At 46.6% G+C, this 119,716-nt stretch overlaps 17 protein-coding genes and 3 non-coding genes across 36 annotated transcripts; 7 read left to right on the forward strand and 13 right to left on the reverse strand.

The window, feature by feature from the left end:
- Positions 1-3,418: 3,418 nt before the first annotated feature.
- dip2ba (DIP2 acetate--CoA ligase B (putative)a) lies at positions 3,419-18,590 on the reverse strand. Of its 5 annotated transcripts, none has more exons than XM_087780913.1 (36): positions 18,371-18,590; positions 15,975-16,052; positions 14,987-15,136; positions 14,794-14,919; positions 14,491-14,721; positions 14,297-14,425; positions 13,799-13,918; positions 13,032-13,229; positions 12,865-12,956; positions 12,681-12,791; positions 12,384-12,617; positions 12,214-12,316; positions 12,093-12,157; positions 11,922-12,015; positions 11,728-11,847; positions 9,544-9,658; positions 9,344-9,483; positions 9,131-9,267; positions 8,983-9,063; positions 8,783-8,910; positions 8,599-8,713; positions 8,289-8,490; positions 7,731-7,843; positions 7,584-7,664; positions 7,397-7,520; positions 7,211-7,332; positions 7,040-7,151; positions 6,867-6,976; positions 6,665-6,795; positions 5,700-5,868; positions 5,476-5,646; positions 5,293-5,412; positions 5,141-5,215; positions 4,896-5,070; positions 4,699-4,822; positions 3,419-4,615 (listed from the first exon to the last, which is right to left on the reverse strand). In XM_087780913.1, the coding sequence occupies exons 1-36, from the start codon at positions 18,450-18,452 to the stop codon at positions 4,363-4,365; spliced, it is 4,731 nt and encodes a 1,576-aa protein (XP_087637039.1). In that variant the 5' UTR covers positions 18,453-18,590; the 3' UTR covers positions 3,419-4,362. The 5 variants fall into 5 exon arrangements, with proteins under 5 accessions (XP_087637039.1, XP_087637038.1, XP_087637036.1 ...); XM_087780912.1 differs by having other exon boundaries at positions 14,987-15,139; XM_087780910.1 differs by having other exon boundaries at positions 7,584-7,843.
- Positions 18,591-19,442: 852 nt separating this feature from the next.
- Positions 19,443-37,472, reverse strand: asb8 (ankyrin repeat and SOCS box containing 8). 4 transcript variants are annotated; one of them, XM_087781121.1, is made up of 13 exons: positions 36,660-37,344; positions 36,473-36,577; positions 27,079-27,150; positions 25,769-25,865; positions 25,572-25,684; positions 25,329-25,490; positions 25,112-25,260; positions 24,959-25,052; positions 24,755-24,874; positions 24,522-24,671; positions 20,998-21,186; positions 20,746-20,851; positions 19,443-20,643 (listed from the first exon to the last, which is right to left on the reverse strand). In XM_087781121.1, the coding sequence occupies exons 1-13, from the start codon at positions 36,891-36,893 to the stop codon at positions 20,420-20,422; spliced, it is 1,815 nt and encodes a 604-aa protein (XP_087637247.1). In that variant the 5' UTR covers positions 36,894-37,344; the 3' UTR covers positions 19,443-20,419. The 4 variants fall into 4 exon arrangements, with proteins under 4 accessions (XP_087637247.1, XP_087637244.1, XP_087637246.1 ...); XM_087781118.1 differs by lacking the exons at positions 36,473-36,577; positions 36,660-37,344 and adding an exon at positions 33,439-33,507 and having other exon boundaries at positions 25,329-25,684; XM_087781120.1 differs by lacking the exons at positions 19,443-20,643; positions 20,746-20,851; positions 20,998-21,186; ... (6 more) ...; positions 25,769-25,865; positions 27,079-27,150 and adding exons at positions 34,756-35,606; positions 37,357-37,472 and having other exon boundaries at positions 36,660-36,871.
- A 428-nt stretch (positions 37,473-37,900) lies between these two features.
- larp4aa (La ribonucleoprotein 4Aa) lies at positions 37,901-46,563 on the reverse strand. 3 transcript variants are annotated; one of them, XM_087781829.1, is made up of 17 exons: positions 46,129-46,563; positions 45,056-45,158; positions 44,816-44,968; positions 44,656-44,737; positions 44,375-44,511; positions 43,768-43,871; positions 43,595-43,705; positions 43,471-43,524; positions 43,182-43,391; positions 42,120-42,223; positions 42,002-42,043; positions 41,298-41,486; positions 41,184-41,232; positions 40,958-41,116; positions 40,171-40,295; positions 39,574-39,724; positions 37,901-39,515 (listed from the first exon to the last, which is right to left on the reverse strand). In XM_087781829.1, the coding sequence occupies exons 1-17, from the start codon at positions 46,216-46,218 to the stop codon at positions 39,132-39,134; spliced, it is 2,247 nt and encodes a 748-aa protein (XP_087637955.1). In that variant the 5' UTR covers positions 46,219-46,563; the 3' UTR covers positions 37,901-39,131. The 3 variants fall into 3 exon arrangements, with proteins under 3 accessions (XP_087637955.1, XP_087637954.1, XP_087637956.1); XM_087781828.1 differs by having other exon boundaries at positions 41,184-41,235; XM_087781830.1 differs by lacking the exon at positions 42,002-42,043 and having other exon boundaries at positions 41,184-41,235.
- A 747-nt stretch (positions 46,564-47,310) lies between these two features.
- On the reverse strand, positions 47,311-55,740 carry pfkma (phosphofructokinase, muscle a). 2 transcript variants are annotated; one of them, XM_087781043.1, is made up of 21 exons: positions 55,616-55,740; positions 55,198-55,271; positions 54,151-54,228; positions 53,882-54,071; positions 53,654-53,819; positions 53,548-53,592; positions 53,368-53,476; positions 53,214-53,309; positions 53,065-53,157; positions 52,835-52,960; positions 52,708-52,772; positions 52,581-52,644; positions 52,375-52,521; positions 52,228-52,298; positions 52,081-52,168; positions 51,863-52,015; positions 51,574-51,800; positions 47,974-48,085; positions 47,801-47,900; positions 47,619-47,724; positions 47,311-47,558 (listed from the first exon to the last, which is right to left on the reverse strand). In XM_087781043.1, the coding sequence occupies exons 1-21, from the start codon at positions 55,701-55,703 to the stop codon at positions 47,420-47,422; spliced, it is 2,337 nt and encodes a 778-aa protein (XP_087637169.1). In that variant the 5' UTR covers positions 55,704-55,740; the 3' UTR covers positions 47,311-47,419. The 2 variants fall into 2 exon arrangements, with proteins under 2 accessions (XP_087637169.1, XP_087637170.1); XM_087781044.1 differs by lacking the exon at positions 53,065-53,157.
- A 211-nt stretch (positions 55,741-55,951) lies between these two features.
- Positions 55,952-59,724, reverse strand: troap (trophinin associated protein). The gene is made up of 12 exons (XM_087781045.1): positions 59,584-59,724; positions 58,854-59,055; positions 58,305-58,785; positions 58,190-58,236; positions 57,844-58,119; positions 57,737-57,779; positions 57,591-57,667; positions 57,432-57,512; positions 56,736-56,843; positions 56,471-56,678; positions 56,224-56,393; positions 55,952-56,128 (listed from the first exon to the last, which is right to left on the reverse strand). The coding sequence occupies exons 1-12, from the start codon at positions 59,640-59,642 to the stop codon at positions 56,027-56,029; spliced, it is 1,854 nt and encodes a 617-aa protein (XP_087637171.1). The 5' UTR covers positions 59,643-59,724; the 3' UTR covers positions 55,952-56,026.
- Positions 59,725-60,952: 1,228 nt separating this feature from the next.
- On the forward strand, positions 60,953-69,784 carry stat6 (signal transducer and activator of transcription 6, interleukin-4 induced). Of its 2 annotated transcripts, none has more exons than XM_087781103.1 (21): positions 60,953-61,167; positions 62,623-62,680; positions 62,796-62,931; positions 62,989-63,133; positions 63,191-63,271; positions 63,328-63,496; positions 63,570-63,670; positions 63,758-63,906; positions 63,986-64,102; positions 64,165-64,332; positions 64,463-64,556; positions 64,613-64,735; positions 64,800-64,892; positions 68,440-68,643; positions 68,702-68,796; positions 68,851-68,984; positions 69,035-69,184; positions 69,246-69,306; positions 69,364-69,435; positions 69,520-69,597; positions 69,663-69,784. In XM_087781103.1, coding segments are annotated over exons 2-21 (2,220 nt in total). In that variant the 5' UTR covers positions 60,953-61,167; positions 62,623-62,679; the 3' UTR covers positions 69,712-69,784. The 2 variants fall into 2 exon arrangements, with proteins under 2 accessions (XP_087637229.1, XP_087637230.1); XM_087781104.1 differs by having other exon boundaries at positions 69,038-69,184.
- An 869-nt stretch (positions 69,785-70,653) lies between these two features.
- On the reverse strand, positions 70,654-72,291 carry LOC148059187 (lens fiber major intrinsic protein-like). Its single transcript, XM_087780819.1, has 4 exons — positions 71,932-72,291; positions 71,707-71,871; positions 71,561-71,641; positions 70,654-70,839 (listed from the first exon to the last, which is right to left on the reverse strand). The coding sequence occupies exons 1-4, from the start codon at positions 72,289-72,291 to the stop codon at positions 70,654-70,656; spliced, it is 792 nt and encodes a 263-aa protein (XP_087636945.1).
- Positions 72,292-73,135: 844 nt separating this feature from the next.
- LOC148059188 (prostaglandin E synthase 3-like) lies at positions 73,136-76,210 on the reverse strand. The gene is made up of 8 exons (XM_087781057.1): positions 76,080-76,210; positions 75,177-75,290; positions 75,021-75,090; positions 74,860-74,958; positions 74,658-74,747; positions 74,551-74,595; positions 74,449-74,476; positions 73,136-73,663 (listed from the first exon to the last, which is right to left on the reverse strand). Exons 1-8 carry the CDS (start codon positions 76,085-76,087, stop codon positions 73,650-73,652), a joined length of 468 nt encoding a protein of 155 aa, XP_087637183.1. The 5' UTR covers positions 76,088-76,210; the 3' UTR covers positions 73,136-73,649.
- Positions 76,211-77,329: 1,119 nt separating this feature from the next.
- Positions 77,330-80,876, forward strand: dtx3 (deltex E3 ubiquitin ligase 3). 2 transcript variants are annotated; one of them, XM_087781990.1, is made up of 5 exons: positions 77,330-78,251; positions 78,325-78,516; positions 78,912-79,711; positions 79,954-80,171; positions 80,242-80,876. In XM_087781990.1, the coding sequence occupies exons 2-5, from the start codon at positions 78,504-78,506 to the stop codon at positions 80,315-80,317; spliced, it is 1,107 nt and encodes a 368-aa protein (XP_087638116.1). In that variant the 5' UTR covers positions 77,330-78,251; positions 78,325-78,503; the 3' UTR covers positions 80,318-80,876. The 2 variants fall into 2 exon arrangements, with proteins under 2 accessions (XP_087638116.1, XP_087638117.1); XM_087781991.1 differs by having other exon boundaries at positions 78,328-78,516.
- A 1,290-nt stretch (positions 80,877-82,166) lies between these two features.
- On the reverse strand, positions 82,167-84,385 carry LOC148059190 (rho-related GTP-binding protein Rho6-like). The gene is made up of 5 exons (XM_087781116.1): positions 84,200-84,385; positions 84,009-84,096; positions 83,371-83,480; positions 83,162-83,296; positions 82,167-83,100 (listed from the first exon to the last, which is right to left on the reverse strand). Exons 1-5 carry the CDS (start codon positions 84,317-84,319, stop codon positions 82,861-82,863), a joined length of 693 nt encoding a protein of 230 aa, XP_087637242.1. The 5' UTR covers positions 84,320-84,385; the 3' UTR covers positions 82,167-82,860.
- A 2,529-nt stretch (positions 84,386-86,914) lies between these two features.
- LOC148059191 (cell adhesion molecule CEACAM5-like) lies at positions 86,915-94,753 on the forward strand. Of its 4 annotated transcripts, none has more exons than XM_087781381.1 (16): positions 86,915-87,212; positions 87,278-87,316; positions 87,494-87,769; positions 88,087-88,371; positions 88,472-88,744; positions 89,770-90,054; positions 90,155-90,427; positions 91,218-91,502; positions 91,603-91,875; positions 92,249-92,545; positions 92,606-92,878; positions 93,041-93,155; positions 93,341-93,501; positions 93,651-93,752; positions 93,823-93,942; positions 94,160-94,306. In XM_087781381.1, the coding sequence occupies exons 1-16, from the start codon at positions 87,188-87,190 to the stop codon at positions 94,300-94,302; spliced, it is 3,225 nt and encodes a 1,074-aa protein (XP_087637507.1). In that variant the 5' UTR covers positions 86,915-87,187; the 3' UTR covers positions 94,303-94,306. The 4 variants fall into 4 exon arrangements, with proteins under 4 accessions (XP_087637507.1, XP_087637508.1, XP_087637506.1 ...); XM_087781380.1 differs by having other exon boundaries at positions 86,916-87,212; positions 87,275-87,316; positions 94,160-94,753; XM_087781382.1 differs by lacking the exon at positions 88,472-88,744 and having other exon boundaries at positions 87,275-87,316.
- On the reverse strand, positions 94,603-96,152 carry apobec2b (apolipoprotein B mRNA editing enzyme catalytic subunit 2b). Of its 2 annotated transcripts, XM_087781386.1 has the most exons (5): positions 95,748-96,152; positions 95,258-95,432; positions 94,845-95,193; positions 94,735-94,777; positions 94,603-94,670 (listed from the first exon to the last, which is right to left on the reverse strand). In XM_087781386.1, exons 1-3 carry the CDS (start codon positions 96,032-96,034, stop codon positions 94,846-94,848), a joined length of 810 nt encoding a protein of 269 aa, XP_087637512.1. In that variant the 5' UTR covers positions 96,035-96,152; the 3' UTR covers positions 94,603-94,670; positions 94,735-94,777; position 94,845. The 2 variants fall into 2 exon arrangements, with proteins under 2 accessions (XP_087637512.1, XP_087637511.1); XM_087781385.1 differs by having other exon boundaries at positions 94,639-94,777; positions 95,748-96,151.
- Positions 96,153-96,536: 384 nt separating this feature from the next.
- On the reverse strand, positions 96,537-100,155 carry LOC148059193 (zinc finger BED domain-containing protein 4). The gene is made up of 5 exons (XM_087781897.1): positions 99,485-100,155; positions 99,035-99,253; positions 98,640-98,887; positions 98,005-98,515; positions 96,537-97,908 (listed from the first exon to the last, which is right to left on the reverse strand). Exons 1-5 carry the CDS (start codon positions 99,626-99,628, stop codon positions 97,066-97,068), a joined length of 1,965 nt encoding a protein of 654 aa, XP_087638023.1. The 5' UTR covers positions 99,629-100,155; the 3' UTR covers positions 96,537-97,065.
- Positions 100,156-100,266: 111 nt separating this feature from the next.
- Positions 100,267-101,898, reverse strand: vma22 (vacuolar ATPase assembly factor VMA22). Its single transcript, XM_087781900.1, has 5 exons — positions 101,766-101,898; positions 101,597-101,700; positions 101,041-101,114; positions 100,539-100,715; positions 100,267-100,459 (listed from the first exon to the last, which is right to left on the reverse strand). Exons 1-5 carry the CDS (start codon positions 101,865-101,867, stop codon positions 100,353-100,355), a joined length of 564 nt encoding a protein of 187 aa, XP_087638026.1. The 5' UTR covers positions 101,868-101,898; the 3' UTR covers positions 100,267-100,352.
- Positions 101,899-102,091: 193 nt separating this feature from the next.
- Positions 102,092-102,163, reverse strand: trnae-uuc (transfer RNA glutamic acid (anticodon UUC)). Its single transcript has one exon. It is a non-coding gene; the product is annotated as a tRNA-Glu (tRNA).
- Positions 102,164-102,396: 233 nt separating this feature from the next.
- Positions 102,397-102,468, forward strand: trnah-gug (transfer RNA histidin (anticodon GUG)). Its single transcript has one exon. It is a non-coding gene; the product is annotated as a tRNA-His (tRNA).
- Positions 102,469-103,263: 795 nt separating this feature from the next.
- Positions 103,264-104,422, forward strand: ebp (EBP cholestenol delta-isomerase). The gene is made up of 5 exons (XM_087781898.1): positions 103,264-103,361; positions 103,487-103,783; positions 103,852-103,888; positions 103,950-104,080; positions 104,143-104,422. Exons 2-5 carry the CDS (start codon positions 103,489-103,491, stop codon positions 104,355-104,357), a joined length of 678 nt encoding a protein of 225 aa, XP_087638024.1. The 5' UTR covers positions 103,264-103,361; positions 103,487-103,488; the 3' UTR covers positions 104,358-104,422.
- Positions 104,423-105,170: 748 nt separating this feature from the next.
- Positions 105,171-105,243, forward strand: trnaf-gaa (transfer RNA phenylalanine (anticodon GAA)). The gene has a single exon. It is a non-coding gene; the product is annotated as a tRNA-Phe (tRNA).
- A 249-nt stretch (positions 105,244-105,492) lies between these two features.
- On the reverse strand, positions 105,493-106,909 carry fkbpl (FKBP prolyl isomerase like). The gene is made up of 3 exons (XM_087781606.1): positions 106,567-106,909; positions 106,271-106,500; positions 105,493-106,156 (listed from the first exon to the last, which is right to left on the reverse strand). The coding sequence occupies exons 1-3, from the start codon at positions 106,679-106,681 to the stop codon at positions 105,569-105,571; spliced, it is 933 nt and encodes a 310-aa protein (XP_087637732.1). The 5' UTR covers positions 106,682-106,909; the 3' UTR covers positions 105,493-105,568.
- A 6,955-nt stretch (positions 106,910-113,864) lies between these two features.
- LOC148059200 (protein Wnt-2b) lies at positions 113,865-117,249 on the forward strand. Its single transcript, XM_087780969.1, has 5 exons — positions 113,865-113,914; positions 114,688-114,908; positions 115,675-115,952; positions 116,234-116,498; positions 117,020-117,249. The coding sequence occupies exons 2-5, from the start codon at positions 114,782-114,784 to the stop codon at positions 117,247-117,249; spliced, it is 900 nt and encodes a 299-aa protein (XP_087637095.1). The 5' UTR covers positions 113,865-113,914; positions 114,688-114,781.
- Positions 117,250-119,716: the final 2,467 nt, after the last annotated feature.

Here is a 119,716-nt window from a genome sequence, read left to right on the forward strand (position 1 = left end):
CATGACCTCCTCCCTCCACCTGATCCTGCTCCGTCCCATGACCTCCTCCCTCCATCTCGATCCTTCTCTGTCCCATGACCTCCTCTATCCACCTGCTCCGTCCCATGACCTCCTCTCTCTACCTGATCCTGCTCCGTCCCATGACCTCCTCCCTCCACCTCCTCCCTCCACCTTAATCCTGCTCCGTCCCATGACCTCCTCCATCCACCTGATCCTGCTCCGTCCCATGACCTCCTCCATCCACCTGATCCTGCTCCGTCCCATGACCTCCTCCATCCACCTGATCCTGCTCCATCCCATGACCTCCTCCCTCCACCTCCTCCCTCCACCTTAATCCTGCTCCGTCCCATGACCTCCTCCATCCACCTGATCCTGCTCCATCCCATGACCTCCTCCCTCCACCTCCTCCCTCCACCTGCTCCAGCTCCATCCCATGACCTCCTCCCTCCACCTGCTCCTTCCCATGACCTCCTCCCTCCACCTGCTCCTTCCCATGACCTCCTCCCTCCACCTGCTCCTGCTCCTGCTCCTTCCCATGACCTCCTCCCTCCACCTGATCCTTCTCAGTCCCATGACCTCTTCCCGCCACCTCAACCCTGCTCCGTCCCATGACCTCCTCCCTCCACCTGCTCCTGCTCCTGCTCCTTCCCATGACCTCCTCCCTCCACCTGATCCTGCTCCTTCCCATGACCTCCTCCCTCCACCTGATCCTGCTCAGTCCCATGACCTCCTCCATCTACCTGATCCAGCTCCGTCCCATGCCCTCCTCCCTCCACCTGCTCCTGCTCCTTCCCATGACCTCCTCCCGCCACCTCAACCCTGCTCCGTCCCATGACCTCCTCCCTCCACCTGATCCTGCTCCTTCCCATGACCTCCTCCCTCCACCTGATCCTGCTCAGTCCCATGACCTCCTCCCTCTACCTGATCCAGCTCCGTCCCATGACCTCCTCCCTCTACCTGATCCTGCTCTGTCCCATGACCTCCTCTCTCTACCTGATCCTGCTCCGTCCAATGACCTACTCCCTCTACCTGATCCTGCTCCGTCCCATGACCTCCTCTATCTACCTGATCCTGCTCCGTCCCATGACCTCCTCTCTCTACCTGATCCTGCTCCGTCCCATGACCTCCTCCCTCAACCTGCTCCGTCCCATGACCTCCTCTCTCTACCTGATCCTGCTCCGTCCCATGACCTCCTCCCTCTACCTGCTCCGTCCCATGACCTCCTCTCTCTACCTGATCCTGCTCCGTCTCATGACCTCCTCCCTCAACCTGCTCTGTCCCATGACCTCCTCTATCTACCTGATCCTGCTCCGTCCCATGACCTCCTCTCTCTACCTGATCCTGCTCCGTCCCATGACCTCCTCCCTCAACCTGCTCCGTCCCATGACCTCCTCTCTCTACCTGATCCTGCTCCGTCCCATGACCTCCTCCCTCTACCTGCTCCGTCCCATGACCTCCTCTCTCTACCTGATCCTGCTCCGTCTCATGACCTCCTCCCTCAACCTGCTCCGTCCCATGAACTCCTCCCTCCACCTGAGCCTGCTCCGTCCCATGACCTCCTCCCTCCACCTCAATCCTTCTCTGTCCCATAACTTCCTCCCTCCACTTGATCCTGCTCCGTCCCATGACCTCCTCCATCCACCTGATCCTTCTCTGTCCCATGACCTCCTCCCTCCACCTGATCCTGCTCAGTCCCATGACCTCCTCCCTCCACCTGATGCTGGTCTGTCCCATGACCTCCTCCCTCCACTTGATCCTGCTCCGTCCCATGACCTCCTCCATCCACCTGATCCTTCTCTGTCCCATGACCTCCTCCCTCCACCTGATCCTGCTCCGTCCCATGACCTCCTCCCTCCTCCTGATCCTGCTCCGTCCCATGACCTCCTCCCTCCTCCTGATCCTGTTCCGTCCCATGACCTCCTCCCTCCTCCTGATCCTGCTCCGTCCCATGACCTCCTCCCTCCTCCTGATCCTGTTCCGTCCCATGACCTCCTCCCTCCACTTGATCCTGCTCCGTCCCATGACCTCCTCCCTCCACTTGATCCAGCTCCGTCCCATGACCTCCTCCCTCCACTTGATCCTGCTCCGTCCCATGACTTCCTCCCTCCACTTGATCCAGCTCCGTCCCATGACCTCCTCCCTCCACTTGATCCAGCTCTGTCCCATGACCTCCTCCCTCCACTTGATCCTGCTCTGTCCCATGACCTCCTCCCTCCACTTGATCCTGCTCCGTCCCATGACCTCCTCCCTCCACCTCAATCCTTCTCTGTCCCATGACCTCCTCCCTCCACCTGCTCCTGCTCCTTCCCAAGACCTCCTCCCTCCACCTGATCCTGCTCCGTCCCATGTCCTCCTCCCTCTACCTGATCCTGCTCCGTCCCATGACCTCCTCCCTCCACCTGCTCCGTCCCATGACCTCCTCCCTCCACCTGATCCTGCTCCGTCCCATGACCTCCTCCCTCTACCTGCTCCGTCCCATGACCTCCTCCCTCCACCTGATGCTGGTCTCTCCCATGACCTCCTCCCTCCACCTAATCCTGCTCTGTCCCATGACCTCCTCCCTCCACCTGATGCTGGTCTGTCCCATGACCTCCTCCCTCCACCTCAATCCTTCTCTGTCCCATGACCTCCTCCCTCTACCTGATCCTGCTCTGTCCCATGACCTCCTCCCTCCACCTGCTCCTGCTCTGTCCCATGACCTCCTCCCTCCACCTGCTCCTGCTCTGTCCCATGACCTCCTCCCTCTACCTGATCCTGCTCTGTCCCATGACCTCCTCCCTCCACCTGCTCCTGCTCTGTCCCATGACCTCCTCCCTCCACCTGCTCCTGCTCCGTCCCATGACCTCCTCCCTCCACCTGCTCCAGCTCCATCCCATGGCCTCCTCCCTACACCTGCTCCAGATCCATCCCATGGCCTCCTCCCTCCACCTGCTCCTGCTCTGTCCCATGACCTCCTAAGATATTTTTCCCTTTAATGTTATGATTAGAACTTGTGGGACCTGACGTGGTTTTGGAGAAGTTTCTGGAGGTTTCTATTCCTGCTATTGGTGAAGCAGTAGAAGACACCCTGGATGGATCGGACAACCATTCACACACACACACCCTAAATGACTACTGCGCCTGTTACTGGAAGAGCTTCACTCGGACATTCGATCACATCATCACCGTGACGTCACCCAAGAGTGAAAAAATAAAATAAAATCCCTACTTTAGGCGCCTTTTAACGGTCATGTGACCTGGCTGGGAAGGAACACGGCAGGAGTGACTTCGGTTCATCCATGTGGTAATAGTGACCCCTGGTGGCCAACAATCGTACTTGACGTCCTGGTCACTCACCTGAGCAGGAGGAAAAAGTGACGCGTGTCCGTCAACATGTCGTCTGGTGGTCTCTGGTCTGAGGAGGAAGAAGTCAGCGGGCGACAGTTGCACAGAGCTTTAATGACATGACGACACACTCGTGATGCATAGTGACTCTTGAGGTAAAACTTTTCGTTTACTTCACCAACGTTTTGTGCTTCAATGTCTTTTTTGTTCTTCGCTCCGTCAACAGTTAGCACCAGCGATCGGAAGGCTAGAAGGTGGATATGACACGAGCGTCCGCCACGTCGGCGACCATTAAAAAAAAACAACTAACATCTGATGCAGGAATTCAGTGGCGACGACAGATTCTTTTTCGTAAACGGACCCGGAACCCAGGGGGGATATCACATGGATTCGCTGGTTCAGAACCTCGACCCAGGGTCTACACAAGGCTGCCAAATGCGACCCTGCTGCGAACAGAACCAGGATTTTTTTTGTGTGTTTTTCGGTCTCTTTTCCCCGCCAGGTTCCATTGCAAACGATCCGGCGAGAGACTCGGAGCGGAGCTACGACCTTACGCTCAGTGATGTGACGACGCTGAAGAAGGCAAGACAACTCGGCAGTGAAGGCACTTCTGCCGATCCGTGAGCGCCGCCGTCTCCGTCAGTCACGCGTGGAGGACGGGAACATTCAACTTGTGCTCCGGAATCAAACCCACTTTGTGCCGATAATGTTGGACCTCACATGACGTAGTAGTCCCGGGGGCGGGTCATGTGACTTCTAAGGATGTGCTACGTTCCAAAGGGTGGCGACGGGGCCACCGGAACCGGCGGATCGAAACCGATCCTGCCCGGACAAGTGTCAACACGGATGTGGGGGAAGCAGCCAAGTTGGGGTTTCGGCCGGGGTGGGAGGTTAAAGTGCAGGAGGTCAGCGTGATCTCTGACCTCACCCACCTGCCGGAACCCCTGGCTCAGGACTTGGTTCGGACCCGGTATAACAACATAAAAGAAGATGAAGGTGGCGGTGTCGTGTGAACGGGTGGTCTTCAGGGGGGGGTCTTCACATGTTGTAGGCCACGTAGATGGGGTCCAGCTGGTCGGCCAGGAAGGAGTCCCTCAGGTGCATCCGCTGCTTCTCGCCTCTGGAGTTGATGGGGATGACCCCCGGGTCCACGATGACCACCACGCCCACGATGAGGTGGTGCTCTTCCAGGACCACGTTGGTGACGAGCGGGACCAGATCGAGGGCCTCCTGCTCCGACCCGCTGAGCTCCGCCACCACCACCAGCAGGTTGGTCCACGTGAACACGGCGCTGAGGAGAGAAAACCAGATCCTCAGACTGGGTCACATGACCTGAGAATCTAAGATGAAGTTCTTCTTGAAGTCTGGACCGACCTCTCTGCGATGCTGCGATGGGTCCGCGACACCGACGTCTCAATGTCTATGGGATGGTACCGCAGTCCTCTGAGCTCCAAGGTCTCGTCCAGAGAACCCACCACGAACAAGGCGTCGTGACGGTCTGCAACATCCAAGAACATCCGAGAACCTCGGTCAGTCTGACACCAGGTACCGGAGACGCAACAAGCACTCACCTCCGCTGGCGTCCAGGAGCTCGGTTCTCTTGATGAAACCCAGGTACCCGGTCCTGGCCCAGAGTGTCTGAGGTTCTCCAAAGCTGAGTTTGGTGTTGAAGTGGTCCGCCTGCAGACTCTCCTCGCCGTAGATGGTGTAGTAACCGGTGGCACAGTGAGGACTGTTGACCCAGATCTGGAAGACACAATACAAGGAGGCTCAAGAAGGTCAAGAGGTTCTGACCTCCAGGTAGTCCTAAACTCACCTCCCCCAGGTGGGAATCTCCGAGAGGTCCTCTGGTCTCTGGGTTGACGATAATGACTCGGACTCCGGGAAGAATCTGGAAAAAAACCCCAAATCAATTCTCCGGGTCCCGGCTGGTCACATGACCCGTTCAGATCCGTCGGTCCAACTCACCGTTCCGGACTCCATGAGTGAAAGGCTCTGAGGAGCTCCTCGCTCCACCAAGCGGACCCTGTCGTGACGCAGAGACTTCATGTCCACGTAGACGGTGGACGGATCTGGACCCGCCGTCCCCTGAAGACCATGACAGAACCTCAGCACTTCCAAAAGGAGCCACACAGAAACCGGGTGGACTACCTGAAGGCCGATGGCCAGGTTCACTCTGGACCCGAAAGCGGTGCTGACGGCCCGGGAGGACAGCCCCAGGTCTTTGAAGAGTTTGGAGAAGGACTGCGAGAGGCCCAGACGGGGGCGCTCTTCAGCGACCACCACGCAGCTCCTCACGCAGGACAGGTTGAGTCCTCGAGCCTGCAGAGACAGAGTTGACTCGTCCGCACACGAGACGTCAGTGAGCGTCTCACCTTCAGCATCTCCGTGTGAGTGCCGAGCCCTTTAGTGCACAGTTCCATGACGGAGTAGGAGCAGAACGTGTCCCGGATCTTGTACTGGCTCAAGGTGCTGAGCCACACGGGCAGAGAGACCTCCAGCTCCAGGGGAGGGATGAGGATCGACTGGTGACCTGAGTACACACTGGACCGCACACACGGTTGTGTTTTGTGTCGTTATGCGTGTTTGTTTCCTGTCGTGTGTGTTTGTTTAGATGTCGTTTCTTTTGTGTGGTTGCGTTTGTTTCTTTTCTGTCTTGTGTGGTTGTGTGTTCGTTGTTTGTGTGAGTGTTTGTTTTGTAGCATTTTTTGTTTGTTTTGTGTTCTTGTGTGTACATTTGTTTTGTTTGCCTGTTTGTTTTTCTGTGTGTTAGTGTGTCTGTGTTTTTTGTTGTGTGTGCGTTTGTTTAGATATTGTTGTTGCGCGTTTGTTTGGATGTTGTTGTCCGTGTTTGGGTTGTGTATGTTTGCTTGTTTTGTGTCAATGCACACGTTTGTTTTTTATCATGGTGTGTGTTTGTTTTGTGTCAATGCATAGGTTGTTTTTTTTACTATCATGGTGTGTGTTTGTCTTGTGTTGTTGTGAGTGCGTTTGTGTGACTTTTTTTCATTGTGTTCGTTTGCTTAGTGTCATTGTTTGTTGATTTTGGGTGTTTTTTTTGGTATTTTTGAGTTTGTATGCTTGTTTTGTGTGTGTGTGTATTTTTTGTTGTTTGTGTGTTTGTTTGAGAGTTGTAGTGTGTGTGTGTGTTTAGATGTTGTAGTGTGTGTTTGTATGTGTGTCAGTTTTGTGTTGTTGTCTGTGTTTTTTTTTGTACAGTTCTTTGTGTGTGGGTGTTTGTTTTGTGTCATTTTGTTTGTTTGTTTTGTGTCAATTTGTTGGGTGTCGCTGTGTGTGTGTGTTTGTTGTGTTGGTTGGTGTATGTGTGTGTGTGTGTTACCTGGAGAGGCACCACAGCACGAAGCCCAGCCCACAGTAGGGGTCCAGACAAATGGTGATCTGGCGTGAGGAGTAAAGTTCACACTGCAGCTTGATGGAGCGACACAAAGTGCTGGCAGCAGAGTGAGACATCTGGAACAAAGATCTTCATCTTAAGAACTGCAGAGACAACACTTCAACCATATTGTGTATTTGGTGTGTACCTTAACGCCGGTCAACATGCCCGTGGTGGACACACTGAAGTCCAGATACGCCAGCATTTCTGCCGTCGGGGGCTTGTAGATGTGCGTAGGTCGTTTCCTGGGGAGGTCGTCTGAAGGTCAAAGTAAAAAAGTAACTATAGTGTTGTTCAGCAGCAGCGGGTCGAGGGCGGCACCTGTGTCGATGATGGTGGGCCACGTCTTGATGTTGACGCTGGACGCCGCCTCTCTGGACCTCAGGATTCGGACCAGCGGCTGAGTGGTCAGGATACAGGCCGCCTTGCTCACCTGAGACACAGACCTCAGGTCGGCTTGTTGCTCATGGATCTCGTTCGAGTTCGACTTACGTCGATGATCATGCGGACGGTGGGAAGCGTCGCCGCGAGGTTCTGCGGGTGAGGAGGCCTAACGGTCACCGGCACAACTCCGGCGTACAGACACCCATAGAAGGCGGCGATCAGGTCGATCCCTGCGAACGAGAGCGCCCCGGGTTAAGTTCCTGCACATCCATGGAGGAGGATCAAAGACCAGACCTGGAGGGTAGAGAAGGACCACGTTGTCTCCGGCGTTCAGTCCTCCTCGCTCCAAAAGAGTGGCTGTGATTTTCTCCGCTCTCTTGTGAAGTTGTGCGCATGTGGCCGTGCACACCGCCACCCCCTGCAGGACACGTGTGAGAACCACGTCAGGCCTCGGGACGGACTGAGAGACAGAAAGACCCACCTTAGCGTTGAGGAGCACGTAGAGAACGTGGTCCGGGTCGGACTGGGCTCGCCACTGCAGCGAGTCGGACAGGAACTGGTGCTGAGAAGGAAAGATGACGTTAAACGACTTGAACGAACGCTGACGTGTGCGTCTCTTTGGTCCAACCTTCCTGTTCGGGTCCTGGTCTTCTACGAGACCGAGCTCTCGACCCGTTGCCTGGGCGATTCGTTTGCCGGCCACAAGGTTCCCCACAAGCATGGAGGCTGGTCCCACATCCACTGAGAAGATCAGAGGAGAATGATCTACGGTTAGCTAGGAGTAGACTGGAGGAGTAGACTGGAAGAGTAGAATGGAGGAGTAGAATGGAGGAGTAGACTGGAGGAGTAGAATGGAGGAGTAGAATGGAGGAGTAGACTGGAGGAGTAGACTGGAGGAGTAGATTAAAGGAGTAGACTGGAGGAGTAGAATGGAGGAGTAGACTGGATGAGTAGAATGGAGGAGTAGACTGGAGGAGTAACATGGATAAGTAGAATGGAGGAGTAGACTGGATAAGTAGAATGGAGGAGTAGAAAGGAGGAGTAGACTGGAGGAGTAGAATGGAGGAGATGAATGGAGGAGTAGATTAAAGGAGTAGACTGGAGGAGTAGACTGGAGGAGTAGATTATAGGAGTAGACTGGAGGAGTAGATTAAAGGAGTAGACTGAAGGAGTAGACTGATCTCACCGTGCTGCTTCTGTCTGGGTTTGGGCATGTTGGTGACGCAGGTGTGAGGACACAGGAGGATGTTGCAGGGATGAAGGTTTCCATCCAGGAAGTTCTGTTTGGTGTCACAGATGTGGATTCCCCCCAGGGGGGTCTTGGGCAGAGTGTTGGCCGGAACCAGAGCCAGGCAGTAGAGCCCCACCTGGTGGATGCTGTCGATGGCCTGAGGAGCAGAACAGCTGTGTGAGACGTGTGTGTGTGTGTTGGTGTGTGTCTGATAACACAGTTGTGCAGCAGCAGCAGGAGGTCTGGACCAGATGTGTGTCCATACCTGCAGGACTCGACTCATCCACTGGAAGCTGTCCTCCTCGCTGGCGTCCGGACGCTGCTCTGCCACGACCACGATCCTCTCGTCGTAGAACACGGTGACTGAGAACACGGCGATCCTGCGCACACGCGGTCAGACCTTAGCCAAAGGGGTCAAAGGTGAAAGGTCAAGGCCCTCCGAACCTCACCTTCCTCTGTACACGGTCTTGACCGGCTCCACGGCCAGCGCCGTGGCCACCAGGTCGTCGGCGTTGTGGCGCCGCCCGCTGACCGACAGCAGCCCCTCGTTCTTGCCCACCACGAACACCAGACTTCCCTGCAGACCAGAGAGTCCGTCAGCAAGAGCAGCGACCCCCCTCCCCTCAACCTCCTGCTGTACTGGTCTCACCGGTCCTACGAAGCCCAGCAGACCCGTCCTGGTAAAGGTAACTTCCCCCAGCGGCGCTCCGGTCTGGTTGACAGGAATCACCTGCAGGGATGAAGCCAGCATGAAGGTCAGGACCATGTGGATCATCCGCACGAGCCGAGGGACTGACCTCAAATGTGGTTTTGGTGACTCCAGGCAGACCGTAGTACATGGTCCCGCCTGCACGGGAGTTGATCACGATCTCTCCGATCTCGTCGGTCTTGCAGAGCTGCGGCGGCCCGTCCGGCTTCACGATGCACATCAGAGCTGAAAATCAATGAGAGCAACCGGGTCAAGAAGGTCCGGAGTTCAGGCGGCACCGACGCCCCCGACAAACTCTCACCTCCGGGCATGATGTGACCCACGTCCTGGACCGTCAACGCAGAGTTCTTGTCCTCGGTGTTGACCCGGATCACGCCGTGGCTGAGCCCGCCCATGGACAGGATGGCCCGGGCTGGAAGAGGAGCTCCTCGAGCTCCAGGCCTGCAGAGAAGACAGCCAGTGACCCGTCTGTCTCTCTTGTGCGCAACCGTGGCGTCTCACCTGCGGATGGCGACGGTCAGCGCCTCGGGTGAGGTGGCACACGGACAGATGACCTCCGGCTTCAGACCGTGAGACTGGAACACGTTTAGGAACGCATCGCAGGATGACACCGACCCTGAGGGTGAGACATGACTGGGTGAGACAGGAGCATGTGTGGACAAGTAGGAGGGTGAGACAGGAGAATGTGTGGACAAGTAGGAGGGTGAGACAGGAGAATGTGTGGACAAGTAGGAGGGTGAGACAGGAGAATGTTTGGACAAGTAGTAGGGTGAGACAGGAGAATGTGTGGACAAGTAGGAGAGTGAGACAGGAGATTGTGTGGACAAGTAGGAGGGTGAGACAGGAGAATGTGTGGACAAGTAGGATGGTGAGACAGGAGAATGTTTGGACAAGTAGTAGGGTGAGACAGGAGAATGTGTGGACAAGTAGGAGAGTGAGACAGGAGATTGTGTGGACAAGTAGGAGGGTGAGACAGGAGAATGTGTGGACAAGTAGGAGAGTGAGACAGGAGATTGTGTGGACAAGTAGGAGGGTGAGACAGGAGAATGTGTGGACAAGTAGGAGGGTGAGACAGGAGAATGTGTGGACAAGTAGGAGGGTGAGACAGGAGAATGTGTGGACAAGTAGGAGAGTGAGACAGGAGATTGTGTGGACAAGTAGGAGGGTGAGACAGGAGAATGTGTGGACAAGTAGGAGAGTGAGACAGGAGATTGTGTGGACAAGTAGGAGGGTGAGACATAAGAAAGTGCAGACAGGTGAGAGGGTGAGACATAAGAAAGTGCAGACAGGTGAGAGGGTGAGACATAAGAAAGTGCAGACAGGTGAGAGGGGTGAGACATAAGAAAGTGCAGACAGGTGAGAGGGTGAGACATAAGAAAGTGCAGACAGGTGAGAGGGGTGAGACATAAGAAAGTGCAAACAGGTGAGAGGGTGAGACATAAGAAAGTGCAGACAGGTGAGAGGGGTGAGACATAAGAAAGTGCAGACAGGTGAGAGGGTGAGACATAAGAAAGTGCAGACAGGTGAGAGGGGTGAGACATAAGAAAGTGCAGACAGGTGAGAGGGTGAGACATAAGAAAGTGCAGACAGGTGAGAGGGTGAGACATAAGAAAGTGCAGACAGGTGAGAGGATGAGACATTAGAAAGTGCAGACAGGTGAGAGGGTGAGACATAAGAAAGTGCAAACAGGTGAGAGGGTGAGACATAAGAAAGTGCAGACAGGTGAGAGGGTGAGACATTAGAAAGTGCAGACAGGTGAGAGGGTGAGACATAAGAAAGTGCAAACAGGTGAGAGGGTGAGACATAAGAAAGTGCAGACAGGTGAGAGGGTGAGACATAAGAAAGTGCAGACAGGTGAGAGGGTGAGACATTAGAAAGTGCAAACAGGTGAGAGGGGTGAGACATAAGAAAGTGCAGACAGGTGAGAGGGGTGAGACATAAGAAAGTGCAGACAGGTGAGAGGGTGAGACATAAGAAAGTGCAGACAGGTGAGAGGGGTGAGACATAAGAAAGTGCAGACAGGTGAGAGGATGAGACATTAGAAAGTGCAGACAGGTGAGAGGATGAGACATTAGAAAGTGCAGACAGGTGAGAGGGTGAGACATTAGAAAGTGCAGACAGGTGAGAGGGTGAGACATAAGAAAGTGCAGACAGGTGAGAGGATGAGACATTAGAAAGTGCAGACAGGTGAGAGGGTGAGACATAAGAAAGTGCAGACAGGTGAGAGGGTGAGACATAAGAAAGTGCAGACAGGTGAGAGGATGAGACATTAGAAAGTGCAGACAGGTGAGAGGGTGAGACATAAGAAAGTGCAGACAGGTGAGAGGGTGAGACATAAGAAAGTGCAGACAGTTGAGAGGGTGAGACATAAGAAAGTGCAGACAGGTGAGAGGGTGAGACATAAGAAAGTGCAGACAGGTGAGAGGGTGAGACATAAGAAAGTGCAGACAGGTGAGAGGGGTGAGACATAAGAAAGTGCAGACAGGTGAGAGGGTGAGACATAAGAAAGTGCAGACAGGTGAGAGGGTGAGACATAAGAAAGTGCAGACAGGTGAGAGGGTGAGACATAAGAAAGTGCAGACAGGTGAGACATTAGAAACTGCAGACAGGTGAGAGGGTGAGACAGGAGAATGGGTGGCCGAATGATAGGGTGAGACAGGTCACATGTAGAGGAAGCAGCCTCACAGGGATTTGCACCATCAGCCACGATCAGCATCCTAATGGACGACAGGTTGGTGTCTCGCTGGTCTTTGTGCGCCATCATGGCCCAGTGGAGGTCGCGACACTTGACCAGAGCCACTCGAGCTGCAGGGACATACAAGAGGTCAAACAACCGCAGCAGCTTTTGTGTCAATAAAGGGTTAAAGTCCGAGTCCGACCTTTGTGGATGTGGACCCTCTGCACCCAGGACATGGGGCAGGCCTTCATGACGGCGTAGGGGACGGTGATGGTGTGGATCCGGTTCATGACGCTCTGGGAAAAACACACGTCGATAACTCACACCTTCAAGATCTTCAGCAGGTTAACAAGTGACCCAAAAACCAGCTCACCGTCAGAACCCCGTGCCACAGGCCCATGTCCTTCTTGCAGTCCAGAACGTTGACCAGCGTCTCCCCTGGTTGACAGGGAGTCACGTTAAAAGGGGTCACCGCGGGTGATAAACGGACCCACCTTCACAGTAGTTGCAGGCCTGGCTCAGAGCCTGGCAGTGGGTCAGCATGGAGATCTTGGACACGGCCACGCCCATCACCGTCCCCTCCTTGCTGGCCTTGTACTGGAGGGGGGACACAGACGGACACGTGAAGCTCAGAAACCGCTTGCGACGAGACGGACTCGCGCACCTCGATGTAGGCCGTGTCCGTGTTGGCGGTGGGGATGTGCGGCTGCCAGTCTTTGGAGGGTTTGGTCAGGTACTTGGTGTCGGTCACCACCCACTTCATCCTGGGCCAGCCTTTGAACTGGACGATCTCTCCGTTGGGGGTCTTGGGCAGGCCTTTGAGACAGACCTCGCTGGTCAGAGCCAGGCTGACCCCGCAGCTGCCGAGCAGGAAGCCGATCTGTTGACTCCCGGCGTCCTGAAGGCACCAGAGACGTTCATGAACATCGGCGACGTGTGGTCGTCTCCCTTGTGGTTTTACCTGTTTAGACAGCGGCACCTCTATCGGAACCGGAATGACCTCGGCCAGCAGGCACCCGTAGAACGCCACCCAGAACATGCCGGGGTCGCTGTTAGGGTAGACCAGCGCCACCTACAGGAGAGCAACAGAGCGTCGTAAAGACAAGGATGCTTACCGAGGAACAACAGACGAGGATCTCCCGTACCCGGTCCCCGGGCTGCAGTACTGGTTCCGTCTTGGGTCCGAGTTTGTTCAGCAGCGTGTAGGCCAGCTTCAGACTGCGACTCCACAGCTTCCCTGCGAGGACACACGAGGCACACGGTCATGTTCTGCTCACGAAAGGAACCCGGCGCCAGGAGGAGGAGCAGCAACCGTAGGTCAGCGTGTAGAGCGGCTTCCCCGTGATGTCCAGGGCGGTGAGCGCGGGGCTCTTGGCTTGCGTGGCCCCCCAGCGGGCCAGAGCCGCCTGCAGGGCAGGGGGCCAGTTGCTGACCACGCCGAGCGGCTCGCCCTTGACCGGGATGATCTGGCGGCCCTCCGGCTTCGGGGTGTTGGGGTCCGGCTGAGGAACTGGAAACGAAGGGGAGACCTTTCAGCCACTTGGGCGACCTTTGACTCAGCCAGCAAGGGCAACGTACAGAAACCGAAAGGGTCAGTCAAGGTCATTTAAAGTCGGTGTAGGTCACTGAAGGTCATTGTTAGTCAGTGAAAGTAAATTGTACCCCAAGGTAAGTTAACAAAGATGATCAGTCACAAGAAAACTACCATAATTACTGGAATATAAGTCGCTACTCTTTTAAAATCTATACACTTTAGGAAGAAATATAAGTATTTTTTTAAGATTACACGCCCTCATGATGGTAAACGGAGAAATGCATATGATGCAGTTCATGGGTTAAAAGTGAGTGATCTGGCTGTATAGAGAGGCTACACATGTATCTTGGAGACGGCAGCGTAAAGAGCGGAATGAGTGCTGAAACAACACAAAATAACGACTGATAATAACATTAATAACGACTGTTTCAATCTAGCTGTGCAGCTGATGATGTTAAAGGAAACTCATCTTTCTTATCTTATATCCTGTGTAACAACACGGTCGTCTACGCTGGTGTTGTGTTGACAGACAGACGTTGCGTTACCTTCTACGATCTCCTCAGAGTCGTCCAGGAAGAATTCACTGAGTGGAGGTCGCTTGGGTCGCTTGAGAGTGTTCAGCAGCTGCTGGATCTTCGTGGACACTCGGCTGTTGACCGGAACCCCTGGTGGTTGAGAGACACCGTTAACATCTTCAGCTCGCAGTCGCACACGCACAGACACACACACAAAGTGAAAAGGAAGTTGAGAGGAAGGACTTGAGGAGCGGCAGCACAAAGACGTCGGAACATCAAGAGACAGGCTGGAAACAAACGAACCCGGACAGCAGAACCATTGATGTTTATTACCTTTTCCTTTCCCTTTTTTAAATCAAAGACGCACGGAATAATGGACCCAAAAGAAAGAAAACAAAACTGTGATTAGAGGGATTCAGCAAACTGAGGGTGATTGAGGATCGAGTGCCCAATAATTTCAAACTCATTTGGATGCTATGAAGTACTGGCCACTGCCACAGGGGGACGCTGTGGCGAGTGTGTTCGTACCGTCAGCGGTGTCCAGAATGCTGCAGCGGCTCTGACCACGACTCATGCCCCTGACAGCCGGGGCCAGGTCCACACGGGGGCCTCGGTCCTGGGGGCTGGAGGAGGTGACGTCTGGAGGAACGCTGTTCTCTGCGGGGCAAAACGTCGCAATTCAGAACCAACAGGAGAAAGAGGTTTTCTCTACGGGTCGGTACCGATGCGAGTGTGGGCCAGGACGTCGGCTAACACGGAAGCAGGCAGCTGAGGCTGAGCCTGAGATTTGGACTCTCCATGGGAGAGGGTGGAGGAGGCGGAGGAGGAGGTGGACGAACTCTGGACGGACCGGTTGATCCACAGGTCTGGACTCTGCAAGCTCTGGGCCAGAACCGCACTGAGGGCGGCTTTTCTGCGGAGAGAACCTTCGTCCTCGGAGGCGGACGACGTGTCTGCAAAGGTAGGAGCGACAGAGGTGAGAGACTCGACCAAAAAACCTTCTGGATGTCTCCACCGAGCCAGACCTGGGGGTGTGCAGGCGTCCGAGGGCGACTGGACGAAGGCGGAGCGTCTCTTGGTCGGCATGGGAAGAGCCATCTTCTCCTCCTTGTGCTTGGCCAGAGCTGCTTGCACGGCCTCAGTGTGGATGTCTGCCATCGTGAGAGAGAGGATGTCAGAACCCGGGTTACCAGAACCCGCACAACTGTCTGCAAGTACCAGATCTGTAGCGATCATCTCGGGCTCCACCACTGCGGTGTGCGCGGTGATGTCTGGAGGCGGAGGATGTGGAGGGACCAGGGGCCTCTGGACTCGGGCTAGGGTCGCTTCTGTGGCCCGGAGAGAGTTGGACATCTGGAAGAGAGAGACCTGCTGACCCGAACAGGACACGTGTTAGAAATGAGAGTGACTGAGTATCTCAGTGCCATGATTTTTTATATTTTACAATTCATATATTTTTTTTATACACATAGCGTTGATATTATAACTTCCAATTATTGAAAAATACGTTTTCTATTTTTATTTTTATTTTATTTGTAGCCTTTAAATTGCTTGATTGGATTATTTACATTTTTATGTTGAATTTAAGAGGCTACAAATTAAAAAATACTGTATATAGAATAATTATTTTTACATTATATAAATTACAATATCAATCTATGTGTAAAATTCTTATTTTATTTTTGTATTTTTTTAATTAATATTATAAAAAGACATTTCAACAGTGAAATTTATTAATTAAATTATTTTATAAAAAGACAATTCAACCTTTTGATACAGAAAAATATTGAAATAAATGATGCAAAAAATAATTGAATGCTTTAATATTATATTTTATTTTCAATGAAAAAAAAAAGAAATTTTAACTGATATACTTCCATAGTCAGCTCCTAGTATTATCTTGATCTTTAAAGTATGTACTTTTTTGAGTATTGTTTTGATTGTTTAAGCGCTTTGTGACCCTGGTCTCGAAGAGCGCTATATAAATAAATATTACTTACTTACTTACTTACTTATTTTTGAACAGCCCAGCTGAGAGACCGCTTGGCTGCCCCCCCACCCCCTACTCTCACTCATACCAAAAGAATGATGCAATAACAAACAGGAACGTTTCCTTTGACTGCACTTTCTTTGTCTCAAAGCTCTGATAATGACTCGAGTCAGGCAGGAAAGTAAAAGTCCGAGAGGAAATGAGGTCGTCACTCACCAGGCGGAGTCACTTGAGGGATGTAGGACGCCAGAAGTTTGGCCCGTTTCTTCTCAAAGCCTTTCTGTGTGATGTCGCCTGCGGGAGAACAACAGCTCACTGTTAGCCGGCAAACACGCCGCACTAATGCCGAGTCGTCATAATAATCCTCTTTGGACCTCAGTGGCTCCGACATAAAATTCTTTCTTCTGTGAAGTTTTTACGGGGTCATGTCGCTGTACAACCGTCATGTACTGGTGGTCCAGGATTTGAGTGCTAGGGGTGTGTATTGAAGAACCTGGCGATGTGACACAGAGAATAGTATTGTCCAGTACTTGACTCTGATGTCGCAGAATTTACAGACCACATGACTCAAGTCGTAACTGCTGTTCATATGATCAAAGAATCTACTGTATCCTCTTGTCCTCAGTCATCACCTAGAATTTAATTTTTCCTTTAATTATGGAGGAAGTAAAAACTGATGCCAGGAAGTTTAATTGCATTGCGAAAAATTGAGGAGACGTGGTGTACACGAGAACAGGAAGTGACCCTCACTCAGAAAACTCTCTCTGGAATGTGCTGATCTGGAGACACAGACAGAACTTAGTGGCGATGAGAAGTGGATCAGATGAAGAATGACAGCTGACCGTCTCCTGACAAACACGATCATGAATTCACTTTCAGCTGTGAGAGGCTGAAAAATGGCCGTGTCAGATCCACCGTAGCTCGGCGGGAGCTGCTGGTCACGTGACCCCCATCAGGGACGACCGAGACGCAAAAATAATTTCATATGGATAATCCCATTGTGGGACTAACGAAGTAAAGCTAACACCTGAGCTATAAATAACCCCTGAGACAGATGGCGCGTCAGCTGACCTGGCCGGTGACCTGTGCCCTCTCAGCAAGTCAGGAAGTTTTTCCTTGACAGCTGAAGTGAGGGTCGCGGAAAGGTTGACGGACTGAGGACGGCGACAAGTAGACGGAGGAAACTTCCTTCACTGGATGAGTCCGAACTCGTCGAAACCGACGTGAAGATGTAGAAATGAAAAGACGCGTCCACAGGTTCGGGGCCGTTTCTCTCGAAATCTTTTAACAACGGCTTGTAAGTCTGGTACCAGTCACTTCCTGTTCCTGCAGGAACAAGTCTGGGGAGAACAAACGCTCATATCACCCTTTTACACGCAGAGCTCGGCGATGGTGAGTCAAGTCCTTATCGTCACTCCCACTTCTAGTTACACAACTTCCACATTTCTGGGCTCCGGGCCTCGGACCCTAAAGTCTCATCTGGGCTGGGTCGCTGCATATGGACCAGCATCCTCCTTGTCAGAAGCAAAACGACTAGTACACTCTGGTTTAGGAACATACGAGGTTGGCAACACAATCGCTTCATCTCCAGGTCGATCAGACTGAACACGTTTCTTAAGGAGCCGCTGAATATAGCACGACTGGATCTCAATATGTTGGGAAACAACTTGTGAAAAAGAGGGAAAAATCAGGAAGATTTTATTAACAATCTTTTTTTAATTTTGAGGGACAAGAAATACTAAAAACAAAGGGGAAAATTTTTCTATTTAACTTCCTTTTTTATTGAATTACGCAACTTTATTGGTCCTTAAACAAAACAGAAATGGATAAAATAACTGCTTTACTATAGAGTTTATGAGGAAGGAATAGAAAAACAGTTCTGTCAGAAACTATTCTTCAAGATCTACTAGTTATCAAGCTTTACTCTGACATGACGAGGGTCACATACAAACAACTAAAAGGGCCACAAGTTGCCCACATCTGGAGATGGAGGATGAACCAGGATGTGACTCAGATCTGGGTCTAGATTTGAATCTTTGTCTGACTGTTGAACCATGACAGTCCCAGCTGACTGGACTTCCTGCTGTCAATAGGAAGTTCCATTGCGACATCGAGAGTGTTTTGAGGAAGAAAAAGAAGAAAGAAAAAAAAGCTCTTGACCACAGAACCAATTCCAGATTTTCGCTGATCTCTGACACTTTTTCTCTCCAGAAGAAGCAGGACGTCATGATAATAACAAAGTCATTACGTGTCATCACAAGCAAAACAAGCTCGTTCGGTTTTCATCGCAAAAAACAATCCTGACAGCAGGAGCCAGGGTCACAAACGTGTTGGTTGAGATGAAGACACGGGTCTGAGACATATATGTGTGGGTTCGGACGGGAACCCAGTGACAGAGAAGTGGGTTCCGAGCAGACAAAAGACTCGTCGCTGGACCAGACACTCTCTGCTTCCTGTCAGACTGAACACTCACATCCTGTTAGCACGTTAGCATGTAGCCGCCGGCATCTTTCCATCCCCAACAAAGACTTTTACGGGTTTTCACCGGATCCTGCCACGGGACCGGAGGACCAGACCCGTTGACTTAAACCGTCACCCAGCCCCACCTTTACCTTCAGACAGCTCCAGGTCCAACTCCGCCAGCTGGTCCCGAACCTCCTTGGGCAGGGCGGACAGGTCCACGCCCCGGTCCATCACTTCACGGAGAGAAGCGGAATTTTGTCCAAAAAAACAAAGAGTCGGCGGAGGAAGCAGGTCAAGATTGTAAATAAACTAAACAAACAGCGGAAGAACAGGGACGGTCCGCCATCATGGAGCACCCAGCAGCGGACACGCGCGTCACGTGACTGACAGGCGCGCCACAGCGGCCCCTGGCGGCACACCGGGGGAACTGCCGCAGCGGCGCACCGCACCGCGCCTTTGATCACGTGGGAGAAACGGGTCCATTCAAGAACTTGTCTCTGCGTGCGTGGGTTCGTTCGCGACTCGAGACGCTCGTTTGGACCAAAAAAAATCCAGCGATGACGTGGTGACCCCGAGTGAGCTCGGGTGTGTCCGGTGGAAGTCGCACCCGAACCACGAGACCCAGGAATGATGTGGAATTGCAAAGATTGGTTATGGAAGTAAATCAGTGTCAATATTTAATTGTTGAATTAAACATTTCAAACTGTGAATTTTGTCATTTAATCATTAAAATAAACAACATTTGAAGCATTTGATTATTTTTGATAAAATAATAAAAAGGTTGAATTTGTTTTTTTAATAATTGAATGAAAAAACGATTTCTAAATTAAATAAATACATTTAAAGTAATTTTAAATATTAAAACATCTTGATTACAAATTGAATTATTAGAAATTGAATATCAAACTGTGTGTAAAACCTTTTTGTTGAAATCTTTCTTTTTTCCATTCAGTTATTAAAAAAAAAATTCCATCTTTCAGTACTTGATTCAAATATATATGAAAACAAATGCAACCTTCGAAAAAAAATATATATATATACGTACAAATTATAGAGTTCAATTATTCAAAGAAACATATATTGAAAAACAACAACATTTCAATCAAAATACAATCTTCAATAAAAAGATGAAACGTTCAAAATGTAAAATTCAACATCCTGTTGCTCCTGATCTACTTCCATATGTTGCGCACACACACAAACACACACAGCAGATTCTGGATTCATTAGAAATGTCTTTAATTAAAAGCAACTTGTTTAACTTGTTGGACATGCATGAAAAAGTAAATATGTTTATGATACATTTATTTACAAGAAAACGACAGGAGTGTGAGACAGCGTTCATGTGTTCATGTCTATATTATTGCTTCTTTTTTTTATATAAATGTTGGGGTAAGTATGAATCGGATTAATGTTTTTGTAAAAATAAATTACAAGAGAAACAGAAACCAGAGGGTTCAGCTAAAAGGGTTTCAAAGGAAGTTTAGAAAAAGAGTTAATGGATGAAGACAAACAAACAGACAAACAACTAAATATAGTTTGAAGGAACATAAACAAGGAGCCAAATATATAATGGCGGTTCAGTCAAGTTCGAGGTCCAACTCTTCGTGTTCTCACCAGTTCACGTGTCCATGCTTTAAGTTGGAGAAAGTCTTGTTTACAAAACTGAATATAAAAATGTTCATTTGTCTCAAAGAGTCTCAACCAACGACACAACAAACTGTTCCCGACCAGAACCACGTCCACAGAGAACCGGACAGAAGCGCCTCTAAGGGATCTTCATAAAGACTCACTTCCCAGGATCTTCACTCTCACTCTTTGTATGGCTTTGTGTTTTGGTTTAGAGCTGGCGGTCCTGAGACAAGTGATGCGGCAGAACCAGAACCGTCCGCGGTGCTGAGGGTTCTGATATAAATTGTGTGAAGGGAACACAACAACATGCACACACGCACAAGCTAAATATTTTTTGGTGCTTCGCCTAAGACTCTGTCTTGAGTTTGCTCCTGGTCCAGGCGTGTGCGGAGGGTCAGATTCGTGGAGTCGGGGGGGATCCAGCCCCGGAAGTCTCTGGTTTAAGTCTCTGCTGGGGCTCCGGGCTCCAGCTGCTACCGACAGAGCAGGAGGAGGGGCCGCGTGGCAGTCGAGACCAGGAGAGGCACCTGGAGTCCTGCCTCCTCGACACCTCCAGCACCGACGTATCATCTGCCGGCCGACTGAGACTGTGCCGCCATGATGATGTGAGAAGGTCCGGTGTCGGCGCGCTGACCCATCCCGGCCAGCACCGACATGGCCATGGCTTCCGCCGCCGCTCTGGAGCTCAGGCCGTTGTGGACCTGGGAGGGACTCGGGGCCAGAGAGCTGTGTTGGATCACTGGGGCGGGAGAACCGGTCGGTTCTGACGACAGTTTCTCTTCTGCTGCGGCTGGAGAAGCAAACAGAAAAAAAAGAAGTCCAGTCAAGGTCAAGTCTTTACAACATAATTGGTGGCACAAGTCTCCACAAGATGGCGCCATCATCGACTCACCCAGGTAGCTGTTCTTCTTCTGCAGGTTGGTCACGGGGCAGTCCTTGTGGGCCAGCAGCAGCTGCTTCAGATGGGCCACCTCATTCCTCAGCAGAGACACCTCGTTCTTAAGAATAAACCAGAGAGGGAATCAAACCTGCAACCTTTGCTGGCTGAACACTGAAGTGCAAGAGTTTAGGTTTGATTCTACAGATTCTCCAGCAGACGATGGTGAGACAGGTAGATGAGAGAGACATGCAGTGAGACACTGACCGCTAGAGAGACGTTCATGGAGCTCAGCTCTTCTGCCTTCTTCTCGAGAGAATTGACCCAAATCTTTCGTTTCTGGCGGCAGCGAGACGCTGCTGCTCGGTTCCGCTCCAGGAATCGCTGCCGGCGCTCGTCTGGGTCGTCGTCCAATGTGCGCCGCCGCCGCCCACCAGTGGGCTGCGCTGGAGAGACCTGTGACCCAAGAACAAGTTAAATGAGGAAACAAAGAGTTTGATGAAGGGTTGCAGTGTTTACCTGAGTGACTTTGATTATATAATATGACTTTCACCATGGTTACCTAAAATTATTGTGTTGCTGTGATTACATAGTATGACTGTGTCACTATGGTTACCTATAATTATTGTGTTGGTGTGATTACATAGTATGACTGTGTCACTATGGTTACCTAAAATTATTGTGTTGCTGTGATTACATAGTATGACTGTGTCACCATGGTAACCTATAATTATTGTGTTGCTGTGATTACATAGTATGACTGTGTCACCATGGTTACCTATAATTATTGTGTTGCTGTGATTACATAGTATGACTGTGTCACTATGGTTACCTATAATTATTGTATTGCTGTGATTACATAATATGACTGTGTCTCTATGGTTAACTAAAATTATTGTGTTGCTGTGATTACATAGTATGACTGTGTCACTATGGTTATCTTTAATTATTGTGTTGCTGTGATTACATAATATGACTGTGTCACCATGGTTACCTATAATTATTGTATTGCTGTGATTACATAGTATGACTGTGTCACCATGGTTACCTATAATTATTGTGTTGCTGTGATTACATAGTATGACTGTGTCACTATGTAATCTGTAATGTAATGTAATCTATGTAATCACTCTGGTGATTGCTCCTGATGATACGATTCCAGGGTTGAGTCAGTACTTGGGTGACTTAGGTCAGTCTGTCAAACTGAGCCTGAGAAACCTGGGTGTTGTATTTGATAAAGACATGTCTCTTGTTCAACACTGTAGAAAACTGACCAGAAACTGTTTCCTTCAACTGAGAAAAATCTCTAAACTTAGGAAAATGCTGTCACAACATGATCTGGAGCTTGTAATCCATGCGTTTGTTTCTTCTCGTCTGGACTATTGTAACAGTTTGTTTTCATGTCTTAACAAGAAGGAGTTGTCTCGCCTGCAGTTGATTCAGAACTCTGCAGCGAGAATTCTGACCCGCTCTAGTAGAAGAACTCACATTTCTCCGGTCCTTAAAACTCTTCACTGGCTTCCAGTTTCTTTCAGGATCAACTTTAAAATTCTGGTTCTTACTTTCAGAGCTATTCATGGTCAGGCTCCTCCTTACATCACTGATCTGATCCAGCCTTACACCCCAGCTCGGGCTCTGAGGTCTGTGGATTAGAATCTACTTATGGTTCCACGCACACGGCTCAGGACCAGAGGAGAGAAATCTTTTCAGGCTGTTGCTCCTAAGCTTTGGAACAATCTTCCTCTCTCTTTACGCTTGATGGAGTCTACTGACTCCTTTAAGAAACATCTTAAGACGTTTCTATTTGTTCAGGCTTTTCCTTGAATTTCTCGAACTCCTGTGTTGTTCTCAGTATTATCTTGATCTTTGAAGTATGTACTGTTTTGAGTATTGTTTTGATTGTTAAAGCGCTTTGTGACCCTGGTCTCGAAAAGCGCTATATAAATATATATTACTTACTTACTTACTTACTTACTTACTATGGTTACCTTTAATTATTGTGTTGCTGTGATTACATAATATGACTGTGTCACTATGGTTACCTTTAATTATTGTGTTGCTGTGATTACATAGTATGACTGTGTCACTATGGTTACCTATAATTATTGTATTGCTGTGATTACATAGTATGACTGTGTCACTATGGTTACCTTTAATTATTGTGTTGCTGTGATTACATAATATGACTGTCACTATAGTTACCTTTAATTATTGTGTTGCGGTGATAACATAGTATGACTGTGTCACTATGGTTACCTATAATTATTGTGTTGCTGTGATTACATAGTATGACTGTGTCACTATGGTTACCTTTAATTATTGTGTTGCTGTGATTACATAGTATGACTGTGTCACTATGGTTACCTTTAATTATTGTGTTGCTGTGATTACATAATATGACTGTGTCACTATGGTTATCTTTAATTATTGTGTTGCTGTGATTACATAATATGACTGTGTCACCATGGTTACCTATAATTATTGTATTGCTGTGATTACATAGTATGACTGTGTCACCATGGTTACCTATAATTATTGTGTTGCTGTGATTACATAGTATGACTGTGTCACTATGGTTACCTTTAATTATTGTGTTGCTGTGATTACATAATATGACTGTGTCACTATGGTTACCTTTAATTATTGTGTTGCTGTGATTACATAGTATGACTGTGTCACTATGGTTACCTATAATTATTGTATTGCTGTGATTACATAGTATGACTGTGTCACTATGGTTACCTATAATTATTGTATTGCTGTGATTACATAGTATGACTGTGTCACTATGGTTACCTTTAATTATTGTGTTGCTGTGATTACATAATATGACTGTCACTATGGTTACCTTTAATTATTGTGTTGCTGTGATAACATAGTATGACTGTGTCACTATGGTTATCTTTAATTATTGTGTTGCTGTGATTACATAGTATGACTGTGTCACTATGGTTACCTATAATTATTGTATTGCTGTGATTACATAGTATGACTGTGTCACTATGGTTACCTATAAGTATTGTATTGCTGTGATTACATAGTATGACTGTGTCACTATGGTTACCTTTAATTATTGTGTTGCTGTGATTACATAGTATGACTGTGTGACTATGGTTACCTTTAATTATTGTGTTGCTGTGATTACATAGTATGACTGTGTCACTATGGTTACCTTTAATTATTGTGTTGCTGTGATTACATAATATGACTGTCACTATGGTTACCTTTAATTATTGTGTTGCTGTGATAACATAGTATGACTGTGTCACTATGGTTATCTTTAATTATTGTGTTGCTGTGATAACATAGTATGACTGTGTCACTATGGTTACCTTTAATTATTGTGTTGCTGTGATTACATAATATGACTGTCACTATGGTTACCTTTAATTATTGTGTTGCTGTGATAACACAGTATGACTGTGTCACTATGGTTATCTTTAATTATTGTGTTGCTGTGATTACATAGTATGACTGTGTCACCATGGTTACCTATAATTTTTGTGTTGCTGTGATTACATAGTATGACTGTGTCACCATGGTTACCTATAATTTTTGTGTTGCTGTGATTACATAGTATGACTGTGTCACCATGGTTACCTATAATTATTGTATTGCTGTGATTACATAGTATGACTGTGTCACCATGGTTACCTATAATTATTGTGTTGCCAAGGTTACGTAGTATGACTGTGTTTTCATGGTTACCTACGTTGATTGTGTTGCTGAGGTTGCTTTGCATGACTGTGTTGCCATGGTTGCCTACAAATGAAACATGTAACTGTGGATACCTGAGGCTGAGCCGGTGATGGAGCGTCAGGGTGTTGCAGCAACAGTTGACTATGCTCCACTCTTTGGGGAACCATGGGGCTGCCGCCTGTCATCATGAGGCCCAGACTCTGACCCGACGGGCTCTGCTGGGCCAGCGCTGCCTTCAGGCGCTGCAGAAGAAGTTTGTTCTTTTAACCCTTCGTTGCTCTCATGACAACACAATAAAAGTTTGTGTTAGTGAGTGAGTTCTGACCATCTTGGCCTCGGAGTGGAGACTGTAGCCGGAGGGAGAATTGGAGCCGCTGCTGCTGCCCCCTAGAGGAGGGCCAGGAATCCCGGGAATGTTGGGCACCATGCACATGGGCCGGGCCAACTGTGGACCAGAACCATAAAGCAGCATCCATCAGAAAACAAAAGTTTATCAGCGAAATCCTTTGAAGTCGAAGCAGAGACTCACATTGATCACAGAAGGAATCTGGACCGGACCGGGAAGGACCGGCACGGCCTGACCGGAGGGCAGCATCATCATGGGGTAGTGGCTGCTGGGAGACCTGGAGATGCAAGTCGGGTTTAGAACACGACCTTCGGCTGTCACCAGCCTGTCACTCACCCCAAGGTTCTGTTGGACGGCGGCGCCTGCGTGATGACCGAGGTGGGCGAGGGCATGGTGGGCTGCAGGGCGTCGAAGCCCAGGTGGAGCGGGAGGGAGCCGGGCCGCACAATGGTGGGCGTGGGTGCAGAGCTGCGTGGCACGGACTCCTGCGGGACCAGAGAAGAACCTCTCACTGACCCGAACGTCACCTGGGCTCCTCGGTCCTGGGCCTCACCTTGCTCTTCAGCAGTGACTCCCGGAAGTCGTCGGAGGTTCCGGAGATGGAGTCGGGGCTGCACGAGCGCGACGAGTAAACCTCCACCGGGTCCTCCTCCTTGACCTTCACGTCCGACAGAGTCTGCAGACTCATGTCCAGAGCCGAGGACGAGGCGGGCAGCTGCGACCGGCACAGAGACAGGAAGTCCAGATCGGCCGCGGTGCCGCGCGAGGAGACCACCCGAGACACGAAGGAACTCACAGAGCTCTTGGTCCGCTTGTCGTCGTCGTCGTGGACCAGAGAGTTGTCCAGCTCGTTGAAGAGTCCCACCTCCTCGCAGTTCTTCAGGAAGCGAGTGGGAGTGGGAGTTTGATCTGCGGCACAAAACACAAGCTGCCACATCCACTCGCTCGCACAACGCACACACGCGTCGGACACACAACTGGACACGCGTGTACCTGCGATGATGACCGAGTCGGTCCGGGGAGGTCCGAACCTCAGCGTCATCTCGTGCTTGTGCTTGTGCACCGACAGGTGGTCCTCATTGGTGAAACTCTGCAACGTGAGGTGGGACGGCGAAGAGGTGAGAAGCATTTTATCATTTAATTTAATTTAATTCTACATGGTTCACTGGCTAGCAAGGGTTACCTCCTGTAGTTACACATGAGACCCACAGTATAGAAGTATATCAGTTTCAGTAGAATATAGTACGGTTGAATTAAATATTTAAAAAGTTAAAAGAATTGAAATGTTGCCGTTTTTAAAATAAATGAATTCAATAATTTGTATATTGGAAGGTTTAATTTGTTTTTATTGATTAATTTAACTTAATCATTTGTTTATTAAAGGTTGTATTTGTTTGTTTTTTTAATAATTGTATTAAAAAAATCCAAAATAAATAATTTTATTTTTACAAATAGAGTTTGCAAATTACAACAATTACAAAATACATTTTCTAAATTCAATATTTTTCATTCAGAACCTTTTAAATAAAACAATTCTGACTCTTTCAAGAAACATCTTAAGACGTTTTTATTCGTTCAGGCTTTAACCTGATTTTCTGGAACTCCTGTGTTGTTCTCAGTATTATCTTGATCTTTAAAGTATGTACTTTATTGAATATTGTTTTGATTGTTTAAGCGCTTTGTGACCCTGGTCTGGAAAAGCGCTATATAAATACAAGTTACTTACTTACTTACTATATTAGTGCCACAGACAGAATCAAATCTAATATAGATTAAAAAGCTACGAATTAAATCAAAATAAAATATTTTTAAAATGATTGAAAATGGAATATTGAACTATAAAATAGAGTATATTCTTGATTTAATTAATTTAATATTAACATATTAACAAATTAAAATCAAACTTTCAATATACAAATTATAGAATTACATTTTTCCAAAAAATAATTAAACGCTTAAAAACAACATTTCAATTTAAAAAAGATGCATTAAAAGTTTCAACATTTCAAACCATTAAATCAACCATTCAAGAATATACTTCCACAAACTTTGAACTTCACTATATGGTGTGGTTTCAAGTGAACACTTTCTGATTGTGCCTCAGATTCAGGAAGTGCGACGACGCGTCATGTGACCGACGTCTTAAGGGCATGGAAGTGACGAACTGGATGAATCACAGCAAAGTTCTGAGGGCGAGTCAGACGGAGCCGGGAATGTCGAAGTCGGGCTCAGAGTCCAGGCAGAGGACCGACCAGGTGAGTCATGACACACACACACACACACACACACACACACACTCTTACCTGTCCACAGCCGGCGGCGGTGCACACAAACGGTCGCTCGTCCCCCATGCTTGCAAAGATCTTGCAGTGAAACTGTGGAACAGGAGACGAGAACATGATTTCTCCGCCGCTGCAGCAGGAAGCCCGACAACATTTAAAAATAACTCTGGCGGGAGGAAAACACGCCGAGTTTCCCTGGTGACACTTCCTCCACATTGGAGGCCGCGGCGAGCCAATCAGGACGCGCTCGCACAGATGTCAAACAACAAAGAATTCTCACTCGCTCTGTTTCTCCTGCGACTAAAACACACACATCTGCTTCGGCTCGTCTCTCCACACGCACACACACACACACACACACACACACTCATTCTTTGGCTCCATTGTTGATTCAGGACAAATTTGAAGTTTCCTGACATTTGTTCGTGAAGTTCGACATGTGCATGTCAGCCCTACTTCATCATCGGCGCATCTTTCCTGTTCTTTGATTGTAGTCCTGCACGTCCATTAATATGCTCATCGAAGGAATTCAGACGCAAAAATGAGTTTTCTGCAGCAGTGATGTGCCACTGGGGGGAAGCCCCGGGGCAGAGCCGGCACGGAGGTGGGAGATGGAAGAGTCGACGTTCAGCGTATGGCTGACAGCTGGAGCGGCAGGAGTGCGACACACTTCCCTTTGCAACCATCACAAAAGTGTGTAGCTGCAGAAAACTACACTCACACGACACCTTGACTGTTCCACTGTAATGAAGGGCTTGAGCGATAATCCTCTCACGATACTATTTGATACCACAATATTCATCTCACGACACATTACGATATATTAATCTTGTGGTGCGATATATTCAATTCACAACATCATATTATGTAGTCAGCACACGATACCATTCAATTTACTCAACTCACAATACAATACGATATATTCAGCTCACAATACAATTTGATATATTCCACACAATACGATACAATTTGATATATTCTGCTCATGCTATGATTCAATACGATAAATTTCGCACACGATACGATTCAATACGATATATTTACCTCACAATACAATTTGATATATTCCGCTCATGTTACGATTCAATACTATATATTTCGCTCACGATACAATTTGATATATTCCGCTCATGTTACGATTCAATACTATATATTTCGCTCACGATACAATTTGATATATTCCGCTCATGTTACGATTCAATACTATATATTTCGCTCACGATACAATTTGATATATTCCGCTCATGTTACGATTCAATACTATATATTTCGCTCACGATACAATTTGATATATTCCGCTCATGTTACGATTCAATACGATATATTTACCTCACAATGCAATTTGATATATTCCGCTCACGATACAATTTGTTTCGATAATATTCATCTTGCGATATGATTGGCTATGATATATTCAGATCACAATACAATTCAACATGATATATTCGCTCACGATAAAATACAATACCATAGATTCAACTCACGATAAAATACAATACCATAGATTCAGCTCACGATAAAATACAATATGATAGATTCAGCTCACGATAAAATACAATATGATATATTGGCTCACGAGAAAATACAATACGATATATTCCGCTCACGATTCAATACGATATATTCCGCTCACGATTCAATACGATATATTCAGCTCACGATACAATACGATATATTCAGCTCACGATACAATACGATATATTCAGCTCACGATACAATACGATATATTCAGCTCACGATACAATACGATATAGTCAGCTCACGATACAATACGATATATTCCACTCACGATACAATTCAATACGATATATTCAGCTCACGATACAATACGATATATTCAGCTCACGATACAATACGATATATTCCGCTCACGATACGATTCAATACGATATATTCAGCTCACGATACAATACGATATATTCCGCTCACAACACGATTCAATATATCCAGCTCATGATAACATTCTAGATAGAGTACAAGGCGGTATATTTGTTTCATGGAGCGTTTCTATTGTTACTTTAGATTTCACTGCTGCCAACTAGTGGCTGGAAGTTCAACTGCAATGCAAAAAATGTATATTTAAAAGTGTATTGATATTTTTCTGCACCAATGTCTGTGGGTTCTGACCATAATGTCCTCATTTGTGTTTTAAAATTCAATTTTCAACATTTCTTGACTCACTATAATGGATTTAAATTTCTCGCAGCACCACACGTTAAATAAATGAAAGGTCAGAAACTTTTGACCCCGAGTCTCGCAACCAGTTTTCAAGTCGTTGACGTCACCGGACGGACGTGAGCCTGCAAGGGAACCAACGCGACACCCCATCAATCTTGTGGCGCTGACCAGAAGATGGCATCAGGACCGGTCACTTCTGGTGCGGCTGCAGGTTCACGCCGCCCGTATCCAGGGGAACACCTGCTCGCAGCACTCCGGAGGTAACCCTACACCGCTCACTGTTGCCACAGTCGCTCCAGCACCGGGCCGGTTTGGACCACAGCACGGTATTTGTCCCGACTCAGCAGGTGCGAGGGGGAAGAGGAGCCATGTTTGATGGCGCTCACTAGGAAACTGACTAAACAAAGTGTATTTATAGACGGACTGCCGACGGGGTCGGCGGGCGTCTGCGGTGACAAAAAGTCTAGATCTCAGGTGAGGAGCCGTGGAACTGGAGCCGAGGGTGTGGAGCGACACACACACATCCGGACACACACCGGCGAGACGCTGAGACGACAATGTTTTGCGGCGAAGAAACTGTAGAAACTCATTCTTTTGTCGTCCGTGGCGTCGAGGAGCATCTAGTCTATTGTACGGGTGGAAGAAAAATATTGATACACTTAAATATTGCCTTTTTTTAAATGGCATGATTATTTAAGTTGGTTGATTATTTATTTTATTTTGTTGGTTATTTATTTTTATTTATTTTCTTGAATGTGTTAATTAATGTCTGTTTAAGTGTTTAATGTCTTTAATGTTTTGCATGATGGGTCAGAGAGGACCACAATTTAATTTATGCTGTATGTCTTTATACATACATATTTGACAATAAAAGAACATGACTTGACTTTAATTTTTTTCATTAGTCCATGTTATGTCTCAATAAAGTGTGTAAGATCAAATATTTCACTTTTATTACAGTTAACATGCAAATATTGATGGAGTTTTTTTCATTTTTGTGTTTCAATTTGGCCGCTAGGTGGCAGTTATTACATCCTCCGCAGCTTAAGGAACAAAGAAATCCTGAGGACTGAGGATGAGAGGATACAGTGACTCCAGCAGCTTTTAAAGCTGGTTTCAAAACAAATAAAAGCAGTTACGACTTCGTCAAGAGTCATGTGGTCTGTAAATACTACAACACCAGAGTCAAGTACTCTACAATACTACACATATATACTTGTTACTACAGTATCTCAATATACGGTGTTGCTGCCTCAGTGTCATGATACGTACATTTGTGACATCGTCATTAGTCGGATCAAGGCGCATCAAACAGAAAATGACCACAGAAGAACCAGAACCGGTCCATGTGTCCTTGTTTGATTGACAGCTGACTTGAACCTGACGCATACTGGGACGGATCCAGAGCCAGTGGCTGAGAGTACGGTCGTGGCCCAGTGGGTTGACGGTCTCTTTGGAGGGGTTGTGGAAGTTCTGAGGGAAGATCTTGACCTACATTCTGACGGGAGGTGTTGACGAGCTCGGAGATGAGGCTCCGGCGTGTTAGTCGACTCTTGTTACTGCCTGTATCACTCTGTCTGAGAGTGACGGTGAACAGCAGTCACACACACACACACACACACACACACACACACACACACACACACACACACACACACACACACACATGCATCCAGGAGGCTCCCCGCTAACACAAGTCAGTGTTGTAACGCAGGTGTATGCAGGTTTGCACCCCACTTCTGAATCCAGTTATCTTTAGGTGACCCTGCCTACCCTGACTCTCATTGGTCAGTTTAACGGCACTGACCAGCCAATCAGCGACACAGTAGGAAACCTGGGGAAACAAATATTGAATTCCAGCAATTTTTGTTTTGTTTTGTGTAACAGACTGACGTTTAGAGAGGCACCCCTGCACTCTTGTGCGACAATGAAAAAGCGATGAATTCATGAGACATAAATCTCCTCAACGTTATGAAAAAAACTTGAAAATCTAGATCTACTCCCCGAAAGGATCGTAAATCAAGACGGAATACAACATCTTATTTACGTCTGAAAGTCAATCTTACAGGAAATTACCACCACCTTTAATCTTACTCTTTAAGTTATTGTAATATTCCAAATATTATTTGTCTGTTAAATTATGATTTTTTCTCAAAATTCTTAGTTTTAACACAGAAATGATGTGATTGTTTTTTTGTTATGTATTAATTTGAGTTCTTTTGCTTTTTGTCAATAATTCTTGTAGAGCCAAGTTATATTTATACAGTAGTCGCGTTACTGGTAAAGTAATGGAAATTGAGATTAATAAGAATGTTGATTAAAGTTAATATTTTGTAAATCATCAATAAGATACTTTGGTAATCCTCAAATACATATAAATATAGTGGATAAATCAGTTAATTAACAGTTAACAAATTTCTGGTTGATATCGTACAGTTAGTGGAAATGTTGATTTTATTATTAAATGTTGTTTTTTTTAACGATGCCTTTAATATTGAATAATAATACAGTTAACAAAAGGTCTAATGTTCCTCATGTCAAAGATATATTTTCCATGAGTTTTGTCAGATACCGACAGCGACTGCTGTTGAGCCTCAAGGGTTTACGTCCGGATTTCAAAAAATAAATGAATGCATTGTGGAGTTTTCTCAAAAGAAGATGGTGAGAGTCACAGATTTAGTTTCCCTCTTGAGTACAGTATATATAAACACTGGGTGTTACTTTATTATGAATAATGTCATTAATAATTAAGTGATATTATTAAAAATGTTTTAACAAATGTACAAGAGTAACATTGACAATGAAGAATTTAACTCCTGTGAAGTTCCACATGCAGCCCTTTGAATGCATTTATGTGGCCCTTGATTTGTATTAATCATTATTCTTCTTTAAATATGTTTGTCTCAAAACATTTGTTTTATGTCTGAGTATTTAAAAAAAGTGATTAAAAAAATATTTGGGAAAAAGGTACCTCATCAGGCTTAAAAAAAGAGTTATATATAGAACATTGACAGATTTATTTTTAGAAAAATTAAGCTTGATATTAAAACTTTAAGATCCACTGATTAAAGGTAAGTAAGTACAGACTATTTACAAAACTTGTCAGATAGATAGATAGAACTGTATTACACTCAGTTATGATAAAAGAGTTATACTTTCTTGAATATTGTTTTGATTGTTTAAGCGCTTTGTGACCCTGGTCACTGGAAAAGCGCTATACAAATACAAACACTTACTTATAATAGAGTTGTCAAATTGTGCACATTTTGGGCCACTAGTTAAATATAATTACCCACCACTACACTAGGGGGAGCCAGAAACAAAATTTTAAAACCTACAGATTGGACCTTTAATAACTTTCAATTAACGACATAGATGCGAACTAGAGCAGGGGGACACCCACAAGGGCCCATAGTTGCGTAACAACTTAAACGTTTTGACATGTTGTTTACGAGAATTAACCAGAGAACTGATTTCATCACCACAATCCATCTCTGACCACAACGCTGGGGTCACGTGACAACGTGCACCTTCGTCAACCCCATCATCACAACCGAGTGTTGTCAGCGTGACAACTGAGAAATAATAATAATGTGTGTGTGTGTGTGTGTGTGTGTGTGTGACAACGACACGCGGATAAATGAACAACCAGCACGTCTGAATGTTTCTGGAAACTTTATCCTCTGTTACCCTCAAGTGTTCTCTCGTCTCTCTCGGGTTCTGCCTCTTCCAGTAACAGCCCGCCCCCTGTCTCGCTCCCGATTGGTTCAACGTCACGTCGATCAACGGCATCTCAGACATCGCAAGCTCTCGGCGCTGTCATTCAGCGCCAAGCGCGCGTTCCCATTGGCCCGCGCGCTGCGGCTAAAAATGCTGCGGCTAACAGAGGCAGCTAAACGCGTTCACGGGCGGCCCGAGTTCGTGCAACATCGGCGAACCGGTACCGGGGGACGAGGCGACGTGACGTCGCGACCAGAACGCGACGGAAGAGGTGTAAAAAAAAAAGGCGTCGGTGGCGCGTCCGTGCAAGTGAAGGACGAGTGTCAGTCTCTTCCTCAACAGTTGGACACTGACCAAAAGCGCCACTTTTCGCAGCGACAAAGTTGACAAAAGTGCGCGGACGTGACGCCGCTGCGCCACACTTTTGCGCGAGAACTTGTTGTTCGGAGTTTAACGGACGTAATAAAGTGTTTACAAACTCACCGCGGATCCCTCGCTCCCTCTTTCTCTCTCCTGGAATTCGACACTCCCCTCCACATCCACATCTCGCGGGACTTCCCGTCCAACTCTCCGAGAGCGTGAAGTTGAACTCAACAACACCAAAGTATTATTATTATTATTAATTAATTAAACATTGTATTTAAAGATTCTAAAGAAAATCAATAGCATATTCTTTTATTTCACAATTTCATTTAAAAAAAAAAAGCAAAATAATAAAGTATTAATATTATGGATTTAAATGTAAGTAAGTAATTTATATTTATGCAGCGCTTTTCCAGACCAGGGTCACAAAGCGCTTAAACAATCAAAACAATATTCAATAAAGTATATACTTTAAAAGATCAAGATAAAACTGATAACACAACAGGAGTTCCGGAAAATCAAGGAAAAGCCTGAACAAATAAAAACGTCTTAAGATGTTTCTTAAACGAGTCAGTGTGCGCCATAATACTTTATATATACATTCCTAAAACTGTTTGTTTTAACAGCATCAAAATAAAAGTTGAAAACTCCGAAAAACACAAATGTCAAGCACTTTTATTTGTTTTTGTTGTTATATGCGTTAAAAAAAACAGTGTAATTTGACGTTAAAATTAATGTAAAAAAATTCAGCGTATTAAATTCAATTTGCAATCTATAAAAATATAAATATTTAATATAAACATTGAATTACTTACGTTGATTTTTTTTAACACGTTTCCTTTTACACTGAATGCATTTAAAAGTAAATAGTCGGGAGGAAAACTGTGCTTGATGTTTTTCAAATACAAAGTCCGATTATGATGTAAAAAACTTCCGTGCATTTACTTCCTTTACTCTCTATAACAAGATCTACGTGGAGTAGAACTAGTTATACCATTTTTAAATAGTTATCGGAAACTTTTCTGCATGGTTTTATAGAATTATTTGAGCCTCACGCACTCATGCACTCTTAGCACATGTTTTGACGGAAACCAAAACAAAGAAATGATGGCGAGACTTTATTAAAAGCGGAAATAAAGTATATTATTGACAAGAGTAAAAGACAATCTGTATCTGTCATATAATCTTTATAAAGTTGTATATTGTAATTCAATGTATTTCGTTAATTAATAATGAATTGTATGGCCCTTAAATTCTTAAAGTATAAAAAGTGTGTTTACAACACCGCCAATAAACCGGATATATCGTGATAGCGCGACCTCTATGGGCGAGTAAACGCAACAGCATGGACTTTTTTTATTCTCTTATATCACTTCACCGTGTGAGGGTCCAGATGACACCCTTCAAAATCACGTCTGCAGAGAAGAACCTGGTCACTTAAGCTGGAGAATATTTATTTAAAACAAAAGTATTTTCCTTAAACATCAACATTCTCGTCTTCCCACAACACAACCATGTTTATCGACTTGCTGGAGGCAACTTCGTGGAACCACATGCAGGACAAACGGCCAGCAGGTTTGTGGACAGTCTGGCTCAGCACCAAAGTTCAGGAGATTCTCGCACAGACTCTGGAGCTTCTGGGCTGACCCGGCTCAGTCCCGCAGCAGCAGGTAGTCCTTGATGATCTCGGGCAGAGGGAGCTCCTTCACGGCCTGAGGGAGGAAGCGCACGCCCAGGCTCTGCCGCACGGCGCAGCGGGCCAGAGAACGCAAGCTCGGCACCTGAGCCACCATCCCGGTCAGCCGGGCCAGCAGCTGAGGGTCTTTGCTCAGCTCCTTGGGAAGAGTTCCGTCGACCCGTCGGATCTCGAGGCGACCCGCCGCCTGGAACAGCAGCTCCAGACACTCCTCCTCCTGCTCGGTTCCCAGGCCGCGGGCCAGCAGCGCCACCAGGCGGGAAATGGGGGTCTGGCCCTTAAGGTTGGTCACGTGGACCTGAGCGCCGTAGTCCAGCAGAACCTTGACGCTCTCCAGGTTCCCCTTCATGGCCGCCCAGCTCAGAGGCGTGTCGTTGTTGTAGTCCCGAGCGTTTGGACCGGCGCCGCTCTCCAGGAGGGCCCTCACACACTCAGGGTTGTCTTTGAAGGCGGCCCAGTGGAGCGGCGTGTCCTTGTTCCCGTCCAGCGCGTCCGGCTGAGCCCCGTACTCCAGCAGCAGCTCCACGCAGCTCTCGTCCTTCTCCGCTGCGTAGTGCAGCGCCGTGCGGTTGTACCCGTCCAGAGAGTTCACCTGGTCCGGACAAGAGACCCATATTTGAGTTTTTGTACTGAAATGTGTTTGTTTATTTTTAAGCATTACACATTTTTGGGAGATAATTGAATCAAATAGTTTCTAAATAGAATGGTTGAATTAAACGTACATTTTAATAAAAGTTTTAAAATTATTATTAGTTTGATATTCTAATTACAATAACTAAAACAAAAAACAGTATAAAAAGGTTTTGTATAATAGTGGCAACATGTTTATATTGAATTTAAAAGCCTACAGATATTTTCAAAATAATTTTTTTTGACACATACTGTACTTTGGTATTATAATCCCAATAATTAAAAAGTAATTTTCCAAGTTCAATGTTTTTTCATTCGTAGCCTTTTGCCCACCATCCAATATTACTCAGTTAATACTAAAAAAAACATTTGATTTGTCATTATATTTCTTATAATATATACTTGTATTTGAATTTGTTCATGGTATTTTACATTATTTATAGATATTTTCTTTGGTGTGTACATTGCATCTTGTTAATGCTCGTCTTCTAGTTGTTCGTTTTTTTTTGGGCGAGTGTGTGTTTTTTTACGAAAATAAAAAATTAAAAAAAGTCTGGGGAAATATGTTGGTACAATAATACCATAAATAAAAGTCTTAATGATTATTGTATTATTGTTATTACAATATCAAACACTGTGTAAAGAAGAAACATTTACTTTTAATTAAAAAAAAAACGACTTTCAATTTAGAAATACTTGTATTAAACGACTATTAAAAAAACTGACTTGTCACTTTTGTAATGATTAAACAAATATCATTAAAAAAATAGATGTCTCCACATTAGAACATCCTAACAGAACTGACGTCCTTCTCACTGTGGGTCGTACCTCGGCTCCTTTCTCCAGCAGCAGCTCCACGCAGTCGGCGTCCGCCACCATGCAGGCGCAGTGAAGCGGCTTCAGCGTCCCATGCATGCGGTTGACGTCGGCGCCCTGCGGCAGCGGAGGAGAAAGTTTTTGAGGAAGATGTTGCTTCAACCACCATCACCATCACCATCATCTTCATCATCACTACCTTGCGGATCAGGTCCTCCACGTTGTCTTGTGGGAAAGAGCGAATGGCTGCGATGGTTCTGATGAGCCGCTCGGACAAAGAGTATCTGCTCTGGATGCTCTGCATGATGTACCACATAGTAGAGCTCATAAGGAGCTGAGGAACATGGCACCCAGGCCTGGAGGGGGGTCTGGGGGGGAGGTGTTTCTGCACACTGGGTCCTTCAGGAGTTCCTAAAGACAGGTGAAGAGACATAACTGTGCAATACCTGCAGCTGCACAGTTGGAGGTGTTTCCATTTTCACTTAGTTTGGTTGAAGATGAATCTCTTCAATAAACAAAAACATATTTACAAGAATGTTGTTTGCATCTTTAACTTGATCAACACATATTTTTCGATTTTCTTTAGCTTGTTGTTGACGTGTTTTGTTTGCGTTTTTTTGCACAAAAACAGCCCGGATGGTGTTTAAAACCAACCAGCAAGAAGATTATTGAGTAAACGTGCGTTTGTTCGACACCTTCGGAGAAGAAACGTCGCGTTTGTTCAGATGTCAACAAAACTATGACGAGAGCGTTAGCAGCTAGCTGTGCTAACACCTTTAGCATCCGTGTCACCCGAGTTCGTCGAAGAATATAAAGCGTAATATAAACGTAAATGCTTGTGCCACGACCACCGAGTGTGCGGACACAGAAACATCGAGGCACCAGAACCAACGTACCGATTGTCAGCTAAAGATTCTGGAGAGACCGACTCGTCCTGACGCTGCTGCTACGGCACATATGTGACGTCACACGCTGGCCACGCCCCTCGACGGGGAAACTCTCCTATTAAAGATCGCCGGCTCAAATATGGAACTTGAAATATTCTAGGGTTTTTCCATGGACCTGTAATACATCCTTCGATGAACAAAAAAATACCGGAAGTAGAGGAAAGAACAGCTTCTTCTGCTCCAGAATTAGCTCTTGGCAGCTGCAGCGAGCCCGGTTGTGACGTCATACATTCCATCACATTTGTGGACTCCGGAGAATCTGAACTCAGCTAAACTTAAGACCACTTCATACCAGCGGTATACATTTAGAGGTCATGCCCATTAGAAGTGACATCAAGATGGCAGGGGAAAATTGCTTTCAGAAAAAGTGGGGACATTTTTTCATGCGACACATTTAAGTAAGAGTCAACAGTTGTTTTTGGACAAAGCATTTAGAGAACATATCTCGATATGAAAGCAAACAAAGCATATGTGTGGTAAAGAAGACTTCAAGTCCAAATCAAAATAATTTATTTTTGGTGATGCCCTGTACAGGTCTAGGATTTTTTCTTTTTTTTTTTTCTCTCAACGCGACACCTTTAAACCACCAAGAGAACGCAGACTTAAGGGTTTTACGCTCAGGCCCGTCACAATCAACCAGCAGTTTCTAATATTATTTCACATTTTTCTCCAGTAAAGATTATCTTTAGAAACAAGTTAGTGCATTTTTCTTCTTCAGCTAATCACAAGTCGCTTGACCTTGAAAAAACATCCCAGTGATTGACCCTCATTTATTGCAGTTCCAAAGCAAAGAATCGCCTCACACGGGGTTCCACGGTGGAGGGCGATTTGGGCCCCTCAGCCGTTGTCGTTTTAGATCCTTATCGATACAAATCCGCTCAAATTTGGGGAAACCAGCCGACCAAGTTTGGGGGAACAGCTTGAAAATTCAAATAAATACATTTAAAATAGATATTGTGAGTCAAAATTTAAAATCTATGTTGAACTGCAGCTGAAACTTAGAAGAAGCCCCTTACGAGAACCCTAGACACAAAACCAGGTGGACCTGCTCGCACACGTCTACATTATCTACACCTCTCTGCCAGGCCACTGAGCTAGAACTTGGACTCTAGTGGACTACAAATCAAACCACAGCTGCACATTAATCAGCTCCACGCGGGTTCAGACGATTCCGAGACCACCCGGGCATGTCCAGAAGTCACAAACTGAAATGCAAACGGATGACAACCCAAACCCTCTCAAGACCTTTGGACTGGGCTGACAGGTCCAGCACCAACCCTAAAGCTCAAATAAAAGTGTGCGATGTCACAGATCCAATCAGGAACCAGAACCAAACCACTATTTAAAAAAAACAAAAAAAAACAACATGAAAGTTCAGTCCACTTCAGGATCAGGACCTGGTGACATCATCACCGGATCACTTCAATCATTTGCCGAACAATCATCAGGCGGACAAACGTCCGTCAAACTGGTTCTGGACACGAGCGTGGGTTCTGTGTTCCAGTCCAACCAGACTGAGGGCCCGGACGCCTGCACACCCCAGCACCAGAACAGCAAGTCGCACTTTCAGAACATTTCAGTTTCCGTCGTAGGTCACATGATCAACAGTATCAGGTGTCCTTCAGTCACGCTCAGAACACGGTCCAGGTGGCTACCAAATATCTTAATTTTCATATAATTATATGTATCCATGAATATATAGAGCTCTCTATCAGGTCCAGTCTTTATTTGGACGACACCGGCGGGATGTTCTGCTCTTTACCCGTGTTCCTGTAACCCTGTGGTGAGCTGCGCCGGGCCAGTGGTGCCCGCCTTTGCTCCCGGAACTTGAGGCCTCCGCCAGCCCGGGGCCCATTACTGCGGTAGTATGAGGAAGAGTCTTGTTCCCGGGGCGACCGGGCTTCTTTACATTCCCACCCGCCCTCTTCGTCGTGGTTTTTCTCCTGCTTGTCAAACGGGGCGCTGCTGGATCCGGACTCTTCCGTCTTGTTGACACGAAGCTCCCTGAGCGGCTGGCCCGGCGCGGCGACAGGCGAGACCGGAACCGGAGGGACGGGGTCTTTGGCCGGTCGCTGGCAGACTTCGGCGTAGCTCAACTTCCGCGGCTCCTGCGAAAACGTGGTTGGTCAGTCGGCTTCAGACGAGTGTCGGACATGAGGCACTGACCTGTGAGGTGTTTGGAGCGGGGGCGACAGCGACCTGTGTGGGGGCAGCCGGAGGTTTTTGGGTCACAGGCTGGGAAGAGGGGCTTGTCACAGGCTGGACAGGAGGACGACTGGTTGGTTTGATGGCTTCGGAGATTTTCTCTTGAGATGATCTGTGAAAGACGAAGATGTTCACAAACCAGAACCAAGACTAGGATCCAAGCGTCAAGAGTAATTCTGAAACACCAAATATATTCTTGGCCTTTTCAATGTGATACGCAGCCCATCACTAGATTCTTGCCTAGTAGAGACCATCACTCACCAGAGTCAGACCCTCAGATCTCATAATCTGAACGCTCATCGGGAGAGTGCAAAGCAAGTGACTGGGGACAGAGGAGACACAGAGGACAGGGATAGGAGAGACAGCAAGACAAGAGAGACAGTAAGGGAGAGAGAGCAGAGCTGGAAACAGTCAAAAGCTTCACACTCCAACTTCCCTCTTTGCGCATTATTTTCTCATCACTGGGTCTTCTCTGGCTCGTCAAGTAACGCAATAAACAGTACAGTTGATAAGTATAATACTGCCAGATCTTTGCAAGACCTGGACTGGGATCTGTACCTTGGAGCTGCCGCTGCAGGTGGGGGTGGGTTAGATTTGGCCGTCTGCGAAACCAGAGTGGAAAGTGGAACCTCCTCCGCCACGGGTACCTGAACTGGAGCGACATCTTTACTGACTGGCTCCGCCTGGAAAAACAGGAATAACATTTCAATAAAGTGTATAAAATATAACTTTATGTGTGTTACAAATCAGCCTGTAGATGGCAGCAGTCATTACATACTCCTCAGCTAAAGCAACAATGTAATCCCAATGAGATACTATCGATGACTGAGGACGAGAGGATACAATGGACATAGTTTGGTTTAAAAAAATAAATGAAAGCAGTTACGTCTTCGTCAAGAGTCATGTGGTCTGTAATTTTGCAACACCAGAGTAAACTACTCAACGATACTACAAATATATCCTTGTTACTACAGTATCACGACTAGTAGAAACTTTCTCAGAGTCAGACCCTCAGATCTCATAATCTGAACGCTCATCGGGAGAGTGCAAAGCAAGTGACCGGGGACAGAGGAGACACAGAGGACAGAAAGAGGAGAGACAGTAAGGAAGAGAGAGGAGAGCTGGAAACAGTCAGAAACTTCACACTCCAACTTCCCTCTTTGCGCATTATTTTGTCTTCACTGGGTCGTCTCTGGCTCGTCAAATACACATATGTATTCTAAGTGGTTACTACAGGATAGCAATATAGGGCAATCATTTGTATATTTGATAGAAAGTATAAAGCCAAGTATGCACTCAAACTTCAATATTTTCTAAATGATGTCACATCGTAAACAGGACTCACCTTCTCTCTGTACAGTCCACGCACAACATCTGCCATCCGGTTCTCCAGCACCGGCTCCCCCTGAGTACTGACCACACAGCCAGGAAGAGGAGGGAAGTTGGTGGCTGCTAGATCAAATTTGGGAGGAGAGACTTTGACCTCTGCGAGAGCTGGTGGTCTCTGTGGGGATTAGAGAACATAAGAGACGCGTTCTTTACACCCAAAGACACCAGACGGCTTAACTCACAGCGCTACGCTCGTCCTCTCGTCTCCTCCGCGTTCCTCTGTAGGTGCCCCTTCTGACGGAAAAGATATCGTCAATGACCGAGCAGACACAAACAGTGCGACTGTCCGCACTGACCTTCCGCGAGCACTCGCGTCGTCTCCACAGTCCAGCGAGGAGAGAGAGAATGCAGCTGCCAGCTCCGCCGGTGTCTGGATCAGGTGGGCGGGAGAGTTGGGGAGGGGAGGCTGAGGGCTCCGCAGCCCGGTCAGACTCTCCAGAGGGACCGGGGCCTCGCCGCTCCTCAACTGAGGCTTTAACTGGTTTCTGTGGTGGCAGACGGTAAAAAGTTCATCATCATGCGACAACTAAGATCGCCCCTTTAAACATCTAGACCACGAAAAACCAAAAAAACTGGAATGGCCTTTACCAGGACCTTAGAACGTGTCTGACAGGTGAGTCGTGCTGCGGCCACATGCAGGATCAACCACCAATTTGCTCCATCCATCAATCCAGGAAGTCTTTTCAACAGACTTAAAATCCTGAGACACTTTTATCAGTGTCCTACACATTCAACAAAGAAACCTGCTCCACAACTTCACCAGGTCTGACCAGATAAAGTCACAAATACCTTTGCTTATTGTGTCCATCCTTTAAGCTCAGTCTTAAGAACCTAATGAATGACAGTTAAAGAATCCCTCATCTCTGACCACAACTAAATCAAACATCTCTGGTCAGGACAGAAGACGACCACCTAACCAGAGAACCGCAGATGGAGCAACATAGCGGTTGGAGGCGGGGGGGTGGATGGCAGGTGATGACGGCGACAGTAATGTTGGTACCTGAAGACATTGATAACATTCTTTCTGGAGTAGAGCGGGACACTACGGACATAAAGACTCCCCTCGTCATCTTCAAGAAGCCACGTCTAATTCCATTAGCATCACATTGGGAACTTACCGGTTTCTGTTGAACGGTCGACCGATGTTAAGGGGACTGGTAGCGGCCTTGTAATGTCCCGCTGAGCCGAATCCATTGACGAAGGTGCTGTTGGGGAACGGAGCCTGGAGACAGAACGAGGACAGTTCTGAGTTGAATTTTCTTAATCAGACTAGGTGGCCCATAAGGCTTGCAGCAATACCCCCTATGCATTTACAACATATAGACATGTACAAACTAGGGCTGTAATACAAAACAAGTTGATGCGCTTAAATATGGAACAATGTAATGATACCGTTTCTTTACGGCTTTTAAGTATTTCATGGCTCATATTTCTAATTTAATGTCTATTAAAAGTACATTTATAAAAACATACTTTTTTACAATTGCATGCAAATATCCATATGTCGGGTTGAAAATTAATCTTCTGGCAGATTGATGGCAGCTATCATTATGCCCTCATAATAAGATGGAAAAACTAAATGCCGGGAGATGACTGAGGACGAGAGGATACGGTCAACTCTTGCAGCTTTAAAGCTGATGTATGAATGCATTTTGGTTTAAAAACCAATGAAATCAGTTACGACTTCGTCAAGAGTCATGTGGTCTGTTGATTCTGCAACACCAGAGTCAAGTACCCGACAATATTACAATTATACACTTGTTACTACAGTAAATACAGAAATATATACTTATAAACAACAACATCAATTTATACTTATAAATAGTTTTGCACTTGTACTGTGATGCGCACGGTAAGATTCTTTACAATACAAAATCCTAGTGGAAACTTTCTCACCAGAGTCAGACCCTCAGATCTCATAATCTGAACGCTCATCGGGAGAGTGCAAAGCAAGTGACCGGGGACAGAGAAGACACAGAGGACAGAGAAGACACAGAGGACAGAAGAGAGAGGAGAGACAGTAAGGAAGAGAGAGGAGAGCTGGAAACAGTCAGAAGCTTCACACTCCATCTTCCCTCTTTGCGCATTATTTTCTCATCACTGGGTCTTCTCTGGCTCGCCAAGTCTCCACAACTACGAGGACCATTGGTCCTCCTTACAAACACTGAACCGTAACTCACCAGAGGCGTTTCAAAGTACGGCGTCGGCGAAGGGGTCCAGGTGGGTGGGACGATGCCGTAGACTGGGTACTGCTGCTGCGGGTACACATGCTGCATGTAGAGCGAGGAGCCGAACTGTGACGGACTCTGCGTCTGCTGCGTGTAGGAGCTGTTGTCCACGCTTCTGTAGCCGTTCTTTGCAAAAAAGGTGTTGATGGCCTTGATTCTGGCCTGCAGACACAAGACACAAGTAAGACTCCAAACCTTCTTACAACCCTTTAAGACCCAAGTCAAATTTTTCTGAACTCACCATGATGGGTTTTCCCTGAAACGTCTTCACCTCTTCCCTCAAGTATCTGTAAGCCTGCAGAACAAGTCAGGGAAGTCAGGAGGAGGAAACCGGCGCACAGAGAAGCCTGTAAAGCCACACTCACCTGCTGGGCGTCAGTGTCAGACTGGAACGTGATGTACCAATTGTTGTTGTGTGCAAACTCCACGCTGATGACCTTCGGAGATTTGTCGCTCTTGAACAACGACTCCACTTCCTAAAAAAGACGGAGAGGTTAAAGGTTTGCGGAAATGGCTCCGAGAGATGTTCTGTCTTTACCTCCACTGGAGTGGTTTCTGGAACCTCCCGCAGGATGATGATGCAGCGCTTATAGTTGGGACGCACTTTCTCGCCCTTCTCGTCTACCTGGACCACGGGTGAGGCTGACCAGAGAACAGTATTTTGGTTAGGATCAGACACCTCAAACATCAGGAGGCAGATATCCATCTTAATCTCAGTGGCGTCTTGCCTTCAACATCAGTTTCACCCTTATGGGAATTCTCTGTACAATTGTTGACATCTATAATACATTTCCTCATCATATACACTGGCATTTGTATAGGTCGAGATAAACTTTAAAATTAAAACATTCAAGAAAAATCATCGTTCCAAGCACGAGAGAAAACCATTTTTGAACGTCAGACGAGTTTGTGACCCTCAGATCTCATAATCTTAACGCTCATCGGGGTGCAGTGAAGTCTGTGGCTGGAGGAGGGAGATGGGGGTCAGGGGTAGCAGAAGAGGGTATGAGAAGGTAGGAGAAAAGAGGACAGGAGAAGAAGAAGAAAGCCAACAGAGCAGCACTCCATTTTCCCTCTATGCGCAGAAGTTTGTCTTCACTGGGTCACCCTTGACACTAGACATGGACTTTCGGCCAGAAACTTACATCTCAACACATCCAGGATCAGATCCACATCACTAGTCAAGACCTTGATGCCCTCCATGCTGGCAATTGTCCAGATTGGGACAAACTGGTCACTATCCATCTGGGACATCAAGTACAGGTCCTTGGAGAGGTTTTCCCTGGATGGCAAAAAAAAAAAAGATGGTGAGAAATGTTTTAGATTTTTCTAAGTGCCAATGAGAGATTGGTCGTTTAACCTTCTGAAAATAAACAGGGACTACTTATATAGCTACTTCTGTCCTTCAACCACCCAAGAAACTCACCTTGAGAAGTAGAACTCCAGCTCCTTCTTCAGAGACTCACGAAGGTTCTCAGAGGAAATGGGTTCTTCGGGTTTAGAATCTCCTACAAAAAATGTTTAAGAAGTTTTGATCTCAGTTTTTGCAGCTCTTCTTTTTCTTTGATTCTAGCAAGGTGGCATACCAGAGCTTGCTGCGCTGGACTCAGACGGGTCCAAGTCAGACTCCGGAAGGTCCATACCATTGACTTCCATTTCCGCTGTGGCACTGTTCTGGTCAGGGTCCGGGAATCCAATCGGGCATATCTTACAGCCAGGGGACGACAGATCAGGGTATCCTAAGTAGACACGGGTCATGAATTTGGCTCCAATTGTGGCTTCAAAAAAGAGCAGCCGTTTCCTACGGATGGAATTTAAAGACTCACCTTCGCTGACGCTGGAGGGGGGGGTCACCACGTCACCTGGTATGGAGGGCATCTCCTGCCAAACCTTGGCATTGGGGTTCAGAGGGGTGCCCTTCGAGGTGACCTGGACAGAGAAAATTGCATGTCAAACCGGACAACCTTGCATGCACTGTTCATGGCAGGAATGAAGGCCCCATATGACCTTGCAGATCCTTTTACCCCCACACCCTCATTAAATGGAACGTTCAAGTGATCCACAGCTAAAAATGACCCGAGGTAGCGAGTCTTAAACGAAAACACAGGCTGGTGTGATATAATCTCCTCAATTACTGTTAAAGGGTACGAAGAGTAGGGGTGTAAGAAAAATATGGATCCACTCAAATATTGTTAACATTTATTCACGATACCGTATCAATATTCTGTCTGTCGCACTGTATATAATTTTTAATTTACAATTAGCACGACACTTAATTCAATTAATTATTATAAACTCAACACGTTTCTCAAGTATCGCAATAGATCGTATCATTGACCCCCGTGTGATACAATCGGATGCGGATTCTTACCGATAAATAAGCCCTACAGCACAGGAACAGTTATACGTCAACAAAGCGTCTACATTTGTTATCGAGATAGTCAACGTAATGTGTTCAACTTCAATATGGAACCGACAAGATCACAAAAAATAAGCTTGTTCCAGTCTTCTATAGAATCAGTTCAAAAGATCCTGAGCAGTTGTTCGCTTCCTATGTGCGAAGAATGTCGCGGTGGTGAGGGAGCAGCAGAACTGCTGGACATTACAAAGCAGCTTGTATGTCCGAACCGAGGCGGTCAGGTGACTGCGCAGCACCGGCCTGTTAGCCTGTTAGCTCGGGGACCAACACCATCCCCTCAACAGGAGGAAAGTAAACCCTTTCTTGTGCGTCTCACGAGCTAAATAATCTGCCAACAAGCACGCCTCGAGTCGACGTGTTGCGGAATAAACCAGAGCCCAGTCGCGGGCGACGGTCGCGGGTCCGAAACCCCTTCGCTAATGATTAGTCAGCATTGAGCATCGTTAGCATAGCCAGTTAGCATAAGCAGGCCGCACTCACCATGCCGCCCCCCAGCGGAGCCGCGTCCTTCGCTCCGGGATCAGCCTCCTCCTGCAGCAGCGGCGGATCTTCGCTCTGGTCTGAACTCATCAGCCGCCCCGGACTCACTTCCGACCCCCGTCGCGTTCTCCCGGACCTGCCTGGCACCACCAGCGCCGGCTTGTTCCAGAACCAGTCCGCCCGGACTGGATCGACCAGCAGTCGTCAACTAGCAGCTTTAGCCCGGCGAGCTAACCTGAGCTAGCTAACGATATTAACGAGCGGCGCAACGACAGAGCATGCCGAGTCCGACGCGACCGTGTCCGCTGGTGTCTAGAACTCAAGTCGCCGCGAACGCCGGCGTCCTGAGGTGCATTACTAACCGCACGACCGGAGCTCACACGGGGGACACGCAGGGCTGCTCAGTCCGCTCTCAGCGCCCGATGTCCCGGCAAACACCGCGAGGACTGTGTGACCTCTGAGCGCCGTTTCCTTTTCCGGATTTCGCCTCCTCCCCCCCCCCCCCCCCCCCCCCCGAACCTTCTCGTCACGACATAACGTTTTTGTTATTAAAAAAAACAACCTTTTATTCAATCGAATTAAACTTTGAACGCGAAACCGTAAATTTTATATATATTATATTATTATATTTTTTCTCTCTGTGAATTTGGACCATCATTGCCTAATTTTTTGTTAGTTTATTTCAGAAATGAGTTCCATCTTAACCATATAATAAAATCTATGTGAATGATAACATTTGATGCAGCAATCTTTATTCTTTTGCCATCTGACATCTAACAAAAATGGACTATTGCCGGTGCACAACACAGGAATTTGTTGCGGTGTAATAAGAAAATATGAGCTACTATGGATGAAATAAAAAATGAAATACAATACATTAAAATAAAATAAGAGACATTACCATGAAATTACATATAAATAAAAATGAATACTTATAGTGAATTGCGTGTGTTGTGTTAGTTGTGTTTACAAGCACTCATATAGCGTCATATTTGTTTGTTAGAATCTATTTATTTTATTGTTTATTCCTTTAGATTGTGGCGTCACAGGATTCAATTTCAGTCCGTGCAAAGGTTCACCTTGAAGACCCTCACCGGTTCTCCTGTCCCCGCAGTGTCTCCACTGCAGTTTCACTTCATCATGAAACCACCATTGGTTTGAATTGACATTAAAACTATCATGTTTTTATTTAAGAACCACATTTATTAAGGTCCTCGTCCGTGCTCGAGGTCAGCTACATACTTCTCACACACACCATCACGTCGACCATTAAGTTGTGCTGGAGCTTTGTTCACTTGGTCGGGCTGCTCTTCTTGATCACATGCTCCATGTCGGCGTGTTCAGAGGTGTCCAGTTTGATGTCGTACTTGGCCAGGATCTTCATGATGGGTCGGATCTTCAGCCACCACTGGGACTTGGGGATGCGGTGTCTGCGGAACAGAAGAGTTAATTTTCTCACTTTTTGGGCTCAAACTCAGTAGGAGCTTTACACAAAGTCGGTGTCCTCCTTGAGGTCAGCGAGTGGCTGGAAGTTCAGCGCCCTCTTCCTCATGCCCAGCACACACGCCGAGTCAGCATTGTTGGCAAAGATACGACCTGTGGAGACAAGACGGCTCAGTAACTTTATACACGTCAAAGTATGGCGTGAGGGCAGCTGTGAAATAGAAGCTACCGTGGCGGTAGCACTCCTTTATCTTCTCCGTCAGCCACAGCACAGATTTGGCCCCCATCTTGGTGCCAAAGTTCCTGTCGAACGGTGTTGGGGTTCCTCCCTACAGTGGATAAAAAGCATGGAGCCGTCAAGCGATGGTCCGGACGGACACGCGAGCTCCAACACACACAGACCTGCTGCATGTGACCCAGAATGTTCTTCCTGCAGTCAAAGACGCCTCGCCCCTCCTCAGAGTACAAGTTGAAGATGAAGTCAGTGGTGTAGTTGGCGTTCGAGTTCTCATTCCTGTTGGGAGACAAACATTGACCATCACGTACCCTTACATCTTTCGTGGATTCTAGCTTTATACGATTATATCCTCTGCTGTCTATCTGTAGGTTCTACTGTCTCTCAAGGTTCTGCTGTCTATCTGTAGGTTCTACTGTCTCTCAAGGTTCTGCTGTCTATCTGTAGGTTCTACTGTCTCTCAAGGTTCTGCTGTCTATCTGTAGGTTCTACTGTCTCTCAAGGTTCTACTGTCTATCTGTAGGTTCTACGGTCTCTCAAGGTTCTACTGTCTATCTGTAGGTTCTACTGTCTCTCAAGGTTCTGCTGTCTATCTGTAGGTTCTACTGTCTCTCAAGGTTCTGCTGTCTATCTGTAGGTTCTACTGTCTCTCAAGGTTCTACTGTCTATCTGTAGGTTCTACTGTCTCTCAAGGTTCTACTGTCTATCTGTAGGTTCTACTGTCTCTCAAGGTTCTGCTGTCTATCTGTAGGTTCTACTGTCTCTCAAGGTTCTACTGTCTATCTGTAGGTTCTACTGTCTCTCAAGGTTCTGCTGTCTATCTGTAGGTTCTACTGTCTCTCAAGGTTCTACTGTCTATCTGTAGGTTCTACTGTCTCTCAAGGTTCTGCTGTCTATCTGTAGGTTCTACTGTCTCTCAAGGTTCTGCTGTCTATCTGTAGGTTCTACTGTCTCTCAAGGTTCTACTGTCTATCTGTAGGTTCTACTGTCTCTCAAGGTTCTGCTGTCTATCTGTAGGTTCTACTGTCTCTCAAGGTTCTGCTGTCTATCTGTAGGTTCTACCGTCTCTCAAGGTTCTAGTGTCTATCTGTAGGTTCTACTGTCTCTCAAGGTTCTGCTGTTTATCTGTAGGTTCTACTGTCTCTCAAGGTTCTGCTGTCTATCTGTAGGTTCTACTGTCTCTCAAGGTTCTGCTGTCTATCTTTAGGTTCTACTGTCTCTCAAGTTTCTACTGTCTATCTGTAGGTTCTACTGTTTCTCAAGGTTCTACTGTCTCTCAAGGTTCAGCTGTCTATCTACTGTCTCTCCAAAGGTTCTACTGTCTGTCTCTCTTGGGGTTCTACTGTCTCTCTCAAGGTTCTGCTGTCTATCTGTAGGTTCTACTGTCTCTCAAGGTTCTACTGTCTATCTGTAGGTTCTACTGTCTCTCAAGGTTCTGCTGTCTATCTGTAGGTTCTACTGTCTCTCAAGGTTCTACTGTCTATCTGTAGGTTCTACTGTCTCTCAAGGTTCTGCTGTCTATCTGTAGGTTCTACTGTCTCTCAAGGTTCTGCTGTCTATCTGTAGGTTCTACTGTCTCTCAAGGTTCTAGTGTCTATCTGTAGGTTCTACTGTTTCTCAAGGTTCTGCTGTCTATCTGTAGGTTCTACTGTCTCTCAAGGTTCTACTGTCTATCTGTAGGTTCTACTGTCTCTCAAGGTTTTGCTGTCTATCTTTAGGTTCTACTGTCTCTCAAGTCTCTACTGTCTATCTGTAGGTTCTACTGTTTCTCAAGGTTCTACTGTCTCTCAAGGTTCAGCTGTCTATCTACTGTCTCTCCAAAGGTTCTACTGTCTGTCTCTCTTGGGGTTCTACTGTCTCTCTCAAGGTTCTGCTGTCGATCTGTAGGTTCTACTGTCTCTCAAGGTTCTACTGTCTATCTGTAGGTTCTACTGTCTCTCAAGGTTCTGCTGTCTATCTGTAGGTTCTACTGTCTCTCAAGGTTCTGCTGTCTATATGTAGGTTCTACCGTCTCTCAAGGTTCTAGTGTCTATCTGTAGGTTCTACTGTCTCTCAAGGTTCTGCTGTTTATCTGTAGGTTCTACTGTCTCTCAAGGTTCTGCTGTCTATCTGTAGGTTCTACTGTCTCTCAAGGTTCTGCTGTCTATCTTTAGGTTCTACTGTCTCTCAAGTTTCTACTGTCTATCTGTAGGTTCTACTGTTTCTCAAGGTTCTACTGTCTCTCAAGGTTCAGCTGTCTATCTACTGTCTCTCCAAAGGTTCTACTGTCTGTCTCTCTTGGGGTTCTACTGTCTCTCTCAAGGTTCTGCTGTCTATCTGTAGGTTCTACTGTCTCTCAAGGTTCTACTGTCTATCTGTAGGTTCTACTGTCTCTCAAGGTTCTACTGTCTATCTGTAGGTTCTACTGTCTCTCAAGGTTCTACTGTCTATCTGTAGGTTCTACTGTCTCTCAAGGTTCTGCTGTCTATCTGTAGGTTCTACTGTCTCTCAAGGATCTGCTGTCTATCTGTAGGTTCTACTGTCTCTCAAGGTTCTAGTGTCTATCTGTAGGTTCTACTGTTTCTCAAGGTTCTGCTGTCTATCTGTAGGTTCTACTGTCTCTCAAGGTTCTACTGTCTATCTGTAGGTTCTACTGTCTCTCAAGGTTTTGCTGTCTATCTTTAGGTTCTACTGTCTCTCAAGTTTCTACTGTCTATCTGTAGGTTCTACTGTTTCTCAAGGTTCTACTGTCTCTCAAGGTTCAGCTGTCTATCTACTGTCTCTCCAAAGGTTCTACTGTCTGTCTCTCTTGGGGTTCTACTGTCTCTCTCAAGGTTCTGCTGTCGATCTGTAGGTTCTACTGTCTCTCAAGGTTCTACTGTCTATCTGTAGGTTCTACTGTCTCTCAAGGTTCTGCTGTCTATCTGTAGGTTCTACTGTCTCTCAAGGTACTACTGTCTATCTGTAGGTTCTACTGTCTCTCAAGGTTCTGCTGTCTATCTGTGGGTTCTACTGTTTCTCTGAATGTTCTACTATCTATCCAAAGGTTATACTGTCTATCCCAAAGTTCTACTGTCTCTTTGAAGATTCTACTGTTTCTCTGAAGGTTCTTATATATATCCGAACGTTCTACTGTCTCTGTGAAGGTTCATTTTTCTCTCTGAAGGTTCATCTTTCTCTCTGAGGGTTCTACTGTCTCTTTGAAGGTTCATCTTTCTCTCTGAGGGTTCTACTGTCTCTTTGAAGGTTAATCTTTCTCTCTGAAGGTTCTACTGTCTCTTTGAGGTTCTACTGTCTATCTGAAGGTTCTACTGTCTCTCCAAAAGTTCTACTGTCTCTCTGAAGGTTCACCTTTCTCTCTGAAGGTTCTACTGTCTCTTTTAAGGTTGTACTGTTTCCCTGAAGGTTCTTATATCTATCAAATGGTTCTACTCTTTTCTGAAGGTTCTACTGTCTATCCGAAGGTTCTACTGTCTCTCTGAAGGTTCTTCTGTCTCTCTGATGGTTATACTGCTTCTCTGAAGGTTCTACTATCTATCCGAAGTTTCTACTGTTTATCTGAAAGTTCTACTGTCTCCAAAGGTTCTACTGTCTGTCTCTCTTGGGTTTCTACTGTCTCTCTGGAGGTTCTACTGTCTCTTTGAAGGTTCTAGTGTCTATCTGAAAGTTATTTGGTCTACTGGAAGGTTCTACTGTCTCTATGAAACATTCTTCTGTTTCTAAAGGTTCATTCTGTCTCTCTGATGGTAATTTCCATCTCCAGGTTCTTCTCTTCATCTGGAACCCACCTGAGAACCAAACCCCTCTTAACAGTCGTCTTCATCTTCTCCAGAAGATGTTCCACGTTCACTTCCAGGTCTTTGATGTTGAACTTCTCCTCGAAGATGTAGGCAGCATCTGCTCCAGCAGCCAGGCCAGCCATGGTGGCCAAGTAGCCACAGTAGCCACCCATGGTCTCCACGATGAAGACGCGCCGCTTGGTTCCGGCTGCTGACTGTTTGATTCTGTCACACGTCTACAGATAGAAAACTCAATGTTCTGCTTCCCCAGAGATGAAAGTTCTAGTGTGAGTCTAACCGAGGTAATGGTGTTGAGAGCGGTGTCGGCGCCGATGCTGAAGTCCGATCCTGGGACGTTGTTGGAAACCGTGGCCGGGATGACAACCATGGGGATGCACATCTCCTCGTACTTATCTCTGGCCTGCACCAGCTCCAGACCTCCGACGTATGCCTGCAGGACATTTTAAATGTTGTCTCCGATGACTGTTGCCGGACCTTAAGGTATGGATGACGAACCTCAAACCCTCCGATGATGACCAGGGAATGGATGTTGAACTTGGCGATGTTCTTGCTGATCTCCTCCAACAATTTTCCAGGAAGAACCCTGGAAGCAAAAGAAGGAACATGTCATTTAAGACAACAGGAGAGCAAAGACATTCTTACCTCTTGGTTCCCAACACGGAGCCTCCTTTACCTGTCCAGCCACTGACTGTGGTCCAGGTGATCGGCTCGATCTGCAAGGAGAGTCATAGTTGTGTTGATAGAGTTGTATTGAGAGAGTTGTGCTGAGAGAAGGAACAGTCCAATCACCTGCCCATGAGCCAGACCATCGAAACCATCGTAGACCGCCAACATGGAGTGACCCTGGATGATGCCCATCCTGACCGCTGCCCGCACAGCTGCGTTCATGCCAGCACAGGGGGCGCCGACGTTCATGACGGCCATGTTGATGTTGCTCTGGTGGAGCGACGACACTGATGTTACTGCGCTCAGTTGTGTGTACTCGTGGATCTCACCTTCACGTCCGGGGGGTTGATGTGACCCAGCAGCTTGTAGGTGTTCCAGTTGTTCTCAAAGCTCCTGCCGGAGACAGAGCGAATTGAGTCGTCGAGTCGTGAACCGAGTCTCGCACAAATTCCTTACTTTCCCCTGAGCTTGATGGCGTCTTCAAACCTGCCTTCGGCCATCGCGGCAGTCACGTCTTTGGTCTGCAGGAGAAGCAGCTGTTAAGAGTCGCCCAGAGTGACCACAAGGTTGTGACATCACTGACCACTTGCACACACTCCATCAGCGGCAGCCGCACGGCCTGGTTCCCCGACAGACTGACCACACAAGCCGGAGTGTTCGGAGTCGCCTCCAGCAAGGCCATGACGGCCTCCACCCCCATCCTGCTGCCCTGCACGCACAAAGAAAGACACACAAAAACAATTGAGCAACAATTAAAATTGAGTCTCAGGTGTTGTCGTCATGTTGTGTGTTTGTTCTCTCCTGTGACCTCACCAGGACTCTGTCGAAGGCCGAAGGCGTCCCTCCCCTCTGCACGTGTCCCAGCACAGTTGTTCGGGTGTCGAAGCCCAGCCTGTCGCTCACCAGCTGCCCGACACAAACCCCTGTGAGAACCCTCACACATCTGCGGGAACCGCGTGTACCTTCTTGATCTGCTCCGAGGTGATGGGGGTTCGGTCTCGGGACATGGCGCCCTCGGCCACGATGATGACGTTGAGGCGAGATCCTCGAGCTCGTTGCTGAGGAGACAAGTAGGTTGAGGTCGGGGCTCGAGGCTCAGACCGACCGCGCTCTTACGTCGGCCAGTCTCCGGCACAGGTGGTTCTCCCAGTCCTGGTCCGGGGGCATCTCTGGGATGAAGACCCAGTCGGCGCCGCAAGACAGGGCCGTGACCAGAGCAAGGTACCTGCACATGGTGAGAAGGTCACTGGTGAAAGTGTTGAACGGCTGATTGATCTTTGGTTCGACAGTACCGACCCACAGTGTCGCCCCATCACCTCCAGGATGAAGGTCCTCTGATGGCTGCAAGGCACACATGGTCATGGTCAGTCTGAGCACAGCACATGGGGAAGGTCGGACTGACCTCTGAGCAGTGGTGGTGATGGCGTCCACCACCTCCACGATCCGGTGCAGGGCGGAGTCTGTGCCGATGGTCATGTCGGTGCCGCAGAAGTCGTTGTCGATGGATCCGACCATCCCCACGATGTTGAGATGGGACGACTTCTGCGCCTCTTCCGCGGTGATCTGACCTGAGGACGACGCGATTAGCGACTTCTAGTTCTGGACCCAGAGAAAACTGGAGGGACAGTACCAGCCTGCACCAGGTCCTTGAGCAAGGCGCTCCACTCGGTCCTGAACTGGTTGGCTCCGGTCAGGCTGCCGTCTCCTCCGATCACGCACAGGTTGGTGATGCTCAGCTTCACCAGGTTCCTCGCCGCCTTCATGCGACCTTCCCGAGTCCTGAAGTCTTTGCAGCGAGCGCTGCCGATCACTGTCCCACCCTGAACGTGTGTCGGAGACACTTGAACTTTGACCTTTCATGTGACCTCACCTGCTGAAGGTCACAACAGAGTTACCTACCAGCTGAAGCATCATCGACACACTTTCCCACGACGCCGGGCGGATGTTGTCGCCGCCGTCCACCAGACCCTGATAGCCCTGAGAGCACAAACACACATAAAGACACACATATACACACACAATCTCTTCATACAGTGATGTCGGCTCTCCCAGCATCAACATGAGGATGAGGAGAACCGAGAGCAATGACTGAGACTTCTACCTATTTTGAAGAGCTGCACTCACACATGAACACACAAAATCAAACAAATACACACAGAGAAACACACAAAATAATACACTTTCTAGCCTATACAAAAACACACAGAGATGTAGAAACTCACATAAAATCAAACAAATACACAGAGAGAAACACACAAAATGATACACTTTCTAGCTTATTCATACACACACAGACAGAAACACACACAAAATTAAACATATACACAGAGAAACACACAAAATAATACACTTTCTTGCTCATACATACACACACAGACATAGAGACAAACATAAAATCAAACAAAAACAGACAGAGAAATACACAAAATAATACACTTTCTAGCTCATACATACACACACAGAAATACAAACACAAGATTAAACACATATGCACAGATAAACACACATAAATATCCCATTTCTTGCTCATACATACACACCACAGACAAAACTAACACAAAAACCATCAAAGCAGACGCTCTTGAATGCTCATACATGAATTATACACACGGAAACAAACACAAAACACTCATATACAAACACAAAGAAAGACACACAAAAACATTTTCTCATACATACATTTTCTTCATAACACATTCCAGATATAAACACACTCTAAACTGCTCATACACACAGAAATCTAACACATATATATATATATATATATACACACACACACACACACATACAGAGAACACAATCACATTAGCTCATACCTAAACAAAACCCCAACCAAAAACATTCAACATGTACACAAGTCCCTTTCTTTTCCAGACATATATTTGTGTTGTTGTGTTGTTTGATTGCGACACATCCTCTGGACCAGTGATGACCAGGACAACCCACCTCATGAACGAAGTAAACCTTCGCTCCGGTGTAGATTCCCACTCTGACCGTGGCTCGCACTGCTGCATTCATCCCTGACACACACACACACACACAATAGTCAGAGAAGTGAACTTTGACATTAGAAGTGACACAAATAGCGGGGAAGGGTGTTTGTGCTCTGGTCTCTTGTTTCAATCTCAGTCATTCCAGACAAAAGGTCACAAAGCTAAAATTAGCTGAATCAGCCAATTAGAAGGCTGACGAGGAACAATTTAAGATGTTCGATTCTGCTTCACGGATCAAGGTCATCTCAGGGGTGCAAAGTGAAATTTGGAAGGTTCACAGCAATCTTCAGATTTCACTGATCATTGGGAATCCTCTTTTAATTTGACTCACACTCCAGGCCTAAAGATCTCTGTCAGACGCACACACTCACCTTGAGCGTCGCCTCCAGATGTCAGAACCGCGATGGAGCGACCCAAACCCATGGTGGTCGGGTCTGACGCCACATTCTCCTGAGCCATGTTGAGCCGACAATGAAGAGACGAAGTCTGAGCTCCGAGTCTGAGGACAGCAACTGGCTTTATAACCCCCTCCTCCCCCCACATCACACACACACATACACACGAACACACGTACACACGTACACACACACATGCACGCACACACACGCACACACACACACACTGCCCTCTCACAACCTAGAATCCACCTGCAGGCGACAGCGAGAGTCACTCTCGTGAGGTTACTTCTTAAAACAACGTGACTCGTCTTCCAGACTTTTTTTTTTATTATTATTATTATTAACAACATGAAATTAAACAACACTGATGATCAACAACAGTTTTTAGTCGTGACTCGGGTCTTGTTGGGGGACGTCTGCGGGACTCTGATCCTGTGGCGACGGCGAGCGGGCCGAGCTGGGATCCCACTCAATAGGAACGAAGGTCTGAAAAAAAAAAAAAAAGAGTAGAATTGACGACTCAATTCGTCACATGACCAGAGGCCAACCAAACAATGAATGGCGTCAGGCCAGGTACGCACCATGGACTCCTCATGCAGCAGTAGAGAGGCGACCGGGTTCTGGCCTCGAGGCCGCAGGGCCGTGAACTCAGAATTGTTGTTGCACATGTATGTGGAGACCTCCTCGTCCAGCAGCAGATCCTCCAGTAGGGGGCGTCGTTGTCGTAGAAGTGCAAGACTGTGAATTGAGTCTGAAACAAGAGCGACAGATTTTTGAGTTTGATCGGTGGATCAGAACCGGCCCTCCAGCCCTCGACCCCCTTGTTACCCGTTGGTGGTTTGAGAAGACGCGCCACAGAAGGGGGCGCCGCACACGTCAAAGGTTCTTTTAGCCGTCTGGGCTCAAAGTGTGAACTCCTGAAGGTCTTTTTACCGGTCGAGAAGAAGATGACCGAGTCTCTCTGCGGGTGCTGCAGGAATGGTCCAGACTCTTCCGGACTTCGGACCGGGCTGGTTTCCTGCACCTCCTGAAGGCGCTGCAGATGGTTGGAGCGTCAACTATGAAACTGACCCAACTGTAAACTTTGACTTACCAGGGGGGTTGCAGAGAGACGCTCGTCCTGGTCCTCATCCTCGTCCTGTCTCTGGTCCCGTTTCTGTACCTTGTCCTGACAGTCCTCAAAAAGTCTCTGGACCACTTCCTGCAGACCAGACCACATTTAGAGGCCGAGTTTTGAGGACTTGTACTTGGTATCATGACGAGTTTTCTAAATAGGTTCGTTTTTGATTCACAAGGTTCTGAATGGATTTATTAAGATTCCAGCCCCTTATCGAAAATATCTCAACTGTGTTACAATGTTACAACAGTTCTACTTCATACATGCTCTTCCCTCCTCAGGCCTAGGCTTTTGAGGGCAGAGCACACATTCGTAGAACCAGGGTTACAATTACCCTTACCACTCCCACTCTGCTGTGATTGGTCAAGCATCGAGGTTTGTCACTGCCCGTCATCAGTCTCGGAAGTCTTAAATTACTAGGGACTCGTTGTGCAAACAAAGCGGGCGTGATTAGAGCTGGCTTGCAGAGGAGCAAAGACCATTATAACGTCACGTTTACGATCTCATAGCCTCTCGTTCGCCAAGATTTCAGACGCGGGAGGACTTTATTAAGACTTAAAAACATGGTCATGACGAGGGACTTACTGCATCTTGGACAGGACGACTTAAACCTTTAAAAAATGCGAGTCAGGAGAACATAAGTCGGCTCTCAAGTTACTATCTATTACTGACCTCTTTTGGCCGCTGCTGGGTACTGCAGCTCCTAAGTGCTGGTGACTTGCAGGACGGCGTCCGTTGCGTCAAATGTAACCTCTGAGGAGGATAGATGATCATGAGGAACCAGGACATGTAAGGCACATTCTGTAGGCCAGTTAGTGGAGAGGAACTGACCAGGGAGGACATGGGCTTGTGCCTGGTGTCCGGGACTCTCTGTGGGCTCCGCTTCAAACCGGGGGTTAGACACGACTCTGAGGAACATCAAGAAGAAACCTGAGCACTCGTGAAGATGTAGGAGGAAGACGATCAGGGGTCCAGACCTGCTTGTTTGCCGCCTGGCTTTCTGATGGGAACTCTCTGGGCCTGAGGGCGGACAAAGACGGGTCAGTTTTCTCATGTCTAAACTGGGTCGTTTACGAAGACTTACAGTGCAAATGGACATCTTCCCTGAGGGTGTCTTCCCCATCGACTTCAACCCTTCGTTAAGAAGAATACTTCGGAGAGCTGCAGCGTCAGGTGTGAACTGGACTTGGGTCCTCTCCTGGGTCCTCTCCTGGGTCCTCTCCTGGGTCCTCTCCTGGGTCCTCTCCTGGGTCCTCTCCTGGGTCCTCTCCTGGCCCTTCTCCTGGCCCTTCTCCTGGCCCTTCTCCTGGCCCTTCTCCTGGCCCTTCTCCTGGCCCTTCTTGACTGGCACCCTTTGTGGCTGGAGAACAAGACATCATAAGCGTAGCAATGGTAGTCTTGCAGACTTCACGCTTTGAGGGTTAACTTACGCCAGTGCCGAGTAGCTGGCGTGCTGCGGGAGACTTCTTGGTCTTATCTGAAACAGTACAAACATGGGTCAGCTGATTGTCAGAGAGTCTGGGGTCACCAGGTCAAGACACTCACAGAGAGCCAACGGAGTCTTTGATGGATCTCCTACACCGGGATTGAACTCTGTGCTGTTGCTATTGCAGGCCGGGGTCTTTAAAGGGAAAGAGGTTCCACCACCGATCGCAGGCGTCGCACTGGCCTGAGGCTCGTTCTTGATCCGTATCACAGGCGCTGCAGTGACCGGAGGCTCGTTCTTGGACTGGATCACAAGCGCTGGAGTGACCGGAGGCTCGTTCTTGATCCGTATCACAGGCGCTGCAATGACCTGAGGCTCGTTCTTGGATTGGATCACAAGCGCTGGAGTGACCGGAGGCTCGTTCTTGATCCGTATCACAGGCGCTGCAGTGACCCGAGGCTCCTTCTTGAGCTGTAGAGTGTGAGTGCCAGATTTCATCAACTGTGTCGGACCGCCACGGACAGTTCTGGAGCCTCTAGGCTGTGACAGATTGAAGGGGACCGGCCTAGTGGTCCGTTTGCTCTTCTTCAAAACTTTGCACTGTAGTCAAACATTCAGGGTCAGAAATGCATTGCTTGAAACCCTCAAACAGAACCAGAACCACTGACCGTCAGAGGCTTGTCCTCCCACCCGAAGAGGGACTGCGGATGGACCGACTTCACCGGCACCGGCAGCCGGCTCACTTTAGGTTTAAAGGGCTTCATCTTGTCGGAGTTGAAGTTCAATGGATCCTGGTTCTCACGGTTGTCTTTGTCAGGTGCTGACCCAGTCCTGATGGACTTCTGGTCTTTGTTGCTCACATTGTTGCATCTGAGTGAAGACACACAACAACATCTTTGACTCACAACAACAGCTTTTCCTCACAACAACATCCTGGACTCACCACAATATTCTTGACACACAACAACATCCTGGACTCACCACAATATTCTTGACTCACAACAACATCCTGGACTCACGACAATATTCTTGACTCACAACAACATCCTGGACTCACAACAATATTCTTGACTCACAACAACATCCTGGACTCACAACAATATTCTTGACTCACAACAACATCCTGGACTCACAACAATATTCTTGACTCACAACAACATCCTGGACTCACAACAATATTCTTGACTCACAACAACATCCTGGACTCACAACAACATTCTTAATTCACAACAACATCCTCGACTCACAACAACATTCTTAATTCACAACAACATTGTTGACTCACAACAATATTCTTCCATCAGAAAAGAGTGAGACGAACTGAAGTTTATTGTGTATATGACGTGAAGCTGCGGGACGGACTTCTCTGGAGCCAGACACACTCGGGTTCACTCTCACCTCAGATCGTGGATCTGTTCTCGGGTCTTTTGTCGCAGGACTGCCAGTGAGTCGGTCATGGTGTCTCAGAGAAGAAAGTAGTTTTGAAGAGTCCAGGGAAGAAAAGAAAAAAGAAACGTCGAGCCCTCGACAACTACAGCGGCTCACGGACAGTCATCAGTCGAGTGGCGACTTTAAAGCTCCGGAGTCAACTTCCTGAAGTTCATATAAGGCGGGCTTCACAATTGGACAGCGAAGAACGACGCCAGCCAATAGCTGAACAGAGATGTTCCAAACGTCACTGTGTTCGACCAATGAGAACACGGGCTTCATAAACAGCTCCATGACAACCCCGGGAAAAAAAAGTTTGCCGCGAATCCCCTTTTGTTTTTGAGCAGACGCTGACTTTAGTAGACAATTGAACTGACTTTGTGTGCAACACAGAAGTTCGTAAGAAGGAAGATAAATCAAATATTTATACATGATAAAAAAAAGACGCAAAAACAAAGCAATAAATCTGTAAATGAAAGTCGAAATGATTAAATGTTTTATTTATAATTGTGTAATGTATTGTCCTTCATACTGGAGCTCCACATCACAGTTCAATGAAGAAAGTAGGAAGAAAAGTGTTTGAACAAAAAAAACAACAGTTGGTTTAATTGTATTAATTTTGTTTCATATAGTAAGTAAGTAAGTTAGTAATTTGTATTTATATAGCGCTTTTCCAGACCAGGGTCACAAAGCGCTTAAACAGTCAAAACAATACTCAATAAAAATATATACTTTAAAGGTCAAGATAACACTGAGAACAACACAGGAGTTCTAGAAAATCAAGAAAAAGCCTGAACAAATAAAAACGTCTTAAGATGTTTCTTGAAGAGTCAGTAGATCATAAAACACAGATGAAGATCGTTCCAAAGCTTAGGAGCAACAGAACTGTATTGATCCCTCAGGAGGTCTCTTTCGAGGAATTGTTTATTATTAATTTATTAAATTAAATAGTTTATTATTAAATTATTAAATTCAATTATTAAATTATGGGTAGGGCATTTATTTCTAAATTACTCAATCCACAAAAAACGTTTCAAGAGAAAAAAACATATTTTCATTGAAGTGAGAAAAAGTTACAAACAACGTCAAGCGCTTTTCTGGAGCCATCAGCGCCCTCTGCTGGTTACTTAACGCAAACAGACCCTTAAAAACTTGACAGTGGGTTCCTCTGAAGGTTTGTGCTGGACTTAGGGACCCTTCAGATGGACTTCAGGACTTCCCACGACTGTCCATCACAGGGCTGTGATCGGAAAGGAAGTTGGTTCTGTTCTCTGATGTCACATCAGTCCACACTTACGGGAAGTGAGTCAGTGACTCCACCCACGATCGTTCTCAGGAACTCAATTTCCGTTTGTTTTCTCTGTCGACTCCTCGAAAGATTCAGTTCGCACCCCCTCGGTGGTCTGGAGTTTTTAATCCCCCCAAGAGCAGCAGCCGCGCGTCCGAGCGATCAGATCACGTGACCGCTCGGCGGGGCCAATATTCGACTCGTCGATAAGGTGGTCGACAACGCTCCGGACCCTCCTCCGCGTGGATGTTGTGACCCCCTCGATGGTGAGTTCATCTGCGGGTCATCTGGGTTTAGGTGCGGGTTTGACACCGCCGGAACATTATGACCACCTTGGTGACGTGTTGTTGTTCTGGTGCATCTCAGGGGTCCTATCGGTCCACCCGTGACTAGAGAGACTTGTGGGTTCACTGAGACTCTGAACCCTGATAGGGTGGTACCATAATGATGATCAACTGTACAATCTTGTTTATTTTATATACTTTCATTTTCTACCGCTGGAGCCTATCCCAGCTTCATAGGGCGAGAGGCAGGGGACACCCTGGACAGGACGCCAGTCTGTCGGAGGACACACAAAGACAGACAAACTCAATATGTTTTGTGGAAGGATTTTATGTACATGTAGTATTTTTTATGGTTTATTTTGTGAGATTTCAACTTCTATTCAATCTTTATCGTAGTTCTTTTAGGGTTTATATTTCAATAAGTGTGTATAAAATAAAATGGTTCTTTTTTTTTAGTTATAATTGACATGCAAATATTCATAGTGTTCATTTTCGTGTTGCAATTACACTTCTGGCAGTTATTACGTCCTCCACGCATAAACGAACAATGAAATCCTGAAGCTGATGTTTGGACATATTTTGGTTTCAAAACAAATGAAAGCAGCTACGACTTCGTCAAGAGTCATGTGGTCTGTAAATACTGCAACACCAGAGTCAAGTACTCGACAATACTACACATATATCCTTGTTACTACTAGGGATAAAGATTATTACTAATTCATTAATCGATAGTTGTTTCATCTTATCGATCGAAAATTTTACCGTAAAGAAAAAATGCAAATCATATTTCATAATCAATTATTTATTCTGGGCTCACGTTTTGGTATCAAACATATTCCGAACAGAAACATTGGAAACATTTATAACATAAAAAATACATTCCTGAACAGAATAATACAATAATAATGGCGATACGATACCTATCACGATATATCGCAATATATTGCGATACTGTAGGAACAACTATATATTGTTCCTTTTAAAGAAACAACACTTTTTCTGGCTTTTACAACAAATAAATTAACAAGTACTTTCTCTAATCGAATGTGAAAGTATTTGTAGGAAAGTGCTTCTCTAAATATGAACAAGAAATGTTAACTTATATAAACAATGAAGTGCATTAACAGTCTTAAACAACCTTGATCAACATGCGATATCCAGTATGTCAATGTTTCTTTAGTTATTTTAAAATAAATAAAATCATTTGATCTGTCATTAACAAGATTTAAAAGTAAGTCAATTGTTTAACGGTGTTATGACTAAACTAAACTGCTTCAATGTACTTTTGTGTCATCATCGATCGTCCTGAAGTTTGTGAAACTTAAATTTACTTTCATGCGTCGACTGAAAGTTTCTCTCGTCTCTACAGAACAGCAAAGTTAACTGCTTCGTTTTTGTTTCGTCTTTCTTGTTTCTTCGGTCGGCTCATGTTCTTAGTGGTGATGCTTCTCTAGATACGACCGATGGCGTCTTTGTCAACATAGACCGACTTCAAGTAAGTCCAGACTGCACTCCGTCTTGCCCTCTTCGTTCTCTGCCGCAACCCTATCCTCCACAAGTCCAGACCTGGGCAGGTCTTTGACTTTTGTTGGTTTGTTGGACCTCAGCAGTGATGGCCCAGTGGACCCACATCAGCCAGCTGATCCAGCACCTGCCCGACCACCTCGTCAACCAGCTCTACCCTGCGGACCGCTTCCCCATCGAAGTCCGTCACTTCCTGGCCGATTGGATAGAGAAGCAAAGATGGTAGCCGCTGCCGTCCTGGTCGCCTCACCTTGTTCTGACCAGGCATGTTCTGCTCAGGGACATCTTCAAGGCGGACAGCGGGGAGCAGGAGCCAAGCGCCCGGGCACTCCTGGATGAGATCATCATTTCATTGCAGTCTATATCCCAGCAGAACACCAACGTGGTGGACCGGATGAAGCTGATGCAGATCAGCAAGAACCTGGTAAGAAGAGCCTTGAGCTGGACCTAGGTGAGGGGTTTAAACAAGTGTTTGTCCCAGAACGCGTTCCAGCAGTGCCCCCTACAGTTTGCTGTGATCGTCAAAGACACTCTTCAGAAGGAGCGAGAACTGCTGCAGGGGGTGAGGATCTACTCCGGGTACCATTGTAGTCCAATTAAAGACTGTGTCTGTGACAGACCTCCCAGGCGCAGCTTCAGTATCCACCCTCAGACCGCACCTTCTCCAGCTCCCAGGATGTGGAGCAGCTCGTCTCCAAGGTTCTGGAGGTCCAGTATCTCAGGCAGAACATGCACCAGATGCAGGAGGACCTGAACTGGGACCGGCAGAACTACGAGTCTCTCCAAGGTTTCACCGGAACCATCAGTCCTTCCTGCCTCGCCTGTGCCACCTACAGCTCTTGGTTTTGTTGGTTCTGCAGGATCCCTGCAGCCTGGCAGAGTGGACCCAGTAAACCCCAAAATCCAGAGTCTCCAGAACCACATCCAGCAGCTGCAGAGTAACATGGAGACCATGTCTGGGGTGAGACTTCCCAGAATGTGGCCACTGCTGAGATGAGTTTCAGCGTATTTTCGGTGCAGTGACGAGGTCCGCGCTTGTCTATTGTAGAAACGGTTCCAGCTGCTGCAGGACTGCGTGGACGCTCTGGACCAGTGTCAGACTCGCTGCCTCGGCTTCATCAAGCTCTGGCACTGGCAGCAGTACAAGGCCACCATCGGACAGCCCTTCACCGACAACCTCCACGAGCTGCAGAACAGGTGACATTTCAACAGCCACGCCAACGTGAACAGAATCTGAAGCCGGGCCCGGTTCTGATGGGTGGTTCTGTGGTTGCAGGTGCGGCCAGCTGCTGGACGTGAACGTTAAGCTACAACAGGAAGTGATGCTGATCTCAAAGCCCATCCCAGAACTTCAGAAGAAGCTGACCCAGCTTCTGCAGGTCCTGACCCAGAGGTACGGTCCAAAAAAAGGAGTTTTTTAACAAACAGAACCTTCTGACGTACCTTCTGTTGCAGCTGTCTTGTGGTGGAGAAGCAGCCGCCCCAGGTCATCAAGACTCAGTCCAAGTTTTCCACAACAGTTCGCTACCTGCTTGGTGAGAAGATGGCACCGGGGAAGCCCGTGGTTCTGAAGGCCCAGATAATCAACGAACATCAGGCCAAGAAATTGGGAGGGGCTGCCAGGTGAGTGGGAGTCCGGGTCTGTGGTGGGTTCAGATGAAGACAGGCAGTCATGTGGTGGTGTTCTGTGGTGGGTTTTCTCACTGTGGCTACTTCAGACTCATCTTTGATCACCTGGTGTTGGTCGTTCTAGCGGCACCGACAACGTGGGCGAGCTGATCAACAACACGGCCATCCTGGAGCACAACTCCACCACGAAGAACACTTGCGCCACCTTCAGGAACATGGTGAGTCGGACATACCAGCGGCAGGAGCTCCTTCTGACGCGTGAGCTGCTCCTCAGTACATCAAGAAGATCAAGCGCGCCGACAGGAAAGGGTCCGAGTCGGTGACGGAGGAGAAGTTTGCTCTCCTGTTCTCGTCGGAGATCTCCATCACGGGCTGTGACTCGCCCTGCAAGAACCAGGTGCGCCTTCGACCACTGGAGCGATGGACGTTGATGTTTTTGAATGAATGGTGTTTGTCTGCAGACGATTTCACTCCCTCTGGTCGTCATCGTTCACGGCAGCCAAGACAACAACGCTCTGGCCACCATCATCTGGGACTGTGCCTTCTGTGAGCCGGTGAGTTGTGACTCTCAACGTGTGTGTTCATCCGTTCAAACAAGTGTGTGTTCATGGGTAACATAACATGTGTGTATATACATTTGTGTTTATATGCATTATTTGTGTTTGTTTGTTTGTGTCATTTTTTGTTTATATGCATTATTTGTGTTTGTTTGTTTGTGTCATTGTTTGTTTATATGTATTATTTGTGTTTGTTTGTATGTGTAAACATTTGTGCTTTTACTTAAATGTTTGTGTTTGCTTGCATGTATAAATGTGTGTGTTTATGTGTAAATGTTTGTGTATGCTTGCATGTATAAATGTGTGTGTTTAAATGTATTAATGTTTGTGTGTGCTTGCATGTATAAATGTGTGTGTTTAAATGTATTAATGTTTGTGTATGCTTGCATGTATAAATGTGTGTGTTTATGTGTAAATGTTTGTGTATGCTTGCATGTATAAATGTGTGTGTTTAAATGTATTAATGTTTGTGTGTGCTTGCATGTATAAATGTGTGTGTTTAAATGTATTAATGTTTGTGTGTGCTTGCATGTATAAATGTGTGTGTTTAAATGTATTAATGTTTGTGTGTGCTTGCATGTATAAATGTGTGTGTTTAAATGTATTAATGTTTGTGTATGTTTGCATGTATAAATGTTTGTGTATGCTTGCATGTATACATGTGTGTGTTTAAATGTATAATGTTTGTGTGTGCTTGCATGTATAAATGTGTATGTTTTAATGTATAAATGTGTGTTTATATGTATAAATGTTTGTGTATGCTTGCATGTATAAATGTGTATGTTTATATGTATAAATGTTTGTGTATGCTTGCATGTATAAATGTGTGTTTATATGTATAAATGTTTGTGTATGCTTGCATGTATAAATGTGTGTTTATATGTATAAATGTTTGCGTATGCTTGCATGTATAAATGTGTATGTTTATATGTATAAATGTTTGTGTATGCTTGCATGTATAAATGTGTATGTTTATATGTATAAATGTTTGTGTATGCTTGCATGTATAAATGTGTATGTTTATATGTATTAATGTTTGTGTATGCTTGCATGTATAAATGTGTATGTTTAAATGTATAAATGTTTGTGTATGCTTGTATGTATAAATGTGTGTGTTTATATGTATAATGTTTGTGTATGATTGCATGTATAAATGTGTATGTTTAAATGTATAAATGTTTGTGTATGCTTGCATGTATAAATGTGTATGTTTAAATGTATAAATGTTTGTGTATGCTTGCATGTATAAATGTGTGTGTTTATATGTATAAATGTTTGTATATGCTTGCATGTATAAATGTGTGTTTATATGTATAAATGTTTGTGTATGCTTGCATGTATAAATGTGTATGTTTAAATGTATAAATGTTTGTGTATGCTTGCATGTATAAATGTGTATGTTTAAATGTATAAATGTTTGTGTATGCTTGCATGTATAAATGTGTGTGTTTATATGTATAAATGTTTGTATATGCTTGCATGTATAAATGTGTGTTTATATGTATAAATGTTTGTGTATGCTTGCATGTATAAATGTGTATGTTTAAATGTATAAATGTTTGTGTATGCTTGCATGTATAAATGTGTATGTTTAAATGTATAAATGTTTGTGTATGCTTGTATGTATAAATGTGTGTGTTTATATGTATAATGTTTGTGTATGCTTGCATGTATAAATGTGTGTGTTTATATGTATAATGTTTGTGTGTGCTTGCATGTATAAATGTGTATGTTTAAATGTATAAATGTTTGTGTATGCTTGCATGTATAAATGTGTTTGTTTAAATGTATACATTTTTGTGTATGCTTGCATGTATAAATGTGTGTTTATATGTATAAATGTTTGTGTATGCTTGCATGTATAAATGTGTGTGTTTAAATGTATGTTTGTGTATGCTTGCATGTATAAATGTGTGTGTTTATATGTATAATGTTTGTGTATGCTTGCATGTATAAATGTGTATGTTTAAATGTATAAATGTTTGTGTATGCTTGCATGTATAAATGTGTTTGTTTAAATGTATACATTTTTGTGTATGCTTGCATGTATAAATGTGTGTTTATATGTATAAATGTTTGTGTATGCTTGCATGTATAAATGTGTGTTTAAATGTATGTTTGTGTATGCTTGCATGTATAAATGTGTGTTTATATGTATAAATGTTTGTGTATGCTTGCATGTATAAATGTGTGTTTATATGTATAAATGTTTGTGTATGCTTGCATGTATAAATGTGTGTTTATATGTATAAATGTTTGTGTATGCTTGCATGTATAAATGTGTGTTTATATGTATAAATGTTTGTGTGTGCTTGCATGTATAAATGTGTATGTTTATATGTATAAATGTGTGTGTTTATATATATAATGTTTGTGTATGCTTGCATGTATAAATGTGTTTGTTTTAATGTATAAATGTTTGAGTATACTTGTATGTATAAATCTGTGTTTAAATGTATGTTTGTGTATGCTTGCATGTATGAATGTGTTTGTTTTAATGTATAAATGTTTGTGTATGCTTGCATGTATAAATGTGTATCTTTATATGTATAAATGTGTGTTTATATGTATAATGTTTGTGTATGCTTGCATGTATAAATGTGTTTGTTTTAATGTATAAATGTTTGTGTATGCTTGCATGTATAAATGTGTTTTAATGTATAAATGTTTGTGTATGCTTGCATGTATCAATGTGTATGTTTTAATGTATAAATGTTTGTGTATGCTTGCATGTATAAATCTGTGTGTTTAAATGTATGTTTGTGTATGCTTGCATGTATAAATGTGTGTTTATATGTATAAATGTTTGTGTATGCTTTCATGTGTGTATGTTTATATGTATACATGTTTGTGTACGCTTGCATGTATAAATGTGTATTTTTATATGTATAAATGTTTGTGTATGCTTGCATGTATAAATGCGTTTGTTTTAATTTATAAATGTTTGTGTATGCTTGTATGTATAAATGTGTATTTTTATATGTATAAATGTTTGTGTATGCTTGCATGTATAAATGCGTTTGTTTTAATTTATAAATGTTTGTGTATGCTTGCATGTATCAATGTGTATGTTTTAATGTATAAATGTTTGTGTATGCTTGCATGTATAAATCTGTGTGTTTAAATGTATGTTTGTGTATGCTTGCATGTATAAATGTGTGTTTATATGTATAAATGTTTGTGTATGCTTGCATGTATAAATGTGTATGTTTAAATGTATAAATGTTTGTGTATGCTTGCATGTATAAATGTGTATGTTTAAATGTATAAATGTTTGTGTATGCTTGCATGTATCAATGTGTGTGTTTATATGTATAAATGTTTGTGTATGCTTGCATGTATCAATGTGTGTGTTTATATGTATAAATGTTTGTGTATGCTTGCATGTATAAATGTGTGTGTTTATATGTATAAATGTTTGTGTATGCTTGCATGCATCAATGTGTGTTGACTGTATAAACTAGTGCGTACGTGTACATTTGTGTTGGTTCATGGAATCACAAGGTGGCGTCAGGGTGTTTATTGTGAGGATGTTTGTCAACAGGACCGCGTTGCGTTCGTGGTTCCGGACAGAGTCCCGTGGCGACAGATGTGCAGCACGCTCAACAGCAAGTTCACCTCGGAGGTGCAGACTCTGCGTCAGCTGGACGACTTCAACCTGCACTTCCTGGCTCAGAAGATCTTCGACAAGCCGGACTTTAACGGAGACTTCAGCAACATGATGGTGTCGTGGTCTCAGTTCAACAAGGTACCGGGACACCTGTGGGCCTGTGGGACACACACCAAACCTTCTTGTCCCGTCACAGGAGGTCCTTCCGGGTCGACTCTTCACCTTCTGGCAGTGGTTTGAAGGAGTGTTAGAACTCACCAAGAAGCACCTGAAGAACTACTGGAGTGACGGGTGAGGACCTCCTCCTCCAGCAGAAGCTTCTGTATCTGACGCCGTTTCTTTCAGACTCATATTTGGCTTCATCGGGAAACAGCATCTCCATCTGATCCTGAACGATCGACCCAACGGAACATTCCTGCTGCGCTTCAGCGACTCGGAGATCGGCGGAATCACCATCGCTTACGTGTCGGCGAACGACAGTAAGAGCCTCCGTCCTTCCTCCCGCCGCGATCCAACGCTCGTCTCTCAGCAGGCGGACGGATGATCCAGAACATCCAGCCCTTTTCCAAACGGGATCTCGAAATCCGGAGTCTCGGCGACCGCATCCGCGACATCAAGGAAATCACGCATCTGTACCCGGAGTTCCACAAGAACGACGTGTTCAGAAAATACTTCTCTGGTACGCTTTTGGACTTCTGATCCCAAGGGGACGGGTCGCTCACTTGTGCTCTTCCATCCAGAACCGCAGCAGTCTCGGGCAAAGGGCTACCTCCCCTTCTCCCTGGCTACCATCGTGGTGAAGTGAGTTGGTTTCTTTGGAGGGGGTGTGAGAGGTTTAAGAGCTGAGCGTGTTAACAGGAACGACTCGGAGCAGGACACCAACATGGCGGCTCAGCTGGACACTTCCACCAGTTCCCTCGGCTTCCAAACGTGAGTCCGAACATTAGGTCTGGGTCCTGGGCGGGGGGGACGGGTTGACCCGACTGTTTCCCCGACATTTGATCTTCCTCTCAGGCATCAATTCCAGCCGATGATGGAAACTTCGCTCAGTCCGGACTTCAGCTCCAACGCGACCTTAGACTTCGATGACATGTAGGTGGAAGTTCTTCTGTGTCCCAGCAGGAAATCCTCTTCATCCTCATGCCCTCTTCTTCCAGGGCCCTGATGACCAACGCGGACCTGGAAAATCTGCTCAACTCCCCCTAATGACAGGAAGAGCCTCTTCAACGCATTCCTCATTATTCCACCTTCACAATAAAGCTTTTTTTTTTTTTTTAAATCAGTCGAGTTATTTTGGGTCCAGAAGAGAGAGAGAGATGTTCTGCCCAACCAATGGTGCCCCGGACCAGAACTACCTTCAGTTGAAGTTGTGTTTGTCACGCGTACAAAAGAGGAAAGCGTAGCCGCAGGTCACATGATCCAGAGAAAAGTGATTTTAAAAAAAGATCTTTATGTACAAACTCACACCCGTCACAGAAAAGCAGAAAAAAAAACAGAAGCCAGAAGAAGTCGGTTTACACCAGAACCGCTCCAGTCCGGCACCGTGGCTCGCTCGCTCAACAACCCACAAGTCATCATCCCACTCCAGAGGAGCGAGGCATCAAACTGGCGACCCATTTGGGGTCAACTATTATCATGTCAAAAATGATCTACTGAAGTTTTGACACACACACTTCCTGTCATGTGACCATAGCAAATTGTGATGTCAACATTTCCGCCGACAATCGAGTTCACGAAAAAGGAGTGTTTGACCTGGAACACAACAAGTCTGCTGTGTAGTATGACGATCACAACTAGAGACCTGCACCAACAATTACACTTCTCCACACACACACACACACACAACACCACATCCACACACATTTTCAAAGATTCTCTATCACACAGAACCACAGGTCCAAAGTTCTAATGAAGTTCACTCTCAGACTGAAAACGGCAAAGAAGGTAAAGACACGTGGACCCGATGAGTCAGCAGTTTTTGAGCACCTGGTCAGTCTGGAGGGTCCGACCTGGACGCCCCCCCCCCCGGCAGGTTCTCTCTGTGGAAGTCTCTGTGCAGCGGTCCGGAGAGCGAGCGCTCTCGAGGGCAGCAGAGGTATTTGAGTGGAGCGAAGGATGGTCCGGGTCAGGAAGGAGGAGCTTCGGGTTTTATAGAGCTTGGGTCTTCAGCTCGATGGGGTCTCCGCGGGTCTCCTGTTGACCTTCGCCCTCTCGGGGTCGCTTTCCCTTCAGGGTGGCCAGTCGGTCCGAGAGACTCCGGGGTCGAGGGAAGAGGATGAAGTCGTACAGCAGAGCGCCGATGCCCCCTCCCAACAGAGGTCCCACCCAGTAGACCTGCCAGGAAGTAGACACAGTCACGTTTGAGATGGAAGCGAAAATGAATGAGTCATTGAAAAAACAAAACAGGGGGATATGTGAATGAATTATGGATGGATTAATGAACAAATGGATGGCTGGATATACAAATGATTGAGGGGTAAATTAATCTATAAATAAAGACAAGAAGGATGGATAAACGATTGAATGTTTGGTGGTAAACAAAAGAAGGATGGAAAAAAGATGAATGGGTTGATCAGCGGATAAATGAACGAATTATGAATGAAGTCATAAAACATGAATAAATATGTAAATGGATTATTGTTGCATGGATGACTGATTGAAGGACGGATGATGGATGGATAGATGAATGGATGAGGGACTACGTTGAAGCAAACAAATGATTATTGGATGGATGGACAGATGAACAAATGAAAGACGGGTTAATAAATAGAAGATGCTTCACTGAATGAAGGTTGGATGAACGAGTGATCTAAGGCTGAATAACTGTGAATGGATTATTGATTGAGTGACGGAAAAATAGATGATGGATGATAGATTAATGAATGGATGGATGGATAAATAAATACATGCATTGAAGATGGGATGGATGGAGATATGGATCAATAAATGGATTATAGATAAATGAATGGATGGAGAGATGGATACATGAGTAGATGATGGAAGAGATCATTTTCATTTGAACTGATCCTAGCGGACACTGCAGGTCCAAACTCACCCAGTGGTTCTTAAAGTTCCGAACCATCACGGCCGGAGCGAAAGACCTGGCCGGGTTCATGCCGGCGCCGGTGTAGTACATCTGTGTCAGAGACAGGGGGCAGTATTAACAGCCTGTGTGAGACAGTGGTCAAGTTGGTTTCTCACCCCGAGAAGGTGACCCATCAGGACGGAGAAGCCGATGGCGAGAGCCGCGGATCCCAGGCGACCATTGCGACGCTCGTCGGTCACGGCAAAGATGCAGACCACCAGCTGCAGGCACAGGAAGACCTCCATGGTGGTCGCCATGCCCAGGCCGATGCCGGGCTGCAGCTGGACACGAGGATGGACGTTTAGTGGAGACAAACTCTGGAAAGGAAAGTTTCATCTTACTGTGTTCAGCGCCAGGTTCCCCCTCATGTTGGTGGGCGTGACCCCGTACAGCACCGCGGCTCCGGCCAGACCCCCGAGACACTGGGCGACCATGTAGAAGACGGCGCGGAACAACGACACCTGGGAGCCGAGCAGGTACGCGAAGGTGACGGCGGGGTTGATGTGGCCCCCGCTGATGTGGCCGATGGACTGGATGAGGGTCGCGGCTGCCAGGCCGAAGCAGAAGGCCACGTGGAGGACGTTCTGGGGCCCGGGGCTGGAGCGCAGCGAGGCCCCGAGACCGAAGAAGACGAAGAACATGGTCCCGTAGAACTCTGCGAGGACCGCTCGCCAGAAGGACATGGACTTGAACTCCCACATTTTTTTTGATTTTAAAGAAACGACCCGAGACTCAAGAGTGTGGAACAGAAGTGTGGCCCTCGAGCATCTGTTGACTCCGATCTTTACACACGGATGGACTGAGCAGGAGACAAAAATCCAGCATCCCTGGCAGACCCTCCGTCTCTGTACCCGAGCAACAGGATCAGGAGCTTTTTATAACAACCAGGGGGATGCGGTGGGGGTGAGGGGGGGGTATTGGGGCCCCAGCTTACAGCCGGGATATGCGAGTGACATCAATGAACTCTTTACACTTGTGTGATGGGTCAGGACCGGCTGGACCAAGTCTAAAGTGTCCCAGCTGCAATAAGCTTAAATCTTGGGGGGGCTCAGTGACCCCAGATCCCCTCTACTGTCAGACCTCCACCCGGGGATCAGTGGTCGTGGGCCTTCTGGTCATTTCACACACACACATACACGGGTCACACTTTATGTAGCGCAAGGTCCACTTTGAGTGTTGTCACGGCAACCTGTGGCAAACTTTCAACTTTCTGGGAATGAATGCATGTGACACCGTAAGACGTCTTCTGTACTGATCTGGTCCATGAGATCTCAGACTGGGGGTCCACAGTGGAGGTCCCGGGGACAACCAGAACTGATGACCCTGCAGGTTTAATGTGGACAATGGGAAAATCCAGAGTGGGCAGGAAAGCGCCGCGAGCCGGTCCAGGCTGAGCTGCTGCTGAAAGCGGAACGCTGAGCTCGGCGATTATTTTGGAGGCAAAGAAACGCTGCGGTCGACAGTTGGTGTGTTTGTTCGAAGATTCTCTGGACCAACACTCGTCAAGCATTGGGGGGAAAGTGACGGAGAGACGCACACGAGAAGGTGAGGGGTCAGAATTTATTGAAGTTGAACACACAAACCGACACAGAATGTGGAGACAGAAGCAGCTCCGGTCCAGAAATCCTCCACAAAGTTAGTCCAGTTTCAAGGTTTCCGAGGTGCGGCCGCTGTACCCCACATCCCCAGAAGAACACAGTGGAATGTCTGACATCGTCCTCCTTCCGCCACCTGTTATGCCGAGGTCGGAAGTGTCTAGAGTGAACCCACCACACCCAGAAGGTGGTCTAACCTACAGAGGAACTGTGAGGGATCCAAACCTGGACCTCAGGGCGTATTTAAACTCACCACACAGGAACCTTCCACAACAAGAACGCTCGTAGAAACCAGTTTGAAGGAGCCCAGTGTCCCTGAACACACACGTGTGCACACCCACACACACAAACACACATGCGCACACACACACCTGGATCCAGCTCTCGAGACCGGCACAGAACTTTCCGGCAGCAGCTGGTTGTGGTCTCTGGTTCATTTCTGGGTGTTTCAGGTGCTGCTTCTTCTACTTGAAGGCTTCTGATGAGAAAGTCCAACTCAGTCATGTGTTTTAGTGTGCGTGTGCTTTTTAGTGTGGGATTTTGTTCATGTGTGTTCCAGTGTGTGTTTTTATTCATGTGTGTTCTAGTGTGTGGTTTTGTTTATTTGTGTCCGAGTGTGTGGTTTAGTTCATGCGTGTCCTGGTGTATGTTTTTGTTTATGTGTGTTGCTTTTTTTGTGCGTGTGATTTTCTTTTTTTATTTATTCTAGTGTGTGATTATTTATGCATGTTCTGGTTTGTGGTTTTGTTCACGCGTGTACATTTTTCACGTGTGGTTGTGTTTATTTGTCTGATTTTGTTCATGTATACCGTATTGTTATTCTTTCTTCTGCGTGTACTCTGGTGCTTGATGGTACATGTGTTATCATGTATATGCATGTGTGTGTTCTAATGTGCATGTTCTCTTGTATGCATTTCTGTGTGTTACAGTGTGCGATTTTCTGTTTTTGGGCACTTTTTCTTGCGAGTGTTCTATTGTGTGTGTGTTTTAGATTTTTTCTCTTGTGTGTGCGTGTATGTGTCATTATGTGTGTCATCCAATTTCTGATTTGTGTGCGCTTTATCAAATGCTTTTCTAGTGCTTTTAAAGCAAGCCTGTTCAAGTGTTTGCATATTTGTGTGTAATAGTTTGTGATTTTGTTCCACAGTTTGTAAGATAAGGTGTGTGTTCACGTGTGTGTTGTATAGTGTGCGGGTTTTTGTTTTGTGTCTGAGAATGTGTCCTTGTCTGTGCATGCGTGTGCAGGTGTGTGTCAGCACTCACTTTCCTCGTCACTGTCGGCACCTTCAGGCTGCAACAGAGAGGCGACAGTTAGAGCTTCTGTGCGGAGCATCAGAGGTGGTGGATCATAAAAGATAATCAGACCTCATCTAGATCTGGCAGGTCGTCTCCTCCCATCGTGTTCATGATCTTAAAACAAACAACATGTTAACCCGGTCGGTCTAAAGGGACGTCAGCACTCGCTCGCTCACCTCGGAGAACCGGTCAAAACTCGACAAGTCGTCCTCCGACTCTTCCTCCCAGTCCTTCCAGTTGTTGAAGTCCAGACTGAGCCAGTTGCACTGAGGAGCAGAGGGTCATGTCACACTGCATTAAGTTGAACCCGGAGATGGTTCTACTGTGGCCCCTCAGGTGGATAAACTATATGGATTCAACGCCAGGCAGACTTCGTACCTTCGTCTTGTCTTTAGTGAGTCGCGGCCACGGCCTCCCGCCTTCACTTTTCCGTAGACAGCAGAGCACGGAGCGCTGAGTGTGTCTGTGCTTGGACTCCTGTGAGACCCAACATGTCGTCTTGAGTCGGCACGTGTCGGCCACACCAGAGTTCAACTCACCTGAGGATCGATCTCTCCGAACAGGTCCAAAGTGTTCTGCTGCTTGACGTTCTTCGGTCCACTGACACAGCTGTGGAGTTCCACAAAGTGTTCAATAATGTCATTGATATTATCATAGGATTGATTTTGTTTTTGTCTGCACACGGGGACACTCGCCTGAACTGGATCTTGGACTTGTCAAAATCCACGGACACGTCTCTACTGTCCTCCACGCAGAACTCGATGAAGACCGCGTCACGTCGGTCGTACCACTTGGCTGCTGCCGGCTGCCTGGAGACGAACAGATGTGTCAGGATGGATGTTTTTAATGTTACGTGGCGTGACAATATAAACCAGCACTTGTCACACCCGTGTCAGGTGTCCACCATTTCAGTGCCCACTAGATGGCGCTGTAAAACCCCTTTGAAAGGGTATGCGTGGACCTTTTTTTTTTTTTTCTACATGGACACCCTGTGGCAAAAGGCAACGGTGCAGACGAAACAATTCTCGCCACAATCCATGCCTACTCTGTTGCGAAGGTTTAAGTTAAATTTGCGAAGTCAAAATACTTAACAAAATTTGATAACATGATAACGACTTTTTCCACTGTGAACTGATACTTTGATGGATTTCTTCAACAGTAGTTTTTTTTTTGTTTATTATATATTTATAAAAAAAACTGCATTCATTCGTTGAATGTCCACGTAAAATGTATATTTTGAAAATGAGTGACAGTTACAAACCCAACAATGAAGTGGATTCGTTTGACAGTTTGTCTCCGTTTGATTGACAGCTCAGCTACACGCGAGCGTCACAGACGCGACAGCTTGTTTTGGGAGGGAAAGTTGAGTGAAAATGACTGGGTTTTTTGGGGTTTTTTTTGGCTACCATTGTGTCCGAAGCGTCACGTCAGCACATAGAACAACGACGAGATTTATTCGCTCCTAGTCGGGTTGAGTTGAAAGTTATTCACGCCAGTTTGCAGACAGGAGGCGTGAGCCGGCTAGCTCGAGTGCTAGCTCAGATGCTAATGGAGAACTGACTCCATCAGCCTCGCAGTGACAATTCATAAATACTTACATCGTCATCGTGCGTCGTTAGAAAAGTCACTGCTGTGTCTGGTGATCAACAAAAAATGGACTTTTCATGCGATTATTATCATTGAAAGATGCAAACGGATTATCTACGGGCACACGCTGCTTCGTCAAGTCTCGCGAGAAATGACACGTGAAGCTGGAGCGGAAAAAGGAAGTAGAGAAACAGTGACACATCTTTTAAATTTGATTTATTTATTTTAAATACATTTGTGGTTCACACAGCGTTAATTGTAAGTACTAGCTCCATAGTAATAACACATATATTTAATTACAAACGTGTATCCTTTGTCACAAATAATTGTATAATAATTATAATTGTATTTTTGTGTATTAAGTTATACAATGTGTAGTACATTATAAAATAAATAACAACAAACAATTTCATAATAAGCTGTTTTATATAGTTGAAGAATTGCTTTGATTCAATGAAAAATTCCAATGAGAGAAAATTAAATGAAGGCTGCAGGTATATGTATAAAAAAAGATAATTAAAGCACTAAGGTACTCTACAATGAACTTTTTTTTTCCCACAACAAATACTGTTGTGTATTAGAACAAAAACATCCACGTTTGCAACTAGACTTTGGTCGGAAAAGAGCTTTTTGTGATGAGTTTAATTCTTTAGTGCAGAAAATGTGTTGCAACTTGTCACACAATGTCCTTCCTTATAAGGAAATATAAATAGTTCAGACGATAATTCATAAAAATAAAAATAAGAACAAGAACAAAGTTTCTATAAAAAGAAAGTACAAGATGACACAATCCAAGTATCACATATCATGATACTAAACTATCAACAAACTCACAAACAGGCTCAACAGGTTTTTCCAAATAAGAGCACAAACTGAGGTGAACTCAAATCCACAGCTGTTAACAAAAGTTATTGACACTAGTTTTGAAGAAAGTTAAAAAAGAAAAGTTGATTTTGACAGACCTTTCGAAAAGGTAACAGAAGAATCAGGCTAAAACACATTGACAGTGTCTTTTACCGTTTGAGATTTCAAATAAATAAATAAATGAAACTTTTAACTTAATGTGACACCCTTTAGACCAGGGGTGGGCAATGAAATTTTCTCTGGGGCCACATCTTATACTGTGACTGTTGTGAGGGGCCTTCAGTCCAAAGGCGCAAAGAGGTAAAATATGACAGAAAAACTTTGAAAAAACAAAGCAAGTAAGAATAGTAAATAAAGAAATATCAGCATAAAATAAACCTGAATGTGGCAAAACACTTTTATAAACCTTTCATGTAAAAGAAACTGATGGGAAAATAACTTTTCCCTCTAAAAATGAGGTCAATAATTTCGATGGGCAAGAAATATTAATAAAAGTAAAAACAAAAAAAACAGAAACGAAGGAAAATATCTATATATATTTAGAAATAATACAATACAAATTGTAAGCTGTCTGAAATAAAGTCTATGTTCTACTCTGACCTTTTGAGTCACTCTATGATATCTTCTTTGATCTATGTTCTTTATCTTTAGACTTAGATTGTATCATCTTGTTCTTTCTCTTGGTTTTTGTTCTTATTTTATTTTTGATTTATTTTTTATGAAAAAATGGCTGTATTTGCTGTGGCTAATTGGAAAAAAACAATTTCCTGAAGGAGACCTCCTGAGGGATCAATAAAGTTCTACCTAACCTTGCCTTACCTTGAGGGCCGCATGAATACAGTCAAAGGGCCCCGGGCCACACTTTGCCCAGGTGTGCTTTAGACAGTTATTATAAATTGAATATAAATTATGTTAAAAAAAACACTGAAATAAACTGCGCGTCACTTCTTGAAAATATCACATAAGTATAAAGTAGAAAAGAGAACATTTAGTTTTAAATTGAGTTGTTTTTTTTGGGGGGGAGGGGGGAGTTGGGGATGACGTCACAGCCCCGACGGGTCATGTTGTCAACATCTGTGAAGGTTCTGGTTTCCTAGCGTGTTAAAGCAGCTCCAACTCCAACTATGACGTGACGCGTCCCTGTGTTGCCAATAACAGCCGCCATTAGACGTGACGTCAGAGGAGCCTGTCATGACACGGTCGTTTTTGAACATTGATCGTCAGACGGAGGTCTCGGTTCAGGGTCCAGTCTGAGTCACACCAGAGCTCCGCGGGTACCAGACGCCAGCAGCAGGGACTACACGCGCCCGCACCACCAGGTGACTCGTCGGTTCGGTGTCGTGACGGATGGTAGCTCCTCGGCTATAAAGGCCTCCCTTTATCCCTTCCCAGCAGGTTTTAATCCGGGACCACAACACGATGCTGAATGTCGATGGGAAGACGTACCAAAGTCTGAGTTAATGTCGCGGGCTGGCGGGTGAGGTTTTGCGGGAGAGAAATGGCCGAGCGCGGAGCCGAAGCTCAGCCGTGTGTCCGCGTTCAACAGGACGAGTCCGCCATCGGAGGCATTTATGGGATCGAAAGGTAAAAGAAAAAAAAAATGGACTCAGCGAAGCTGTCTGTTTCCATGACAGACGCCTTTTCTGCTAGTCGGGATCTCTTTGTTTACAGTCACTGCAGCTGCTAACATCTGTCCGGGCGTGACGTCTTCAGGCTCCATCTTTTTGTTGTTAACTTCACCATCAAAGTCACACCTTGTCTTGTCGATCACAGCCGGGGCCCTGACATGATGTCAACAGGAACTTGATAACATGTTATTGATTAAAAGGAGTCCAGGTCACAGAGCGGTCTAGGTCATAAAGTAGACCCGCTTTGTGACCCTGACCAAGGGGGAGAGAGTGTTATCTTTTGACTCGAACCACTTGACTTTCTTTCTGTTGTGGTTTCTTCTGAGGACATGTTCGACTGTCTCCCTGCAGTTTCCTCTGAGGACATGAGCGTGCGTCCGGGCCAGGGCACAGATGAAGTTTTGGTGTCGCAGGCGGTCTGGGACTACCTGGCCACGTCCGGTAGGTCCCTCCTCGTCGACTTCCAGCACAGACAAGGGACGAGCGCCGGCATCGTGAGGCGGGGCGAGCGGGGCGGCTGCTGCGCCGTCCGGCTGCAGCCCGCCGCGCCCGGCCATAGGGGCGCCTCCGGCGCCGGGCCCTACGACACGCCGGTGTCCAGCGAGACCCGGAAGGCCTTCATTGACTTGTGCTGCTTGGCTCGCCAAGAGATGAGCAAGCAGGAGAGCGCCCACCGCAGGAAACGGGCGTTGCTGCCCAGCGTGGTGGACGCCGGCAGGGAGGGGAGCGCGCTGCAGCCCATCCCGGCGCCGCCGCGGCGATCCCAGAGGCAGCAGCAGCGCTACAGGCGGCCCACGGACGAGGAGCCCTGCCCTTTGCTGCAAGACCACTCCGCCAGGAAGGCGGCGGAGACGCCGATAAGCACTTTCGGAGAAGACGACTCCGGCACCTGTTCCATCTGCATGGGGGAGATGGTGGACAAGACCATGCTGGAACGCTGCGGCCATGCCTTCTGCCGCTCCTGCCTGGAACAGGCCTTCAAGGTCAAGAAGGCGTGTCCCGTGTGCCGGCTAGTCTACGGTCAGCTCGTCGGCAACCAGCCGGCCAACGGAACCATGATGGTGGAGCGGGACCCGGACCTGGAGCTGCCCGGACACGAAGGGTTCGGCTGCATTTGCATTATTTACAGCTTCCACCCCGGACTACAGGCGGTGAGTGTGCACCCACTTATTTATTCACCCACACACAGATTCCCCTACTCATTTAGTGACCCACTCTTCTGGTTCTGGGTCTACCACAGGTCTAGAGCTATAGTCTTATCACGTTGGGTTTGTCAGGAACCATCAGCAGGAAATAAAACAAAATTATAATCACTAACCAGATGAGAAGTTCTGATCCACCTGCTCCACCTCGCGGGGCACCATCCTTCACGTATGTCCCGAACTCTCCACAGCCGGAACATCCGAATCCCGGGGTGCGGTACCCGGGGACCGACCGAGTGGCCTACCTTCCCGACAGTCCGGAGGGAAACCGCGTGCTGGGCTTGCTGCGCCGGGCCTTCGAACAGCGCCTTATCTTCACCATCGGTACTTCCATGACCACGGGTCTACCGAACGTCATCACCTGGAACGACATTCATCACAAGACCTCCATCTTCGGCGGCCCTCGCTGGTGAGTCCCGAGGAAGTGGTTTTCGTGACACGTGAGTTCACCGGTTTTTTTTTTGGTTCCGTGTCCACAGTTTTGGCTTCCCGGACCCGACCTACCTGGTGCGTGTGACCGAGGAGCTTCGAGAGAAGGGCATCACGGCCGACTGACCCCCTCACAAACTCTACCAGGACTGGACCTTTCAGTGGATATTAACTGGACTACAGAAGAACCCGTCCGGCCAAACTGTAGACTTGCTTTCATTGATTTGCTTTTCCTTTGTCCCTTTTTTTGTCCCCTTCATCCCTGACGTGAGTCGGTCCGGCTCATGATGTCTCCCCACATGCTGGTCACATGGCCCGCGTCAATCATGTGTGACCAGCAGTCAGATGAATAAAGATGTCAATCATAAAAAAAGGGCAAACGAACCAAACATGAGGCACAAGCGTTTCTCATGCAGACCGATGTCGGCGTGCCTTGATTTGCGACATCATCGCGGCCCGTCTCACGGCCCGTGTGCTCGGCCCACTTTCAAAGCCTCATATGGACCCGCCCCCGAGCGCCACACGCAGACAGGATTGTAGTCGACTTATGTGCTAACTTTTTTCTATGCATCGTGCGGACGGGAGCGGAATCGTGGACTCGCTGGTGGGTTTACCTTTTGTAATGGTGTCAACAACAACAAAAAAAAAATGTACTTTTAATACTTGAATAAAGATTTATGTTTGAGTCTGGACCAGAGTCACTGTCCGGACCCCCCACAAGGATAATCGGACTTTAGTTGAAGAATGGAGGGTTGGGTTTTTTTTGTCAAGTCCTGAGGTCGCAGAGGTAGGAAAATAGTAGGAGACGAGAACATAGTTTGGAAGTGTATCAGTGCCATCGCAATACTGAATAGTTGAATTTATCGTTTCAAATGTTGAAAATATGTTCTCCCCGTGGTTTACTCCGGACACTCCGGTTTCCTCCCACAGTCCAAAAACATACAGAGGTTGATTGATAACTTCGGGAAATTGTCCATAGGTATGTGTGTGTATGATTGGTTGTCCGTCATTGTGTGTTTGTGTGTGCGCGACAGACTGGCATCCTGTCCAGGGTGTCCCCTGCCTCTCGCCCTATGATACTGGGATAGACTCTATACTGGGATAGACTCCAGTCTCTATGCCACGACCCCGGTAAGGGATAAAGCGGTAGACAATGAATGAATGAAATGTTTAAACTTAAATTTTATTTCATTTAATAAGCTTTGAACTACTTAATCAAAATGTTTTTAAAAATTATATTTATATATATATATTAAAAAAACATTTTTTTACAGACTTTTATATTCTTATTCCAATCATTCATAAATATTTTTCTAAATTTCGAATATTTTTTTATTGGTAGCCTTTTAAAATAATTTCATAATAGAGGAACGGCTACGAATTAAAAAATATAGAACATATTTTTATTGATTGGAATTAGTTTATCAAACTATGTGTAAAAGCAAATCATTGAAAACTTATATGATCCATTACAGTTACTCAATAAAAACAAGGCCAACTTTTCAATATAAACACCATTGAATTCAATTCAATCTTTAAACGTTCCGGTCGCACTGACATACGTCAGTAATACAGCTTCAAGAGACTCAAACCCTCGACCTTCTTGCTACACAAAAGGAGTGACCTGCTGTCACGAAACATTTGACACGAAGAGATGAAAATGACCTCCCTCCTCATTCAGTGGCTCCACAGACCCCGACTAATGCGAAGGACAAAGATTTGGCAGTAGATGGCCCACAACCCGCCAAATGGCAGGGATCGGTCTGTAAAGTTCCAGTGGACTGTGAAGATGCTGGTTTCCTTGAGGCTGCAGCAGAGTGGAGGGAACAATGACCACTCACCCTGCATGTTGTCCTTGTTAACTGGGACGCGCAGGCCCGACATCTTTGCCTCAGGTGTTCCGTTTGTGATCCCAGATATTTCCTGCGACTAGACTTCTAACAGAAGCTCACACACCAATCAAGGGGGACTCGGGTGAAAACTGCATTCTGGTTCTGGACCAGAAGTTTATTCAGGGCCAAGTTAAATAAACAAACAGCAGAAGTAAAGAACATGCAGGAGTTCAACCAGAACAGTCAGGGGGGGGCATGAGGATCGCAGGAAAACGAAGTCCTAAGAAAAACATTACTCCAAACACGCTCATGAAATCACAAACAGCAGGACCATCTGCACTGGTCTAAAAACTGTACCAGACTTCAGGATTCATCAAAGTCTATCGAACCACGTCTGAGAGGTCCAGCATTCCATTTGTCGGGAATACATGAGGGAGCAGAACAGGATTACCTTAGTCAGGTGGTCAAGTCAGGGAGGACCAAAACCCTGTTGGGGTCTAAACCCATATGTTAGTCTTGACCCGGTCCAGTCCTGGTTCCTCGTGGGAACAAACATTTCCTCTTCGTCTTGTTGCTACTCTTTTGGTTGTGTCGGGCCGGAGTTGTGGACGGATCGTCTGCCACCGTGTCCAGAATCAAGTTTTCTGCTAAAGGCTTTGGAGATCAGAAGAGTCTCTGACAGGGCAGACCATAGACCGGGAGCTTCCCCTACCGACAGGTGAGGAGGACGATGTTTCACAGTCGAGACAGAACAGAGGAAGACGACGCGGGGTCAGCAGAGAAGGTAGACCACCTTCTCTGGGTCCAAAGGGCTTATTATTAACAACAACGATCTCCTCACATGATGGAGCAGCTCTTGGTCTTCTCCTTCCTGAAGGAGGAGTTGATCGGATCGGACCTACCAGGAAGGAGTCTCTTCGAGAACCGGCGTCCAGGGCTCGACTTGTCCGTCGGCGCCACCTTGTTGACGCACGTCGACGCCGCAGTTCGGAACACGCTGTGGATGCTCTTCTCGGAGGTGAAGGCAGAACACTCCAGGTACGCGTCGGCCCTGAGCTGCCGGGCCAGCGCCACACCCTGGATGAGCGACAGGGTCAGATATTGTGAACCGGACCCGCTACAAGTTAGCATCTCTCACCTGCTCGCGCGTGACGGGACTCAGCTTCTGACCGGACAGTTCCATCAACGTGCACAGGTCCGTGCGGAGGTCCGTCTTGCAGCCGATCAGGAGGACGCGACTGGCGGGACAGAAGTCCAGAATCTCACTCTTCCACTAGGGGGAGCAATTAAAAGGGGGTGAGACCCAGCGGGGATGACGGGGCGCGGACACGGCTATAAGTCACTGACCTTCTTCTGGAGGCTGTCCAGAAGATCTGGACGACCGATGTCGAAGCACAGCAGGACGGCATCGGAGTCGCTGTAGCACAGGGGCCGAACGTTGTCGTAGTAGGGAGACCCTGGAAAGGACAACAAAGCTAATGCTCGCCCCAACAGTCGGGTGATGTCACTGCTGACCACACGCCTGGACCATGTGAAGGTGGTTTCAGAAGATGATGATGATGATGATGATGATGATGATAAGTCCCCTCAACAGAACCACTCACCGTGACAGAAGTGGGTCATAACTTATCAGGTCTGGAGTCTGAGTTCTAATCCTGAGGCATATGGAGGAGAATGCGGGTCAGCGGTGTTCCTGAAACAGGACGACCCACTTTTTTTTTTTTTTTTTACCAAGCAGCGGGTCCAGTGGTCCCCCAACAGAGTGGGATTAAGACCAGGATTTTTGGTCTGGTTCGGGTATTACGGTCACCACAGCCATGATTCTGAACAATGAGGTCAACTCCGGCTCGTGAAGAACCTGAACCCGGACCCTTAACACCAGGATCTCTGGTGGGGGTCAAAACCTCCCTACAGGAGTGGACTCCAGGTTGGAGGGTTACTGGTCCTCAGAATCTAGTTGGACTGATGCGTTCGGACGGACTCACCAGAGGTGTCCCACAGACTGAGCTCCACTCGCCGCTCCTCCAGGTCCAGACAGGTGGTGTAGTTCTCGAACACGGTGGGCACGTAGGTCTGAGGAACACATCCACCTTCATTCTCAATCACTCGAGGAAATAACAAGATGTTCGACGCGTCCATTTAAATGTACAAATGAAATCACGATGACGTCACGAACCTCTGGGTAGCAGTCTTTGACCAGAACCTGAAGCATCGCCGTCTTCCCGCACTGAACGTCTCCGACCAGAACCAGCTTACAGCGAACCAACAGCGACTGCGGGTCTCGTCTCTCCTTCATGCTGAAATCGAACCCGCACACGGTGAAGAGGGTTCGGTTCTGCAGCGGAACTGACCCAATGGATGAATGAACGTGTCACAGCAGAGCCCCTAACGGAGTAGCAGCGACCAATCAGAGGCGGCGGTGCGTAGAGGAGGCTGATTTCAAAGTAAAAGACGCGTCCGTTCGTATTGTTAGTCTTAATAACGACATTGTCGATAAACCCTTAAATTAAACACTATGATAAAACTGTTTAACTGGAGTACCCAGGAAAGACATCTAAGAAGTTTAAAACACAGTTCTTAGTGTCATTTCAAAATAAAAGCCTTTGAAACTGATGCTTATTGGAATATGACTTAAATTCATGATTTTGCCGAGATTATTTTTTAATTTAAACGCTATGATACCGATCCAGGGTTAAACTAGAGTAGCCCAAGAAGACACCCAGGAACATTGAGCTCAGTCGATTTTTTTTATTTCAAAATAAATGCCCTTTGAAGGTGGTGCTTTTTGCTAAATAAAGTGTAAGCATTAATAAGTAAGTAAGTAAGTCATTTTTATTTATATAGCGCTTTTCCAGACCAGGGTCACAAAGCGCTTAAACAATCAAAACAACACTCAAAAAAAAAATCTATATACTTTAAAGATCAAGATAATACCGAGAACAACACAGGAGTTCCAGAAAATCAAGGAAAAGCCTGAACAAATAGATAATAATAACGATATTTTCGATAAACCCTTAAATTGAACACCATTATAATACTCTAGTGCAGGGGTCGGGAACCTTTTTGACTCAGAGAGCCATGAAAGCAAAATATTTGGAAATTTATTTCAGTGAGAGCCATATAAATAATATTCAGATGTAAGAATCTGTGCTTGACACGAATTCAAGCCCTTTTCCTTTGTTCATCAAAATCAACAAAGAATTCAGACGGGTTCATCCCTTTCCATGCCTCCATTTCAATATGTCCATCATATTTAAATGAAGCACAAGACTAAAATTTCTCCATTTCTGTGATCATGAAAAAACAAAAACAAATGAAAACATGAATTCAAACTAACAGTTTATATTTGTTAATTTTAAACATGTCTGATATGAATCACACAAGTGGATTAATTAAATTTCAGATGAAGTTTAACGAGAATAAAACTGTTCATCAGTAACTTCACATCATCATCGCTTTGTCTGATCGTCTCTGACGTCATTAGAATGTGTGTCTCACCTGCACCTGTTTAACGTGTTTGTGTTTCTGCGTATTCATATTACATTCGTGAGATAAAGGTAATTTACAAATAGTCATCATGTGATGGTGTATTAATGCAAGTGTGTTTTAAGGACGCGATCACAAAAGGAAAACCAGCATTTGTTGCGCTTTCATTGAAACCTGCAGCTTAACTTTGATGGACCTGACGTCATGTTTCTGTGACTCTCGTAGAGAAGAACCTGAAGCGATCAAACGCGCATTATTTTGTTCGATATATTATTTAAAAAAAACAAGCTTATAATTCTATATCGTTTTTCTGAATTGCGTAAAATGACTGTCGCACGTTTTGCTCTTTTTATTCTCGATTCATATGATCTTTTCCGTGCGTTCAGTGGAAGAGGCAGGAGCTCTGATTGGCTGCTGTGCATGTCAATCAAATTTTCAACCAATCGGCACAATAACCATTTGATTGACATGCACAGCAGCCAATCAGAGCTCTCTTTACTATTTTCTTATATCATATTTTATTAAATCACGCGATCTACTCGCAACAGCTTCGATCGACGTATTGCCCACCCCTGAAACAAGTGATCATATTTTATGTTTTATCTGAAAAGCCGAAATCTGCGAGCCAGATGCACTCATCAAAAGAGCCATACCTGGCTCCCGAGCCATAGGTTCCCGACCCCTGATCTAGTGTTTAACTAGAGTACCCAGGAATGGAATCTAAAGAGTTTAAAACACAGTACAAAAGTGTCATTTCAAAATAAAAGCCCTTAAAAGTGATGCTTATTGGAATATTACTTCCTTACTTGCTGAGGAAACTTAAAATTGAACACTACGATCTCAAGACCTTTTTATTCGTGCAGGCTTTTCCTTGATTTTCAGAGACTTTTGTGTTTGTCTCGGTGTCTTGACCTTTTAAGTGTTTATTTTATTGGGAATTTTTTGATTGTTTAAGCGCTTTGTGACCCTGGTCTATAAAATCAATCTATAAATACTACTTACTTACTCTAGTGTTAAACTACAGTACCCCAATTACCACCAAAATTAGTCCAGATGTCATTTAAAACATCAAAGCCTTTAAAAAATGGTGATTATTGGCAAGTAAGGTGTATTATTTTGGAATGATATTGTCGAGAAACCCTAAAATAATCTCATTTAAATAATAAAAACAATTTCAATCAATAAAGTTTTTTTACCTTTACCTTTACCTTAAAAGTGGGGCCACTACAGTTGAACTGGAGTACCCTTAGAAGACACCCAGGAGCTTCAAACTCAGAAGTTAACATGAACCACCACTGTGCTGGAGATGAGGAAGTAAACACACTTCACAGCTCATCTCACTAAAGTCACATGATTAGAAAAAGCCAGTGAAATGAACAGATCAGCAGGGAGAAGTAGATGTGACTCGACTGGAACCTTCACAGATCGGTGTCCGATACTCCAGTTTCTCTACTTGACTGGAAGATGGGGCTGGGAGGAGGTGATCGTGCGGACGCATGTGCCACTCAGGGAGTGAAAGGTAGCTGGAGACAAATTCAAGCGTCAGTCAAAGCCTGGAGTGTTGACAGGAAGTGCAGCGCATCTCACTTTATGGTCGTGGTCTACCGACACGTTTCCTGTTGCTGTGAAGTCAGTTCGTCACTCTTCCTCGTCCTCTTGCCTGCACCTGCAGCTCAACATGTTCCATCTCTTCGTTTTCCTCAGTAAGTTCCTCAGAAAGTCTTCCCAGTGAACCTTTCTAAATGTAAGGTTCCGTCTCATTCAGCAGGTTTCACGGCCGTGTGTCGGAGTCAGGGGTTTGACAGAGGTGAGGACACCTCTTTTCTGACTCACACATTTAAGCTTCTTCACGCTAAACGACAACAGGAAGTAAAGCTGAAACTTTAGATTCTGCGTTTTCGTTTCGCAAAGAAAATGTATTTTCTGGTTAAAGAACTTTCACCACATGGTGGTCATGATGATATAGACTACTTCTGACCTGCAGGTCGGCCAGAGCTGGTGCTGAGAACATCAACTCCTGTCTTCAACTCGGAAATCCTGCAGTTTCACTGCAGGGTGGACGCTGGGCGTTCCAACTGGACCATCAACTGGTACCGAAATGGAGCGAAGATCGCTGGTTCCGACCCGATGTTAGGGGATTCCAACATGACGGTCCAAGCTGCCTCTCAGGAAGATTCTGGTAGATATTCTTGTGCAGTTGGTGACGGATCACCGTCCATGCCAATCAAACAGAGCCAAGATCTGCAGGTCCAAGTTCACAGTAAGTTCCTCTGGAATCATCGACAAAAGTCTTAAACTTTGACCCGGACACTCAAACACTGGAATATTAGGGGACAGTGTGTGTTACTGTGTATCAAATGAAGATGAATTGACTGTATATGACTCAGTTGAAAACGACTCGTTTGAAGATGACGCGTATGACTATTGAATACACAAGACTCGAGTTAGGATGACTATGCTTATGAAAACTCGACAGAGGAAGACTTGACTGAAGATGAATCTCCTGAGGATGAGTCAAATGAAGGTGACTTGACTAAGGAAGACTCGACTATTTTAACAATGTTGTGTTGGTTGCAGAGAAGCCAACGCCGAATCTCCAGGTTCTCTCCTGGGTGGAGGTGTTCCAGAAAGAGGTTGTGGTCCTCTTGTGTCAGGCAGACGTACAGGACTGGACCTTCATCTGGTTCAGAAATGATATCACTATTCAGGAGGACTCGGTGGTGTGGATGGAGGATGAAGGGTCTCTGCTCAACATCACATCAGTCACAAAGTCCCACCAAGGCAACTACACCTGTAAAGCTAAACATCCATCCAGAAACGTCCTCTCTGACATGAGCAACTCCACCACCGTCTACGTTCATGGTAAACCTTCTGTCATGGTTCACTTCAAGTAGTCTTTTCCTGGTCCAGCAGTGACCAAGATCTGATGCAGATCCACATTATGTCACCATCTACGTTTCAGAACAAACACCCACTGCCAGTCTGAGGCAGGATCCAGTTCTGACTCAAATGTATGTGGGAGAAAGTGTCACCTTTACTTGTAGCGTGGACACAGGCTCAGACTGGGACTATCTGTGGTTCAAAGACAAAGTTTCCCTTCCTGACAAACATGGACCACAGGTCACATTCGTCCTTGATCGAGACCACCAGGGACGGTACCAGTGCCAGGCCACCAGGGGACAGTACCAAATAACGCAGACGAGACTCAGCGGAAGGTTGAAGATTGAAGTTCTGGGTGAGTGATGTGTAGAAAATATATGTACGCAAGACGAAAACCTAACATATCAACAAGCAGAAGCTGTTATTCACACGTGAATGAGTGACGTACTATGAAGGACATTTGTGTTGCTGCTGATCAGATTCCTGAGCTAGAGTGCAGGAAAGTCTGGTCACTCAGGTTAACCAGTGAAGAGTGAGACATGTGGAAAGAGCGACACATGAATCAGCAAAACTTGAGGCATCGCACTTCCGTAATTCAGCCCATTTTTGTTGAAACAGGAAGTTGTGGTCGGGCATAATGAAGAGAAGGCGTCTGTGTGTCTATGTGCACTAGGTGTGTCTCGTCAAATCCTGTTTCAACTCTCTCGCCCTACTCATCACTGGCATCATCAACTCTTCCCTTAACCTGTGACACTGTCCCCCCCCCCCCCCCCCCACCACCACCACCTCTTAAGCTCGCTGCCATCACCCACCTCCTGAAGAAACCTGGTCTTGACTCTAATGACCACAACAGTTTTAGACCCATCTCCAACATCACATCATCTGAAAACTACTGGAAAGAGCCATCACAACTCAACTCAATACTTAGATCCTCTTCAATAATCTCTACGAAACATTCCAATCTGGCTTTCAAATCCACCCCAGCACTGAAACAGCTAGAATTAAAGTCAGAACTAACCTCTTCTCCAGGTTGTTTTCTTTAGTGTTTCTGAGTATCTTGTTTTTTATTTATGTATGTAATCCTAAGTCATTTTTATATATTTGTTTGTTTATTCAAAGCATCTTTGTGTATTAAGAAAAACACTATATACAACTTATGTATGTATTTTTATTTGTATTATCATTATTGTTATTATTATTAATAATGATGTATCTAATGGAGATGACTTGTCTGAAAATGACTCAACTGAAGATTAATCGTCCAAAAATGACTCGACTTTAAGTGACTAGACTGAAGGAGACTCAACTGAAGAAGACTCGACTGAAGATGACTCCAATCACGATTACTCGACTATTTTAACAATGTTGTGTTTGTTGCAGAGAAGCCAACGCCGAATCTCCAGGTTCTCTCCTGGGTCAAGGTGTTCCAGAAAGAGGTTGTGGTCCTCTTGTGTCAGGCAGACGTACAGGGCTGGACCTTCATCTGGTTCAGAAATGATATCCCTATTCAGAAGGACTCGGTGGTGTGGATGGAGGATAAAGGGTCTCTGCTCAACATCACATCAGTCACAAAGTCCCACCAAGGCAACTACACCTGTAAAGCTAAACATCCATCCAGAAACGTCCTCTCTGACATGAGCAACTCCACCACCGTCTACGTTCATGGTAAACCTTCTGTCATGGTTCACTTCAAGTAGTCTTTTCCTGGTCCAGCAGTGACCAAGATCTGATGCAGATCCACATTATGTCACCATCTACGTTTCAGAACAAACACCCACTGCCAGTCTGAGGCAGGATCCAGTTCTGACTCAAATGTACGTGGGAGAAAGTGTCACCTTTACTTGTAGCGTGGACACAGGCTCAGACTGGAAGTATCTGTGGTTCAAAGACGAAGTTTCCCTTCCTGACAAACGTGGACCCCAGCTCACATTCGTCCTTCATCGAGACCACCAGGGACAGTACCAGTGCCAGGCCACCAGGGGACAGAACCAAATAATGCAGACGAGACTCAGCGGAAAGTTGAAGATTGAAGTTCTGGGTGAGTGATGTGTAGAAAATATATGTACGCAAGACGATAACCTAACATGTCAACAAACAACAAGCTGTTCACACATGAATGAGTGACGTTCTATGAAAGACACTTTTATTGCTGCTGACAGATTCTTGAGCCAGAGCGCAGTAAGGTCTGGTCACTCAGGTTAACCAGTGAAGCAAGAGATGAGCAGGAGCCTCGAATGAATCAGCAAAACTCTAATGGTCGCCCGGTGACCACTTGAGTTATCCTTTCAAAGTTGTGTGGAGAAGAAAATTTCCAATAACAGCTTTACTTCAGTCATGACATTCAAAATTAAATGATCACATAAGGTGATGTCCCAGCAGTTGACATACGGTCCAGCAACTAACCCAAGAGTTTCTGCTCAGATGTTCTAACTGCAACTGTGCATCTGATGACCAAGAGTGACAGACAGAACACTTGTTCTTCCACCTCGCAAAGGTCTTGAACTGTGACCGAAGACTCAAACACTGGAATACAAGAGGACAATGCGTGTGCAACTGTATATCTAATGAAGATGAGGCCTCTGAAAACTAGTCAATTGAAGATGACTTCAGACGTGTATGAAGGGGACTTGACTGCAGGTGACTCGAGTAAAGATAACTTTGCTGAAGGAAACTAAGCTGGAGAAGACTGAACTAAAGACAACTCGACTGAAGATGACTTCACTGAAGGTGACTTGACGGTAGATGACTTCTCTGAAGGGGATTCAACTGAAGGTAAATACTCGACTAAGGAAGACTTGACTATTTTAACAATGTTGTGTTGGTTGCAGAGAAGCCAACGCCGAATCTCCAGGTTCTCTCCTGGGTGGAGGTGTTCCAGAAAGAGGTTGTGGTCCTCTTGTGTCAGGCAGACGTACAGGACTGGACCTTCATCTGGTTCAGAAATGAAATCCCTGTTCAGAAGGACTCGGTGGTGTGGATGAAGGATGACGGGTCTCTGCTCAACATCACATCAGTCACAAAGTCCCACCAAGGCATCTACACCTGTAAAGCTAAACATCCATCCAGAAACGTCCTCTCTGACATGAGCAACTCCACCACCGTCTACGTTCATGGTAAACCTTCTGTCATGGTTCACTTCAAGTAGTCTTTTCCTGGTCCAGCAGTGACCAAGATCTGATTCAGATCCAAACTATGTCACCATCTATATTTCAGAACAAACACCCACTGCCAGTCTGAGGAAGGATCCAGTTCTGACTCAAATGTACGTGGGAGAAAATGTCACCTTTACTTGTAGCGTGGACACAGGCTCAGACTGGGACTATCTGTGGTTCAAAGACGAAGTTCCCCATTCTGCCAAACGTGGACCCCAGCTCACATTCGTCCTTCATCGAGACCACCAGGGACAGTACCAGTGCCAGGCCACCAGGGGACTGAACCAAATAACGCTGACGAGACTCAGCAGAAAGTTGAAGACTGAAGTTCTGGGTGAGTGATACAATTTGGAGAAAATGTACGCATGACAAAATCCTAAAATGTGAACAACCTGAGCTGTTATTCACACCAGAGTGATTCATTACAAACTCAAGCTATTCATACATGAATGAGTGACGTACTATGAGAACAGTTTTGTTGCTGCTGAACAGATTCCTGAGCCAGAAGTGTAATAAAGTCTGGTCACTCAGGTTAACCAGTGAAGCGTGAGATGAGGAAGAGCAACAAATGAATAAGCGAAACATTAAGCATCGCACATTTTAAATTCAGACCATTTCTGTTGACACAGCTTTACTTCAGCCAGGAATGTTTACCGATCAGAGAAATGTCAAACGGTCCAGCAATTAACCCAAGAGTTTCTTCTCAGATGTTCCTAAACCCACAATGGATCTGATGACCGCCTGGCCAGACGTGTTCCCGACCGAGAGAGTGCAGTTGCGCTGCAATATAAAGGATAGTACCGGCTGGATCTTCTCGTGGGAAAAAGACAGTAGCCCTGTTACTGCTGGAGGAATGAGACACATCAACCTCAATGCAGGCGGATCAATTCTCTCCATCAGTTCAGCATCAGGCAATCACAAAGGGTCGTACTCGTGTCGTGGGAAGCTGCATGGGAGGTCAGTTAACACGACTCCAAGCACGGGCATCGGTCTGACGGTTTATAGTAAGTCAATCAGCTTATGACCTCAGCTTGGGTCAGGACACTGATATCCTCTTCTCTCAGAGACGCAGCCCACAGTCAGCCTGACCAGGCAGCCGGACTACCAGCGGATGTTCTTAGAAGATCCGATGACACTTAGCTGTCATGTGACCGACTCCAAGGGATGGATGTACATATGGTTCCGTGACAACAAGAAGTTAAACGAGAGAACAAGCTCCCTAATCATCCCACACCTCAAAAAAACAGACGCAGGGTCTTACACCTGCATGGCACAACGAGGAAGTGACACGGTATTAAAAACCGTTGAACACCCTGGAGTCCAGTTGACAGTGGAGGGTGAGTTTACAGTAGCATTTGAGCAGGTCTCTTAGGCACTAACTTCAAAGATCTGCTGAAGCTCTTTAGATCACTGACCCTCCCGAGATTCCATCCGTCTTCCAGCTGGAGCCACATGAATTTCCCCTTTTTTCTTATTCACCATTTTTCTTAACTCTGCAGCACGTCCGTTAGCAGTGGTCATCCTGTCCACCAGCTGGTCCGAGGTCTTTTCCACCGACAATCTGGTGCTGCTGTGCAAGATCGAGGAATCCACGGACCATTGGAATTATACCTGGTATGTCTTATGAGCCATTTAGTGTATATGTTTTTTTTAATGATGGTCGAGTGCTAGAAACAGATCTTTGCACAAAAGTAGATGCTTGTTTATTAATCGCAACATTCCCCCTCGTTCTTTACATGTTATTGCATTTTTGTTAGCGTCGCTGAATTATTAAATGCATATCGACTCTTATGTTCCAGGTACAAAGAAAAGGTGGAAATCAATCAGACGTTCAACTCCAGCAAACACATAGTCACTCCACAAAACAACCCGGATCAGGGCGAGTACACCTGCAGGGGACGCAAGACCTCCAGACCTGACTTCTCCTTGATGAGTGTCCCCTTCAAGACCAAGAACCTTCGTGAGTGTCCGACACGTGTTACTACAGTTGGACCAGAATAGAAATTGAAGAGTTGACTGGGTAGCTACAAGGATAGTTGTGGGTTCTCCCAGTGAGGTCTCCAACTGCTGATCCAGTCGGGTCTAGAACATTCTGCTCTCTCCCTCCAGTTCTGAAGAGACGAGTTCTTCTCTCCATCTCAGGATGTCTCTTCTTTAGTCTCATAGCCATTGTCCTGGGCTTCATCATTTACAAGGTTTTCCGAAAACCAGGTACGACCAAAACTGGTTTGCAAAGAGGATGGAGGGATCTGTTTCAAATCTGCTCATTATGTCCTAACAGTGCGAGAGGAGGCCAAGAAGGAGGAGGAGGACTTGTTTCTGACCATGGACCAGCTAAAGGATGGAGTTGCACCGTGTCAGCTCAAGGACTACGTCAGCAGCATAGACATCCCAGTCAAAGGTGAGCGACTCACATTGTGTTTCTTCGAGACACAGGTTTCCTGTATACACAAACATTTTTTCAAATCCAGGTGCATTTCAAGATGAGGTTTCATCAAACGCTTGTCAGAATATGGGGTTGAACAACTGTTGTACAACGATTTAAGTTCTTGACCAGACACTCTTGTGACCGAATCAAGTTTTTTGATTTGCATGTTGTTACCTTAATCACCTTTCAGCCGCTGAAGTAGACCAGAACGGCACCGGCTCTCCAGACACAGATCCCTTAACAATGACGTCGGAGGATCAGCCAGGTGAGACACCCACGTCCCTGTTTTGTCCAGAAGAACCAGAGGATGGCCTGCTGTCGTTCAGGCAGTGACGTTGTCACGCGTCAACTTTACTCCACGTTACAACTCATTTCACTGTTGTCAAGCTTCAGTTTTCAATGTATTGTGGACTCACAAATAAAAACACAGCTGGACTTTTTTATATTTTAATAAATGTTCTTCATCTCCCTTTGTGAAATAAGGCATTGCAGAGGGGTCACCTAGCATGTAGCACTCAGCGCTTAACAGCTTGTAACATTTGATAACCAATAAATAAATGTTTTTTCATCAGTCAAACTTAGAAATGTGTGATTCTTCAAAACACCTACTTCTCTGATAAGTCGTTTCCAACTGCCCTTTCTGTCAACTTTTGTCCAGCCATCGGACTGTCTGTCCATCCAACCGTTGACTGTTCGTCCATCTGTCCAACCATCAGACGGTCTGATCAGTTTTGTTTTCTCATTCTAAAAACTCCACTCTCTTACATCAAGTGACACAAATATGGTGCTGAGTATGTTCTGGCACCTCCTGTGACAACAATAAAGTCATTTAGAGCCCAGACCATAACCTGACTCAGCAGCAGAACTAGACTCACCTCACTGCAGGATCTGGGTCAGCTTGTCCTCATAGTAGTTGGAGTTCTCCTGACAGTCCTCCCACGGGCTGAAGGCCTCGTCCTCCTTCTCCACATACGTGTCCCACACCAGCTGGAAGTCAGCGGGCTTCATCACCCGCAGCTGGCAGCCGGATTGGACCAATATCTTCAGGGCCTGCGAGGTCACTGGATCCTCCCACTCAAAGACGCGTGAGCAGAAGATGTACAGCCGGAGTTTCCGGCGCTGCTGCAGGACTTTGGTCAGTTTGGTTGCGCACGTCACACAAGGACTGGATGACACGTACCAGGTGACCTCCAGGTCCTGGTCCGAGTCACTATTGGGCAAAACCTGAGACAGGAAAAAAAAGGAAAACGGTCAGCGATAAAAGGTCAGGGAGGATTACGGGACTCACCTGTTGGAAGAAGGCGTCCTCTGCGTGGGCAGTGGCATGCTCGTCCTCCATGTAGCCCCGCTCAGTCCTGCCCCCTGCAGAGTCTACTCGGTAGCACAGGAGCGTTTTGTTACGCCCAGATGAGTACTCAACGTTACGGAACTGGAACTTGAAGTAGAAGGGAGTCATCTGTTCGCTGAAACAAACACACCAACATGGGTTTTCCACCATCTGAGCATTCATTAAAATTAAGTGCTCTGTCCTGAAAAAAAGAACCTTGTTGGTATCCCTCACCTACCGGTTCCGTGTTGAGATCATTACCCTGTAATACTGACTAATTGAAAGTTCCTTGTCACCCGTGATGGTCAACGACAACAACTTTAAAAGTTTTTTATTTAAAAAAAAAATCAAAACTCTGCTCCGAGACTCTGCTGGATCAATAACTGAGAAGTAAAAACAGTTTTGCTCCATTCTCTTGTTCTACCTCAATAAACTTCTCCCTCAGACTCACCCTTTGACGACCTCGAACGGCGGCAGGTCTATAGGCTGGTAGGCTCCATTATCTTCATTGCTCTTTGATGTCGCTCCTTCACTCTCCTCACTCTTCTTCACCTCCTCCTCCATCTTCTGGGGTTCAGAACTTTTTACTGGTGTCTTGGGTTGCTTGTCGGGCTTCTTCACCTCCTCCTCCATCTTCTGGGGTTCAGAACTTTTTACTGGTGTCTTGGGTTGCTTGTCGGGCTTCTTTTCCTCCCCCTTCTTCTTCTTAACACCGATCCGGCTGCTTCTGTCGGCCATGACTGAGCAGGAGTGAGGCGGTGAGAGAAGATCCTAGATAAGGGCACTGCTGTGACGAGAATAGATCTATTGTTCAGAGTCAGAGAATCTTTGGCGATGGCGCCTCAACATTCCTTTTCTGTCGGTGATCCGAACGACAGTGTGATCGGTCCGGCTTCAGGTTCTGAGACTGGACTTGAAAAAAAGCATTTGGATACAAAAGTTTGTGGAAAGAACATTAGTGGCGAAGGTGTCAGTCAGCGGGTCGACAACAGGCCGGTTATTAATACTGAGAGTGTTTACAGAGTAACCAGGACTCTCCCGACACTCGACACCGTCATCGACTCAATCCTACTTCTATTCACGTTTACCAGTGGAACCCATCTCACTTACGGACTTGATGCTGATTGACTTGGACCACATTCTGCATAAAGGAATTCTGGCATTGTGAGCCCAATCTGGACCTGAACTGGATAAGGAATGTAAAGAGGAATTATAAATCACAGAGTCAGTCAAAGTTTATTCGGCGGTGACAGCAACAAAATGCATCTTCATACCAGACAGTGATTAATGAGAGCTCAGCTGTGACATATACGAACAAGATCAGGGGTGTCAAGCTCAATGACACAAGGCAGACCAAAATCTTTTATCTGTCGAGGTTGTGGACCAACCAAAACATTTATATTTAACAAAAAAATCTTATTTCTATCTATTATTTTCATTGTCCTGCTGCTGCTGTTGTAAAAGTGTGTTTCCCCTCTGGGGATGAATAAACGTTTTCTATTCTATTCTATTCTATTCATGTTTGAACCAACACAGGTCACAGCATCAGTACGTAGCTTACATGTCATACAACCGAGTAATTGTCCCAGCAAGTATTATTAAAAAATACTTATTTATATTTCTTAGTCACTCTGAATGAAAGGGCAAATTTGAAACACACCAGCAGAAGAACCAGTGTGACATCATAGTCAGATCTGGGAGATCTGCTCATTGTCTCGGATGCAGTATTATTAAAAGCCACCAGAACAGTACCAGTGTTCCATTAAAAGTCACTGCCCAGCAGTTCCAGTCCACAGCAGTCTGTAGTTGGCCTTGAGGTAGATAAGTGTCTCCAGGTTCTTTGGTAAGACCTGGCCCCTCTCGGGGTGCAGAGACCAGTCGGCACAGGTAAAGATCCTCTCCACAGGGGTGCTCTTGGCCGGGACTGTCAGGGTCCTTTTTGCCACCTGGGCCAGAAGAGGGAAGTCAATCTCTTTGCGCCTCCAATAGTGAAGCGGTTCCTCATCCGTGGGTTCTTCCTGCAGGTAAATGGTCAGCTCCTGGTTCAGACTCTTGGCCTTTGTGGTTGGTCTGTGCTTGATGAAGGAGAAGAGTTTAGAGGGTCGTGAGGACAGGGGGGACACAGGTGAGGGGACTGCAGGAGAGTAAGGGGGCTGATGTAGGTCTGTGTTTATGGAGTTGGAAAGTTTGGAAAGTTCCTCCACCAGAACCTGCCGGTGCCAATCCGGGCTGCTGCTCCAGGTCAGCTTGAACTGGGGGTCGAGGACGGTGGCTGTGATGTACAGGGGGTCCTCCAGGATGGGGGCAAGCTGGCGTTCAACTGCCTGGCTGAGACAGGCCTGGAGACCCGGGCACCGGGGGGTCATTGTCTCTGAAAGGTGCTTCCGTAAGCCCAGGACACATGGCAGAGCCAGACTAATGGACACATGCGTGTCCTGGTCCTCGTCATCCAGGGTTCTCTCACCGAACATCATGCCCCAGGCCTCGCGGAAGGGTTCAAGGGTCTCTATCAGGTCCCGCAGCAATGCCCTTTCCTGGACATTCAACGTTTGTTCCCCTGATCCACTCATCTCCTCCAGGAACTCCACAGAATCAAGAAGTCGCCCGAGAACCTGCAACAACCAGAAACCAGGTCCATAAGACTTTCTATCCATCAGTGTGTGAGCTTGTGTGAGTGTGTTTACTCTGCATATTTAAAGAACACACACCTTCATCTGGGCAGCCCAGTCCTGATCCTTGGTGAGGTTCTGGTCCGGGCTGTTTAACACCTGATTAAGCTTCTCCAGTGGAACCACAGATGTGATGTAGCTGTAGAACTGAGCCGCTCGGGACAGAGCAGAGCACAGCTGTGGACAAGCGCTCAGCCCGTCAGAGACGCAGCGCCCGAGCGCCCGAGAGAAGCAGTCCACCCGACACAACCCCCATGCCACGTCCTCTTCCCTGGACGGCGGCCCGTTCCCGTCGTTTGGCGGTCCTTTCCTGTCCACGGGCGAACCCAGGAAGCCGGGAAGGCTGCAGGGCTGGACCGTCGTCATGGAAACGAGCGGATCCGCAACCACTCGGAAGGATCTTCCTGAGATGCCGTGGGAGAGACAAATCTCGTCAAACTCGGAAAGGATCTGACCGACGGGGCTGTTCGCGGCCAGCGGCAGACAGGCGAGGAGGGACGAGTGCATCGTCCAGTCGGAAGACAGGAAGTGACACGTCACGCCAAGATACCTGTGAACATACAGAAACCGTGTGATCACGGAAGGACCTTCTGGTGCTTGTCATTGCTGTCCATACGTCCGAGTCAGCAGCATCTCTAACCCCCGAGGGCCAAGAAGTTTTTTTGCATCCTCACCCGGACGTTCCTCTCCAGAAGTCCAAGCTCAGGCTGAGTGCGAGCGCGGAGCTCAGCGCTTGGCAGATGGCCAGCTGGGCCTGGTAGGCGTAAGCCGGGAGGAGTTGAGACTGGATGTAGTGCTGGGGGTCCGGAGAGTAGCGAGGCTCGAGCAGCTGCAGGAGGTCTCTGAATCCGCGCTTCTCCACCAGAGACACCGGCTGCAGGTCCCGGACGATCATCTTAGCGACGGCCTCGGAAATCAGAACCTGCCAGGTGAGTTCAAAGGTCAAGCTCTGGTCTGACACACACTGTCAATCCTGACAACTGGGTGTCGGGACAAATCTCGACAACCCAACAACATATTTTGGACCAGCTCATGTGAGGGTGAAAAATAAAAAATAATGGAGCAACACCTGACGTGGGTCGTGTTTGTCGAACTTGCTCTCCCCCCTCACTGAAGCCCCGCCTTCCTCGTGCCTGGTGGCGGCCCCTGTGCCCACAGCGCCCCCTGCGGTGCAGCTGGAATGAGTGTGGCGAGGGTTCCCTCCGTTGGCGGCCAGTGAGAAGTGGGAACCTTCTCGCTTCATGTCCTTCCTCTTCACGAAGTCGTCGTAAATGGCCTGATGTTTGCGCTGAGGACACAGAGAGGATGAGAAGGTTATAATGATGGATAACTGTGTGTGTGTGTGTGTGTGGTTGGTCCAGTTGTGGGCACAAAAGTTGAGTGACAGCTCAGGAAAGTCACGGGAGTTGAGAAACAACAACAATGCACCACGAGTGTCTCCTGCAGCAGATCCTCCGTTTCTGAAGTCTGGCACCTTTTCACAAGAGACAACAACAACAACAACAACAACAACAGTTACCTTGAGATGCGTGACGAAGTTTGACGTCACACTCCTCTTCGCCTGGATCCTGGTGCCGCAAGCCTTGCAGTTGGACTCGATCTTGCCATTCTCGCCCTCGAACACGATGTGAAAGTAGTCCAGGATCGAGACTTTGGACGCCATTTGGACCTCTCCGTCCCGCCGACTGCTCACGAAGGCTGCCGAGGGTCTCCGAAGTATTAAGGCATCAATCTGGGCCGACGAACCCGGTGTGGACCTGGACCGCGCAACCGACAGACGGGACCGAGGCGTGGGTCCAGACAGGGATGGGGGTGTCGAGGACAGCCGCGGGATGTTGCTGCTCCATCAGCGCTGGAGGAGAGAAGCTGGCCCGCTGGAGCCGGAAGTAGACGATGAGCGGTCGGCAGAACTCGACACTTTTCGGTAAGCTTCGGCCATGGGCAACGGAGATAAGAAAGATAGATAAATAAACTGTATTAATCCCCTTCGGGAAATTGTTTAGCAAGATAAAGGCCACGACCAACAAACGTATGAAGTGATAACACGTGATAACATGTAACAGAGACACGATTCCTCTGAAAATGTCTGTGTAAATCATAACTGCTGCCAAACGTCTAATGCAGGTAAAAACGAAGTCGTTCTTCAGGTTTACCAGACTTAATACCAGCTGTACTAAAAAACTCCTTTATTGCTCCTCTGCCAACACCTGCTCAACTCCAGGCATGTGTTAACACAGATCATATTTGCAGCTATTAAAAAAATAACAGTTTGAAAAAGTGAAATTAAGAGAGAACAGAGAAGAGCCATCAATGAGTTTATTGAAATAAATAGCGAAACAAACACTGGAGACATATATATATATATATATATATATAAAAAAAGATTTTCAGGAACTCTCAGACTTCTGTGTCTGATGGAGAAGGCTCTGGAGCTCCTGTCGGGTTCTTAGGACAGTCGTCTGGAGGGTGGCGACCTCGGCCGACAACTCTATCGCTGTGGACAACACAAACAAACAAACGGGTTCAGTTGGTGATGATGACTTCGGGAACAGCCGACGGAACAAACTGTTCACCTCGTTTAAAGGACGTCTGCGCCTGTTTCAGTGTTTGAGGCACCAAAATTCCAAACCACACGAGTGGATCCTGCCCAGGAACCGGGTTTCTTTTTTTTCCAGACTCTTGATCGCCCTCGTCGTCCGACTTGCCCTCGTCTGAGCTCTGCTGCTTTGACTTGACCCTCCTGCGAACACCTACAACACGACAGAGGAGTCAGAAATACGTCAACTCTCTAGACCAGACATGGGCAAAAGTGTAGTGGGCAACATTAGGCCCTTGACTGCATGTGGCCCTCAAGAGGCCAGAGCTCATATAGGAACTAACAATTTTATTTTTAGACATATATATTTGGAAAAAATGCTTTTATAACAGATTTTTTTAAAGCAAATAAATAAAATACAATACAACTTACTCATATTTTTACTTTGTTTTTATACGTTTCCATCTTATGTTTTTGCTGGATCGTTCCCTCACAACAGATGTGTCCCCTAAGGAAATTGAATTGCCCACTCAACCAACCTTCTGTGGGTCCGACATCCTCCACCAAGCTTTTTCTGTCTGTGACAAACTCTGTTGTTCCGTCCTCACACGTCCTGTGACAGTTAGGTTATCATTTCAGTTTATTGCCGGAGGTTCTGACAATAAATCAACATTCATGCCCATCCTGTACTTTTACATACACCCTTGTAAGTTACAAATACGATGTTTCTTTGACATCATAGACATCACTCAAAACCTTGCAGGAGCCAAGGACTCAAGCAAGTACAGTTTAATTCTATTTATTTTGTTGTTTTTGGTAATGATGGGTTAACTTGCATAACATATATGATAGAAAGTGGTAAAGTATCCAGCTATTCAAATGGTGTAATATGCTAATTAAATACCAAAACTATCTCACACACACACACACACACACACACACACACACACACACACACACACACACACACACACACACACACACACACACACACACACACACACACACACACAGTTATTTTTTCAAATGTTTTGTCCTGTGGATGTCTTAATAAAAAGGTTACAACGTGTCCCAGTTGTTTAAGTGTAAACCCACCTGGACTGGACCCGGACCAGCGGCTCCATCTCGCTTGCGAACTGAAGTGCGGAGACTCGTTTGTTCCCCATCGAGTACCGAGCCTTGGACATGGAGAACCATCCCTGCAGGCGGAAAACACGTCACAAACCTCAAGCGAAGACCCCAGACTCCAGCCCTGGGACGGTACCTGTTCCGTCAGCGTGTTCAGGGCCGCTCGTTTCTCCTGCAGCGTCTCCAGCTGCTCCATGAAGAGCAGCAGCTTCTCGTCGAGCAGCGAGGACTCCATCATGACTTCACCTCCGACTTCGAACCGGGCAGCACTTCCGTCTTCTCAGCGTCATGTGATCGTGTCATGTGATGCAAACAAAACACCCGGATGTACGTTAACTTCCAAAATGGCTGTTTGTTTCCTGTAATACAAGAAACAGTTGTCGATGTTCATCATAAATAATATTTATTTGAAGCAAATTAATATAAAATAAATATAAATCGACAAAGAGCAAAAAAGAGAAGTTCCCATACCGGGAGTCGAACCCGGGCCGCCTGGGTGAAAACCAGGAATCCTAACCGCTAGACCATATGGGACGGCGAATGTATTCCCGGCACGTGATCATAATATACGTGTACGATGACCTCGGCGCTTTATATTCTACAACAGTAATGAAAGGTGTTACCGCGAGTGTCACTCAAAAGCACGAGCGCGACTACGAGGTTAACTCGTGGTGATGGTGCCGGAGGTTCTGTCGTCAGCACTTGGACAGGCTGAGCAGCTTGATAAGGGCTTCTGTCGAGCTGCACCTCAGCCCTCCCAGTAGCTCGCCGTGATCGTATAGTGGTCAGTACTCTGCGTTGTGGCCGCAGCAACCCCGGTTCGAATCCGGGTCACGGCAGGGTGAAATTCCCTGACACGGCATAGGGAGACTTTTTTAGTATGGTTTATTATTATTTTTAAACTAAATAAGTTTTATTTTTGCTGCAGGCATGTTCTTTATGTAACGCCCCGGCCATAACGGTTGTTGATGACGTCACTAGTCACGGCAAACAGGCGCTTCTGCGAAGGTTCAAGTAAAAAAAAGTACTTAAGTAAGTAAGTAATTAATATTTGTAGAGCGCTTTTCTAGACCAGGGTCACAAAACGCTTAAACTATTTAAACAATACCCGATAAAGTACATCTTAAAACCAAAGGTCAAGACACCACCGAGGTGTCCTAAAGTTCAAAGTGCATATTACTCGTTTTTGTTTACTCAGTTATATATATTTGTAATTTATCCCAAGTACATAAAACAACATATTTATGCCACATATTTTATTACATTTATGGCACATATTATTTAGCCATAAATGTATATAAATGGAAATCAAATACATATATACAAATATAAGATAATTAAAATAACAAACAGAAAATAATAAAATGAGTAAATAAACGGGCGTGAGAACTTTTTTTCAGTGACTTTAAGTTCTACTATTAATTAATAAGAAAAACATCTTAAAGTTATCGTTTTAAGAAGGTGTTGCAGCTCCAGGTGAAGTGGGTTCTGAGGGTTCGACTCGAGCTGGGCGGGCTCTGTTCCCCTATGATCCGTCTGATTGGTGATTGACACAATGTTCCGAGACGCCGAGCCAATCAGTGAGCGGGCGAATGTGGCGTCGTCAGCGAGCGACGTGATCTGATTGGTCGACCCGTTTGCCCGCCTCCGCCTCACTGCTACTCACTCTGAACACGTTAGAGTAACTTTTGACTTGAAACATCCGCGCAGAGAAGAGTCCTCAACACCACAGGTGAGTTGTAGACTTTATATACGGTATACCGAGTCTTAACGTGTATTTTTATTTACGTGCCTCTTATGCTGAATAATGACATTTAAAACGGGAGATCGTGTTGACTGACAGTGGTGACCCTGCAGGGATGGACCAGACCTCCACACACCCGCACCCCTTCTGGCCCCGGGACCTCGAGGTTCCCTCCTACGTTCCCAATGAGCGCTCCATGTGGGAGATCCTGGCCTTCCTCTTCTCTGCGTCAGGGCTCCTCCTGGTGGTCACCTGGCTGGTCTCCGGCAACACCTCTGGACTGGGAACATGGAGGCGACTGGCCTTGTCCTGGTTCTCCATCTGTGGCTTCATCCACGGCGTGATCGAGAGCTGGTTCTCCCTGTATCACGACGTGATTCCGGCCGACCAGAGTCTTCTGTCCCAGCTCTGTGAGTAGACCGGGAGCACATGTGTGCCAGATCTCTGTGTCAGTCTAAATGCTTGGTTCTCTTCGCAGGGAAGGAGTACGGCAAAGGAGACAGTCGCTACATGATGTGAGTTCCTGAGATGAATCCAGCCTGAAACCCCTTCGTTCACACTGTCTTCTCCCCTCAGCGAGGACAACTTCACCATCTGCATGGAGACCGTCACGGCCCTCTTGTGGGGCCCTATGAGCTTTTGGACCGTGTATGCCTTCCTGACGAACAAGTCTTACAGATTTGTCCTGCAGCTGGTGGTCTCTCTAGGTGCGTCATGTGACCTCCGCCGGACCCCTTCTCCAGACTCCTGACCCCTTTGGTGTTTGCAGGTCAGCTGTACGGCGCCGTGCTCTACTTCTTCACCGAGCATAGGGACGGATACATGCACAGCCAGTATGGACACCCCATCTTCTTCTGGTTCTACTTTGTGTTCATGAACGCCTTGTGGGTCGTGATTCCGGCGGCGCTGATCGTGGACGCCTGGAGCCAGCTGTCGACCGCGCAGACGCATGCGGACAAGACGCAAAAATCAAAAAGGAAGTGACCGTTGGATTGTCGTTGATGAGAGTTTTTATATGCTGAATAAACCGTTTTAGTTGGTCTGTTTCACATCTGTGTCACCTGTGACTTAAATGAAAAAACAACAGTTCTCCTCCTGGGGACAAAAACTTGAGTCAACAGTTGTTGATGTTACTGGACACACAGTACTTGCTCGAGTTAAACACTCAACATCACAAAGTTAATATCTTAGAGCTTGTCGAATCCACAAGGAGTTAAGATGGTAAAGAAAACACTTCATCAATAGAACACAGATGAAACGAGTCTCCATGACAACGGATGAAACTACACTTCTCCACATAAGCAGGCGATTTAAAAAGCAAAACTGGTGTTAAGTGACTAAAGATGAAGTATAAAAATGTAAAAAAAACAATATATATCATGTTATTGTGAACATTTGAGGTAGTTGTTGACCAAATATCTTAAAAGAAAGTCTAAACTAAGTGCAAAAATAAATTAAATAGTAAAACAACAATGAAAATAAACAATGAATAAGTAAGAAGCGTAAACTTTGGTTGAAATTAAATTATTTAATTTAAAGTTGAACATTCAAGAGCTGGACTAGTCATGACACGTTAACTCTTTCGTATTATTGGTCAACTTTCTTCCGGATAATAACACGTGTTAAAAAGTATGAAAAACAAACAGGTCAACGTATCTAGCAGGTTTTATTGTTACTTAATACATAGACTTTTAAACGCTTTTATGTCATATTTTATCTTATCTTGGAACATTATAATATCCGCGCTAACATGTGGGACTTGTATAAAAAACCTAACTCCAATATGCTTCTCTCACCGCCGAAATAGCTCAGTTGGGAGAGCGTCAGACTGAAGATCTGAAGGTCCCTGGTTCGATCCCGGGTTTCGGCATTTTGTTCCTTTCATCAATGAAGCCAGAAAAGGGATAATTGTATGTTTTTTTAAGGACTTACTATCTGTGCTCCTGGAAAAGAACGCGCACTCATTGTAAAGTTTTCTGATTTCATTCAAGACCCCTTAACCGTCAAAATTCACCTCTTTGACGCATCAAGAGCGCCCTCCTGTGGCCGATTGACAGACTGACCGCAAAGTTTGAAATAAACATTTTAGACTTTAATGTTTATTTCAGACAACATTTGCATTCACGTGATGCACCTCAGCAGCCATGTTTACGGTCACTAACACAGTCTCCTCAGCAAACTTTCCCCTCAAGAGTCTACGTGAACATCTTGCTCAGTCTCAGTCCGAGCTCCTCGTCGCTCCTCTTCTCTCGCTCGGCGATGTCCCTCAGAGCCTTAGTGGCCACAGCAGAGTCCGGCTGGAGCCTCAGAACCTCTTTAAAGGCGCGGCGGGCCTCGTCCGGCTCGTCCAGCAGCTGGCAGGCGCGTCCCAGCCGGTACCAGGCCTTGGTGGCGTCCGGCTCCAGCAGCGTGGCCTTGGCGGCGCTGAGCCGCGCCCGTCCGGGCTGGTCCACCTTCAGCTGGCACAGAGACATGTTGGAGTGCAGTTCGGACTTGATGGTGCTGAACTCTTCCGGGGACAGGGTGCGCGGTGGTGGGTCTGTGGGAACCTCCTGGCCCGGGTCCTGCAGCGTGACGAGGAGCCGGAGGGCCCGGCTGTAGCTGTCCGCGGCGCCCCACACGTCCCCGCTCCGGAACCGCTCGCCCCCCCTTTGTTTGTGAGACTTGACCCACTCCAGCTTCTCGTCCGGGGGCAGCTGCCAGGTCTCTCTCCCTGGGGTGAAGGTCTCCAGCTCCACTTGGAAAGTCTGGTCCGGTCCACCACCCAGAGGAGACAGAAGAACCTGAGGCGCAACGAGACCAGGGGTCAGAAAGAATTCTGCAAAACCAGAGTAAAGTACTGGACAATACTACAAATACATCCTCGTTACTACAGTATCACTCGCTCGTCAACGGACCTGAGACACGTCTCCGGGTCTCATCCTCTCCAAACAGGACTCTGTGACGTCACAAAGACCTTCCCCGAGTCTCACACTGGTCCAGGCGCCCAGAGGAACCTGCAGGACGGCGTCCAGGCGTCTGGACTCCAAGCCGTCGGTCTCACCGGAGCTGACCCGGTCCACATCCGGGCCGCTGACCCGGACACGGCACAGGGAACCGTGTTGAGGAAAGCAGGGGGAGGACGGAGCTGGAGGACCCACCAGAGACTCGTATGAGATTTAAAAAAAAAGATTCCTTTTGTCGCAGAACTTACCTTCAGGTCCAAGACGTCTTATCACCTGCTGGACCTTGTAGAGACCGAGGGGGCAGACCGACACCCAGGACCTGGTGTTGACCTCGTCATGACCTTTGGGGTCAATGACCTCCATCACTACAGTCGCATGACAACACGAACAGCAGTCACAGGCCGAGCTTAAACGTCATGACGTCACGCTGTTTTCAACCTCCAACTAAGAACTTATTTCCGAACTAAACTCGTCGACAACAGTCCAAAGGTCAGGGTTCAAGTGGAGGCTGACGTCACCTGTGGTCAACGCAACACAAGATCAACTCCTCGAGCGTCTCGGTGCAACAGCAACAGAGTCCGCTCTTCTTCTGCTGCCTGCACGCGACTTCCGGCTCAGAGAACTCTGTTGCCACCGCGTGGTGTTAATGTGAACTGCAGTTCAGAGACGCGTTCACGGTTCCGAGTAAACTTTAATAAAAAAGATAACTTGGAAAGAAAGCCTTAACATATCATTTGTATTATTATTGTAGTTGATTTGCATGAATTTCCTTTTTCTGGATGAACAAAAACAAAGTCTGAAGATATAGGCTGCAGAAGTGACGTCACGTTTGCAGCGTAGATAAAAATAACTAAAATAACGTGCTTTTTTTTTTTTCATTTAAAAAAACAAACAATGTAGTAAAAATATGGCGCGTGCATCTTTGTGTGTATTTTAAAAAAAAAGTAAAATGTCATATTTTTGCTAGTGAGCAGCGTCAGCTCGAGGGTCCTCCACCAGGTGTCGCCCTCCACAAAGTGTCGCAGGAGTACTGACTCAGCAACTAAAATCCAACCTGTCCAAAGTGAGGTCCGGGGGCCACTGTTCATTCTTCATGCGGCCCGGTTCTGTTGACCGAAGAACATAAAACAACAGTTTCAAACTCCAGGATGAAGTCGCGGCGACATCAACGGGTCACAGGGATCCTACGAGGTTCTAAATCAGAGCCGAGCTGATGGAGCCTGAACCGGTTTGATCTCTCTGGCAGCGCTTGACCTCTGACCCCGTGACTACACCTCCACCTTTGTTCTGATCCGCGGCAGATCTCCCGGAGCAATAAATCCTACCGGGTCCTGACGTTTCTCTCTCTGGATCCAATCCGACGGAATACATCCGTCACTTCTCGCACAGAGGCCCAGTTGGTCCTGCGCTGGTACCGACCCGGGTGGTCCGTCGGTTCGCATCCACGTCAGCAGGCCATTAGGGTGAAGACAGGGGGCGCTGTGTGTGTCAATGTAGGCGTGTGTGCGTGTGTATGTGTGTCAGTGTGTGTTTGAGTTAAAGTGTGAGTCAGTGAGCGTGTGTGTGTAACTTGGGCCAGCACCAGGAAGTGTGGTGTGTCAGTTCAAACACACACACACACACACACACACACACACACACACACACACACACACACACACACACACACACAGGTTGTGTTTCTTCATCTGTCATCACTCTCGACACAATCTGGGAATTATTGCTGCTCAGAAGGAGCGCAGGAATGATGGAGGGCCCGGCGAGAGTGAAGGAGGAGAGTTAATTCAAAGTGTGTGCGCTGGCGGTCCGACAGACGTGGACCCGGTCCCATCTGGCTCTCACATCAAAGATTCACCCGGACCTTCTCAGCCGCACCTGCAGCCGGTTAAGCCCTCCAGCTCTCCGGGGTGTGGACCCGACCCTAGTTTTAGACCCCTCAACACACGTCATGCGGAATATCCGATACAGCGAACGATGGAAATACACAGAGTTCTGGACTCTTTTGTCATCTGGTACCACACGGACCAGTCCACAGGTCCACGGATCCAGATGGAATCGTCTCGTTCTCAACTCTACAGCAACACAACAGTTCAACACAAGGACATTGTTTTCTTTTATTTCATAATGATTTTATTGTTTTGAAGATCCAGCGGAACAACAAACAACTCAATGTCAGAAATGAAAAAGAGAAGAAGAGGATAGAGATGAGAGGAGGAACAATAAAGAGAAGATATAATAGGAGAGATAAGAAGAATGGGAGGAAAGGACGACAGAAGAAAAGAGTAGAGAAGAGAAATAGGAGAGAAGAGAAGAAAGAAGAGAATAAAGAGAAAAGAGAGGGAAGAAGTAAAGAGATAAGACGAGAGGAGTGAAGAAAGAGACGAAAGAAAAGAGGAGATGAGAGAAGAGAAAAGAAGAGCGAGCAGAAGAGAAGGGAGAAAAATGAGGGAACATAAATGAGAGAGAAGAAGAGAAAAGATTAAAAAAGATTATAGAATAGGAAAAGAGAGAAGAGAATATAAGAGTAGGGAAGAGAGGAGAGGAAAGAGGGGAGAGATGGGAACGAGACAGAAAAAGGATAGAACAGAAATGAGAGAAGAAAGAAGAAAAAGATTATAGAAGAGAATATAAGAGTAGGGAAGAGAGGAGAGGAAAGAGGGGAGAAACGTGAAGAGAACAGAAAAAGGATACAGAAACGAGAGAGAATGGAAGAAAAAAGAGAGGAGAAAGAGAAGAAAAAGATTATAAAAGAGAAAAGGAGAGAAGAGAATATAAGAGAAGGAAGAGGGTAGAAAAAGAGTGGAGACTATAGAAGAGAAGAAAGGGAGGAAAGAAGATGTGAGTCATTGAGGAAGCCGAGGTGTTCCCCGGCCAGAGTGCAGATGTGACAGTGATGCCGACTCAGCGACTGAAGTGACCTTTGACAAGATCACGAGCAGGAAGTGACTCGGCAGAAAGTCCATGATTTCATCGTCGCCACCTTCAGCTCCATCTGGACTCCATGAAGCCTGTGTGGGCCGCCAGCGCTCTTGGGCCCCCTGGGCCGGACCCGCCTGCCAGCCGCCAGATTTATCTGAAGAACATTTGGACGTCCAGGCTGGAGGTTCAAACATGGTTCTGACAGTGGACCCGGTCCACCTATCCAAACTTGATCAAGAGCAACTATCTTTGCCCTCGAGCCGGGTCGGCGTGAACCCGTTCTCCGGGTTCTCCTCGCCCGACACCATCAGTGGTGCCGTTGAGTGGGCGCTGACGGGTTTGGGCCGCTCTTTTGCTTTCAGAACTGGACTCTGTCAGCGCCGCTAAATTTACATGAGCATAAATCAGCAGAGTTCTGCTGCTCTGGCCCGGATCCACATGGCCTCACACCCCGAGGCTCCGTTTGGATCGAGCGAGGGTTCAGAACCGATGCTGCTCCAGAACTTTGATCACGGAGCAGATCATGGCCTGAAGACAGAAAACTGCTGAGTCGTTACTTTCCACTTCTTTCATGTCAGTCAAATCAGATTCATCCTTTCATCACACCTTCCTTTTATCTTCTATCACTTTGTTTGTTCATTTGTTCATTAGACCATCCATTTATCTTCTATCACTTCATTTGTTCATCAGACCATCCATTTATCTTCTATCACTTCATTTGTTCATCAGACCATCCATTTATCTTCTATCACTTCATTTTTTCATCAGACCATCCATTTATCTTCTATCACTTCATTTGTTCATTAGACCATCCATTTATCTTCTATCACTTCATTTGTTCATCAGACCATCCATTTATCTTCTATCACTTCATTTGTTCATCAGACCATCCATTTATCTTCTATCACTTCATTTGTTCATCAGACCATCCATTTATCTTCTATCACTTCATTTGTTCATCAGACCATCCATTTATCTTCTATCACTTCATTTGTTCATCACAAAATCCTTGAATCTGTCCATTGATTCATCTGTTTATCCATTTATCTGTTCATCATTTTATTCATCCATCTCTTCATCCTTTTATTCATCCATTTCTTCATCTGTTCATCTTTTTATTTATCCATCTCTTCATCTGTTCATTCTTATATTCATCCATCTCTTCATCTGTTCATCATTTTATTTATCCATCTCTTCATCTGTTCATCCTTTTATTCATCCATATCTTCATCTGTTCATCCTTTTATTTATCCATCTCTTCATCTGTTCATCCTTTTATTCATCCACATCTTCATCTGTTCATCCTTTTATTTATCCATCTCTTCATCTGCTCATTCTTTTATTCATCCATCCCTTCATCTGTTCATCCTTTTATTCATCCATATCTTCATCTGTTCATCCTTTTATTCATCAATTTTGTCATCTGTTCATCCTTTTATTTATCCATCTCTTCATCTGTTCATCCTTTTATTCATCCATCTCTTCATCTTTTCATTCCCCTTATCTGCTGATCCTTTTATTCATCCTGTTGTCTGTCCTTTCACTCATCTGTTCATCCCTTCATCTATTCATCATTTTGTCTGTCCTTTCACTCATCTGTTCATCCCTTCATCTATTCATAATGTTGTCTGTCCTTTCACTCATCTGTTCATCCCTTCATTTATTCATCTTTTTGTCTGTCCTTTCACTCATATGTTCATTGCTTCATTGGTTCATCAGTTCATCCTTTTATCTGTCCAGTCATTCTTTGGTTCATCCCTTCATCAGTGCTTCTGCAGGACAGCCAGGGATCATCTGTGAGGGAGAAGAGCTGCAGTGCCTCCACATTAAGGTGCTAATAGATCCATTATTCGATCGACAACCTTCTCACAACATCCACGTTGACCAAGATCCTGACGTCGCCGGCGAGTCTGATCCGGGTCAGACACTAAAGCTGGTCCACGGTCCGGTCTGCCAGAGGACTGGAATGTCAGTGAGCTCATCTCGTCCGTCCGCGGCGTAATCCCGTACGGACAAATGAGCGGACCTCGGGTCCATACCTGCACCGGACCACATGTTTCCCTGACTTCAGACCTGGAGTTGCTGATCCTCATCCCTGCAGACGTCTCCTGGGCTGTGATCACATGGACTAGACTGGAGGATGAGTCATGATGTTTGACGGTTCTATATCTGGTCAAGCACATCAGCATACTTAAGCCCAGAGGATCCCCAAGACATACCTGGATCAGAGTGATGGGTGAACCCCCAACAGAGACATTGAGGCTCCTCTGGTTCGGCCGCTCGAGCAAAAACCATCCAACTTGTTTGTGTTTGTGTTGTTGTGTTGAAGTGTATGCCTGCTTGAGTGTGTGAGTCTGTGTTTTTGAGAGTTTGTGTGCGTGAGTGTTAGTATGTATGCCTGCATGTGTGTGAGTATGTGTAGAGGACTGTGTGTCTATATACATGTAATACTGTGTGAGTGTGTGTGAGTGCATGAGTGTGTGTGTACGAGAGGGAGTGTGTGAGTACATGAAGATGTGTGTGTGAGTATTTGTGTGCGTGTTTGTGAGAGTGTGTGTGCATTAATGAGAGTGTCTGTGTGCATGAATGCGTGTGTCAGACTGTGTGTTTGTGTGTGCATATGCGTGTGCCTGTGGGTGTGTGTGCGCCTGCATGTGTGTGTGTATGAGAGAGAGTGTGTGAGTACATGAAGATGTGTGTGTGAGTATTTGTGTGCGTGTTTGTGAGAGTGTGTGTGCATAAATGAGAGTGTCTGTGTGCATGCACAGGTGTGTCGGACGGTGTGTGTGTACATATGTGTGTGCCTGTGGGTGTGTGTGCGCCTGCATGTGTGTGTGAGTGAGAGAGTGTGTGCATAAATGAGAGTGTCTGTGTGCATGCACAGGTGTGTCGGACGGTGTGTGTGTACATATGTGTGTGCCTGTGGGTGTGTGTGCGCCTGCATGTGTGTGTGAGTGCATGAGTGTCTGCGTATGAGAGAGAGTGTGTTTGAGTACATGAAGATGTGTGTGTGAGTATTTGTGTGCATGTTTGTGAGAGTGTCTGTGCATAAATGAGAGTGTCTGTGTGTATGCATGCGTGTGTCAGACTGTGTGTGTGTGTGTGTGCATATGCGTGTGCCTGTGGGTGTGTGTGCGCCTGCATGTGTGTGTGTATGAGAGAGAGTGTGTGAGTACATAGAGATGTGTGTGTGAGTATTTGTGTGCGTGTTTGTGAGAGTTTGTGTGCATAAATGACAGCGTCTGTGTGAATGCATGCGTGTGTCGGACGGTGTTTGTGTATATATGCGTGTGCCTGTGTGTGTGTGTGCGCCTGCATATGTGTGTGAGTGCATGAGTGTCTGCGTATGAGAGAGAGTGTGTTTGAGTACATGAAGATGTGTGTGTGAGTATTTGTGTGCGTGTTTGTGAGAGTGTGTGTGCATAAATGAGAGTGTCTGTGTGTATGCATGCGTGTGTCAGACTGTGTGTGTGTGTGTGTGTGTGTGTGTGCATATGCGTGTGCCTGTGGGTGTGTGTGCGCCTGCATGTGTGTGTGTATGAGAGAGAGTGTGTGAGTACATGAAGATGTGTGTGTGAGTATTTGTGTGCATGTTTGTGAGAGTTTGTGTGCATAAATGACAACGTCTGTGTGAATGCATGCGTGTGTCGGACTGTGTGTGTATATATGCGTGTGCCTGTGTGTGTGTGTGCGCCTGCATGTGTGTGTGAGTGAGAGAGTGTGTGTGTGAGCAGATTAAACTCTGAAAACAACAAGTGTTGATGAAGTTTGAAGTCTGAGCAGGATTTGTTTTGTTTACTTGTTTGTTTGTGTTACCAGATCAGCTCATTGTGACGTGAAGTCTGGGGTGTGTTTGTGTGTATGTGTGTGAGTCTGTGTGTGAGTCTGTGTGTGAGTCATCAGCTGGTCATAAAGACGGACAACACATTAAAAAACTAGAACATCAAGCTCTAGACCGAAGTTCTCCTCGATGACTCAGCTTCGGTGCCAACTTTACTTCCCTGCAGGTGCATGGATGACCCTGGCTAGCCTGGACCTGCTGGTCTTCACACACAGCGTTCATGCCCTGGTCATTATGTCATGGTCATGATGGACATATTTGGGGATTCAGGACCAGGTTCCGGGACAGAATAGTGACGATGTTTCGTCGCTGGTTCTTCACTCAAACTCGGTCACCTCCATCCGCCCAATGAGAGAGCCCCTCGAGGTCTTCCCCTCCTCCCTCCCGCTCCATCTCTGTCAGTCCTGAATCTGCTCGGATAAAGCAGATCATCGGAACCAGCGCACTGACCGCAGAACCGCAGACACCCGGGGGGGCCGCGAGGAGGAGCCGCCCCTGCACGGCATCATCACCACTTGTTGCGGACCTTCTCTGGTGGACCATCCAGGAGCCACACGGTACCCGTCTGAGATGGACCTGGGAACTGGACCACCGGAACCGCATCGCCTCAGCCCGCAGTGACCGAGACCCTCAGAGATCAGAACAACATAAAAAAAACTCTCAGAGACGATGATGACGGAGGGCCGAAGTTCGCGGACGGGGAGCCCCAAGACCTCTTCCCCGGGAGTCAGAGCTCCGACCCGGCCACACGCGTGCCAGAGCCCCGGCACCAGGATCTACTGCGCATGTTTGCTGCTGCTGCTGCTCGTGACCCCGAGGGTGGACTCGTCCTGGTGGTGAGTTGTTGTTGTTTTTCAATATGATTTAATCATGTGACTTAAACTGAGACCATTTCAAAGATTCGATCTCGGTTTCATTTGGTGACACTTTTGATTGTTGTACCAACTACACACTTTGTGTTTGTGGGTCCGCGTGTAAGGTGGTGTGTCTGAGTTTGTGTGAATAAATGTGTGTGTGTGGAAGAAGATCTCAGACCTGGTAGAGAAGTTATTTTTTCATCAAGGGTCACTATAAGATTCACCTGATTCTCAAGAGTAGACCTGCTCCTCTTTTTAAATAGGTTCAGCATAAATTAGGGGATCTTGGGTCAGACCCAAGCCCACCCAGAGACTACAGGGGGGGGGGGTCATCGAGGACTTGAAGACTTCCACTCTGGCTCGGAGATGTCTCGGATCCCGTAGAGTTTGAATGAGGTGGAACAAGCGGAATACTGCAGGAGGGTCTCAGCTTGACTTTACGAGGGGCTTCAGAGACTATGATTTACTGTCCAATAAAAGGCCCGGGACGGGCGAGAGAACCTGGTTCTGGTTCTTCTCTTTGATGAGCACTCTGAGCTCTAATCTCTCCCTGGGGGTTGCTGGACCTGCTCGACCCCGAGACTCTTAACCCTCGACCACACAACTACGTGATCCCACACTGACCCCGAATCCACAACCTTCTCAGACATGGACTACATTAGACCCTGTAGACCACGTTAGACCGCAAATATATACAGGTCAGAACTGGGGTTCATGTGACTCTGATTCTCTGGATCCTGTCGTCTCTTCAGGTACATCGGCGCTCTGGGCGCTCGGGTCATCTGCAACAACATTCCGGCGCTGGTCAACAAGCAGCGGCAGCTCTGCCAGAGACACCCGGACATCATGCAGACCATTGGAGAAGGAACCAAAGACTGGATCCGAGAGTGTCAGCACCAGTTTCGCCACCACCGCTGGAACTGCACCACGCTGGAGCGAGACCACACCGTCTTTGGACGGGTTCTACTGAGGAGTAAGTCCGACCAGCAGCATGTTCTGGATCCCATTTCTTGGTTCTTCTCTTGACCAGATCAGCATTATCTTGGTACTTTTCTGGTACTAGAAGCTTCCTTAGAGGCTCACTGAAGAGGAAGGAGAACAACATGTACTGCAGGGGAGCTCCTGTTGACATGACTGTAGACAAATAAATAAATAAAAATGTAAAAAAAAAAAGGGAGGGGTGAGACACTCAAGGGCAAACAATAGAGAAGATAAAGTGTTTCCGTCGCGTGTCACGGTTGAAGAGGAATGAAAGTCACGTGACCGTGGAGCTCAGATGTTTACGTGATGTTGGTGTTAGACGTCACTGACCTCGGTGCTGATACAAGTGTTTGGTGGAGACGCATGAACAGAACAGTAGAAGTAAATATTTAGAGATTTTTTCCAACTGACAAACAGCGTAGGTTTGACGGATGAGCGGCGATGCCTCCCTCTCCTCCCCCGCTCAGTCTCCTCACCCTCGGATTCCAGGAGTTGCTTCAGAACTTCAGGGTTCAAAGTCTGCGATGGGTCACTCTGGCTTTGGAACATGCAGCTGAAGAAGAGACCGGGGGAGGACAGGAGGTCCCAGATGAGAGTATTATTACGACAATGTGGAGATTTTTGTCGCCATCTCCAGGTCCGGTTAGTTGTTGTGGTTCCTACTGTACCTTTTCCATGTTCCTCAACACTGTCATTCAACTTTTGACATCATCATCGTCAAGAGCATCGCTTATGACCTTTCTGCCTTTCTCCCTCAGGCAGCCGAGAAGCCGCCTTCGTCTACGCCATCTCTTCCGCCGGCGTGGTGTACGCGCTGACGCGTGCCTGCAGCCAGGGGGAGCTCAAGACATGCAACTGCGACCCGCACAAACGCGGCAGGTCCAGCGACGGTCACGGGGACTTCGACTGGGGCGGCTGCAGTGACAACATCAACTACGGCATCAAGTTCGCCAAGGCGTTCATCGACGCCAAAGAGCGGACCGTGAGAGACGCGAGAGCGTTGATGAACCTGCACAACAACCGCTGCGGCCGAACCGTGAGTAACCGAATTTCCCCTCGCGGGACTAATAAAGGTTTTCTGATTCTGATTCTGATTCTTGAGTATTACCAATTTTCTTCCAGCTGGAATTACAGTTAAACACGTATGTCAAATACCACTTGAGACTCGACCATCTAGTGTTTCTTTTCATGTCCCTCTGGGTCAAGGAGATAAAACATAAACTGTGACAGTGTACAGTGGTACACGATGGTACCTGGCGGTTGAAGTACTGTGTGGAAAAGGTAACTATCCCCCCAATTCTTTCTCCTTCTGCTCAGGCTGTGCGACGGTTCATGAAGTTGGAGTGCAAGTGTCACGGCGTCAGCGGCTCCTGCACGCTGCGGACATGTTGGATGGCCATGTCGGACTTCAGAAAAACCGGAGACTTTCTGAGGAGGAAGTACAACGGTGCCATCGAGGTGACCATGAACCAGGACGGGACGGGCTTCGCCGTGGCCAACAAGGCTTTCCGGAAGGCGACGAAGAACGACCTGGTCTACTTTGAGAACTCACCGGACTACTGCTTGCAGGACAGATCAGCCGGTGAGTGTTGGATATTCCTCCTGGGCATACGATACACACTCCCCAACACAGATACTCCCACCACCTCACACACAAGCAGGTGACGTTCTGAAGCTCTGACAGCCCAACAAGCTGCTTAAAAGCCCCCCATTGACCAGGTACCGTTGACCCTGGTCTGGCATCCTGCGCTGCCTGAGGGCCTACATCTGAAGTCACATCACTGGAGGGGCCTCAGGCTGTCTGTCACGCTCCGTCGGTCGCACACTCACACACATTTTCAAAGCCCGGCAGCTTGGGAACGCCAGCGTCAATATAGTCACTCTACCAACAGCACATAGTTCCGTGTGTGTTGTGATAGTTTGAGCTCGTGGAACCAAAACACAGTCGGTCACCTCTGTGGGATTCACACACATCTTGATGCCAAGTCCCTCGTCTGATAAACGATTCCCATAAACGCCGTCGCACTGTGATTTCTTCAGGTGTTTGATCCATATTTTGCACTTTGGTGAGCCCCCTTTTTCTTCTGGTCTTCCGATCTGCAGGTTCTTTGGGCACGGCGGGCCGGGTTTGCAACAGGACCTCTCGTGGGACGGACGGCTGCGAGGTCATGTGCTGCGGGCGGGGCTACGACACCACCCGGGTCATGCAGATCACCAAGTGCGAATGCAAGTTCAAGTGGTGCTGCTCGGTCGAGTGCAACGACTGCGAGGAGGCCGTGGACGTTCACACCTGCAAGGCGCCCAAACGGGCCGAGTGGCTGGACCAGACTTGAGCAGCGACCGCCTTCGATAGTTCTGCTGCGGAACTCCTGTGGAAAGTTTGTCTTAAAGCACTTTCTTATTCCCTCTTTTCCCGCACGACTGCTGCATGGCTTCTCTGTGACAGCACTCCCTTGTGTGGACCGACCCAGGAGTCTCACCACCGTCTCACCCGGGTCGATTCTGCTGCTTCCATGGTGCTTCGAATGGCCTCCGGTCTGGTAACACCAGAACTCGCTGCTTGTTTGGACTTGTGAGAAGCGGGCGGTCAAACGCACACGAAGAAGCTTCGCTCAAGTTTGGTGTCGCACTGAAGGACTTGGTCCCGCACAGGACCTCTGGACTGATCTTTTGTTTGAAGGGTTTATTTAAAAACGATGAACTTCCTTGTCAGCTGCTGAGGCTCCACTAGGTCAGGACGAGAACTACTGATTATGACCACTGACCCGGTGTCGTCCGGGACACGTGTATCGGGTTTCTGTGAAGCTTTTTATCTTTACACACATGAACATTAAACATCTGCTGCAATAGTACCCTGCGAGGTTTATGGTTCTGTTTTTTTTTTTTTGAAGTTGCCAACAGGATCGAAAAGGAACCGGTCGAGACCCAGTTCATAGTCTAGGTTCACCTGTCATGATAGACTGGGTGTGACACTCAAGACCAGGCCCTGGATGGACATCAGAAAACAATGGTGGCGATCGGGGCAGGTTTGTTCCACCAGTGTTTGAACACAGACCAGTGCAGGCACAGGGCCTCCTCAGACCCCCCCACCCCCCCACCCCACATTCTGAATTCCTTCAGGTCCCCATCTAATGACTGTAATTACGCATGGCTGTTGATAGCTGCTGATTGGTTCTGCCACAGAGGGTCCAGTGTAGCCCAGTAGACATTTAATCAAAGGTTCTTTGGCCCGGTTATCAAAGCGAATACCTTCCTGCAATCTACCCGCATCAGCAACCCCCCCCCCCCAAAACCAGCTCGGACTCTCTAGACTCCTTAAACATTTGACCAGAATAGTCCAATGTTGGTCGTTTTCGCCGACAACTCTTGAAGCTATAGTGTCGACAACGACCCACGAAAGGGTTCTGATCCTTAAGCTTGGACACAACAACCTAAGGACTGTGTCGAACAAGGGGTTCCAGGAAGGAGAGAGTTTTGTCTTGACCACTTGTCCAGTACTATCAACATCTATATATAGAGTTTATTAGACATCTTTGCGGGGGCTACGTTCCGGACCCGTCCGGTGCAGATCATGACATCTACCGCTTGACAAAGGTACCAAAATGGGCGCTCCACAATGTTGCCTCGGGGCGTGACAGGCGTGTCAGTAAAGACCTCGGGGGCTGCGATGATTTGCAGCTTCGACTGACCCGTGAAACATCCCACGGGAGTTTTTAATAGTTCTGATGAACTTCTGCGCAACCCGACTGTTCTGCTGCCAGCGGCCCAGTTGTGTCCTCGGTCTTCGCCAAGCAGATTCCAACCACTCCACCAGCGACTCCGGCGGATCCGACACCAGAACTAAAAGTTCCTTCTCAACGAAAGGGTTTCGTGAGAGAGAGGGAGAAACGCTCGACCGGTGCTTACCAATGCACACGTGGTTATAATCCTGCCGCGTTCACAAGACCGCGTTGAGTGGAATTCATTTTCTATGCGTTACATCACAACTTTCATCTTTAGAGTCAGAAGATTTATGCTCGTCATCGCCGGCATCCATCAGCACACGTCTGGTCTACATACTCGCTCTCTGACACCCCGAAATTTATCATGCCTGAGCCAGTCAGTCATGTCAACGGCGCCCCGGCTGCCAGACGACACTCAGGAATAGAAGGTACGTCCACTCGAGTGTTTGGTGGGAACCGACAAACTTCCCGTACAGGATTAAGCTAAACACGTGTTGGTGAAAGTAAAGACATTGTTGCTCCCGTCAGAACTCTTGATCTAGACCTTGTAGGAGGTGTCGGGTTCCATGTTCGGGGGGGTATCAAGTGGGGTCACGAGGGGTCATGCCATTTAAGAGCATCCATTGATCTGTTGCCTAATGTTTTTGTGCTGAGGCAGAGGTCGTGTTGGACCTGTGATGGTCAGGACGGATGCAAAAGGGGAAGAGGATCAGCGCCTCAAGGTGTCAGGCCGTGGTTCTCCACCAGGAGAAAGTCCCGGGCCTTTTGACCAGGACCGGTATCACATTCATGCCTTCATCTGGGAGTCAATAAACCGACTCACCTCCGCAAACGACGCTGAATTGTACACGAATGTCCAAAGTTCCAGACATTCCAGAAGACGTGGGGGTGTGCGAGGGAGACCCCGGAGGGTGGCGGGGGTGAACGAGTGAAGGAGCAGATAGCATTGAGTGACAGCGAGAGATTACGGCGTCAGAGTGTGAACTCGAGTGCCGTCAATCGTTAACAGGTCAATGACGAGGAGTAAAAGTATGTCCAGGAGACATTCCTGCCACATCTACTTGGCTCTACTCCGAGT

This window comes from Callionymus lyra, chromosome 19 (genome assembly GCF_982586985.1).
Source record: "Callionymus lyra chromosome 19, fCalLyr1.hap1.1, whole genome shotgun sequence".
NCBI classification, from domain to species: domain Eukaryota; kingdom Metazoa; phylum Chordata; class Actinopteri; order Syngnathiformes; family Callionymidae; genus Callionymus; species Callionymus lyra.

What these genes read in the sequence shown, in the direction of transcription:
- pfkma (XM_087781043.1), bottom strand. Translation starts at nt 55,703, where the DNA reads ATGGCTCAGGAGAATGTGGCGTCAGACCCGACCACCATGGGTTTGGGT. An exon ending in TGTCGATGATGCTTCAGCTG is followed by an intron (nt 54,072 to 54,150) that starts GTAGGTAACTCT and finishes ACACACGTTCAG; the next exon opens with GGTGGGACAGTGATCGGCAG. An exon ending in TGTGCCGGAGACTGGCCGAC is followed by an intron (nt 53,310 to 53,367) that starts GTAAGAGCGCGG and finishes TTGTCTCCTCAG; the next exon opens with CAACGAGCTCGAGGATCTCG.
- LOC148059200 (XM_087780969.1), top strand. Translation starts at nt 114,782, where the DNA reads ATGCAGACCATTGGAGAAGGAACCAAAGACTGGATCCGAGAGTGTCAG. An exon ending in TGGACGGGTTCTACTGAGGA is followed by an intron (nt 114,909 to 115,674) that starts GTAAGTCCGACC and finishes TTTCTCCCTCAG; the next exon opens with GCAGCCGAGAAGCCGCCTTC. An exon ending in ACAACCGCTGCGGCCGAACC is followed by an intron (nt 115,953 to 116,233) that starts GTGAGTAACCGA and finishes CCTTCTGCTCAG; the next exon opens with GCTGTGCGACGGTTCATGAA.
- dip2ba (XM_087780909.1), bottom strand. Translation starts at nt 18,452, where the DNA reads ATGGACCGGGGCGTGGACCTGTCCGCCCTGCCCAAGGAGGTTCGGGAC. An exon ending in GGACCTGGAGCTGTCTGAAG is followed by an intron (nt 16,053 to 18,370) that starts GTAAAGGTGGGG and finishes GTTCTCCCGCAG; the next exon opens with GCGACATCACACAGAAAGGC. An exon ending in CCGTCCGCATGATCATCGAC is followed by an intron (nt 7,152 to 7,210) that starts GTAAGTCGAACT and finishes TCTGTGTCTCAG; the next exon opens with GTGAGCAAGGCGGCCTGTAT.
- fkbpl (XM_087781606.1), bottom strand. Translation starts at nt 106,681, where the DNA reads ATGGAGGTCATTGACCCCAAAGGTCATGACGAGGTCAACACCAGGTCC. An exon ending in AAGACGTCTTGGACCTGAAG is followed by an intron (nt 106,501 to 106,566) that starts GTAAGTTCTGCG and finishes TGGGTCCTCCAG; the next exon opens with CTCCGTCCTCCCCCTGCTTT. An exon ending in GACCCGGAGACGTGTCTCAG is followed by an intron (nt 106,157 to 106,270) that starts GTCCGTTGACGA and finishes GTTGCGCCTCAG; the next exon opens with GTTCTTCTGTCTCCTCTGGG.
- dtx3 (XM_087781990.1), top strand. An exon ending in TCCACCCCGGACTACAGGCG is followed by an intron (nt 79,712 to 79,953) that starts GTGAGTGTGCAC and finishes AACTCTCCACAG; the next exon opens with CCGGAACATCCGAATCCCGG. An exon ending in ATCTTCGGCGGCCCTCGCTG is followed by an intron (nt 80,172 to 80,241) that starts GTGAGTCCCGAG and finishes CCGTGTCCACAG; the next exon opens with TTTTGGCTTCCCGGACCCGA.
- LOC148059187 (XM_087780819.1), bottom strand. Translation starts at nt 72,291, where the DNA reads ATGTGGGAGTTCAAGTCCATGTCCTTCTGGCGAGCGGTCCTCGCAGAG. An exon ending in GGAACCTGGCGCTGAACACA is followed by an intron (nt 71,872 to 71,931) that starts GTAAGATGAAAC and finishes CCTCGTGTCCAG; the next exon opens with CTGCAGCCCGGCATCGGCCT. An exon ending in GGAACTTTAAGAACCACTGG is followed by an intron (nt 70,840 to 71,560) that starts GTGAGTTTGGAC and finishes ACTTCCTGGCAG; the next exon opens with GTCTACTGGGTGGGACCTCT.
- ebp (XM_087781898.1), top strand. Translation starts at nt 103,489, where the DNA reads ATGGACCAGACCTCCACACACCCGCACCCCTTCTGGCCCCGGGACCTC. An exon ending in GGAGACAGTCGCTACATGAT is followed by an intron (nt 103,889 to 103,949) that starts GTGAGTTCCTGA and finishes TTCTCCCCTCAG; the next exon opens with CGAGGACAACTTCACCATCT. An exon ending in GCAGCTGGTGGTCTCTCTAG is followed by an intron (nt 104,081 to 104,142) that starts GTGCGTCATGTG and finishes TGGTGTTTGCAG; the next exon opens with GTCAGCTGTACGGCGCCGTG.
- LOC148059190 (XM_087781116.1), bottom strand. Translation starts at nt 84,319, where the DNA reads ATGAAGGAGAGACGAGACCCGCAGTCGCTGTTGGTTCGCTGTAAGCTG. An exon ending in CAGTCTGTGGGACACCTCTG is followed by an intron (nt 83,481 to 84,008) that starts GTGAGTCCGTCC and finishes TGTCCTTTCCAG; the next exon opens with GGTCTCCCTACTACGACAAC. An exon ending in TGGACAGCCTCCAGAAGAAG is followed by an intron (nt 83,297 to 83,370) that starts GTCAGTGACTTA and finishes TGCTCCCCCTAG; the next exon opens with TGGAAGAGTGAGATTCTGGA.
- troap (XM_087781045.1), bottom strand. Translation starts at nt 59,642, where the DNA reads ATGACCGACTCACTGGCAGTCCTGCGACAAAAGACCCGAGAACAGATC. An exon ending in AAAGACTCCGTTGGCTCTCT is followed by an intron (nt 58,237 to 58,304) that starts GTGAGTGTCTTG and finishes GTACTGTTTCAG; the next exon opens with ATAAGACCAAGAAGTCTCCC. An exon ending in ACAAGCCCATGTCCTCCCTG is followed by an intron (nt 57,513 to 57,590) that starts GTCAGTTCCTCT and finishes TATCCTCCTCAG; the next exon opens with AGGTTACATTTGACGCAACG.
- stat6 (XM_087781103.1), top strand. An exon ending in AGCGAGAACTGCTGCAGGGG is followed by an intron (nt 63,272 to 63,327) that starts GTGAGGATCTAC and finishes TGTCTGTGACAG; the next exon opens with ACCTCCCAGGCGCAGCTTCA. An exon ending in AAGAACTACTGGAGTGACGG is followed by an intron (nt 68,797 to 68,850) that starts GTGAGGACCTCC and finishes CGTTTCTTTCAG; the next exon opens with ACTCATATTTGGCTTCATCG.
- apobec2b (XM_087781386.1), bottom strand. Translation starts at nt 96,034, where the DNA reads ATGGCCGACAGAAGCAGCCGGATCGGTGTTAAGAAGAAGAAGGGGGAG. An exon ending in CCGTTCGAGGTCGTCAAAGG is followed by an intron (nt 95,433 to 95,747) that starts GTGAGTCTGAGG and finishes TGTTTGTTTCAG; the next exon opens with CGAACAGATGACTCCCTTCT. An exon ending in AGGACGCCTTCTTCCAACAG is followed by an intron (nt 95,194 to 95,257) that starts GTGAGTCCCGTA and finishes TTCCTGTCTCAG; the next exon opens with GTTTTGCCCAATAGTGACTC.
- vma22 (XM_087781900.1), bottom strand. Translation starts at nt 101,867, where the DNA reads ATGATGGAGTCCTCGCTGCTCGACGAGAAGCTGCTGCTCTTCATGGAG. An exon ending in CTGGTCCGGGTCCAGTCCAG is followed by an intron (nt 101,115 to 101,596) that starts GTGGGTTTACAC and finishes TAACTGTCACAG; the next exon opens with GACGTGTGAGGACGGAACAA. An exon ending in GGATGTCGGACCCACAGAAG is followed by an intron (nt 100,716 to 101,040) that starts GTTGGTTGAGTG and finishes GTCGTGTTGTAG; the next exon opens with GTGTTCGCAGGAGGGTCAAG.
- LOC148059188 (XM_087781057.1), bottom strand. An exon ending in AAGTCCAAGATCCAGTTCAG is followed by an intron (nt 75,091 to 75,176) that starts GCGAGTGTCCCC and finishes GGAACTCCACAG; the next exon opens with CTGTGTCAGTGGACCGAAGA. An exon ending in TCACTAAAGACAAGACGAAG is followed by an intron (nt 74,748 to 74,859) that starts GTACGAAGTCTG and finishes TCTGCTCCTCAG; the next exon opens with TGCAACTGGCTCAGTCTGGA.
- larp4aa (XM_087781828.1), bottom strand. Translation starts at nt 46,218, where the DNA reads ATGAGTTCAGACCAGAGCGAAGATCCGCCGCTGCTGCAGGAGGAGGCT. An exon ending in CCCCTCCAGCGTCAGCGAAG is followed by an intron (nt 44,969 to 45,055) that starts GTGAGTCTTTAA and finishes GTGTCTACTTAG; the next exon opens with GATACCCTGATCTGTCGTCC. An exon ending in AATGTTATCAATGTCTTCAG is followed by an intron (nt 41,487 to 42,001) that starts GTACCAACATTA and finishes CTGCCACCACAG; the next exon opens with AAACCAGTTAAAGCCTCAGT.
- asb8 (XM_087781121.1), bottom strand. Translation starts at nt 36,893, where the DNA reads ATGTCTCTTCACCTGTCTTTAGGAACTCCTGAAGGACCCAGTGTGCAG. An exon ending in TGGAGGACCTGATCCGCAAG is followed by an intron (nt 36,578 to 36,659) that starts GTAGTGATGATG and finishes CCGCTGCCGCAG; the next exon opens with GGCGCCGACGTCAACCGCAT. An exon ending in ACAAGCGGACCAAGAGCTCT is followed by an intron (nt 25,491 to 25,571) that starts GTGAGTTCCTTC and finishes TGCCGGTCGCAG; the next exon opens with CTGCCCGCCTCGTCCTCGGC.
- LOC148059191 (XM_087781380.1), top strand. Translation starts at nt 87,188, where the DNA reads ATGTTCCATCTCTTCGTTTTCCTCA. An exon ending in GTTGAAGATTGAAGTTCTGG is followed by an intron (nt 88,745 to 89,769) that starts GTGAGTGATGTG and finishes TGTTTGTTGCAG; the next exon opens with AGAAGCCAACGCCGAATCTC. An exon ending in GTTGAAGACTGAAGTTCTGG is followed by an intron (nt 91,876 to 92,248) that starts GTGAGTGATACA and finishes GTTTCTTCTCAG; the next exon opens with ATGTTCCTAAACCCACAATG.
- LOC148059193 (XM_087781897.1), bottom strand. Translation starts at nt 99,628, where the DNA reads ATGGCGTCCAAAGTCTCGATCCTGGACTACTTTCACATCGTGTTCGAG. An exon ending in TTCTGGAGAGGAACGTCCGG is followed by an intron (nt 98,516 to 98,639) that starts GTGAGGATGCAA and finishes GTATGTTCACAG; the next exon opens with GTATCTTGGCGTGACGTGTC. An exon ending in ACTGGGCTGCCCAGATGAAG is followed by an intron (nt 97,909 to 98,004) that starts GTGTGTGTTCTT and finishes TGGTTGTTGCAG; the next exon opens with GTTCTCGGGCGACTTCTTGA.